Raw genomic sequence first — 117,557 nt, forward strand, 5'->3', positions numbered from 1 at the left:
CCTCCATCAGGTCTCCCGATGAAGGCGAGTCTAAGACCAGTTCATGCCGACGTGGACCGGGTCTGCTTAGTAACACGCAGCCTCATCCTGCTTTGAAGGCCACCAGATGATTGGACCCAAATGGGAGATTTCCATTCCATGAAATGTAAACCGGCGCAATCACGAGGCTCATCAAAGATCCTCGCACACCAACGCACGCCCGCCGCCTCCATTTTGAATCTTTTCCACCTAAATGTGTTTGTCTCGGCTCGCGTGTTTTTGTGGTTGCTTTATTTCAATTCAGGAAATGTCCAAATGTGACCAATCTGTGTCGGCCATCATTCAACGTGTGCGTTCTTTCACACGTGAGTCACGCCGTTCGTGACGCAGGAGTTACAATATTCTGGAAATTTTCGACATCTTTACGGGAATATATTACGAAAGATAATGTTTCCTGTGACTGCGTATTTTTTCGGGTAAGACTCTTCCAGTCCAGAACCGCCGGTCACGGTCACATCGGGTAACAATCTGGCAAACAAACACCAAAGTTTGAAACTGACTTGTAATTTCTCACACAGCTCTGTGTGTCCCAAAATTTGGTCCCCACTTTTAGGGGACTGACCAGCACAAATATGTAGAACTTTACCAGGAGTGCCTAAAAACCATCAACCAAAACGTCTTAGCAACGCCACCTTCTAGAGCCCCCTAGACATGAACTAGCACCCCTATAGTCACTTTTACGCTTGTGCTACCCAATATAGTAGACATAATAATAGAACATAAGCCATAATTAACATTTTGGGGGGGAGGGGGTTCTTTGTTTTTGTTTTTGCAACCGGATTTCCTGCAGTGGTAATATTCCTGATACCTAGTGAGCAGTGAGGAATACTACATATCATGTCTTTTGCTGTGTTTTCTGAATGTCTTATATTTGTATTTTACTTCATTACTCATTTTGCTTTATTTTGGCCAAAAATGCATATTTAATAATTGGCCCTATAGAAATGTTGGATACTGTACTGTCAGTCAGTAATTTGATACATGCAAACTGTTGTACGTTTACATTCCACCTGGAATAATTTATGCATAAAAGTGTCATACATTCTGTCCCTTTTTATTCAAGAGTACTTAAAACATCAGACCCCATCAAATAACCAAATATTATATATACAGTTTTATTTTTACAATACAAAACTGACTATTAAAGAGTATGTTAAAGTATAGTAGAGTAGTAGAGTAGTGTACGTTAAAGGTTGAAATACTTTGGAAGCAAGTGGCGAACCGGATTCAAACATTTAGCGTGCCGCATGTGGCCCCCGGGCCGTAGTTTGCCCACCCTTGCTGAGTTTACATTTTTATAAAGGACGTCTGTGTTTTGAGTCTAAATCAGCCTAAATTGGTGTTACTAAAAATAGAAAATGACAAACTTATCGTTAAGTGAAATTATTGACTCAAAACGGCGACAAAAACGTGTGAAAGTACTTTGTCAAGTTTAAAGATGAGCCCAAGAAAGTGAGGTCCAACTGGTGCCAGCAGGTTCTTACATGAACATGATTGGATCATCATCATCAAATTGGACCTCGTCATCTTCAGCCCCACCCATAGGGGGCACCACAAATGTTATTTCCTGTTGATTGCATTTCAACGACCGAAACTACACTAAGTCGGTTCCGGTAAAGTTACACAACACGTCCTCACGACATGTGACGCTGCGTCACCGCCTGTTGAAAATATCTTCGTGATGCTGTTTTTTTTGGGGGGCGGGGGGGTTGCTGCTGCAGGAAGAGGAACATGTGTGGACTTTAGCCCGAGGACATGGATAGCACAATTAGGTGCTCTCTCACCTCTGCAGACTGAGGTCACTCGGCCACGGGGGGGTCAAAGGTCGTTCTGCCGGTGAGCAGCGCAGCTGAGGCGTCGGGTCATCGGTATAACAAGCGCGGCGGTCAGGTGTCGGGACACAAACATGTCTTTTATTTTGTAGGAATAACAGCGTATTTTTCACGGATAGCGACTGGGAAGCGTCGCCTTCCTCGTGTGTTCGGGAATGAGAGCAGGGGGGGGGGGGGGGTGCGTGTGGACCGGAGCGCCAGCCCCAATCTGGAACCCATAAAGTCTCCCGTCATCTCTGCAACATTATGAACGGGCCTTCTCATTGGCCGGGGGAACCACTTACCCCCATGCTCTATCGCCCGCCCAGTTAACGCACACTTCCTGTTTCCCTGCCTGACTGAGAGGAGGCCACGCCTCTGTAGAGTGGCTGAGCCAATGAGAAGCAGCCCCAGGCGCCAGGTCGGCGTTTAGGTATAAAAAGGGGCAACGGTGCAGCGGCCTGTCAGATGGTTTGTTTTTGTAGCGTCTGCCAGGTTAGGAAGCGAACGACTCTCGAATCAGGACTCAAGGATCACCGATGGAGTCGTAGGCTACGAGAATCATCCTGGTGCACATTCTGGTCCTTTAAACCGAGGTCTGTTCAAGTGATTTTCTGAAGAAAATGAGAGAAGAGGTATCCTGCACCAACTCCCCCGAAGGGGGTCTGGGGGCCAGCGAGGAAGAACTGGAGAGGAGCTCCAAGAAGAGTCTCCAGGCGGCTAACCGAAAACGATCTCCTCACCCCAAGAAGGACAATCCGGGCCAGGCGGAGGAGAGCGCCACCAGCAGCCCCGCCGGCCTGCAGCCATCGGGCCCCAAGAGGGTAAAAAAGAGCCCCTCCGCCGTGGTGAACCTGGCCCCCGCCTCGCTGGGCCCCAGGCCCGATCAACCCTTCGAGGACCTCCACTCCCAGCGTGTCATCGCCAACGTGCGGGAGCGCCAGCGCACCCAGTCCCTCAACGACGCCTTCGCCTCGCTGCGCAAGATCATCCCCACGCTGCCCTCGGACAAGCTCAGCAAAATCCAGATCCTGAAACTGGCCTCGCGCTACATCGACTTCCTGTACCAGGTGTTGCAGAGCGACGAGATGGACGCTAAGCTGGCCAGCTGCAACTATCTGGCACACGAGAGGCTCAGCTACGCCTTCTCCGTCTGGAGGATGGAGGGGGCCTGGGCCATGTCCACCAGCCACTAGGAACCCTCGCAGCGTCTTAAACCCTCTTGTGTCCACATCTTGCCGCCTCTGTCTGCGTTTACGTCCGCCACCTGACCTCCGTCGTCTCTCTTTTTGTCAAATCTTTTATTTAAATCTCCCCACTGCGTCCCCCGCTCTCAACTAAGTCCAGTACCACAAGACGATCCAGCGCTCGCCCTCAGGTACGAATACACACACACACACATGCGGACCCGAGTTCTGGATGACATCAGGGCGCAGCCCCGCATGTTTATTACCACATTGTAAACAGCCCACGACTGCTTTGGTTGGCCGTCGTTTACTTTTCAGCTCAACAAATAAATAACGAGGCAGGAAGGAAACGCTTTTATTTACGTATGTTCTCTTTAAACGTCAAACAAATGTACTTGTATTCATACGCAGGATTAGTAGTAGTATTACAATACTTTACTTCAATTCGATCACGTTATCATAAAACTGATACTTTTGTTTAGAACTTTAAAAAAAAGTGTGTCACGGATTATTTGGTGTTAAATTTTGGAACGAGTATTTTTATATGAAGTAACGGGTAGTAGTAGAATAAATACTCGTCTGTAATATGAGAAAGTCGCAGTTTAAATTTCTGTCACTTCAATAAAAGCAAATACTGTGATGCTTGACTAAAGAAAGTACTTGATTAAAATATTCACCCCCAAAACATAGAATAAAAATGACAAAAATCCAAATAACCAAAAAGGTCGTCTTGGGTCTGGATCCCCCTCGGGGGTTTCGGGAGTCCTATGTTGTCTTCCATGTTGTATCCAGTGTCGTGCAATCAGGCGGCGTCGCTCGGGGCCCAGACAAGCAGGAACCTTTAGATTGGAAACACTTGTGAGCTATTTGGAAGGTGTGTGTAGGACTCGGGTTCGGGGTCATGTGTGTGTGGACTCGGGTTCGGGGTCACGTGTGTGAGGACTCGGGTTCGGGGTCATGCGTGCGTATTGGTGGAATTATTTGTTGTCAGCTTTGATTAGCGCGTATATCCGGAAAGCAGGATACTAGCGGATGCTAGCGATATTTACGTCTGGTGTCTCCTGCTGGTAATTCCATAAGTCAGTGAAAGTTATTTGTGACTGAACAAAGAGCTTTGAAGAACGGCTAAGAAAATGGGGGATGTATTATGGGATGTCGAGAGCGCATGACGGTGTCCAGACGCACGAGCGGCCATGTGCTCGCTGCAGGTGTTCCCGTCTGTTATTACTAAACCTCCAGCGGCCCCTGCGGTAGAAGGCCGGGGCCCCGGCGGTGTGAATGGAAAGCTGAGCCCCCCCCCGCCCCACTCCCCGACACGTGGAGCGGTGTCCTTGAACGCAACGCAGTAGTCATTACCATCCACTTTGCCTGCTCTGCTTGTTATCATCGGCTCTGCAGGGGCCTTCAGAGACAACATCAGGATGTCCCCGTTGGCCCCGAAAGCACATTTATTCACATTTTTTAGACGAATAAAAAAAAAGAATATATATAATATGTCATTTATCTTCTTTATACTTTATATTTTATGCAGGCATGGCAGAATAATGGCACGAATGAAGCACTATGCAGTATAAAGTAATAGTACAATCCATAATTAGAGGCCAAAAGACCATGTGATCTCTCCCAACCAATCACTGATTACCAAGACAGGTAATGCTAATGATGTTATTTACAACTTTCATCATGGAAAAGCCTGTTTACATTGGTATAATTAAATAATTAGTAATAATAATAATAAACAATTCCTTACATCCCAACAGGAGTTTATTTCATGGTGTATATTACGTATATACCCCATCTTCTATATACCCCCTTCTTTCACTTCCTGTGCTTCAATATGACCAAATAGAGAATAAAATACAGTGGGGAAAAATGTATTCATCAAAAAGTATAATATCAAAAACTATTAACATTTTAAAAATTGCATTGTATTGTGTACTATGATTTTCAATAAGTGTAGATGGATGGAAGGATGGATGGATGGATGGATGGATGGATGGATGGACGGATGGATGGATGGATGGATGGATGGTTGATGGATGGATGGATGGATGGACAGACGGATGGAAGGACGGATGGAAGGATGGACGGATGGATGGATGGATGATGGATGGATGGATGGATGGATGGAAGGATGGATGGAAGGATGGATGGATGGATGGATGGATGAAGGATGGATGGATGGATGGATGGAAGAATGGATGGATGGATGGATGGATGGAAGGATGGAAGGATGGAAGGATGGATGGATAGATGGATAGATGGAAGGATGGATGGATGGATGATGGAAGAATGAATGGATAGATGGATGTTTGGATTGATGGATGGATGGATGGATGGATGGATGGATGGAAGAATGGATGGATGGATGGATAGATGGAAGAATGAATGAATAGATGGATGTTTGGATTGATGGATGGATGGATGGATGGATGGATGGATGGAAGAATGGATGGATGGATGGATAGATGGATAGATGGAAGGATGGATGGATGGATGATGGAAGAATGAATGGATAGATGGATGTTTGGATTGATGGATGGATGGATGGATGGATGGATGGAAGAATGGATGGATGGATGGATGGATGGATGGATGGAAGAATGGATGGATGGATGGATGGATGGAAGGATGGAAGGATGGATGGATAGATGGATAGATGGATAGATGGAAGGATGGAAGGATGGATGGATGGATGATGGAAGAATGAATGGATAGATGGATGGTTGGATTGATGGATGGATGGATGGATGGATGGAAGAATGGATAGATGGATGGATAGATGGATGGATAGGTGGAAGGATGGATGGATGGATGAATGGAAGAATGGATGGAAGAATGGATAGATGGGTGAATGCATGGATGAATGGATGGATGGATAGATGATGGAAAAAGCCGCATGGATTGCAAAGGAGTGACATGCTCAGTCTTCCAGCAGCAGTGCAGTGATAGTAATCTGCCACTGAAAGCCCTGAGATGATGGTTTGGATCATTAGGTGACGATGGTCGTCCATGATGGACGGCAGATGTCAGGCTGTCCAGTGTTTGCCTTCCTTGCCAAGTTGACCCCCCCCCCCCCCCCCGGTAGAAGATGAAGTTGCAGTGTGATGAACGTGTTGACAAGTTGCATCTTTTTATCAAATTTGTTATCAAATTCGAAGCATCGTGATTAAAAGTGAAAATGTATTTATCATGAACGTGTTGGTGAGGATTTTATGTGAGCGTTCCATGAATTCATCATGAAAAGCCAAATGATAGTGTTTTCACTGCGGCTATCATCATCATCATCTTGTCAGTTTTTGGTCTGGTCCAGCGACTGGACTCATCCTGTCAAAGTCAAGTCAAATATGAAAATAAAAAGTCAAGGCCACACGTTTGTTTGTAGTATCGGAAAAACTATCATCTTCTTTCTGTTTAGATGATCATCAAAATGTCACTTCCCCTCTGGCCCTGCACCATGCTTACGTATGTATGTGCACTCCGTGTGTGTGTGTGCACCGTGTGTGTGTGTGTGTGTGCTTTAGTTCCTCTGGCTGCCATAGTGGACTGATCTGAGACCAGCTGCAAAGTCCCGTGTGGCTCCTTTCGAACAACTTCCTGTCCTGCAGAGGTTGTGTGCTTTCTGATCTGGATCTTTATTTTTAGACGCTAACTAACCGTGTGGCTGTGCTGACATCTGCCCACACGGGACGCCACGCCGTGGGTCTGTTGCTAGGCAGGATCGTATCCAAGGGATGCTGATGCACGCTCGCATATTTCACACGTAGGCAATTGAACGCATCACGATTGGCGTATACTACTTGGCTTGTGGTAAAGTCGCAAGGAAACATAATTTTGTGGTATGATTGACTTGTGACCGGTACTTTTAACCCAAAGTCAGCTGGGATAGGCTCCAGCTCCCCTCGACACTGAAACGGTAGAAAAAGCACAGCTCAACATAATATAATATATTGTAGCATCATTAAATGTAATATGATAAACTAAATCAGTCTGGTTTATAATCTCTATGATCGTCTACCGCCATTTTAATAAAGACAATAATAATGATTTTTAACATTATTATATAACATTTATTTAACATATTTATTATAATAAACTAAATCAGTCTGGTTTATAATCTTTATGATCGTCTACCGCCGTTTTAATAAAGACAATAATAATGATTTTTAACAAATAAAACAAAGTATATATATTTTCGTATAGGGTCATAGTTATGCTGGAGCCTATCCCAGCTGTTTTTGGGGGAGAGGCGGGGCAGCCAATCACAGTGCACAAACAAACAACCATTCACACTCACATTCATGCCTATGGACTGTTTACGTACATTCTCCAATTAACGTGCATATTTTTCGGGAAAGTGGGAGGAAGGAGTACCTCTGAGAATATGTGTGTATTTTATAAATAGACAAAAATAGTTTTAAAAAAATTAAATTAAATTAAATTAAATTAAATTAAATTAAATTAAATTAAATTAAATTAAATTAAAAAATAAAAATTTAAATTTTAAATTTTAAATTTTAAATTTTAAATTTTAAATTTTAAAAATAGAGAAAAAGAGAATAACACTGTATCATGATAATAATAATCTCCCAGATGAAATTCTGGTTTTAAAGCACCTTTGTGGCCTAATCTGTGTCTTTGTGCCTGCAACAAAATTCGCTCCATAATTCATCATAATTCTGCCGTCAATCACAAGCTAAGCATCCTGTCCAAGCGTTGGACATGGAAGACTTGGAAGACTCATCTCATCTCTCCTTTTCTCTCCAGGACGCCAACAAATGGGAAAAGTGACACTTTTAAAAACCCCGCTTCCGGATATGTACCCCACTTGTGACACGGACATCCTCCTCGAAGTTGACTCTTTAGTAGAGAACCCCCCCTCTTGACCCCCCCACCCAGAGGAGACATGATCAAGGCTGCTGTGTGTGGACACGACGTGAGCACAGCCAATGAATGTTTACAGCTACAATGCTAATAAGCTCAATCCCACTGACTCTCCAAGGCCCGGCTCCCGAGAGCAAAGCGGAACGGACTGCGATTCTAATGTGCACCCATTGGACCTGGTCTTTGGACCATTGGACCTGGTTCTTTGGACCATTGGACCTGGTCTTTGTCAAGGCACCAACTACTTCCAGCTTTTACACTCGATGAACAACAAACTTCTTCTTCTGATGTTGTTGCTGTTTTATCCTGTCATGCAAGAAAATATGATATTTTTTGGCATTTGGTCTCCTTCATCAGCTACGTTGCTAAACGTGTACGGCAGAAAGGGAGCGCTGCCGTGTGGAGAGGATTTATGATTTATGACTCTTAGATTGTTTGTATAGTTTTGCATTTGCTTGGGATTTTGTGTCAACTCCTGTGGACAATAAACTTTTTTTTTTTTTACAGGTTGCAGCATATATATTTGAGTATATTGTCAAGTCTTTTTTTTTGGGGGGGGGGTGAGGTGCTAAAACCAAATAAAAATATTTAGTATAATTTTTTAAAGGAAAATACATATACAGTATATTTGGGTTAATTGCTGAGCCTTTTGGAAAATGAGATGGTGGGATAAATACAATTTATAATGAAAAAAAATAGTTTCTGCATAACTGAGCATATTTTTGGATGTAGTGTTGAAATAAAATCATTATAATTTTTTTTTTTTTTTTACATTTTTTTACAGTAAAACCTTGAATTGCTGTATGTATATTTCAGTATATGTGGTGCTGAAATCAAATAAAATAGAACTATTCCAAAATATATGCTGATGTATGCTGGAGCCTATCCCAGCTGTCTTCAGGTGAGAGGCGGGGTTTGGAGTGGCTAATTAACCTAGCATGTTTTTGGAAAAATTTTGCTTCGAGTGAATAAAGGTGATTTGATCATTTTAAATGAAAGTAAATATTGTATTAGTATGCAAAGAAATGGATGGCTGCATTCATTTTAGTATATACAAAAGTCATTATAAAGTAAAATAAAAAAAACATGGAGTCACTTTTTTCAAATGAATATAATTTATTCCTTATTTTTTGGGTGGGGTGGGGGGGTAAACAGTAGAAATGTAAAAAAAAAAAAAATCAAATAGTCCTTCACGCAGCTTGGTCAGATACTTCATTTGGTCTCTAAGTATGCACATGGCGGATACTGTTTTTTTTTTTTTAATGATCTCATATAGAAAAATAATCTTTTTAAGACAAGAGGTGAGTGATTGACAGTAAAGTGGTTTGCGTTCACATTGTCAGCAACGTCATGAGCGGATGAATGCATGGCGTGGAGGTGAGCAACATCATGTATGAAACGATCTACAGCACCTCCGAGTATAAATAAAAAAATAAGGTCATTCGGAATGACTTTCCAAAAAAACCTTAAAGCCAAGCCGGTCCGCAGACGGCACGTTGTACGAATAAATGTTTGTGCTAACATGCTAACGTGACTCGGGTCCACACAAACGGTCATCGTTAGCAAAGAAATACAAAAGCTTTAATAAGAACCACAGCAGGAATGCTCGTCCACAGGTACAAAATAATAAATCATAACAAAACCACGCCCACCGGACTCCATCAATCATGGATGAGTGGCTACGGCGCACCGAGGCATCATGGGTGATTTGTGTCAAATACTCGAAAGGCTCGAGTCGGGATGAAGGCGAGTCTGGTCAACGGATGCCGGAGTTTTTCCGAAACAAATGTCCACACGTCCACGGCAACGTCCCACAGTGTACAGTGCAAAAGGCGGGTTGTCATGTGATCAGTGGCGGCGCCATCATCAGACGTACGGGTACTGTACATACATCCAGCAGGCGACCTTTGACCTGGCCTTCCAGGCTACAGCAGGCGGCGTGAAGGTCATTTACAAGGTGAAGGTGGAGAAGCGATACATCTGCCTCCACTCAGCCGAGGAAACGTCTGCTTCACGTCCAAATTCGGGATTCGCTCTTCATGTGGAATGACTTTTCTCCGCCGTCGTTTCCGAATGATTCCTGTTTGAACAAAAAAAGACGTTATTAACAGGAAGTGACACGTGACGCCAAGTGACGGCTTGCCTCTCGGAGGCGCCGGCGGTCATCGACAGGGCGGCGATGGCGTTGACGGCGTCGCTGTCCGAGTCTCGCCTCAGCCACCTCCTCTGGGCCTGCAGGTAGGACAGCTCCACCGTGGCGCCGGCGTCCTTCACGCTCTGCCAGTAGTCGCCTGGCGAGGCGGAGCGGAGAACATCAATGTTGCGTTCGTAGCAAAGGATGCGTCATCGGCTCGGAGGCTTTCGACGTCCGAGCCGATAACTTCGGAAATGTAAACTGAACGCGGGCGTGTGACACACGTCGGACGGCTGGAAGACGGCGTGAACATAACGCTCATATTTTTCACCCTGCGGCTTAAATCATAGGATTAACATTCTTGTGGCTTTGCAAATATTTTTAATGAATCTAATTTGCTTGGGATAACATTTGTGTGCAATCAGGACGGGATGCTGGGAAGGTCGTGTGCCGGAGAAGTGTTTGAAGATAATTGGAGCCAGGGCGGCCGTGTGTGTGTGTGTGTGTGCGTGTGTGTGTGTGTGTGTGTGTGTGTGTGATGGCTGCAGGGAGGGATGAGTACCCGAGGGAGGAAAGGAGACGAGGTGACGAGGGAGCAGAAGTGATGATCATCATTTAAAATAAAAAAAATGCAACTATAACGGAGCCTCAAATTCCAACACACTCCATTCCAGCAGACTGGATATGGAGAACAAATCCCGTAGGAAATCATGGAATCATGGAATCACTTCCAGGGTCACACTATCATCATCATCATCATCAGAAAACCTCAACTATTTTTAGGTAACATTCTTCATGGTCGTTATTATTTATTATTAAAATAAAGTTTCTAACAGGCTGCACGGTGGATGAGTGGTTTGCATGCAGGTCTCACAGCTCAGAGACCCGAGTTCAATTCCAGTTTCCTCCCCCATTCCAAAAACATGCTAGGTTAATCGGTGACTCCAAATTGTCAATAGGTATGAATGTGAGTGTGAATGGTTGTTTGTCTATATGTGCCCTGTGATTGGCTAATGGCCATCAGTCCAGGGTGGACTCCGCCTCTCGCCCCAAGACAGCTGGGATAGGCTCCAGCACCCCCACCACTCTCGTGAGCATAAGCGGTAGAAAATGAATGAATAAATGAATATTATTAGAGACCTCCAAACATGAAATAACACCCCTATAGTCACTTTTACACACATTTATAGTAAACATAACAGAAAATAATACATATAAGGCATAAACAATTAAGACATAAATAATATTTACATTTTTTGGAATGTTTATGTTTGGTTCCTCCCACATTCCAAAAACATGCTAGGTTAATTAGCCACTCCAAATTGTCCATAGGTATGAATGTGAATGGTTGTTTGTCTATATGTGCCCCTGTGATTGGCTAATGGCCACCAGTCCAGGGTGGACTCCGCCTCTCGCCCCAAGACAGCTGGGATAGGCTCCAGCACCCCCGCAACCCTTGTTCCGGTAGATAAGCGGTAGAAAATGAATGAATGAAAGTTTCTAACAGATTACGGAGATGTCACAAACGAGTCGAGTCTTTTGAACGACTCTTTAAAGTGAAGATGAGAACTTTGTTCACACTTTGTATCTGATTTTATCATATCAGTGTGAACGACACAATTCCGATTTTTTCAAGTGCGACTCCAACCTCATTGGTATGTTGATATAAATCCCGATATTTAAGCGATGCGACTCCGGCGTGAACGTTCAGGTCGCATATATCCGACATATACATTATCGAGAGTCGTGTATTGTTGTTCTTTTAAATTTTTAAACATTTTTTGATTTTAAAAACGGAGAAACGGTTTATCGTGGTTTATCGTGCAAAACCTGCCAATACCAACCGAAATTTTTACGTAGTATCGGCTCGGAAATGAAATCAATGGTATCGCACATCACGAGCACTCACACTGCAGCAATGTTTACTTCGGTAAACGCCGGGAAAAGCGAGCAATGTCACACGTCACTTTTTCCGATGCTTTGCGTTCATATTAAAATATCGCATTTGTGTGGTCATGTGATTTCAACAACAAATCGGAATTGTGCATGATACCCTGCTTAAGACGTACTAATCTTCTTATAGGTAATATATCGTTATATATATCGTTCACTTAACGAGATGTTCAAAAGATCCGCCGTATTTGGCATCCGCCATGGCAGCGGGGCAATCCGGTTGCCGTGTAACGCTCGTAATAACCCTGGCAAGACGTTACGCTATCACTGGTGATGTTGGATTTTAGGCTGCTTCACTACAGCGGCAGTTCCCCCTCACGTGGCTGTAGGGAACCTGCATGGGAAGCGCTACTGGTTGTTTAAACAAGGGACCAATCTGGGCTTATTTGATTCTGGTTACCTTGAACCTGGATGACACTCAGTAGTGACTGGACCGCGTTTTCACACGGCTTCTGGTCCAACACGGACTGTGCCAGTGGCTCCACCTGGGGTCCCAAACAGGAAGTAGTGATGAGATGATGCAGTATCTACTGTACGCGTACGTATATCTTACCTCCATTCCCAACAGGGCACTAACGCAGGCTTCGGAGGCGTCACAGATGGCCTTGAGGTCGTGTCCCCCCTCCAGGGCTAGAACCACCCGACCGCCGGCCAGCGACATCAGTTGTCGGGTCAGAAAGCCAAAACCTGGTCGGGCACAGATACGGTTGAATGGAGATGCGTGGTTTGCTTATCCATGTGAACGCATGGCTGACTGAGTCTTACACTTCGCTGTGACCTTGTAGCCTCCCAGCGACGGTAAATGACCTTCCACAGCGTCGAAGCCCGCCGACACCAGCACAAGATCGGGGGAAAACTCGTGGGCGATGGGCATCACCACGGCTCTGAGCGGAACCAAAATAAAACTCCATAAACGTGTACTTTGGACTTCTTATGGTAATAGTAATGGTAATGGTAATGGTAATGGTAATGGTTTTATTTCATTTCAACATGCATCAGATTCCAATTGAGTGCATCCCATAATCAGTTCCCAGTTCCACATGTCCAAAAGGAGTAGGAAGAAGCAAAGCTTATTAAATCCTACCCCTCCATCTGGTACTTTTACAATCACTAACTGTTACATTTGTTCACTTCCTGCTTTCCTAATATAGTTTAAGGTTTGTTTTTTTGTTTTTTTTTATTTAAAAAAATTAATAATCAATTTAATTTAAATTTAAAAAAAATTTTATTTAAAACTTTAAAATTTTAAAAATTTAAATTTTTACAATCAGTAACTATTACATTTGTTCACTTCCTGCTTTCCTAATATAGTTTAAGGTTTGTTTTTTTATTTAAAAAAATAATAAATTTAATTTAAATTAAAAAAAAATTTAATTTAAAAGTTTAAAATTTAAAAAATTTAAATTTTTACAATCAGTAACTATTACATTTGTTCACTTCCTGCTTTCCTAATATAGTTTTAGGGTTTTTTTAAATAAAAAAAAATAAAAAAATTAAAACATTAAATAAAAAAATTAAATTTAAAATAAATTAAATTAAAAAAAAAATAAATTTAAAACTTTCAAAATAAAAAATGTCAAATTTAAAACATTTAAAAAATTTAATTTTGAAATTTATTGTGAAAATCACTTCAGCTGGTTGGTTATTTCAAATAGATCAGATGCGTGATATGAATTACTCCATCATTTTTGTCATTAAAGTTGTAAGAATGTTAAGATATTACAGCGGGAACAGTTAAACAGTTCAAATTTTTCCAAACGTTTCAACCTCGGAACCGACTCTATCTATTCCCGCTATGTCCTAGCGCAGTGGTTCCCAAACCTTCCAGTCACGTACCCCCTTCAGACATTTGACCTGAAGCCAGTACCCCTTAATCCTGCACACTTAAAAACCATAAACTTTTTAAAATCCTGGCATGAATGTGCTCTGAAATGTTCATGCATTAGTGAAGGGTTGCTTCATCACCTCTAAAAAAAAAAAAACAACTATAAATAATTGTTGGGATCGGGCGTTTGGGATTATAAAAACGTTAATTAATTGACAACTCAATGGGTACGTGGACCCCACTTTGGGAACCTAAGCCCTACGGGAAACATGTTTCAGTTGCCGAGGACCGACTAAGGAATGAAATATAAATATTCCAGTGCAGGAAGACAAGGGTGAGTATAAACGGAATAAGGTGACTGACATGTGTCCGTCTGGTTCATATTTCACTGTAAATGTGAAAAGAGTCGTTTGCCGAGTGTCATGTGTTTTTGATAGAGTCGCTTTAAGACGAGCAGCTCGCAGGTGTGAGCGCGTCCGAGCGTAGAAGTTCGATAAAGTCCGTCCCGGGACGGGCTGCGACACCGACAGGTAAAAACCAGACGGCCCGCGCACCGCAGGGCGACCACTTTTCTCGCTTCCTCACTTCCTTCCCAAACCAGCTGCCAGTTATCCAGCGCGAGCGCACACACACAGCCCATGCCGCGTTTGATTCCCTCGCTCTCTCTCTTTCTGTGTCGGCGGCGGTTCAAAGGCGTTTGCGTGCGTCTGGTTCCTATTAGGAGCTCGTCCCTCTTCTCACGTCACTGACAGCCAGCCATCTGGGATCCATTGGGCCTAATTACGCCGCCTTTGGATTCTCCGACAATTGCACCCCCCACTTCTTTCCCTCTCCAATGCTCTCCTCCTCCGTATTCTCCTTTACGGTTTGGGATTCGCCGGTAGCCACCGAGAGATGAACAACCTCCGTGCTACTGGCAAACGGCAGAACCTGAAATATGGACCACCGTGGTGATCCTCCACACGTAAACAAAACATCCCGACACGGAACCAACTGAGCTGTTGCTTCATTCTACTCGAGTCCCACAAACGCTAGAAACCGCAGCCTATCAATAGAACAGACAAAAACAGATACAGATGGATCCTCAGGACGGTCAACGACACAACGGGGGGATTCACTCATAGACTCCATAAACGTTTGATGACTTCTAAAATGATTTAGTACAGCGCCTGTATGATCATATATAAATATGATCCCCATGACCTAATACGCAAGGAAGATCCGATACTGTAGCTCTTATCCACCACACCAGCAAAGCTACGAGGATCGCTACAATATGCAAATTCACGGCGATAGTCAACTGTTCTCCGTTCAAGGGTGTTCAAAAGGATGCGGGCGGGCCGCTTTGGTACATTTTGATACATCCAAGGTACGCAAGGTATCTAACATGTTAGCTTAGTCTTACAGCAGGGGTGTCCAAAGTGCTTTTTAAATTGGCATGAGGCATTATTCTAAAAACACAACTTAACGAGAAAAAAAATGAATTGAACAAAAATAAGTCGGAATATTATGAGGAAAAATGGCATTTTAAAAGCTGAAAGTTTAAATATTTAAAAAAGGATATTATTTTTAAAACGTTGTAATATTATGAAATACAACACAACAAAAAAAGGTTTAATTTTTGGAAAATATGGGTTCGGTAAATGTTATAAAAATAAAGTCATTTTAAAAGCTGAAAGTTGAAATATTAAAAAAAGGACATTATTTTTCAAACGTCAATGTTATGAAATGCAACACAACAAAAAAAGTTGTAATTTTTGGAAAATATGGTTTCGGTAAAAGTTATAATGTTATAAAAATAAAGTCATTTTAAAAGCTGAAAGTTGAAATATTTAAAAAAGGACATTATTTTTAAAACACTGTAATATTATGAAAAACAACACGGCAAAAAAAGTTGTAATTTTTGGAAAATATGGTTTTGGTAAAAGTTATAATATTATAAAAATAAAGTCAAAATATTTTGGGAAAAAATTCATAAAAAACGAGGAACGTATGTACAAGAACGTTGAAACAGTTGGGGCAGAAAAAAACAACAGCTATAATTTTACAGCAATAAAGTCAAAATATTAAGATAAAAAGTCATATTAATATAGTAATATTATTAGTAAATATCATGATAATAACGGGGGAAAAAGATGATAAAATACACAAAATAAGCTTTTTTTCGACCTACAAAGACCAATCCTTTTCAGTGGAACGGGGTCTGGTACGAAGGGGCCCAAAGGCTCCCGTACAGCCACCAGGATACTTTTCCACCACAGAATCACACGATACTGCGAATACTGTAAAGATTGTGGTCGGCTAAGGAAGTTTTACACATGAAAACACTTCTCATTTCCCCATCCTGGGTGAAAAACCAAAACCAAACGGCTGTTCCGGAAAGAACCAGTTGTTCCTTAATTACCGTTCTAAACGCTAGTAAACACTGGACTTAGTGTTTGAAAGCCTGCGTTCGAGGCCTATGGCTTCTTTTTCTTCTTTTTTACCATTACGGGTAACCTCATTAGCATTTTCCCTTTGACGGGAGGGGGGGGAGCCCAGGGGGGGAGCCCACCCACTGAGAGAGCTGCATGTTGAGCTCGAATAATGCTTCATCGTCTGGGCGGCGAGTCACTAGTGAAAGTAAATATAACAATATCGAACAGAAAGGAAGAATTTATTCAGGAGAAATTAAAAAGAAAATATGTGCTGAGTGATGTCGCTTTGGTACAAGTACAAGTACAAGTACAAGTACATGCCAACATGATCTTCCTACACCAGTAGGTTGACCTGACCATGGTCATTCCCATCAGTTTGAATTAATTATCTTATTCAGGGTCTTGGTTGAGCTGGAGTCTATCCGTGTGGAAGTGGTAAGATTTTGGCTTCTTACTTTGCCCTTCTTCCCTACAAGTTGACTATGTACTATTATTAGTCAAAAAAATATCGAAAGACAAGTATTACGCAGTATTCTGGTCACTAGTCCTCAGTAATGTCGATGAGACATTGCCTTACATGACATTACCTTCACACTGCATGGAGTCAGGCATGGCATGTCCGACATGACAAAGTTCCCCTCCCATTCCGTGTGGAAGTGGTAAGATTTTGGCTTCTTACTTTACCCTTCTCCCCTACGTTGAAACCCTCTATTAGGTTTGAATAAACAAATTGAAGGCTAGCTAGTTTGCTCGGTAGCATGCTACGTTGAAATCGTCAGCTGTCTCTTATGTCCCTGCAGTGATCCCGTAGCCTACAGCTGAACAATGTGTTGTAAACGAAGAATAACAGAAATATAAAGGTGAATATAGGGGTGTTATTCCATGTCTACAGAGCTCTAGTAATGGTAAAAATCCTATTTTGAAAGTCATAAACAGTTTTTCTAGGTCTAACTACAAAAATATTCAATTTATTAATATTGAGTCCGACTTCATGGAATTGACTTATTGGAACTAATTCACTTATTTGGAACTAATTAATCTAAACTAATCTAAAACTAAAACTATTTTGAAAGTCATAAACAGTTTTTCTAGGTCTAACTACAAAAATATTCAATTTATTAATATTGAATCAGACTTCATGGAATAGACTTATTGGAACTAATTCACTAATTTGGAACTAATTAATCTAAACTAATCAAACACTAAAACAATTTGGAAGTCATAAACAGTTTTTCTAGGTCTAAATACAAAAATATTCAATTTATTAATATTGAATCCGACTTCATGGAATGGAACTAATTCACTTATTTGGAACTAATTAATCTAAACTAATCTAACACTAAGGTTCTCACGATGCTGAGGAAAACTTGACTTAAAGTTACGTAAATGGAACAATCCAGAACTTTCCACAATGTCACTGAACGAGTAGATGCTTGGAGCGCTAAAAACACGCTGCCTGTCAACCACTCATCAATCAAGAATGCTAATATGTCATCTTCGTTCTGGAAACGGTGGCGTCCGTAGCCATCGTGTGCTTCTAATTTGATGTCGTTATCGTTTTTGGTTTGTACATGAAAAATAAAAAATATAGTCGTGATGTTCACCTGAATGCAGCCAAATACTCAGCATCGCCCATGGGAGGATTCAAACCGCCCGTCCATCCAACGTTGACATTAAAACCTTCGCCCGCCCCAGCACCGACCTGCGATGGGACAGAGTGAAGAAACAAAAGTATTGACAGTCAGTGATGTCATACAATATAAGTATCAAGGTATACGTTCTCCACTAAATTTGACCTTCCATATTTGGTGCAGAACAGGAACGGAGGCCCCAGGATTCCTTGGTCTCTTTGTAGTGCTGCTAACAGCCCTTTAGCCCTTCACCATCAGTCAATGTGTCACTTTGACGGCTGAGTGCGGAGCTTGACTGACAGTCTCTTGGCAGCATGGTTGGTGATTTCCTTACTGTGTGTGTGTGTGTGTGCGTGTGCGTGTGTGTGCGTGAAGATGCTTAAAAGGAAAAGAATGCTGATGAGCATTGCAGAGAGCCTGACTCCATTCTTCTCTCAGAAGACGGGATGTTCACAGGGCAAACACAAAACACATGAGGCCTTCCATTCTCTGCCAACTGCTAATGTACTTGAATACTTCAATACTTCAATACACACACACACACACGCACACGCTCACGCTCACGCAATTCATTCTATTGCTCCGAGTATCTTCGCTCTCTTCCATTCCGCCTGGCTTTCATGTTGAAAGGCGTGCTGGAATAGATTAGGACTTGACTGGTTGCTGTGTGGTAACCAGTCCTGGGCCTTATGACATCACAATGCTACCCCATAGTGAGTTATATACCTACACGGGGGACAGCGAGACTCCAGTGGTTTACCGCACAGCTAAACAGAGGTTGAGGGGACACTTAGGGCAAAACCACATCCAAGCCGCTCGAGTGTTTTATGTGCCGTCCTCATCGGGGGGATTTATGGGAAAACATTGACCGTTTTACCCTCATTATCGTCGGGGAAGATGAGGAGGGGATGGGTGGGGATTTGATCATGGGGACGATGGGGATGCGTACAATCAACACCTCATTGGACGCTCATATCACCTCGTACCGAAGTACGAGGTGCATTATTACAAAAAAAAACAAACAAAAAAAACTTTAACTGTGTTATGGAAAGCAGGAAGTGAACAAATGTAACAGTTAGTGATTGTAAAAGTATCAGATGGAGGGGTAGGATTTAATAAGCTTTGCTTCTTCCTACTCCTTTTGGACATGTGGAACTGGGAACTGATTATGGGATGCACTCAATTGGAATCTGATGCATGTTCAATAAAATAAAATAAAATAAAATAAAATAAAATAAAATAAAATAAAATAAAATAAAATAAAATAAAATAAAATAAAATAAAATAAAATAAAATAAAATCCTCTCTTTTTCTCTGGTGGGAATTAAATCATTCACGTTGTAATCTCATTAGATTACCCCTAATTATTATTAGTTTTTCATTTATTTTTCAATGTATTTTTCCTGTTACATTATGCATTTTGCTCTATTTTTATTAGGTTTTATTTCTACAAACCAATGCTTTTATGGCTCTTCACCAGGTTTGCATGCACAACGTGACCTGAGTGATCACAACTGTTGTCGGCTATTTGGTTCGTTAGCTTCCGTTGAAGCATGCTAATAATGGTAATTAAACAAACAAGGGTGGTGTTATTGCAGCTGGAAGTCATCAATGTGTTGCAACAGATCTGAAATCGGAGGTGAAGGTGTCCCGGGAGGTGCGCCGACTGACACACAGCGGGGGGTGGGGGGAAGGGACGCCACCTGACTACCGAGCAAGGAAACAGAATGCATATGTAGCAGCTGTTGCATTACAGTGGCATCAAGAATTCTTTCTGGACTTTTAAGTACGGGGGGGTTCCTCACATGTGGTTGTTAGGAGTGCTTTTACTTGTGTCACTCCTGGGGGGGCATGACACACGATTACAGTCATTTGTGAAAGACCCATGATGATAACTACTACTTAGCTAATCACAGCCCGTACCTTCAACACATATTTATCTGAACCCACAACACAAAAACAGTGAAATGTGTTCCGCAGCCGTCTTCCATGGTTAGGAAGTACAACACTGCAGTGAAAGGCTACCTCGTTTGGATGGCCGCCCCCGGGAAAGAAGTTGCCATTATCGTAGCGATGGAGGGAGATGTACAGGACACTCGGGTCGTTGTAGAAGGCTTCCTGGGTGCCGTTGCCATGGTGAACATCCTAGAAGAAGATGAGGTCAGAAGACAGGATGAAACAAACTTAAGCATGTATTTCTAGAAGGGTGACATGAACCGTCCTCACCCAGTCCACAATGAGGATTTTGCCGACGCTGAGCTTCTGCTGGAGCTGCTTGGCGGCGATGGCGACAGAGTTGAAGTAACAGAAGCCCCTGTGGACAAACAGGAAGGCCGTACATGTTTATCCGGACATCTTTTGCATATTATTATCCAAAAATAGCCACATGGATGATATAAACTTCTAAAACAAGCAGTGCTTCCTGAGTACATGTTGGGACAGTACAGTACCGACTCGTGACACGCTAACATGTCAATATTTTAGGAATAAAAAAAAAAAAATCAGGAGAGTCAAATGTGTTTTTATGCGAGAACGTCACGCTGAGGACATTGTGACAAAACTGAACCACACGCTTATCATAAAATTCACTCTTCCAGCCAAAACGATTTACAGATTATTCCTGATTATTACGGATTATTCCTGACAAAACTGAAAAAAAAAGGAATGAGGAGAGTCAAATGTGTTTTTATACGAGAACGTCACACTGAGGACATCATTGTGACAAAACTAAAAAAAAAAAAAATTTTTTAATAAATGAGGAGAGTCAAATGTGTTTTTATACGAGAACGTCACACTGAGGACATCATTGTGACAAAACTGAAAAAAAAGGAATGAGGAGAAAAAAATAAAAATAAACTGAAACAAATAAACTGGAAAAAAAAAAGGAATGAGGAGAGTCAAATGTGTTTTTATACAAAAACGTCACGCTGAGGACATTGTGACAAAACTGAAAAAAAAGCAATGACGAGAAAAAAAAATCGAAACAAATAAACTGAAAAAAAAGGAATGAGGAGAGTCAAATGTGTTTTTATATGAAAACGTCACGCTGAGGACATTGTGACAAAACTGAAAAAAAAGCAATGACGAGAAAAAAAATAAAACTGAAAAAAAAAGGAATGACGAGAAAAAAAAAATCGAAACAAATAAACTGAAAAAAAAAGGAATGAGGAGAGTCAAATGTGTTTTTATATGAAAACGTCACGCTGAGGACATTGTGACAAAACTAAAAAAAAATAAAAAATTTAAATAAATGAGGAGAGTCAAATGTGTTTTTATACGAGAACGTCACGCTGAGGACATTGTGACAAAACTGAAAAAAAAAAAAAAAAAGGCTTATCATAAAATTCACTCTTCCAGCCAAAACGATTTACAGATTATTCCTGATTATTACGGATTATTCCTGACAAAACTGAAAAAAAAGGAATGAGGAGAGTCAAATGTATTTTTATACGAGAACGTCACACTGAGGACATTGTGACAAAACTAAAAAAAAAAAAAAAAAAAAAGGAATGAGTAGAAAAAAAATTAAATCAACTGAAACAAATAAACTGAAAAAAAGGAATGAGGAGAGTCAAATGTATTTTTATACGAGAATGTCACACTGAGGACATTGTGACAAAACTGGAAAAAAAAAGAAAGGAATGAGGAGAGTCAAATGTGTTTTTATACGAGAACGTCACGCTGAGGACATTGTGACAAAACTAAAATAAATAAATAAATTTAAAAAAAGGAATGAGGAGAGTCAAATGTGTTTTTATACGAGAACGTCACGCTGAGGACATTGTGACAAAACTGAAAAAAAAAAAACACGCTTATCATAAAATTGACTCTCCCAGCCAAAACGATTTACAGATTATTCCTGACAGGATGTGATGAGAAATGAGCGCAGAATGCGGCCGCCTGCCTAAGTTGGAAAACAATGTAGGAACGCTGGTGTCAGCACCGGTCATAAAGTGGAAGGTTATACTGCGTCATATATACAGTCTGCTCATAAAGAAAAGTCAATCATCCCATAAATAACTGGCAGCAGGCACTACTGAGGACTCACACCAACATCCCAGCCAAATGTGGCCGCGTGGCTAAATGCTTCCAATCAAGGAATGTCACTGATCCACGCCCACCCAAAAAGAGCCCACCCCCCCCCCAACCGCCATACTGGATGCTTCTTTGCACGGTCAAAAGTGCAGCTGATGTGTAAAAAGATGTTTTTATGGATTCACTCACAGGGGTGAGGAGTGTGTTGCATGGTGCCCAGGCGGCCTCACCACCGCAAAGCCATTCTGAAAGAGAAGGTCAAATGTCAACGACCGGCGACTCTCGTGTGCCGTGATGAATGAGTTTTAAATATTTGTACTGTTGGAAATATAGGAATATTACACACGAGGAACAGATACTGTAATTTCTGGACTATAAATCCCACACACACTAAGCCCGGGACTTACTGCACACCCCCATCTCTTGCACAACAGCATGAGATGGAGGTTTTTGCATTGTATTTTACTTGTATTATATTTTTTATTTTTTATTTTTTATTTTTTATTTTTTATTTTTTATTTTTTATTATTTATTATTTATTATTTATTATTTATTATTTATTATTTATTATTTATTATTTATTATTTATTATTTATTATTTTTAAATTTTGTATTTTGTATTTTTTTTATTTTATTTTTTATTTTCATTTATAAGTCGCTCTGGAGTATAAGTCGCAGGAACAGCCAACCTAGGAAAAAAAGTGCCACTTAGTCCAGAAAATAGGGTACATTCAAACAAGCGAGTATCATATTTGATGGACCATAAGTCACACTTTGGTCCTCTGGTCATGTGACTTATACTCCGGAGCGACTTCCAGCTGTGTTTGTGATGTATCATCAATTGGTGAGTACTTTTACTTGATTTTAGTTGTATTTAGCTGTATGATAATAGTACTTAACATGTGTATTAAAGACACACCTTCAGCTCTCCTTGTGCCACCTTCAGGGCCAGGTCGATGACACAGCCGGCAGCGATACGAGAAGCTGCTGCCGTGTGAAGCTCGTTCCAGATTGTGTCGTTATCTACCTGTCAACCAAACGACATGAACACAGCAATTAAAAAAAAATAACCATGGAGTCTAGAGTGAAAACACACAAAACACAATTAGTGTTTTTTTTCTTGTTGAATAGAATGACCAATACGGAATTGAATACCAATTTCATTGTGAAAAACATGTTCACTTCTATTGTGGAGTTGCATCATCACCTCTTTCTGCCTTTAGCGCAAAAAAACCCCAAAAACGTAATAGACGTATAAATACGTCTTTGGGAGCGAGTGGTCGGGTTGAAAAAAGTAGCGAATATATAGGATATTGTCATATTTATGGTAAAGAAAACCTGTTAATGATCTTCCAAATATAGTTTTTAACATCCTTAGATGCTCCAAGACATGAAATAGAACGCATATAATCAACTTTACATTCGTATTACCCAATACAGTAGAAATAATCAGAGAAAAAAAAAGACTTTTACCTCCAAAAAATTAAAAAATCCATCTATGGGAACGAGCGGTCAGGTTGGAAAAAGTAGCGAATGAGTTAATTAATAGAATATTGTCATATTTATGATCTTCCAAATATAGTTTTTAACATCCTTAGATGCTCCTAGACATGAAATAGAACGCATATAATCAACCTTACATTTGTATTACCCAATACAGTAGAAGCTCCAAAAAATGTCAAAATCCATCTTTGGGAACGAGCGGTCAGGTTGGAAAAAGTAGCGAATGAGTTAATTAATGGAATATTGTCATATTTATTGCAAAGAAAACCTGTTTATGATCTTCCAAATATAGCTTTTAACATCCTTAGACGCTCGTAGACATGAAATAGAACACATATAATCAACCTTACATTTATATTTCCTAATACAGTAGAAATAATCAGAGAAAAATAAGACACATAGCGCCAAAAAATGTCATAATTCATCTTTGGGAACGAGCGGTCAGGTTTAAAAAAAATGTATAAATCCATCTTTGGTAGTGAATGAGTTAAGAGTTGAATGAAGTATAAGTATACTTCTTAACATGACAACAAAACTAAACAGCTTCTACATTTTTATGTCATGCAATATACCTCCCTAAAAAAACGAGTCAAGAATGTACCCAATCCCGCGTTTTCAAGTCACATATCTGGGAGCGTCCCACAGTGGAACAATGAAATGGGAGGAATTTTCCTTTTCTTTTATCACAGACTTTGCCATCTTGTTCCAATAACGACGCCAGCAAAGTCATGGGCCGGAAATCCAGGAAGATCAGTGGTCTTATCAAGCGGCACCCAGCCCCCGCTCCCCTCTCCTCCTTTCTTTCAGTTGGGTTGATGGTCCCACGCTCGCTCCTCAAAGTATTTACTGTCTTATCTTAAATGTTTCTTTGTACTTGAATTGGTGCAGTAATATAATCACTTAGTGATCATACTTAGTAAGATCCTAAATGGGGGTTGAAGAACGTGTGTGACGATCCCACTCACCCCCACTCCTCCACATGGTAGCATTACAAATATCCGTTGCGCCAAGATTCCTGCAAAGAGAAATTGATCTTATATGATTTTTATTGATTATTACATTTTGTTAACACTTACGGGCCAACTTCGGGTTGTCCAGCTTGAGGCGGTGCAGAGGATTGGTGCCGTACCGAAGAACGTGTTTTTCTGAATGGACTGACTGTAGCTCTTCCAGAGAGGCCTTCCGACTGCGAAGATGCTACACACACACACACACACACACACACACATACACACACATACACGTACAGATGGGTGACAAATGCTTATGAAACACGATGCTGGACCATAAAAGGTCACCGCTTTGAAGAAAAAGACGGTGGTGTGAATCACGCTACGGCATTCACAGTCACGAGATGAAAGTAGTGACATGTTAGCGTTCTTCCGGTATCGATATGACGAGCCCGTATAGTTCCATACCTCACACTGGCTCCGCAGGCCCCTTTCATGCAGCCGGGACCAAACGCTCTGGACTCTCCCAGGATGCTCTGGGTGGCAGCTGTGGTCCCCACAGGAGCACTGGTGCTTCTGCATCTGAGCGTCGTAAACCAGACCTGGACAGTTGATGTTTGTTATTCTTCACATCTTGCTCTCGGAATTTAACCCACCCTGAACGGACACCATAAAACCGAAACCATAAGCGAGCAGACGCTGTAAAGCTGATACACATTTGATCCCAAGTGCCGCCCGTCTGATTGGTTTTTATTTGGTGCAGTTACCGTGTGCTCATAAAAGCCAAATAAATGCCAGTTTCAGCTCCCAGACTCCGGGCTTGGAATTCTGGCATGTCAGCATGGGAAGTAGTTCCACCTTCTGATTCCCCACAAACCCGCAGCAGTTCCTATCCGGAGCCACTTCAATGCACATGTGCAAGTAAGAGGACAATAAAGATTACGCAGTCAGGCTGGACGCGGTGTGGGGTAGTTTTCCTTTCACCGCCATTTTAACCAAATATTAGCATCACATAACAGACACGTGTTCATTAAGTTCATTTCCGATTCAAAGGAAATGATAAAAAATAATTCCTAATCCGTGTAAAGATTCTGTCCTATGATACTAACCAGTGGTGAAGCGGAGCTGGACATCGGAAGCCGGACTGGACAGCGACACCGGCATGATTGAGGATGGATGAGGCAGGGATGATGTTGAGGCTGGAGAGGACTGAGTCCGAACCAGAGGCTGGTGAGGCCACATCAGGACAGGCACGTTAGGGCAGTCCATGAGGAATCCTGGTCTATGGGCCAACTGCCTCTGTGTTTATTGTATTAAATTCATATTTAACAGTAGCACCACGTTTCACACACACTCACATATCCCGAATACGCTGCTCTTTTTTTTATCCAGTCATTTGTGCTGGTCTTGAAAGTCTTTTAGAAATGGATTCATAATGTGCGGTAGACAAAGCTACAGCGCCCTCTTGTGTCCAACTAACGTTACATCAAGTGAATTCAGTCTAATAAGCACCCTTGACCTTAATGGTTGTAATTAAACATATTATTATTACTATCATCATTAATTATCATCATTATTACTACTACTAACAGTAGTAATAGTAGTAGGCTAGTATTAGCCTGCTTTTGCCCTATAATATGAAATTTGTCAGATATTTTTGTAAAATAAATAAACAAACATTTTTTAAATATCAATTTAAAAATATTAAATTATTTAGGGGGTCTTAAGAACATTTTAGGGGGACCCTATTATATGACATTTGTCAGAGATTAAAAAAGCAATTTAAAAAATCAATAAAAAATATCAAATTATTTAGGGGGGCCCTGTTATATGAAATTTGTCAGATATTTTTTGTAAAAAAAATCAATAAAAAATGTTTAAAACGCCATTAAAAAATCTAATTATTTAGGGGGCTTAAGAACATTTTAGGTGGGCCCTATTATATAAAATTTGTCAGAGATTTTTTTTTTGTAAAAAAATCAATAAAACATGTTTAAAACGCCATTAAAAAATATCAAATTATTTAGGGGGCTTACGAACATTTTAGGTGGGCCCTATTATATGAAATTTATCAGAGATTTCTTTTGTAAAAAAAAAAAATAATCTAAATATTTTTTTGTAAATCAATAAAAAAAAAAAATTAAATTATTTAGGGGGGCTTAAAAACATTTTAGGAGGGGGCCTATTATATGAAATTTGTCAGAGATTTTAAAAAATAACAAAAAAATAATTAAAAATCAAATTATTTAGGGGCTCTATGACATTTTAGGGGGACTTCAGACCCCCCTAAAATAAGCCTAATGACTGGACGCAACAACGTGTGCCGTTTACCTGGCTGACACAATGTGACGTCTCAATCAAGCTTTCCCGCGACGAGGTAGTGGACTCGGTGTCATAAACGGAGTCGGTGCTGGCAGTGCTCTGTCTCCTGTGGAAGCTCTCCTCGCAAACGGATCCCGCCTCGGAGCCACATACCGACCCAGACTCGGATCCGATTTCCTCCAGGTCCATGTCCTCTGACGGGATCTGCGTGAGATGAGGTTTCTCAGTGGAAATGCACGTGGGCTCCACTCAGAGGAGGTTAACACGATCGGCGAATATAACAAACGGGACGCTTGCAAACGTGTATTTGTGTATGACCTCTCACCTTGCTCAGGTGGGAATTTAACTTCAACCTCTCCATCCCACCCTTGTGGCATTGCTGAGGCAGCTGCTGCTGCGTGTGAGTGGGATGGCTGAGGTGCAAGGCGAGGTGGGAGGGGCTGTAGGGGGGAGGTTCAGAGCGTGTTCGCTCCAAGGGCTTGTGGGAGGAAAAGGTGACGTGGCCGTCCCTTCTTGTGGGGGAGGTCAAGTGGGGTCGCTGTTGCAGAGATGGAGGACTCAAACCTTGATCTGTGACGAGGAGAGCAGCAAAGTCACGTGCGTAAACATTTTTGGAAAGACTGTTGCTTTACAAATGAACTAGTGCTATTCAGGCTGCATTTCTCAAAATAGCCGCTAGAGGGAGCCATTGTGCTTTTCACAATATTTTTACATGAAGGCTACAAAACTAAGCTTGCCTTTTGTCAGTGACAAAAGGCAAGCTTAAATATTTATTTTACCCCTTGCAGGTAGTACTTAGTAGTAGTCAAATAACAGACCTTACAGATGATTAGCTTTGTTTTTCCTAATTTGTAAATAATATTTCCTGTGGTGTGGAAAGCTACTCACTTCCAATGACAAAGGAAACATGTTATTTATTAGTGAATAATTACAGAATTAATAGTTTATTGAAAAAAATGTAGTGTCATTGTACGGTAAAGTATAATTTAGTTATTTTGTTACTCACAGGAGATAAGTTGGGAGTGGACCAGCCCCGTGTGCGGCTCCAGTATGAGCACAGGCTGCAGGCCGTGAGCCTGGCTTGGAAAGCTTCCATCCAGAGGTAAGTAGACTTGGGGCAGAGCGGATACCGCCACAGTCTTGGCGACTCGTGGGTCAGCCTGGGAAGACGGGAAGAGAGACGAGGGGAAAAGAGGTGGATAAGCCGGAGATGGCAGGGTAGATGTATCGGGCACACGGGAGTCATTTATGGTTAATCTTAGACGAGATAATTAATGCACCGCACTAACCCTGAACTCACTATTGACTGAACTGTACTTCTGTTTAATACTTAGGAACATATTCTTAGCAATTAGAGCTGTGGTTCACCATAACCACATGCTGAAACAATTGGGCAAGTCAGGTTCAGCCATGATTGCATGTACTCCAAATAAAAGTACCGCTAAGAGGGGTAATCATCATAGTTATATCATGTATACAAAGCATTAAAGGGGATGAATTATAGTCATTTTTGGCCCTTTGTATTGACATGTGGACTCCTATATAGCAGCTACAGCTTTTTATATCTTCCAGAACCTGCACCTGTTCCAGCTGTATTTCTTAGGATTTCCAAAATGGTCTGTTTTAATTTTCTTCACACATGTCCCGCCTCCGGGCACGCCCACTCCGCTGTGATTGGTCATACTCCCAAGCACTACAGAATTTTGGAGAACCCGGAGGTGAGGCTCTGCCGAGGAGGAGTACTCATTGTCGGACACACTTTGTCATGTTGCATTGTTGGTGCCGTGGAGCTCAGAAGCCAGGACGCGAAGGTACAGGTTTTTTTTAGGTTTTCTGAAGGACTAGCTTGCGTAGACCCACCAATTGAGGTGGAAAAGATTATTCGCAACTCCAGACATCGGCGAGTTTGTAATATGCATGCACACGCTATAATGCTACACAGCCAACCGCTCAATTACACAAAATAAACAGTAAAAACGGTGCAAACACGGTGAAATCTTCCACAAAGAGTGCTGCTGAGTGGGGAGGAGGGCAGGCGTGCCCTTCCACGCCCATATAAGGAAGTCCGGCTACCTGCGGCGTCACAAACTTTCCGAAACCGAGCATTCAGAGCCATCCCAAACTTCTTTCAGGACTCACTTCCAAATGCCCAAACCTCATTATCCGAAACTTTGCCATCATTTAACAAGAGAATGCAACATTCTGACTACATTTATACGTCAGAAAAGTGGAAAAAGCGGAGGTTGTAGATTGTTGGAGATTGAACATCTTACATCTTACCTGTGCAGGCAGTCCTGCTGTAATGTTGGGCATGACGGTCGGGTTGCCGGGCAGAGTGAAATAGGCCAATCTGCCATCCTTCAGCAGAAGTCTCTGAGCCTGAATGATAATAATAATCACATATATGCTATTTATTTTCAGCATAACAAAAATGACTTTTGGCCATATATTGACAGCATAAGACCCTTGATGGGACTTTGGAATCTCTCGTTCAATAAATACAAAGGCTTACAAACAGGAAATGCCATTATGGTCTGCTCTGTATCACACACACTGTTCACACGGTACACACTGTACCGCCAACTTGGGTGTTTATTTATAAAATAACGGAAAGCACTGCATATAAAAAATATGAATAAATAATACACATAAATCTGACTTGTGTGTACTTCACAATGCCAAATTAAGAGTACAAGTACACACCTCGTGAGCCACTGGAAGGACTCCATTGTCTGACTGGAGGCCGTCGTTGGGAGAGCTACAGTCCGATGCTGGGGTGCTGCTGGGGGAAGAGTCTGGGACACATAATTCATAAATACATCAGTCTCGACAACAAATTCAAAATTGAATTCAACTGATCTTGTGAAGAAATCATGACAGCAATATCAAATTTGCATACCCAGCGTTTCGGTCTTGTGCTTGACAGCAGGGGGGGCGCTAATCTTTCTCTGCAAAGGGTTGGGTCTTGTGCTGATGAGCTTCTTTAACTTCCACTTCAATGTCGGCTCAGAGACTGGGTGCAAACAAAAAGGCAGAAATAAATCCATGGGGAAGCACGTGCACGGATATGAACAATATTAACCCCGTTCTGTCGAAAAGGGAAACACATACATAAATATATGAATCCATGAATTACAGTTGGAAAAAACAGCGATTAAAGACGCTGCATATAGTTTGTCAACAAGAGGTTGAAACTTAGGAACGCAGGTTTGTATTGTTTGCCTTAGGGCAAAAAAAGCAGCATAGGGTGTATATACGTATGTGTGTGTTGACAGCCATTTTGGGGCAAAGCAAAGCAATCATTCCATGAAGAATGATAAGCGTGCTTGCAGAGATGCACAAGAAGACGAAACCACTCCTTCCTGTCATTCACACGGTCAGAGAAACCTGCTCCGTCGTCTCACAAAGTTCATGATGCATGCATGCACATACCTCACAGTCTATGTTTTGTAACTGTTTTGGTCTTGCTGTGTTGCTGTCACTGTTGTTTTTATGACTTAGTAGTTTGCTCGCTCTCTCTTAAGCCCTGAAGGCCTGGCGCTTCATGACTCTTTACAGAGAGACTGAAACACGATGACCACCACGCCACCAACCACAGTGGTCTATGCTGTCACGTGACACGAACACAAGAACACACCTGAAATGGAGGATTACCAGTCAAAAAGAATAGCTCACCTGTTCTTCGCAGTTCCTTACGCTGGGTGTCAGTGGGTGGCGGCTGAGGCTTTGGGGGCGTGTCTGGAACCGGGTGCCTAAGTCACCCAAAAAAAAAAATAAATAAATAAATAAATGGTAATGGTTTTATTTCATTTGAACATGCATCAGAATTTAAAATGTTTAAAATTTAAAAATTTAAAAATTTAAAAATTTAAAAATTTAAAAATTTAAAAATTTAAAAATTTAAAAATTTGTAAATTTGTAATTTTAAAATGTGTAAAAATTGTAATTTAAAAATTTTAAAATTTGTAATTTTAAAATTTGTAAAAATTTTAATTTTAAAATTTTAGAATTTTAAAATTTTAGTTTTTTAATTGTTTAATTGTTTAATTGTTTAATTATTTAATTATTTAATTATTTAATTATTTAATTATTTAATTATTTAAATTTTTTAATTTTTTAATTTTTTAATTGTTTAAATAATTTATATAATTGGAAATGTGAAACATAGTTAGCTTGTAGAATGGAGATTTGCCTCACCTGTACCCCGACGTGGGACTGCTGTGTTTGGGGGTCAGCCTGTCATGGGTGGGCTGGTTCTTCATGATGATGTGCTCTCTAAGTTTCTGCCTCACCAGGGGACTGGCTATAGCACCTGTTAATTAACGTCAACGTATCACTGCAGCTGTCATTCATTATTTGTATTTTTATAGAAATACATATCTCGCTGATTTGATATAAGTTTTTATATAAATGCAATTTCCTTGGACTGCTGGGAATCCCCTTTTGATTGACGCATACAGTGAAAGGACATGTCAACAATCCTCCTCTCTCTCACTGCAACATTAAAGATTACAAATAAACACTCAGACACTGACTTTGTTCATTTTTACTCTTTCGTATTAGCTGCTGTAGCTCCTCCTGTTTCTCCGCCTCCATCTCTCGTTGCGTTTGCTCAGTGTTGTACTGAAATGACAAAATGAGGATACAAAGGGAAACTATTATTTATTCAACCAGTAAAAATACATTTAAACTTTACCACAAACGCATCATTGGATCCTTGCATGTACCTGTAACTGTTGGTGGGAAAACTGGGAGCAGTGCTGTGAGGTAAAGGGTCCCAGGAATAAGGGACAGTGGGGGGCCAGCATAGCCGAATCTCGGCCTGGATGAACCAGTCTTTGGGAGACACTCAGGTCCATGGACTGTCCCTACGTCTGTGTGGTGATGGACTTTTGCTGATCACATCCACTGTGGAGAGAAACAGAAAGTGGGAAACATCAGTTAAGTATTGGCAAATGTAGCATCAAATGTAGCATCAAATGTAGCATCAAATGTAGCATCCAAATGCTAAATAAATATAGACCAGAGGAAATGACATAAGACGACGGAATCAATGGACTGGTAAAAGTGATGTGATGTTCATTGATCCATTTCACTCATCATTTATCGTTATTTTCTGGTGACCTTTTGAACGGTTTGATAATGAAATTCCAGGTACTACAATATGTAAATGCACCAAATTGTTTATCATAGAACAGAGCTGACCTGTGACCTATCAATTGTTTTTTAAAACGTCAAAGCTACATAGCTACTATTGTCATGGATGAAGAGGCTTTGACTTTGCTGCCTCTCGGATATAGAGACACTGGGAAGGAGGAAGGAACTTTCGGAAATTTACTGAGCATTTACGGCTGCAAATGACTGCAACGATATTGCTTAATATTACTCACGGTAAGAGAGGCTGCATTTTTACTGGCATATAATGAGGAAGATTGTTGTAACAAATGTAACATTAGGGCAATTTCCATATTATTTCCATATATTCTTCAAAAGTAACGTTCTCCGTCCATCTTTTGCGAGTTTATTTTGGGTTACAGGTTGGTGAAAGTCAAGTCAAATCAAGTCAAGTCAAATCAAGTTTATTTAGAGACCACCGTGCTTTACAGGAGCACAAAACAATTTTTCATACACTTTACATTAAGAACTCAGTAATGATAATAAAATCATTCATTCATTTTCTACCGCTTATCGGAGGGGGTGCTGGAGCCTACCCCAGCTGTTTTCAGGCGAGAGGTGGGGTACACCCTGGACTGGTGGCCAGCCAATCACAGGGCACATATAGACAAACAACCATTCACACTCACATTCATACCTATGGACAATTTGGAGTGGCTAATTAACCTAGCATGTTTTTGGAATGTGGGAGGAAACCGGAGTACCCGGAGAAAACCCACGAATGCACGGGGAGAACATGCAAATTCCACACAGAGATGCCCGAGGGTGGAATTGAACTCAGGTCGCCTAGCTATGAGGCCTGCGCGCTTACCACTCATCCACCGTGTAGCCCATAATAAAAACAGTCAAACAAATTAAAATGAGCCAAACATTAAATATGCATAACAACAGTATTAAAATAAGATGAGAATAAAAACAATAAATGTGGAGTAAAAGCTAGGAAACAGAATAAAATAAAAGGGATAAACGATACAAAGATAAAAAGAGATAAAAACCAGGATTACTCATTTAGTTGGGATCGAACGCCAAAGAATAGATGGTTTTTCAGTAGTGGTTTGACTGGTTAACTGGTCAATTACAATTGTGAATAGGGCATCGAACGCACCAAAGCCAGCTACGTGATACAGCAGGCTACTACTGGTTCAAAGTACCAGGTGATCCTCCATACGCAGACCCACAAAGGATTTTGGTAAACGTCTCTCCTCCTGCGTGCCGATTTGGCCCCAATTCCCAACAGCAACACTGACTCACAGTGAACTCATCATCTCTGCGAGGGCGTCGTTTCTGGTTTGCAGAAGTCCCTCCCACGCTGTCAACCCTGCAGGTCAAGTGAGACTTACGCACAGTCGAATAATAAAAGGGAGTTCATAAGACCATTAGGGTTTCCAGTAGATGCTAATGAGCGTTTAAGCACAGCGGTTTTCACTTCTGCTCTCTTGATGACTGGAGCGCATAACAACAACTGTCACTTGGCTTGTGTGTTAGCTCCTTGGCAAAAACTGATTTCTATGACACATGGTGAAAAGGTGGAACGTGCCCGCACCAAGAACTTGTTAAACTTTGCTGAAATGTGATTAAAATGTGGATAAAGGTCCCACCTTGGACACTTTTATATTATTATGTATTGTATTATTATGAATCTATGAGAAATATCAACACCAATACAAGGAAGATCTTTCCCCGCAGTACTACTATGTCATGCAACTAACTCTAACTCTGTCTTGACTCTAAAAGTACCCCAAAAATTATGCAATGTAAATCATTTTCACATTTGGTAATGGTAATGGTAATGGTAATGGTAATGGTAATGGTTTTATTTCATTTGAACATGCATCAGATTACAATTGAATGCATCCCATAATCAGTTCCCAGTTCCACATGTCCAAAAGGAGTAGGAAGAAGCAAAGCTTATTAAATCCTACCCCTCTATCTGTTACTTTTACAATCACTAACTGTTACATTTGTTCACTTCCTGCTTTCCTAATATGATTGAAGTATTTTTTTAATAATTTTAAAAAAAATTTTTTTAATTAAATTAAATTAAATTAAATTAAATTAAATTAAATTAAATTAAATTAAATTAAATTAAATTAAATTAAATTAAATTAAATTAAATTAAATTAAATTAAATGTCACGTATTGAAGTACTGGGTGATATGAGCATCCAATGCCATAATGGGTACCATAGTGCGTGTCAATATAGTGATATATATAGCACATCATGACTGGTTCAAGACTCTTCATCCTTGTATTTAGCAAACATCAACTGCTTGTATTGTTTCTTGAATTGGCTCATCGTTGTGCATTGTTTGATTTCCTTACTCAATCCATTCCATAGTTTGATTCCACATACTGAAATGCTATGGCTAGCATAACGTAGTCCTAGCATAGAAGTGTTTCAAATGTACTTCTTCCCTGAGATCATATTTCTCCTCTCTTGTAAAGAAGTATTGGATGTATTGGAGTATTTAGCTGATGATGCATGAGTAGGCCACAAGTAATTTTGTCTTCTTCACACTTGCACAGCACGTGTACACTGCCAACATACTCTATGTGAATGGAGTACCATTCCAAAATGAGCACAATCCAAAGTGTATTTATTTCATCTGTGCAACAAAATCCCTCAGTGTGATGAAATATAGTTATTAAAGCGATGCATACTGCATGTATAATAACAAAGAAAGTCGTGATATCATCTTTTGCCTTATATAAATAGCAAGAAGTGCATCTACAAATTATCTATGCGAGCGCTTCTCTGTCTTCTCATTTTCAGCATTGTGCTGCTAAAAATAAACAGGAGACAAACTTCTGGTTTCTGTAATGGCATATTTGTTTCACAACCATCCATCCTCTTTCTGTGGGCCTTCTGCACGCCACACACACACTTGTGCACTTCCTGTATCTAAAGTTAGTCCGCACCATAACATCCTCTTGGTTCTTTTAGGCAAGCAGAAGCTGCTATTTTGGTTGAATAGATTTACTGGCTCATCGCAGCAGCTTGAAAGTACAGATGTCTGTGGGCTATATTTATATCAACACTGCGGACTGTAAATTTGGCTTTGTTTATTGTTGGCTTCAAGTGAACGCCGCATTGCTATTGGATGGAGTTCAGTCTCCGAGTCACACATCGTGCTAAGTGAGAGTTACTATTTGTGTACAATAGTAGACGCCGCGTACACTTTGATGAGCAATTCCGCCGTGGAATACTGTATAACCCAAAAAAAATATTCATTCATTTTCTACCGCTTTTCCTCACGAGGGTCGCGGGGGTTGCTGGAGCTGTCTTCGGGCGTGAGGCGGGGTACACCCTGGACTGCAATCCCAGGGCACATATAGACAAACAACCATTCACACTCACATTCATACCTATGGACAATTAGAGTGGCCAATTAACCTAGCATGTTTTTGGAATGTGGGAGGAAACCGGAGTACCCGGAGAAAACCCAAGCATGCACGGGAAGAACATGCAAACTCCACACAGAGATGGCCGAGGGTGGAATTGAACCCTGGTCTCCTAGCTGTGAGGTCTGTGCGGTAACTACTAGACCGCCGTGCCGCCCCAAAAAATATATAAGGCAAGCTAATAACTCTTTTAGGAATACACCCACTTCATTTGCACAGTGAGATCTAGTACAAGAGAGGACCTGTAGGACTTCCTGTAGAGCAGCTACACGTATGGCCGCTACTGATGTTAGTAAAACTCTGTCAAAGCGAGTATGCAGTATGACCGGATACCTCTCCGACACGGCTTATGTCAATATGTTACCCACTTTTAGCCCCTCCCCTACTTGCCACCTATCCCCGTTCGCCATCGCTCCCCACTATTCTTACGTTAAGAGGAATGCACAGCTGTTGGGACATTCTGTCCCTCTGCTTCCGAGCAGCTGGAGTATCACTCTCCTAATGCGTGCATCCATACGTGTGCGTCGACCCTACGCCTGCCAAGATATTAATAACTTGCAGTTGCTTCTTTTCAGTGTACACAGCAGGTCTTTGTGTTTTGCGTTGCGTTGATCTGAGTGTGCAACAGTTGAGGGAGCAAGTACTGTACCGACGCATCACTGTATTAATATCGCCCCTGATAGTGGCTCTTTGTTTCCCTGTACCTCGAGGCGCGTAGTTCAGTACATTATTTTTAGCGTCACCTGTTCCAGACGGCAACGGGGCAAACGTGTGCAGTGCTGATTGCTGTCATATTAATAGCAGCGCACAGAGGCCTTTTTGTTATGAGTATGTGTATTAGGAGTAACTGCAACTGCCCTTACAAGTGTTTGTATTGATGTGAATGGGGGCTGTAAGAATTACACAAAGTACACAATAGCAGACAGTTGAATACTTTAAGTCTCGTCTTACAATCCACTTTATATATTCTCTGGCTCCGAGTCATGTGGTACTCTTTGTCTTATAATGTTTTCTACTCGTATACTGTTTTTACTTCCATCCATACAATTTCTGGACCGCTTATCCTCACGAGGGTCGCAGGGGTGCTGGATCCTATCCCAGCTGTCTTGACTGGTGGCCAGCCAATCACAGGGCACAAATAGACAAACAACCATTCACACTCACATTCATACCTATGGACAATTTGGAGTCACTAATTAGCCTAGCATGTTTTTGGAATGTGGGAGGAAACCCATACACACACGGAATCGAACCCTGGTCCCCTACCTGTGTGGCCTGCAAACGCTGCAATATATCGGCAAATCAGACGTAAAGCCAATATGGAGCGTCTCTAGTGACAATATTACTAACTAACATGAGTCTGCAGAAGAAGCAAGGTAAGTTCCTCCAGCTCACGATGGAATAATGTTGGGGGCATGAGACAATGGAACACAGACAATGTGACAGTTCTCCTGTGAGTCATCCTTAAAGGAACTTCAAGCAAAATAAACAAATCAAGTACACGGACTGAGGGCATTGAAAAGACAGGTTCAGCTGGTGCTTATGCGCTTGTTTTGAATAGATTATTGTTGTGCAATGTGGGTTGTCATAACTTCAGCTCTGATGCTGAAATGTGCTTGTATTTTGGGAAGTGTTTTTTTTTTTTAACCTGTACAGCTCCTGTACACACTTTGTTATACAAGACAGAAATACAGCCGGCACTAAGTGAATTTTGTGATTCATGAATGGAATATTGTCATAGTTATGGTACAGAAAACCTGTTTGCAATATTCTAAATATGTTTTTTTTAACATTATTAGAGCCTTCTAGACATGAAATAACACCCAACACCTTTACACTCGTATAACCCAATATAGTAAATATAGCCAGAGAAAATGATCCATTTAAGACAGGAAGGATGTGACAAGCTGTCGTCAATTGACTACATATTTTACAGACTATTTTTCATTCTCTCAATAATAAAAAACAAAGTGAGCGTCAACACAAGACCAGCCAACAAGGCACTCAGGCGATTCGGTGTATGTTTAGCAAAATAAAGCACAGTGAAACATTTTGTTTTAATAGTTTTTAAGGTGTGCGGGCTTTTATTTTGTCATGGTGCTGTGGCACGATCAATGTCTGAATTCTCTTCTGGTATCTGCAAACGTTTCCTGCTGCTGCACCTTGTTGTTAATGCTCATTCTCTCCCTCTTGTTTCCCGCAGACAATCCACCAGTGGTTCTATTTCTGTGTTTTGAGGAGTGTATCACCAGTCATATGAGTTGATCTTAAATCAGGAACAGGAAATGTGATCTCGGGCTGTGGCCGGTCCAAAACACTGCGCTCATTGTCAGCACACTGCTGCGGATTACACGGGCAAACAACCGGAGACTTGTAAAGGTTCTTTCCTGGGAATATGTTGTCATAAAATGCCCGATCCAAATTGACTCTGCGCTAGCGGAGGTCAGTGGCAGGTGGTTTAACTTTACCATCAAGTGTTCTCCAAATCGGTGGACGAAAATATTTGGGACAATGAAAGGCTCACAAGTAGAGCAGTGACCAAAAATATGTCTTAACCGTCTTTCCAATTCAATGCTGCTCTTACTTAAAAATAGATGACATCCATCATTAGTTTGGGATTTTCTTTTTTATTATTACAAAAAGAGCATTCAATCATATCGTTTGTTGGGACTTACTTGTTGAATGTTAAACGCTGTAACAAAGCAGCAACCCTTAAGACAATCACCACTTCCAGAGTAAAATGGACTTGGTCTGTGTAAGGAGACACTGTTCACCTCGACTTACAAGGCCTGTTACTATTCATTATTCAAGGCGGCTATTCACACACACAGATACTGTATCGCGGCATTCAAAGGACTGATGAAATCTTCTATTAATGAGCGATAAACAGAGGAAAATGTGATCTGAGCTATTTGAGAGGCAACAGAAAGTAGACTGGTGTCAAATTCCGCTGAAATACACTACACATGTAACTTGAATCCCTATAATAGCACCCGAGCTATGACCGCATGTATACAAAGACCATGAACTGCAGACTGCCATGGATGTTTGTTTGTAAGAGTACTGTTAATGTGTGTAACAATATAAACACATCCAATAGAGTTGTCCAATACAGCTTTGGATGTTGCTGCAAGTTGCTGCACTTGTCGGATACCCAGCATTGCCAGATGTGTATGATAACTTAATATTTCCAAAAATCACACAATATAAGATCATTTGACCGCTTAAATAAATTGCAATTAACAGGCACAAACAGGATACACCCTGTACCCTCAGATGTTTTGCATTGCCTCACGCGTCCACAGCCAAATGGGGGCGCTGTTCTGCCATTGGCAGCTTTTTGGCAACAGCGTTGTTTACCTTATTTAAAAGGTACAACTGCAACTTATAACTTATAAGTAGGGATCCTCTGATTAATTGGCCACCAATCAATATCGGCCAATTTCTGTGAAAAAGCATATAGTCAATTTTTGGTCTCTCCTATGAAGTTAAGGTTGTTTCCGCCATCATTTTACAACCTCCTATGTAAATTAAATGCAAATGAGATGATGTCATCTCGTGAGTTCTACGACAGCCAATAGCTACATTTCTTACTGAAAAGCTAGCAACAGTGGGTCTGTGCTAATGTTTTACTGTAGTAGATGATCCTGAGAAAAGCTACATTGATTATGTAGGCACGATCATTTTATTTACGATGAAAGACATTTGATTTTTTTATTTCTCATCTAACAACGTTACATCTCATGTCAATATATCAATTATTCCCAACAAGAAGGTAAATTGTTTCAAGTATTGCTTTCCACTTGCTAAACATTCAACACGCTCTGTTAGCAAACAAACGTCGCCTACCTTACAGACGTGAAGCTCAGATGGAGTTTTGTCATTTTCTTTTCGCACTTAAACTGACACGTTTAAGTCACATAAAAGAAAAATATATTTTTTTACATTGTTCCTCATCCTTTACGAGTTCTAAGCTGGTCGTTGTTGAATACATCTTCTTCATTTTCATGGTCGCACTAAGCTAACATGGACGCAATAGTACTGTAGGTGCAGTAGCAAAAACATGTCCTCAGCCCACGGCAGTCCTGGTGAAAGTGAGCTGAACACTTGAAGCAGGATCACCTTTAATTGTGCTGCTAGTGGGCGTGTTATAGTCCACAGGAAGTTCAGTAGTGTTGTTGTCTGGCTTTGTGTTCTTGAACGCAGTTTCACTCAGGGCTGCAATCTATCTGTGACACTGGGTTAGGGGGGCTTGCATAATTGCATGTACCCTCTTGGTCAAAAATGCAAAATAAACAAACTATAGGTCACATTTTTTGGGTTGATATTTATTTTCTAAAATCAAAGACCAAGAACAGCCGCCAGTTATAGTAATAACAATAAAATGGAGAACAACAGCTTAAATAACATAATATGAATAGGCGCTATGTCAACATAACATCCATCCATCCAGGTCGCGGGTATGCCGGAGCCTATCCCAGCTCACATTCACATCTATGCACAATTTGGCGTCGCCAATTAACCAAACATGCTTTTGGAATGTGGAAGGAAACCGGAGTACCTGGAGAAAACTCCAGCGCGCACGGACAGAACATGCAAATTTCACTTCTCAAATATCACCGTGTTCATCTGTTATATGATATTTTTAACTGAAACAACCGGTGATTTATGAAGGAAAATCTTGAAAATGACAAACTTTTTCATACCACCATAAATGTTGCATTTTCTCTCTTGTATTTGCATGTGTTTTCCCAAGGTACTCAGGCTCCCTCTCACAAGCGTCTGAGGTTAATTGGAGGCTGGAGTGAGTGTGAGTGGTTATTTGTGTATATGCACCCTGTGATTGACTGCCGACCGACCCAGGGAGTACACCATGGACCGCTTTTCACTCCCCACCTCTCTCCTGTTTTCCTAAGTGTCCAAATCCACCTTTTACCAGAACCCGTGTTCACGTCAGTGTAACGAAGCTGAGGACAGTGAAGTGAGCCAGTGTTTTGTTTCCTTTGACCCAGACTGACCCTACGGATCATAAGGTTGACCATTGTGCATTTCAATTGTTTAAGGGGAAAATTACGACCGGAGTTCGAAAACATGATAAGCAACGCTATGTTGTGGCTCAACAGCTCATAACTTCGAGTCATGAGTTCAACCTCGGATGGAATAATCGCGTTCAAGTAAATTGAATTTCATGGCAGGCTATGTGAAGACTTACAGTGAAATCTTGAACTGAATGTTTCTTTTTTGAAAACTAATTGACGGAAACAACACCGTTAGCAGTTCCTGTGGAGAAAAGGAAGCATAAAGCATTAATTCATTAAGTGGTGTTTTTTTCCAACATGTGTTACATTTTATTATTTGAAGATGTTCCGATTCAGCAGCGGGGCTCCAAGATGAGTTTTAAAGAGAAAATAGACATATGGTATACATGCGTATGACTCCAAGGTGGAGTTTTGCGGCCAGTAGGCCTTACTCTTCTTCCAGTCACAGGAAGCCAGCAGGAATGGGAGGAATGCAGTCAGGCAATACGGTGATGGAGGGAGCAGCACTTGAAGGGCACATTGCCAAGAAAGCATAATAGAAGAAGAGTGGTGAAGAACACAAACGTATGTCAGTGAACAATTAAGTATGCCTCCTCAAATTCACGGTCACACTTGGATAAACAAACAGTCAGCGGATGCTTTTGTAGTTGCCTGCAGAGCAACTTGTAATTGTGACATGTTTGCGTTTCGGTAATGCGTGCGGTGTCAGGCGTCACACATGCAAATGTTATACTACATTCATTTGACTTATTCATCAAATGTGCAGCTGAGTGAGCAGTAGTGTGGTGACTTTGAAGAAGGTCCCGAAGGCTGCTCACAGTGGTGGGTAGCCTCAAAAGCCTTTCCACTCCCAACGGCAAAACAAAGTTAAGCCACAGAGGGGGTAGATAGCATCTGCAGCCTGTCACTTTTTCTGGAAACTGACTGTGACGATGGAAAGTGTGTCCCACAATGCGTTCAAGTTGAAACTCTTTAGTTCACGACTTGTGAACATCCTCAAAATACCGAAAAAAATGAGAAGTGTAGTCGACTATCCACAAGCCAAATATAATGAGGAAAATCATATACAGTATATTTCAAGGAATACACCGTCTTATTATCCACATACAGGCTCGGATAATTATGTAAACAGAGATGAGCGTGGAAAAGATACAATTATATCTTTGACATTTATGATATGTCCAAGTTTCCTTCTCTAGACTGAAAAAAAATCCACAAATATTTTGTTAAACGGCTTCCACCATGACAAAAATCCTCTGACAGTCTTTCCCTATGCAATTAGAAAACCCTTGGCAGGGAGATCAGATTCCTGCAGATAAAGCGTTTTTCCACCAGGGGGTGGTACTCTAATAAGTAACAGCATCTTATATGAGTTAGCAAAACTACACACTACAATTTACAGTATGTAGACATAAACCTGCATCTAACTCTGATGCCTCATTCTCTTAGTCCCTTCTTGTTCTTTATGAGGTATCCTCTCTACAACAATATAGACTTACAGGTAGGGATGCACTGATCAGGGTTTTATGCTGGCCATACCCATCATGCATGAGATACCAGAATTAATTTTGATGTTTTGAAACATTTCAATAATCAGATTTTAGCTCAAGATAACCAAATTATCAGAATAAATTCAGTGTCGAGATTGTAGGGCTAGTTTTTATTTACCAAGCAGATCTCCACTCAGACAGAATGTGGTCTTTGTGTTATTTTTGTGGTCTTGTCATTACTCGTTTGTCACGGTATCACCATCATAACGCTGGACGCACTATGTGTTTATGTTCACTAGACAGCCACACACAAATTGTGTTGGGAGGACATGACATATTTAGTATAATGACAACAAAAGAATAAAGTTGTTGACGCCGTGACACTTAAAAAAGTTACTTTGTACCCCATGAATGTGAGACAAAAACACACGGGACAAAAACAAGCTCCTAACTAATCTGCATTGCTTTAAAAACTAAATTTCACTGTGGTAAAAAGTCACATTTGGATTCCGAAGACCAGAAGCTAGGCGGATAACTGTAGCTAACTGCTAGCGCCAATGCAAAGCATGTAACAAAGATGCAAGAATAGTCAAACTGCCAACAAGTGTTGGATGATGTCATTGAAGCAACGTAATCAGGTGTCATACTGAGTCACAAAAACAAAGAATACTAAAGCTCTCTCACCACTTGAAAAGAACTTTAAAAACTGAAACCCACTTCTTTGTCCCTTCGTACTCTCCGGTGACGTAATTTACCTGGCTCCAGTCACACATCTTTTACATAAACTACCGTACTAGTATGTGTCCGAGGGAGAGTCATGTCCCCGAGGGGCACTTCCAACTGACTGTGGCCTCTTAACCTGATGCCCTTTGCAATTAGACAAACCTGGAAGACATATAGTACTACACAAACCAGTACCGTACATGAAATTATGTCAGACATACAGTATGACATGAGCAACACTGCAAAACGGAATCTAGGTCAAAACTGCTTCCTCGCCACTTTTATGAAGACCAATTTGCTTATTTTGATCTGCATATTTTGGAAACAGGAGATCAGAACATTTCGGTAATGAAGCCAGACCGATGTTGGTGATGACACGGTCCGTTATTCAAAGTGTGTTATGTGGGGGATTGTTATTTAAAAGGATGGATGGACGGATGGCTGTCCGGGGAGGACTTCCGTAAATGATATATTCATCTGGAAAAACAATATGCAGGATAACTCAATCCTGTTTTTAATACTTGAAAAACAGAGACAACCTCTTTCTTCCGGATGTTAACTATACAGCCTCTAGGTATGATCTGTGTATATTGGTCTCGTGCAGCACTGCATTACATTAATGATCTGTTTCTCATTTTTAGCAAAAGTTGTGTGACTGGACAGTCTCCGGGGTAGGTGGGTCTGTTTCCAATTTTCTCCCCTTCCCCGTCCTGAGGGACAACACTTCCAAAAGCAAACAAATAGAACCAAATAACAATGAGCCATTATTTTCTTTTCAAACCGCAATGTTGCTCTGATGAGTCCTACTTTTAAGACAGATCAACGTGCCTTCTAGCAGTTTGCCCTGATGAAAACTCAGAACTGCACAACTGCACAAAGTTTCTCACACCACAGGAACCACAACATACTGGCATACGCTGCATGAACCATTGACACAGGCAATACATATACTAATACGTATATTTGTTTGCAGAGAAATGTCGCAATAGAATATTTCCTACCAGATTTGAGCTTCCGCCCGGCAGTCCGGTCAATCAGTGTCAGCAGTCTGAGAGTAGTTGTACGAGAAGACAGATCCCGCTTTGACAGGGGAGTGGTGGTGCTGAAGCACACTGACTCAACCGCTTGACACAACTGGCTCTGAAATGTTGATGTCTCGCCCTTCCCTTCATGCGAGCCCCGCTCGCCCTTCTCTCTCTTCGCTCTTTCCCCCTCTCGCCTAATCACTCCCTTCAGCTCTCGGGCTTTCGCAGACGACACAGTTGCTCTGACGTATCAACCTCCCGTAAGTTGCCAGTGCCGCCCCTGCACCAGAAGCCACACAGAGGTTGTGTGTTTGTGTTAGCGTGTGAGTGAGTATATGTCGCAGAGAGTAGCAGATTGTGCTTGTGTCTGTGGGACAATAGCAGGAAGTGTTCAATTAGTACTTGCAAAGCACAGAGGATGGTACTAAGCAGTACCTGAGTTAAGAGCGTATACAGCGGTATATCTCTTTAACAATATATGTCATTTAGGTTAATGTCCACCTATAGAATTGGTGTTAGTGATATTATTCTATTATCACTAGCATTTATTCTTAATTCTATGAATGACTCAGGGTATTTCTCATACGTTTATTCAGTCGAGACCTCACAAGACAAACTTCATTACTTGGACTTGTACGAAGCATTCAGTGTGATTACTTCCACAAGGTCACTTATTTCTTCCCGGCAATTGCATTTCAGCCGAAAAAACAGAAGGTAGATGCTAAGGATTTGGAAAGAAGCTTGCCTAGCTTTTTGTTATTATTAAAACTGAATAAATTGCATTCTCGTGCCTGCAAACCTACTAGCCAGGGATCTCCTGATCCGATGTTAGCAAAAACAGTTCATTTAGTTTGACCTTTAAATGGTTCTGCATGGAAATCAAATCGATTAAAATCTCCTTTCTCGTGATGTTTGAATCACTCAGTCCGTGAAGCACTCAGCTCCCGTGTGACCTAGCACAAGATTTTCAGCAGACATGGCGATACTCCAGACACGGCAGTCAGCGGCAGACAACACACATCAGCCATGTTAGTTCAATTAACCTGCGTTGATCTTTTTTAAGGGCGTGTGTGCGTCTCCTGTCTGAGAAGAGAAATGTGGCTGGGAAGGTCAGCAACCCCCCCTGACCTCAACTGCTGTGTGGTCTGCCGCTACGTTAGCTACCAGGGATCAGACTTGCGCTTCAAATGTAACTTCATCCTTTGGGACAACACAGCGACCAAAGAGTACTCACGTTTTTGGGGGTCGTGACACTTTGTATTCGTGAAGAGCGAGAGGGATTTTCTGGGTCTCAATTTCTTTTCAAAGTCACTTTCGCAAGCAGGATCAGTCGTGTGCATATCTGGTATTTTTAGAGGATGAATGGACTGTAACATTGTGACATTTATTTTGGGACTTTAAAGGGATTTCTCAGAATATCCAGGCTAGCCACAATGAGAGCTTGTGCGTCCATAAAAGAAACAATTCAGTTTGTCCAAATCTGAAGGAGTCTTGCTTTGACACAAAGAAGTATCATTTGGAATGCTCACAGGAAAAGAAGACAAAAATGCTGATAAGGAGACGCTTGATCATTTGAAAATGTGCAACATGGAAACGCAGGGCTGCCGCAAGACCACGGCAAGTTCAAGATGACATCAAAGAAAGGTTGTTATATGGGATATGGCTTCTAAGGACAAGATAGCAGACTGCAAATGACTTGCTAAGTTGTTTTCCTTTATGGTAATGGACATCGAAAGTGGCACAAAGTGTGTCTGAAAGGTCTAGAATGTCGTGAGACAGGTTAGTTTTACCCTACTGATGATGTGTTGTTGTAATCTTATCTACAGAGACGTGGTTCGGTCGGGTGCCAAGGGTACCTGAGTCCAAGTATGGAAATTGGTTTCTACTGGAGAGATGTCAACTTCTAAGGTACTGACCCCAAACTTCTACAATTTTCTTCTTTCTCTTTCGGCTTCTCCCTTCACGGGTCGCCACAGCAAATCAATTCCCTGCATCCAACCCTGTCTTTTGCATCCATCTCTCACACCAACTACGCCTCCTACCTGGCAGCATCCTTCTACCAATATATTCACTATCTCTCCTCTGGACATGTCCCAACCATCTCAGTCTGGCCTAAAGGACTTTATCTCCAAGGCCTCTAACATGTAATGTACTCGTTCCTGATCCTATCCATCCTGGTCACTCCCAATGAGGACCTCAGCATCCTCATCTCTGCTCCTTCCAGTTCTGCTTCCTGTCTTTTCCTCAGTGGCACCGTCTCTCGACCAAACAACATGGCTTCTCGAATGTTTGTTCATATGCATTAGTATGCTAACGCCTACTAATGTTCTCTGGACTTCATTCGAACTAAGATCTGGCCTTGTCTTCCCTAGCAGTCTGTCACAGCTGCATATTTTCTTCAATTCAATGTCCATTCAATACCCAATAATAATTGGATAAATTACAAAAATGGCGAACCATGCACCGTCCACTCCCACTCCATCCATCTGTTCTTCTACTTAAGACAAACAACCATTCACACTCACATTCACATCTCTGGACAAATTAGAGCAGGGGTCTCAAACTCAATTTACTTGGGGGCCACTGGAGCTAGGGTCTGGGCGAGACTGGGCCGCATCAGGTTTTCTAAAAAAAACCCCCCCAAAAAAACGCATTTATTAAAAACAGAAAAATGAATAAACTTTGCTTTGGTTTCAATTTTCTACAAGAAAAGCTCTGATAAAACATTCTCAAATATCTCAAATATCTTAATTTGCCATTTTCTGCACAAAATAAGATGAAAAATAAATAAACAAATCAAGAATAAAGAAAATCAATCAGTAATAAATAAATATAATAATAATAATAAAACAGCAAATAATAAAAACTTAAGAAAGCACATATAGTTGGTGGGTAGACAAATGATTTTTTTCAGATTAAAATGAACAAAGCATTATTAGAGCCCTGTAGACATGACAAAACACGACTATAGTCACATTTATACTCTTTTTATTTACAACATATTGCGCAACTGCAGGGTCTTGAGACACATGCTAACTCACAAACTAGAGAGCTAGCGACCTAAACGGTAGCCTTCAAGTTATTTCCTTTAAACTTAAATAGCCAAAAACTTACCACTTACGCACGCATAGGGAGGATAACTATTTAACAGTTATTTAACCTTTAACATGAACATTAATCAAACGTGATCATTTTTTCTGCGTACATGATACCATACAGCATCCATATCAAACTTTACATTAAACTTTCATATCAAGGCGGGGGCCTCAAACTAGTGTCCTGCGGGCCACATTTGGCCCGCGGGCCGCGTGTTTGAGACCACTGATTTAGAGTCTCCAATTGGCCCAAAACATGCAACTTCCAATGAACTACCTAATGATATATTTTTTATGAATTTAAGAGTTAAGTTTGCTCTTTTCACCCATGATTGCATAATGCAGCGTAGGTACGCACCTCCGTGTCAAGGTGAAGGTGACAAACGCACCCTCAAGGGCATCCAGCAGCGTGTTCCTTTTCAAACACATTGTTTTAAACACAAAAGACAGCCTTTTTGCATGCAGACCTCGGCGACCTCTTGAAGAGATGCAGTCATCCACTTCCAAGAATGCGAGCCTCCAATCAGGCCGAATGGCGAGCCGACCCAACTCTGCAGGAAGGGGGTGTTTCCTGAAAGGTCATGCTTGTTCCAGCCAGACCAAACACTGCCTAATTGCTTTGTTGTTTGTCGGACCGTGCCTGTTTTTGTGTTGCACTTTTCCTTTGTTTAGCATTCCCAAGTATATTACCTGCACCAGTGGCCCAAACGCTGGGGAGGATAGTGGAGGGAAGTCCGCGGAGCGGGACACAGAGGGAGGAAGCGAGAAAATATGAAGGCCTCCGTCTCTCCTTTTCCTCTCTCAGGCTAAAAATAGCCAAAGTAGGAAGGTGGTGATGGGAAGTGGGGGAGGGGGGACCTGGACGAACAAGGGTAATTGGCGAGAGACAAACAGCTGGGGAGAGAAGGTTCTTTGGGAGATGGCGGCCTGCCATGCAGCTGTGCTCTGTCCTTCAGGCCGTGGCTCCATCTTACGTTATTACATGGGATCATTCTTTCTTTCGCTCTCGCACTTAAACACGGAGCAGGAAGGAGAGTCGTGGGCCCCTGACAGCCCTGAAGAAGCAAAGAATGTGCAACGTGAGGCAAGAGAACAGCTGTAGAGCAGAACGGCTGGAGGCGGGGCAGAGGTTAGTCCATTCAAAGATGAGGTGCAGCTGAGGAGATTGGAGGGAAAACACGTTCAGAGAACCTTTCTGGAAGTGGAATCAACAAATGTACTCAATTTATTAAATCAAGTCCAGAACCTTTTGGCTGGGACTGTGAAGGCCCAACAGATGTTTGACTCAGCTGTTGCAGAACCGATCGGCTTGTGGCGAGCTGTGTCTCTTATTAAGGAGGCTCTCTGTGGCCGATACAACCTTGGGAACTTGGACAGATGAGAGGGGCTTAAACCAAGAGAGGACAAGGATCACGATTGAAATAGGATGAGGTCATTCTTGCGCCTCTAAAATGTGAATTTTTATTTGCTGCATGTTTTGCCTCTTGAGCCTCCAACGAGCTGTGTAGGACATTTGAGGTCACGGAACCGTATTTGGCAACTGAAACATAAACCTCACTTTAAGGCAGGAGAACATGTGAGTCTTCTCGCACAATCGGTCAATTGTGCTAAAAATGTAAACAACCAAACCTACATGGCCCTGCTTTGAAATCCATCCGTCTGGGAAATGTCACAAAGCCGTTTCTAAAGCCTTGGGACTCCAGCAAACCACAGTGAGAGCCATTATCCACTAATGGGGAAAACATGGAACATTAATGAACCTTCCCAGGAGTGGCCGGACGACTAAAATGACCCCAAGAATGCAGCAACGACTCATCCAAGAGGTCACAAAAGACCCCACAACTACAAATTAAGAGCTGGAGGCTTCACTTGCCTCAGTTAAGTTCAGTGTTCATGACTCCATCATAAGAAAGACACGGCCTGCATGGCAGAGTTCCGAGATGAAAACATTAGGGCTCATCTAAATTTAGCTAAAAAACATCTTGATGATCCCCAAGACTTTTGGCAAAATACTGTGTGGTCTAACGAGACAGTGGGAGGTGTGTGTCCCATTTCATCTGGCATAAAAGTACTGTATTTTGCGTACTATAAAGCGAGCTTAAAAGCTTCTAATTTTCTCAAAAATCACCTGACTCCGAGACTGACTCCGACAATGATGAGAGGAAACCTGGATCAGATTCAGCAGATGAGGATTTTAATGGATTTGTGGAAGAAGATTAATGAAAAACACAGTGAATTTATTGCCAAAAAGTTTAATAAACATACTGTTTTGCTTCTTGTGTGCCTTATGATACGGAATGATACGGAAAATACGGTAATGTTGCATTTCAGAAAAAAGCACACCATACCAACAGTAAAATATGGTGGCGGTAGTGCGATGGTCTGGGTCTGTTTTGCCGCTTGCTGTGATAAATGGAACCATGAATCCTGATGCAGAATATCCGGCCATCTGTTTGTGACCTCAAGCTGAAACCAACTTGGGTTCTGCAGCAGGACAATGATCCAAAACACACCAGCCTAGTCCCAGAAAAACTAAATGAAGACCTTGGAGTGGCCTAGTCAGAGTCCTGACCTGAATCCTATTGACCTATGACCTTAAAAAGGAAAGAGGCGTTTCATGCTGGAAAATACTCCAATGTGGCTGAATGACAACAATTCTGCAAAGATGTAAGAGACTCATTACTCGTTATCGCAAACGACTGATTGTTGCTGCTAAGGGTGGCCCAACCAGTTATGAGGTTTCGCTTTTTCACACAGGGTCATGTAGGTTTGGAATTTTTTCTCCTTAAAAAGTTCAATTTAAAAACTGCATTTTGTGTTCCTATGTGTTGTCATTGACTAATATTTACATTTGTTTTGATTGAAACATCTAAGTGACACACTTGCAAAAAAAAAACTATAGTGTATTTATATACTGTATTTATCAGTTATTTTCAGGGAATATACTGTTCTTCAAGCTGAACACTGCATACTGTAAGTTTCTAGTCTATAGTATTATGGCTTAAGATGCTATGGTAAAATTAATACTGCAATATGATGGACGTCATCTCACTTTTGTCAGTTTTTTAAATTGTTTTCTTTGTTTGAATTGACTGCATGTGTTGCTCTTGGCATTCTAACATTAAGACCACGGAGGCCCACTTCTTGTAAAGTCCCCTCCTTCTTGCAGCTGAAAAACCACACTCTGTGGTTGGACAGCATTTGACGTGTACGAATGTTTGTGAGACCACCTTTCCCACCTGTGCTGTCTTTTCTTGTAACCATAATATTCTGAACACTCGACACCAATGCCTGCTTGCTGATTTCTTTTTTTTTTACTTTGAATTTTAATTTAGCATGTCAGAGACAGCTATAGACCACCCCCTAGATAAAATGGTAATTAAGACAATTTATTGTCACAGTAACCACTATATAATGAGCCTAAACCACAAAAAAACATATTTCAATGATATGACAGATACGAATGTGTGCAACTATCCTACACTGCAAACAGTAACAGAAGTCTTGCAAGATTTAATGAGCATACATTTTTGCGGAATATTTCAAATTGTATTACTTCAGGTGGTTTGACTAAAACTCATAGTATGACTCATGTTACATTGAAACAATTTACAAGGATTTGATATATATATAAAAAATAATGCACTGTAATTATATTCATGAAAATGTTTGCCTTATGCCAAATTGTCACATTTTGTTTCTTATCTGCTCCCTGTCTCTGCTGCATGTAGGTCACGAGGTGGACCACAAAGAGGTCGACAGGTGTCTCCACCGCTGCAAGGTTTTCACACTGACACACAAGCACCTGAACAGAGGTAACACTTGGCACACCCACACTAAGCACGATGTGCCAGACCATGGATGCGTTACACAACCTGGGGGTGGATACCGCAACACACATCCACCCACCCGTAAACGTGACATGTTTGCCTAACACGGCCTGCTTCGTGTCACCCACGGTGGAATAAAACAACACGAGTCAAAAATGTCAAACCTGCGCTTTGATTTGTCTGCCATCCTGCTAATTTGTCACGATGCTCGCGTTACGACAAAAGGCCGTGCGGGTGTCTGATCTGGAGATGTCAATCATGCAGGAAACCACAGACTTACAGTACATCCAAAGAGCACGTATTACTCATATTATTACTCTCGCACGCACACACGCCCTCCCTTTCTCAGGCTCATCCAATCAACCGGGATGCATTCATCGTCTTCCAGAAATTGGGATATTTTTAACGCTTCAAAAATGTGCATAATAATAAAACATAATGGTCGAGCGTTGCTAGTGGAACCACAACAAAGTGTCTCCGTAGCCTCGGGCTGCCGACCCCTGGTATATACTAAGTACTTCCATGAGGGATTAACAGTTCAAGAAAAAATTCTGATGTGAGTGGGCGCTGCCGAAATAAAAAACAGGACAATTTTTGTCAAAACTTGCTAACAAACAAACCAAAATCAACAGTCAAGAGATTAGAACCGTAACTTTTCTTTTTTACACTTGATGTGAATCTTGAATGGCATCATTGCCATCTGGGGGTTTCCTGCTTTACTTGCCAAGTACTTTCATTTTGGCTGAAACCGAAGAACAGAAAAGACATACTCATTTGTTATTGTGGGGCTGTGGAACATTTTATTCTAATCATACGACCAAGCAAGAATAGAAAAATAGCATAGCATAGCATAGCATAGCATAGCATAGCATAGCATAGCATAGCATAGCATAGCATAGCATAGCATAGCATAGCATAGCATAGCATAGCATAGCATAGCATAGCTAGCATAGTCACCAAAGTTGTTGTTTTTTGAAGAGTACTTCTAACTGCGATCCTTTCGAATAAACAGATCTCATTTGTGACTTTTTCTACCTCAAAGCAAGAACCTTAAAGGGAACCTATTATGCGTTTACCACTTTTATGACTTATAAATGTACTTAGAATGTTGTATTCTTCTTTCAAATGAGGTTTGCGCATTTGGAAGTGAGCCCTGAAAGAAGTTTGGGATGACTTGAAACGCTTGGTTTCAGTAGGTGTGGTAAAACTGTTCCTTTGTGATGTCACAGAGGGACAGACTTCCTTATATGGGCATGGCTGTAAGCAAGGCATTTAATCCGTCCATGGCATTTCACACTGGACTGTTTTGTGAACGCCTTTCCAACGTTACTTGGTTGTGTGGAAGAGTCAGAAGAGCAAGCAGTAAATAACAACTTATCAGTATGCTAACTGCGTGGCATTATCGAGTGTGCATACAGGTAGCGGGGTTGCTAATAGTGGTTTTCCACCACCATTAAAGACGCTACCAGAGTTTTCTAAACACTGGTAGTCCCGCAAAACACATTAGACGTCACGGATGCTGTTGAGAACCTAATGCTAACATGCTAAGCTACTTACCATTGAGAGACATCTTGAGGTAACCTCTTTTCTTGAGAAACTTCGGACTGTCCAGTCTCTTCTTCCGGATTAGATTCGGGATCCAACACACATGGCTGTATGATAAAAGCGGACATTTTAAAAAGTGTTTATTATCAACTGCTGTATCATTTATTAACCCCATAAAGTTGGGTTCGCAGCTAGCTGCACAAACCGGGACGTCCTTTAAGCACAGCGAAGTGAGTGGAATACATTAAAACAGACGGTTTTCCCGGGAAGCACGGAATCCAAACAAATACAGCTGAATAGGTGCAGATTCTGGAAGAACTAGAAATCTCCCTGTGCTGGTTATGGTGTGTAGATCAATACAAAGGACTGAAAAACGAGTCCCACTACTGAAACTTTGACATAAGATCATTACACCGCTCATTGTTAAGTCCTATCAAAATAAAAGTCCCACGCTTCGTCTTACATGAGGTCACTGTAAAAACAGACAGATCCTCAAGTATGTAGTTATTCTTTCAAGCCCTTATTTACTCTCCTCCGACTGTGAGAGAAAACCAACGAGACCTCTCCGCAGGACACTTTTTGGATCTTTTATTTTTGTAACTTTTTCTCTCTCTCTATGTGGCACTTTTACCTCGAAATGTCAAGCTGTTGATCAGCGTGCTTCTTTTCACGCATACTTAGCACATGTTTAGCACAATTGTATGACACCTTACAACTGCTTATTAATACTACACTTTATTCCTTGGATGTGTTTGGAGCTAAAACTGTGGAGACTGGGAACACCTCGGAAAAGTTCCCCCCTGAACCCTCCAGCATGGATAATGTCATCAGGGCCATTATGGAAACCACATGACTGGAGTGGCTAAAAAGTGAGTAAACTGCGGTGTGTTGTTGTGTGTGCGTTTGTGTATGTGGTGTATATTTAGGGCACCGGGAAAACATGAAGGAAGTGTTTGTTAGCTGGAAATGCCTTTTGGTAGCCATTATTTTCCAAGGGGAACGCTTCCTAACACACACACAGCCTTTTCCTTTTCCCAGTAAATAAGAAGGGAGGGCAGCAGAACAATGAGCGAGTCGGGAGGGAAGGGAATAAAAAGAGCAACATGCTGAGAAAAAAGTCAACATTATTTCATTCCCATGTTATTATTATTATTATCTAATGGAACGTTTCCATTAAGAGAATGAATGCCTGGAAAAAGTCAAGCCGGTCTGTCTCCGAACGCTCTTTATTAGGATCAGCATTTTTATCACTGAGACCATACTGACCAGAGTTGGGAAAATCACATTGGAACTCCGGTCATTAATCCATTCCAGAAGGTCCAGCTCAAACCGGACATTTTTTCCCAAAGGACATAACGTAAAACCAAAGAATCCCTTCCAGAAAATCCATTTTTGTAGCAGTTGTTTTTGTTTTACAAGCATAAAAAATTCTAAATGCATATAAAATTTGTTGGTTTCTTTTGTTTTTTTCCTGATTACGGAGTCGCCACCGCAGATTTTTTTTTATCTGCATCGAGATTTGGCCCTCTTTATATTCCGGATGCCCTTCCTGAGGAATACCGATGATGCAGCCGATGCTTAGACAAATGGAAAAGCTAAATGACCATTTAAGGTCGTTTACCTTCATTGAACTCCTTCCTGTTTTGCCATGAGTTATTTCTTCAATTCGATTGTTTTGTCCCCTCGATAAGATGATAAAGAAGGCGAGAAACACGACTAAATTTAAGAAATGACCAATGACAATACACAAAGGCGGTGTCGGTGATGATCTCGTTGCCACATCGTGTCTTTGGGAAGAGTTGTATCGGTTTACGCTAACTGAAGTTACGCTGTACTGTACATGAACTTTTAAATATGCTTTTTTTTTTTACCATTTTTAAACAACACCCCATAGTCACCTTTACACTCTTATTATTCTTTGTTTACACCACATTGTGCAACACTAATACGCAAGGATTGTAGCATATACTCGTAGCATATAGCAAGCTATCGAGCTAAACAGTTAGCTTCCAATTTATTTCTTCTGAACTTAAGAAAGTTTTGCAAAAGGAATGGGAAAGAAAGGCAGATTAGAAGATAAAAATGTACCACTTCCACATGAAATGGGAGGAGAACTTTTTTTCCACTCTATCATGTCGGACTGGATGCAGTGTGGTATCTAAGGGACTATAATGTTGGATGATGTAGCCCTCGAGATTCAACCCCCCCCAAAAAAAAAAAAAAATAAAGCGACTAGGTATAAATGGAAACTTTTGGAGACCACTCGTCCCAAGAGGTTGTCGTCAACAAAATAAAAGTATCGTGATTTTCTCAGTGATTTGAAGCATTAGCATGTGGCTACTTTCTCCCCCCCGACCGTCGATGTATGTCGAGTTTCATCAGCCTCGTGAGAAAGTGGTGTCCTCTGGAGGCCCGAGAGTGGAGGACCATCATGCGTTCTTCACACTGGGAGCCAAAACCACACGGCCGATTTAGCTCTAATGACATTTGGATGACTTGCATCAGGGGCATCCAAGGATCCAAATTCCGATTGGAGCGGGATCATCATCATCAACGGCGGCGCGGTGAGGAAAAAGGTCAATCGGTGATTCGCATCTTTAATGTGACGGGATCTTTTTTTTTTCTGTTTTGGCGCTTTAACTTCACACGTCCGGCTGTTTGGTTTGAAATAAAACTCTTGACCGTCTCATTCCTTCGCTCTCGCACTCGAACTCGAACTCCACGCTTGTTGTTACTGGAAGCAACAACTGACATTCCCGAGCCGGCGGGTAGGTGCCATCTCCAACAGTCATATTCCAAACTGGGATTAAAACAATAAAATCTCACATTTACATTTCTCACAGCGACCAGCGTGTAGGAGAGTCCGTGTCAGTCGGAACCACACGATTCCTAGGAAAAACTCCACGGACAGAAATCAGAGCTTTGGAAAAGCCCCCATGTTGTGATCGTACACCAGGAATACTCAACAGCGTGTGTGTGGGTGTTGTTCTTGATCCGGTACCCGGCCTCATCCAAAAACCCTTCCATGCCCGTGTCCTTGGGTGACCCCGGTAGCGGAGTGCTCACTTTGGTTCCACTGAGGCATCGGACAAAGGTGTTTTATGTACTAGTACATGACAAGGGAGTCAGGATTTAAATTGGAGGTGCACTAATCCTTACGAGAGACCCATCTTTCTTTTTTGCTGTGCATTCTAAAGATATACAAACAGATAAAAAAAGAGGCAGGCAGTCAATGCACTTATTGGAACACACATAAGCCTAAATGATCTGACACATTTGTAGGTTGAATAAAAGACAAATAAAGTAAAATAAAATAATTTTTTTTTTTATTTTGGAAAAGTCCATATAATGCCATTTTGCTTAGTTTCTTTATAAGACCATTGTTTTTGGTTTCTTTTCCAGTCGCTGCCATGAGTTGGACTGGTGAGCATGGCGCTTTTATTGTGGAAACATTTACCAAAACAAAGGAATCTTGGTAGCCATGATCCCGTAGCAGCTCCAAACGCCATCTTGTTACGGTTACCAACTTCACAGCTACTGGATCCGCATTGGAACCAAAGTCGAGCGGCCGAGCTCGCACCGCCAGAACTGATTTCATTTTTAATTTTTTAATTTATATGTACTTTTCCAAAATAATTGGTTTCTTTGCTTTATTTGCGTTTTATTGAACCTCCAAAATTTTGCCTGACCCCGTATTAAAGTATTTTCAATATCTCATCAAATATTTGTCATTAAAATACCTCCATCAAGGTTTTATGGTTTTATATACATACTGTGACCATGTAGTAACGGGTACATTCAATATAATATGTCATACTTACGGTATTTTGCCGTATTTTGGCCAATCTAAGCATTACCAGAACTGTCTTCCTGGCGGCATTCATTTATCATTTAGGTAAATGTGACAAAAAAAAACAAAATAAGAAATCATAAAGCAAGCAAAGATAGAAGAATATAATGAAGGTCATCACTAATACGGATCCGAGATGCTATTCCAGCTATCCCAGCAAACTTTGGAATAGTTTTCCAATCATATGGATTTCTACCACTTCCAGGTTAGATTCCAGACTTGGTTCATGTGATCTTGTGGTCATATCTGACGTCCCCCATCCTCGTCCACTGAGATTGCTGTTAGTCTATGATTCTTATTACATATGAAGACAAACGCGCTCTCATGAATCCATCGCCCGTGCAAAAGCGTTGGGTGTTTTCTTCGTTTCTTCTCGCTCTGCTGGGACACAACGCTGCCAAAAAAAGTGCTCACCTCGGGGAGGTTGCGGCAACCGGAGCCTCGCTTTTCTCCTCCGTGTAACCTCATGCACAGATGCAACGGTCGCTGCCAACCGCACCAGCGCAACCTTATCAGCAGGCAAAACAAGTGCTGCTTCGCACCGAGCCTGACAATTAACTGTCGTGCAACGACTGGATTTCTCTGATAACCTGAAATTTGTTCCTCCTGCGGACGCCTTCACACGCAACCTCGCTCCTGACACCAGCAGCCACAGAGATTTGCAGCTCAAATCTCATCCGCCATATTGTGCCTATGTCAGATATGCTATGATGATATGATACACGCCTTCTGTGTGTGTGTGTGTGTGTGTGTGTGTGTGTGTGTGTGTGTGTGTGTGAGAGGCCAGCACGGTTTCATCCCCTTTAAACACGCCACAATCCTGTGGTCACATGTTCTTCTAAAAGCCAACTGATGTCAACTGGCCAGCCTGTGTGTCCAATCAGAGGTCATTAGGTCAGTGATGGTTTGGGCGTTCATTGGAGGTGAAACACTGCCCTCTAGTGGCTGACTTGTAAAGTGCAGCTAATACACATTCAGAGCAGTCAAAGCTACAAAGGTCTGATACCCAACTCATTCAAATCATTAGTACATTTATTATAATGTAATAAAAAAAAGAATATGTCTGCATAATTACAAATATAATTACAAACATAATTACTTAAAGTCTCATTAAACTTTTTTAAAGAATAATTTACTGAAAAAAATCTACAAAAACTGAAGCAGAATTTAAGTGAAACTATTTTATTCTAGATTTATGACACAGAGGGTGAAATAATTCAAGGATGTATTTCTAAATAGTTTGGGTGATTGTAGCTCACAGCTAATAAACACAAAATGCAACATTTGTATTACGAAAAGAAGGGAAAAAAAATCCAAACCTACGTGGCCTACATATGAAAAGTTGATTACCCTCCTATGAAAACATCCATTTCCAAAGACCTTTGGCAAACATCTGGCGTAAAAGTAACACAACATTTCAGGAAACAACACCAATCCAACAGTAAAATATGGTGGTGGTAGTGTGATGGTCTGACCCTGTTTTGCTACTTCAGGACCAGAAAGACTTGCTGTGTGCACCGAAAAGGAGAACATCCGGCCATCTGTTGGTGACCTCAAGATGAAACCAACTTGGGTTCTTCAGCAGGACAATGATCACACCAGCAAGTCCACCTCTGAATGGCTGAAGACCAGACTTTGGAGTGGGGCCTAGTCCAAGCCCTGAACTGAATCCTATTAAAAAGGCCTCCAATTTGGCAGAATGACAACAATTCTGCAAAGACGGGTGGGCCAACATTGGTCCAGTGATCCCAAATGTTTGCTTGCAGTTGTTGCTGCTAAATGTGACCCAAGCAGATATTAGCTTTATGTTCATAAGTTCCATTTAAAAACTGCAGTTTGTGTTGTCATTGACTAATATTTGAATTTGTGTGATGATCTAAAACATTTCCGTGCGACAAACATGCAAAAAATTAAGAAATCACGATGGGCGGGGGGGGGGGGGGTGTATTGATTTGTACGAGTGTAGTCAAACACATGACAGAGGCCCCATTGCAATGTACAAGTGTTTATTTTTGATTTGCAAAACATCTGACAAAATAATATTACATAAAACATCAATTTATAATAGAAAAAGATATTTGAAAAAAAAAAGAGACAAAAGATAAAATTGCAATTACAATAAAATTTAGGTGATTTATTTTTTTTTTCCTAATAAGCGGAGCCAGGCCGGGCCTAAAACTCAGGCCTGTTATGGCAAATAAAATTCAATCAGCATGCGTGTTACGTCACGTGACATTTAAGTGCTTTTCGTTGGTTCAGGCGTTTCGTTTGAATGCGGCGGGATTTGGGTTGACAAAGTCGGCTTGGGATCCAACGCCAAAATTCCGAAAGTCAAAGTTCTAGTTAGTCCATCTCCTGTGAAGCTGCGGAACAAGTGGAGCCGGCGGCCCCCCGCAGTGAAACGGTCGTATGGCACGCGGCTCGGGATGGGGTGGGGGTGATGGGGCACGTCGCCATGGCAACAATGTTCCTCAGTATTCACTCATCATTTCATTCAGTGTTTACCTGAAGCAGTTTGACAGAAGTACATAAAAGAGTGATCTCTCTCTCCAATGAGTACCACTAACTTCCTAAAAGGGGGGGGGGGGGACACATTTGGGCCTCGCACCCACATCATGTAGTGTCGCAAACTCGGGTGTTAAACTCGAGTTAAAAGAAGCAGCATCTTGTGTACGGTGGAATTCCCTTCGCTGACCTGGGAACGACGGCGGCGAGGGCGGAGACTTTAGGGCAGGAGGATGGAATAACGAGGCAGGAAACAAATGGGACCGAGCCGGAAGTATGCGTATAGTACCGCGTGGAACTAACACACCCCTCGTTGCCCCCCCCTCCCCTCCTAAAGTCTTTCTGCCGACTGGACTCTGCTAAAGTCTCCTTCCAAATGTGTGGATGCATAGCGTCAACTTCTTGGAGTGTGTGCAGCCTCTTTCTAGAGGGGGGGGGGGGTATTCGTTGGGGGGGGACCCGCTGGTGCAGGCACACGATTTATAGGAAGGGGGTGGGCACTCCTTGTATTTTGTGCGTTTTGGGGGCAAAAAAGGCAATGCTAAGTATGCTAAGTATGCTAAGTATGCTAAGTATGCTAAGTATGAGAACTGCACAACAATAAAAGAAAAAGCGTATGAAGGACTTCATTAGCTGGACTCTCCCATCACGTGTGAGATATCTCTGAGGTAATCATTGAAGTATGACTCATTAGACAGCAATAAATACCAACATGAATACAAATATTACAAAAAAGTACAAACAGAAGCAAATACTAAAGCAAATAAAAGAGCTAAAAGAGGTAGTTTTTTTTGTTTGTTTTTTTAGGTAGACTATGGTGTACATCCGTCGTGGACGCTCCTCGTCTGAAGAACTACATGAGGTTGATTCCATTACAATCCCTGTCGTGAAGGCGGGAACGGGAACGGGAACGCGGAGCGGGAACGCGGAGCGGGACAGGATTTGTAATGGCAACAGTCATACCAAGGTAAAGCTTGCTGGTGATGGAGTACCGTGAGTACCATGAGTTGGATGTATACGGGTATAATACGGGTATAGTACGGGTATTACTGTGAGGTTGTCCGCGCCGAGTAGCATCTCGGCAAAAGACGGACGCGTCGCTGTGGGATTTACAAGGTCCAGTATTCCAACAACCACAATGCACCAGTTAATACGTCGAGGAAAAAAGGAGTTTTGAGCAGCTTGTTTTAGGGTAAAAAAAAATAAAAATAAAAACATAAAAGAGTGAAATCTTACTGTATGTACTGTATGATATGTACAACGTGTCTTAGTAATCCGTGTTACTTTTGGAATCCTCTTTGACCCTGTGTTGAGGGAAGACTCCCTGTGGCACTTACACTTCCCAGTAACCCCCCACTGGTATTCCTGGATCCGACATAAAGGGGGTGGGGGCACATATTGTAAAAAATTAGCAGGAAAAAAAAGCTCATTTGCAAGAATAAGGTTGAAATATGACAAAACATATTTTAAGGTCAGAAGGCTAAAGTTGTGATCATACGGGAAAAGGTCATATTTTGGGTTGTTATTTCTTCAAGAACAAAATTCCATGCTGTCTCCTTCAGAGATTCAATCTTGGAATTATGTCGACTTGATTAGGAACCCTTCAGCGATCGGAATAACATTTCCTGAAAATAAAGATGATTTTTTTTTTAATCTCCATAATGTTACATCGTGGTAATATTCCAACTTTCAACTTATTACAACTTATTCTTGTACTAAAAACTTTATCTTATCTTATCTTACTTTAATTTTTCTTAACATTCCAGCAAATAACGACTTTTTTCTCGAGCCCTTCACGTAACCTTTTACACATTTTCATTATGACATAATCATAATCATTTTACAACCTTTACACTTTATTCCCTCATGTTATTATTATACAAATGATGCTGTTTTTGTCCTTACTTTACTTCTATATTTACTATGTATATACATATATTCATATATATTTATTCACTTCCAGGGAGAGTCCATATGAATTAAAAAGCCATTTTCCATCTGTAGTCCCGTATCCTAATCCCATTTACTAGCAGCACAAATAAACGCGTACATGACAAGGTTACCACCAACGGTCTGTAGTCGACTTTTCTCATAATTTCATTTTTTTTGTTGCCAAAATGACTTTATTATTCTCACAGAATTCTTTGCGTGGCAATATGACTTTTTCCTCGTCAGATCACAACCGTATTGCTAATCGTCTTTACGGGCTTTTTTCTTGCAAATGTGCTACTTTATTCTCGTGATGGTTTCACTTTGACTCGTGTAGAGTACGTCTTGGCCCCCACCCCGACCGTACTCCTCCGTACAGACCAACCGTGCACCTCAGTCTTTAGAGACAACAGAACCATACTCATACCTACGTACGTACGCACGCAAGTACTGTATGTACGTATGTAGAGATGGGTGACTTCCTACATACGTACGTACGGAAGTACTGTATGTACGCATGTACAAATGGGTGACTTCCTACATACGTCCTTACGAAGTACCATATGTACGTATGTAGAAATAGGTGACCTTCCACATACGTAAGTACAGAGGTACTGTATGTACGTATGTAGAAATGGGTGACTTCCTACATATGCACGTACATAAGTACCGTATGTACGTATGTAGAAGAGGGTGACTTCCTACATACATACGTACGGAAGTACATATGTACGTATGTAGAAATGGGTGACCTTCTACATACGTAAGTAGAGAAGTACCATATGTACATATATAGAAATGTGTGACTTCCTACATATGTACGTACAGAAGTACAATATGTACGTATGTAGAAATGTGTGACTTCCTACATACGTACGTACAGAAGTACCGTATGTACGTATGTAGAAATGTGTGACTTCCTACATACGTACATACAGAAGTACCGTATGTACATACGTATATAGAAATGTGTGACTTCCTACATACGTACGTACAGAAGTACCGTATGTACGTATATAGAAATGTGTGACTTCCTACATACGTACATACAGAAGTACCGTATGTACGTATGTAGAAATGTGTGACTTCCTACATACGTACGTACAGAAGTACCGTATGTACGTATATAGAAATGTGTGACTTCCTACATACGTACGTACAGAAGTACCGTATGTATGTAGAAATGTGTGACTTCCTACATACGTACGTACAGAAGTACCGTATGTACGTATGTAGAAATGTGTGACTTCCTACATACGTACGTACAGAAGTACCGTATGTACATACGTATATAGAAATGTGTGACTTCCTACATACGTACGTACAGAAGTACCGTATGTACGTATATAGAAATGTGTGACTTCCTACATACGTACGTACAGAAGTACCGTATGTACGTATGTAGAAATGTGTGACTTCCTACATACGTACGTACAGAAGCGTTGAGAAAGAGTACATCATACGTCCGTCCTGACGTCGGTACTAAACAAGCGGTGCAGCCAAAAATCATCCAATTGTCACATGGATGTGGTGTAGATGTTCACATGGATAATCCTAATAAAGGTCTAGAGGGGAACGTATGGACTCAGGCTGGACTGGTACGATCCGTGACCAGGAGATGTTGCACTAAAGCCACAGTGACAGAACGGTCCTGCTGGTGAGTCGGGTTCGGGGCGGCACGGTTGAAAGCGACGGCGCTCTCGGAGGCGTAACGCTCGAGTGTCGCCCCGAGACGATGTCGCGGGAAGCGCTACGGGTCTGGCACGGGCCAATCACAGCAGATGTACGAGACCATGTGATCGCAGGGAGGAACGATACGCTAAGACAGCGGCCGCCGTGGTGAAAAACGTTCTGCGCGGCATTTCGTCCAACCGACCGAGCGACCAACAGGTCAGAGGTCAGCCGTAAATCCAAACGGTTGGCCATCTTGGGGGCTGGGGGGTTCATAAGCCATAAGAACTCATCTTGGACCCGCACGGGCGGCCAGAAGAGTTCTCCAGAGGACCGTCCAAGGCCTGGTGACGGAAGGCCTAGCAGTGTATGGCTTTAGAAGGATTTCATATTACCGTATGTACGTATGTACATATATTTCATATTTCATATTGGAATTCATCTTCCATCATGAATATACATAAAAATCATCTAACCAAATATGATACAAGTTTTTGGCAGTGTGTCGAATACCAACGCTCCCTGTTTAGTCCGATCCAACTCGGCTGGAGTTGATCCGTTTTCATTCAAAACAAAACACACATTTGCATATTATTTTTTTTTTGTACATCTTTACAATGATCTGGCATAGATTGTGAAGTAATATTTGATCCTCACGACTACTCATCAATGGGTGTATTAATATCTATTTAAAGCTGAGGAGTATTACTGGTAGTATTACTGTTGTGTTGTCGGCATAAAAGGAAATACTGATTCATAGAAACAAAACAGAACAATCGCCGGGACCTAACATATCGTGTCAGTAAAGTACTTGTAACATGTCAATACATTTCCAACGTCTGTAAAAAAAAATAATAATAAAATAAAATACTGTAATGAATAAGTAATACCCTTTTCCTCTGTAGTTCAGACCCAAGTCTACATATTGTATCTGTTACTGTTACTATACCTGGTATTTACACCATGCCGCCACCAGGGGGCTGCATAACACGCATCCCGAGGGTCCAAACAACCCCCCCCCCCCCCCCACCCCACACACATTCTTATGTAATTCACTTCCCAGTCAGCAATGAAAGGGTGTGATACACTGGAGGTCCGAAGCAGCTCCCGGAACTTAACATCCGCTTTGTTCACACGTATTCCGAGGACGAACAATTCATGGAATTGTTTTAAAGATGAAATGACATCAAAAATATTAATAATAATAAAAAAAAAATGGTAGAGCAATTACATCCATTTGTATGCCAAATTCCAAGGATGGTATATATTAACAATTCAGGCCTCATTTCAATATTCCAGTTAGATTTGGCATTTTAGCCCTTTAAAATCTGCGATATATAGATCATGTATATCCGTACATAGGCTGAATAAAAGGTGATATAACAGTGCTTGGGATACACGTGCTAGCTATTTACAAGGAATAAAACGGGGAATAACGGGGAGCGGGCGTGAGGAAAACAAACTAAGCCACAACGTCGGCTCGCTTTGATTGACAGTTTGCAGTTTAAGGAAAAAATAGTAGCTAAACACATTTAGTGGCTGGTTCTCAAACCCAAATCCAAAACTAAACTGCCAGACTACGCTCCCGTCCAACCCGAAAATGCTGACCCTTTTCCTTCGCGGGCCGTCGGGGCCGGTCGGAAACGTTGCTAGCATGTCGGCTAGGTTGGCGGCAAGCCGGATTTGACACAAGGTAGATGATGACACCTTTGGTGAGACATGAAGGTCGGTATACACGCCCGTGTGCGGTACAGACGGCGTCTCGGAGAGGAGCAGACGACGCCGACGTAACGCAGCATTGAACTTATACGTAAAGTATGCAGAGGCACTGATTCCATCAAATAAAATGTCGTCGGTACGGTATCTAAAGCGTTGCAAAGTTGCTATTTCACACACAAAGTGATGGAAATATAAAAGAACCCCGGTAAAAAAAGAAGAGGTAGCTCAACGGAATGGCTAAATGAATAACTGAGTGTGTTGTTGTGTGCACACGGGTTGCGTGCACACAAAATGTCCAGGCATCTGAAGCAGCGTTGATTTAAATAGACAAAAACACGGTAAATAGGCAGAAGTTGAGTGTTTAGCTTAAGTTGGACTGAATGTAGTTCCCTTGTTTACGGTCTCTTAACATCTGCTAGCTCTCCATAAAGACTTCTTTAGGGAGACACGCACACGCACACGCACACGCACGCACACACACACACGCACTTCCACTTCACAACTCAATTTCGTCCACTTAGGACATCATCATTTCTCGTTTTACCCTCATGGGTGCGGCCCCCCACTAGGAGACCTCGCTGCCAAACACCTCCAGCACCAGCGGGGTGAGCTGCATGCTGTGCTCGGGCTGGAAGGAGAGCGAGCGGTACTGTTTGGAGTGCTCCTCGTTGAGGCTGCGCAGGTCGGCCAGCTTCTGGATCATCTTGGCGTAGAGGAGACTTCCTCCGGGGTGGTTGAGCTGGATGTAGGCCTGCAGGGTCTCGGACAGCCGGTCTTGGAGGGCTTCAACGCGTGCGTGGTCCTGCACGCCTGGGCGGTCTGGAGGAGACAGTACGGCTTGGTTGTTATACAAGCTGAAGATGGAGATGGCCATCAGGTTTTGTGAAGACATGGCGGTTGACTCATTTTAGATCAGATGCATCACATGTATGCAATGCTAATGAGCTTCTTCAGCTTAGTTATATATATATATATATATATATATATATATATATATATATACATAATATATGCTTCCTTGCGTAACTACACATGTACTATAATACATGCACTACACCTTCTGCAACAAATACTAGATGTAAAATATTCACTTGTTTAAATGCAATTATTGTGTTATTAACTCAAAAATAAAGACTGGAAGAAATGATAGCCTGTGCCCCCCCCCCCCACCCCCACCCCCAGCGGCAGGGGGTGCAGTACCTGGAGAAAGCAAGCAGATGGCCATCAGCAGCACATGTTCCTCCTCGTGCAGGTTGAGCTTCTTGAGGCCCACCTGGAACTTCACCAGTGGCTCCAGCAGCTCCAGAGTGTGGCCGGCTGCAGGAGAAACGTAGCACACACAATCTGTATACAGGGGTCCCTCATTTATTGCAGGCGGGGTAGGGTCCAAAAATAACCAGCAGTAGGTCAAATCTGCAATTATTATAATAATTACAATGATTATATTTGTAAGGCGGCCGCACGGTGACCGAGTGGTTAGCATGTCGGCCATACAGTCAGGAGACCCGGCAGACCAAGAAATAATTAAAAGTGACTAAAAAGTGTATTTCACAGTTCCTCTGACCGTGCCTCTTCGTCCTGGCATTGCTGCGGTGTAGCGTTTTTGTATCCTCGTTAAAACTTACCGCTGCTGTCTTTCTATTTTCCACCTCCTTTATTATGTGATGAACCCAAGGCTAATTTATTCCGTAATGGCGTCCTACAGCAGCGTAACTTCTACTTTCCTTCAGCATGTCCAGAAGTGCAACTTTTTTTGTGTGAGGGTTAGAATCTTTTAACTTTTGAGTGCAGAACATTTCGTAGGTTTTCGTAGGTAGTTCAGTGTACCGTGCTAGCTGTTTTCTAGCGATCAAAAACAACAAGCGACACGGCGTGGAGGAGAGTGATTGACAATGGTCTACAGTCCCTTGGTTAATTAGGACACAGAACACAATGCACGGTTTCTCCTGCATACGCTGTTAAAAAAAATGAAAAAAAAACAAAATCCATAAAAGGTGATGTTGATTGATTGATGTTGATAATTCTTTGTCCCTCTCATAAGGTACACTAGGACGGAGGAATATTAGAGCCACCCTGAAAAGACAAAATATAAAGTGATCCGATGTGCCAAGCGTCTAAAACAGACATATTTAAAAGATTCCCAACTTGTAGTTTTTCACCAGTCCCAGGTGGTCTTGGACCGTAACCCTCATGGACCTAGCTTACCGTAGATCTAAATACATGCTGTGTGAGTTCATTTTGGGAATTGTGTGCATAAATCACTCATGTTCAGGTCAACTTGAACACGAGTAGTCGAGATACAGCCTCTCCAGTCTCCGGAGAAATTCCTCAGTTGATCCCACAAGAAGGAATCTCGTTTGGGAGGCAAAGTGCCTGCAGGTGCTTCTGTAGATAACAGTGCATTGCTTTGTTTTGAAACATATACAATAAACTCATTGGTCTATGGATGTGTGCGCCGCCATTTTGTTGACGATCTTAGGACAGTTTCATATGTAGCACATGTCTAGTCTACATAATGTTAGCTAAATGCTAAATAGAAGTAGGGGGGGGGGGCAGGTCTGTGCAATGTCGAGTGTGCATGCGGCAGCCTTCAGACTGACCTTTGGTGACATCACTGATCTGGTATTTAAAATCCGGCCCGCCGCAGCTCCATGACATGTCTTCCAGGTTGAAGCTCTGATTGGAGCGCAGCATGATCACCTCAATGGCGCTGGACTTTAGCAGAGCGATCTGGTCCTCTGCGGTCAGCTCTCTGCGAGAGAAGGAAGAAATAAAACTAACAATTAACGGAAAAAATAGTTTAAAAAACCAAGTGGGAAATGACGTGATACTTAAATATTATACATAAACTTATGCAGCCGCTTGCATAATAAGTCATTAAAGATCAGTTACAGTCATGAGGTGTGCATTGTGCAAGATGGATTAAACATGGCGGATTTATGGAAACATCATGTGATGATTTAAATCCAACTTGCGTTAAGCGCTGTCAACAAACTCCCGCGTGGAGTCGTGTTATGAAATGAGCTAGAATGTCGAAGAAATGGAAATAGAATGTGACACTTGCTGGAACCTTCAAATCTTGACTGAAGGTTTGGGCTTAAGCGAGAAAAGCACAAGTGAACAAACATTCCAAAGGTAATCCAACCGCATCCATCATTGACTGCCACCGGGAATGACAACTTTCCGGAAATACAGGCCCCGGCTCGTTTTAGCCTTGACATTGGAGTGACCGCAAGACATGACATGTTTCTCCCGGTGTTTGTCGGGGGTAAGAAATAGGAAGGTGCTGTGGTGATCAATGGGATAGTCTTCCTGTCCGAGTCACATGACACATGAACACGTTTAACAGGAAGTGACATTGAGAGTCGCTGCAGAAACAAGTCGTACCTTTGCTGCGTATGAAACTAAATGTGACTAATGACAAGTGAATATAAAAAGTGGTGCAGACAGAAGTTATTTGATAGCATTTTTTTTTTAATGCAGTGGCCATTATTCTCAAGTGAACATCTTTTTTCCATTCCCTAATTTTTCCAGCTCGTGAGTCAGCATTATTACGCAAAAACAAATGGACAGATTTCCACTAAACGTTTTGCAGGGGTGTGTGGCATGTGTCAAAAAGGAATACGCTAAATTTCAGGACAGATTTGTTGTTTTTTTTTTTTTTACATTACAAGAAATGATATTTTAATACATATTAATTTGCCACAAGTCATTAATTTGCTTTGCATTTTGTATGCAAAAAATTGCCTGTTTTTATACCGCTGTAATTGAGTGTCTGTGGGAAGGCGGTATAAAAAATCCAGAGATTTGGGGTTGTTTGATTGGCATGTAACTGCTTAAGACATTTCTCATTCAACGTTGTAGCTACTTAGTAAAAGTAATTAGTGTATATAATCGATGACTTATTGTACTGAGGTGGTACTGTTCTATGGTTATCGTTTCACTTTTCATCTTGTCCGTCACTAGTATACCAGAAAGCCCGGGAAAAAAAGTAAAATACACTTGACATTACAATACAATGGCATTTGACTTTTTTTTTTTAGAAGAGGTATTTACTAGAGAGCAAAAGTAACATGACCATTGTGCCAGTTACACAAGGTGAATTCCGACGCTAGTTTGCATATACCTGAAGCCTGGGATCATCTTGGCAAAGCCGATAACCTTCTGGATGCTGTAGGAGACCAGGTCCGCCAGGTGGGGCAGCATCGAGAAGCTGGAACCTTCCTCTTCGCTGGAGTCGGGGCTGCTGCCTTGCTCTTGGTACATCATCAACAAGTTGTTCAAGTTCATTTTGGCATCTACCGATTCTGAAACGAGAAAAATTCAGATCAAAAATGACAACACGAATAAGGTCCAGCGAATCAGACAAGATGATAAAATCAACCATCTTCTAAGCTAAAGATCTGACAGTACAGAACATGGATGACAGAGAACAGGAAGGAGCCGAATGCCTGGACGACAGCCTTCAAAACATGCAAAGCCTTTAAACATCTCGGGGGTTATTTTCAGTCATTTGCCTGTGCAGACCGCTGGACGGGGGCCATGTGACCGTGCCTCTCGCTGTGTGTGCTCCATTAGTGACAGATGCATTAATGAACTCATGTTTACGAGCAGGCGTCAAGTGTCTGCAGGGTACGAGGCCTTCGCGGGATTTCCTTTGGATTCTCAGTAAAGCCATACAACAAATTATATAAGCCAGCAAAATGGGAGAAAAATAGATGGCTTTAGTCAAGTATAAATATTTCTCATTTCTAAAAACACTACATAATTATAAGTGCTTGTGTGTTTTTCTTTATATTTCTTGCATGGGGATTTATTTGCTTCTAAAAGGCAACTGTGCTGGAAAGTCTATTTGCATGATTTCACCCCGCAGCCAATGTTGATTTTCAGAGATTCCGGTATTTCATAGTGCGAGTCTCTCACCCGGAGAATGACTGAAGGAATCGGAGGAGGCGTCCGACAGAGAGTGGAGAGAAGCCGCTCTGCTTGCGCTCCGTGTGACCGGGCCCTCACGAACAGGAGGCTGGACGGGAGAGGAGAGCACAGAAAAACATCACACATTTGTAGAAATGATAAATTAGTCCTTTTGTGAGAAATGCTGTAAAAATGCAGTGTTTATGCTTGTCACGTTTTTTTTTTTGTAACCCGATCATCCAAGCTGCAAAAGCAATCTGTAATTGTATCACCGGCACATGGATGGCACCAGAGTAGTGTTTATGTTGCGAAGCCTGTTAGCACTCAACATGATAATTACTAGTTCGGTTGATGTTGATTCTCTGGCTTTATTTGTGCTCTGCGGGATTAACAAGGCTGGCTTTCACCAACTTGCTGCAAGGCAAGAAAGCGTGATGCCACAGTTTGATTGCCTTATGTCCGATGCTTCTTCTCGACCGTTTGGGTTTGGGATTGATTAGAGGGATAGTGGTAGATCTGTTTCTGATACATATGAGCGTATCAGGGGTCAGATCTAACAATATGCTTTAGCAAAGAGATGAGTTTTGAGTTTAATAACAATAATTCTATTACTATAATAATATTATATACTGTACATTAAATTGTTTTAATGTTCACGATAACCCGGACAGAACGCTTTCTAGATCTTCTAGACTCTGCACCTCTTCCACCAGTGTTTTCTTGGATTTCCTCCACCCCCAGCCCTACTCCCGCCGAGCTCACATCGCAGTGATTGGTCACACTTGCTAGCGCTTCCGAGGACTATCAGAAACGCAGGTCCGTGTTTACTGGGGCAGGCAATCTGCAGCCCCTAGTGTATAAGGAAGGCCGGGTTGCAGCGACGTCAGTAAAACTTGGTGCTAAAACTGCTTCAGGGCTCACTTCCAAATGCACAAAAGTCATTATGTGACGCATTGGCATCGTTGGCAACATGAGAATAAAAAATCATAACATTTTTAGGTGAGAAAAGAGGAAAAGCATAATTTCATTTGAATGATGGTTGCATGATTATTTGTCATTAAGTGACTCAGGCAGCTCCCTTTGGTTGTGCACCAAGCATTCCTATGTCACAATAACTTCAATTTCTGTTGTCTTGCTTTGTCACCACGGGTGTCCTTTTGTAGTGGCATCCACAACAGCATAAAAACACATAAAAGCCAAAGAAAAAGCTGACCGGGCTCTTTTGTGGTTTAAAAACTGTATTTTTAACTTTACCGGTTGCAATGTACTACATTTGTTCCATGAATGTGTCATCAGTAAAGTACTACAATGTTTTTGTTGTTGTTGTTGTTTGGTGTCATTATTTGGATCCAGTGAGAAGACAAACCCTGAAGCGGCAGAAGTCAGAGTAGGAGTCGTCGTATGTTTTGTGGTGCGCCTCCACCAGCGTGGCAATGACTTGACTCTGTTCGTCGGAGAGCCGAGGCCGGCGGGCCTCCCTCTCCGCTTCGCGCTGGGCCTCCTCGTCCTTTCGCCGTTGAATTAAGTCCTTCTTCCTCTGTACTTCCTCGTCTGTCAGTATGACTGGGGTGGGGGGTGGGAGAGAAAAAGCAAACACAGTTAAAATGTATTTTTTTTATAATCATATTGCTTTTGATTGAGTGTAAATGCAACATTTAACTCCAAATCCATAAGGTGTGTTTCATGATTGACTTATATTCCACATTCTATATTGACAGCTATGTCAATATAGTGTTGGGCGGAGGTGGTGTTGTTCTCCGGAGGAAGAGAGTGGGAGGAGACCATATCCATATGGAGACCCCCGCTGCAGCAAACAAGTGAGAACATTGTCTTTGTTCTGTCGGCTCCTTGTTGTTCCAGCCACTGAATTAGCTCACAGAAAGCCAGAGAGCGCCAGAGTCAGCGAGCTGGCTGTCAATAACATGTTGCTGTTTTTGCAAAGCAACGGCGGCGAAGGCCTCTGGCCCCACTGTTCACGTGCACAATCACAGCGTCCACGCCGCTCCTCTCGTGGAATTTCCCGGCACATTAACAGAGAAACATTTTTAGCTGGAACTGTACGGCCGTTGCATAAAAGAGGCCCGTGGACAATACGCGGATACGAGAAAACAAATGAAGACGTAAGGTCTATTTACACGCCTTGAAAAGGTAACAGAGGGCTTGAAGGAAAGAAGAGGCCTTTGTGGATTGTACGCGACAGCAGGTGTTTGAACTTCAGCTGGAGAATAATTAGTCTTTACAATGCGGGGTGGCTCCACTTGTTCAAACATGTCAACACTCTAATGCTCTAATGGGGGCAAAAACCCAAAGATACTTGACCCGAGTCCAAATATTACGTAATACCATATTTGAAAAAGCTATGTCAGGACCAGACCCCCGCCCCCTCCCTCCATCCCCCCAATGGGTATTTGTTTGTCGGTCTGTAAATTGATGGCCAGTCAGCACAAAGGAACATTTTAATTGGATGACTACGTAGCAAAGCACGGCAATCAGCGTCATAAACATTTACAGCAATGTCGTGTAAAGTTAGCGTCATACCTAGCGGCTATTTGGGTCACCGGTCATACTTACACTCTTTCATCATGCCAATGTCCACACAGCGCTTGAGCCGGCATGCTTGGCAGTGGCGCCTGTTGTCCTTGGTGATGGTGCAATTGCCGTTAAAGGGACACGTGAAGGAGGCCTTGCGCTTCATACTGCGCCTACATTCGGTGTAAACATTTTAAACTTGTTATTACAGCTTATGCAACAAATGGCTGTCAGATGACAGAAAAAATGGTCATTTCACATTCCAAGAATTCCTGCAACGGTTACAGTACGTTAGGAAACATGAAATGCTGAGGGTACACGTCCAGACATGTTTGAAACTGTACTTATGTTATGGAATCTAGCACGTGCGGTGATGTTTGACATTAACAAATTACAGCGCAGCTGCAGAAATTGTTTGCCTTTCAAGTGGTTCTGCAAGTCATACGGCCGTATATATATATATATATATATACACACACACACACAGTAGATGGATGCCAGGAAATTTTGAAGTGCGTGGCCAATCTTGGCAGAGGGTGATGCAAAGTGTCATGAAGGTGGGGGTGGGGGTGGGGGACGTATGCATCAGAACACAGATGCAGCAGAAACCACAGACACGCTTGGTGAAAGTTCAAATAAGGGTCAGCCGAAGGAGGAGAGTGGCTAAAACAACCACGGATGTCATCTTTTCCGGTTGGGCATCATCACAGCACACGGCCAACACAGTTTTTATATAAATATAGATGTACTGCATTAGGATGTCGAATGAAGAAATATAAATAGCAGCTACCTCCTGCTGACTATTAATGTGCAAATAGATGCTGTTTTGCATGTGTTCTTATGTAGGTAGGTAAATGGCGTGTGTGTGTGTGTGTGAGAGAGATAAAGAGATGGTGTTTGCACTGCATATGCAGGACCTGTGCATGCATACTAATGTGAAAACATACTTACTTACTCAGCAGGATGGAAAAGCTGCTACAAAAAGCACACGCAGCGCGCATGTACAGGACATAGCTAAGTGTACCCTGCGTGTCGGCTTACGTCAGTGTGTTTGCAACATCACCAGCATTGGCGGGCGTGTACCTGAAAAAACCTTTGCAGCCCTCACAGGTCATGGCGTTGAAGTGGAAGCCGGTGGCTTTGTCGCCACACACGCCGCAGATACGCGGCACATTTCTGTCAAACTCATCGGGGGCCAGGGTGGACGTACTCACGACGGTGGACTCCATCACTGAAGAGAAGAAGAAAGAGAAAGATGGTAAATGTGAACTCAAGGAAGAAATGTGAAAAATGTCAAGCTTGTTATAGTTATGCAAAAATAGAACATATGTATATACAATGTTGTGAAAATGCCTTTGCCCCATTCCTGATTTCTTTTCTTTTTTTGCAAAAAAATAAAAAAATAAAAAAAACCCTAAAGAACCCAAAAACCTGTAAACTGTATTATGGAAAGCAGGAAGTGAACAAATGTAACAGTTACTGATTGTAAAAGTACCAGATGGAGGGGTAGGATTTACTCCTTTTGGACATGTGGAACTGGGAACTGATTATGGGATGCACTCAATTGTAATCTGATGCATGTTTAAATGAAATAAAACCATTACCATTACCATGTTTGTCACACTTAAATGTTTCAAAATCATCAAACAAATTTAAACATTAGTCAATGTCATCACAACCGACCAGAAAATGCTTTTTTTAACAGAATGAATTAGTTAGGCAGAAAAAACAAACCTAGATGTCCCTGTGTGAAAAAGTGATTGCTAAAAGTTAGTTATGAAGCCATTTCTAAAGCTTTGGGAATCCAGTGAATCACAAGGACAGACATTATTCACAAATGGCGAAAATATGGAACACTTCCCAGGAGTGGTCAGCCCATCAAAATCATCCGAGGGGTCACAAAAGACCCCACAACAACACCGAAACAACTAATAATACTAAAGACTAACTTTACTACATCCTCAACAGTCTTCATCTTAAGTTATGTACATGGCTCTTATAGGAGAATGCCTTTATTCTGTTAAAAGTATGACTAAAATGATTATTCTTTTATGATCATGACTCGCAACAGTGCAACATACATGGTTTATACATTGCTGTTTTTTTTACTTATCTTTTATGGACCATTTAAAAACAGTTCATACATTGTTGTTTTTTTACTTATCTTTTATGGACCATATAAAAACAATCATATGTAATCATTTCTTCATACATGTAACGTGTCTGTGTTTTAGCATCTGTTTTTTTCCCCACAAAACCGGAGAAAATTCCTATCCTGTCCCTTCCGAAAGACAGTTTCTAGCCTGACCTCAGTGTTTGTGTCCCAAAAAGATCCAGAGACAAAAACCCGTGTCCCACTCCGAAATGCTAAGAGTTTAATTGTGATTACGCGTGGCTCTTGGGTGTCCGTTTCAGTAAACAGCCTTGTGAAGAAAACAAAAAGGCATGTCTCCACAAGCCCAGCATCCTCTTAAACAAATACGCACTGTCCTTTCCACAAAGCGCCTTTCTTGCTATTTTCTTTGCTTCCACTGCAGAGCCAAAGCGGGTCAGATGGAGGGAGGAAATGGAGAAGAAAGGGAAAGGCGTCTAACTAAACCAGATACAAACCTCAACAAAGTCACAAACCAACTGCTGGAGGGGTAAGGGCCCTTATGAATAATTGAAAATGTATAGACCGATCACGCCATTATTGACTTCCATCAAAAAGCCTGCTGTTCCTCCAACTGGTGAATATGAGCAGAACATCTATAGAAATATTCTGTCCTGCCAGTTCCAAGTCAGAGGACACGTAGATCTTATTTCAACAGAGCGCTAAAAGAAATACAGCAAAACATTGCGTTTATTCATTGCATTGCTGCTGCGGGCCTGACGTGGCTCGAGCCTGTACACCAGGTTTGTGTTGTGGATCCGGGAACCACTGGCTTCAAAGTCAACAACAAATGATCCGACGACGTTGTAGGGCGCTAAGTGAGAAAGACTCTTTCCGCAAGCTGGACATGCAGAAAATACAGGCAAATATTTTTGGGTGGGCCTGAGCAAAAACACACAACATAACTAGGATGACAATAGACTATTGACAGACTGTTGATGGAAAAAGCCTGTTTGGCCACATAAAAACATGAGCTCATGCCAGTTAATGGAGAGGAAACACAAATCTGACTTTCAAATTACACAGGAATGGAAAATGTGCAGACATGATGGCTTGAATCTAAGTTGAAACATGACAAACTTGCTACATTTTCTTTTATTGTTATTAGTTCCTAGCAAAAACACCAGCAAGGTTGTCTGCTACTCTCATTTTTCTCAGAATGCGGCTGTTTTTCTCCCAGTTGGCTTTTAGCGCACCCTTTGTAAGAACAAAGGTCATATTTCAAACCAGAGGTCCACAGATGTAATTCACTGGACCGCGTGGCACACAACTTTATAGCAGTACACAGCAATACTTGAAAAACAAATCCTGTAAACGTACTCGGTGAAGCTGAAAGCAAACCTGAATGTTCATTTCCCTTTCATTACTCACAACTAGAATTGCAAAACTGTAAAAAATTGTTTTGTGTTAACGTTCTGGAGACTGACAGAGTCAACTGCTGATGACATCATGGATGGGCAACGTTAACCAAAAAGCGTGATAACTGGGGCATCCGCTAACCAAGGTTCGTCTGTATTGGGCATTTTTTAAATATTTTAATGTGACGTTCAAATATCTCCCTAAATGTTCTGAACTCCTGTTTCCATGCCAGTGTTGTATCAACAAAATAATAACGCAGGAAACACAGCTGGCCATTCAAGACAGTCCACAAGCCCACAGATTCATTTATCGTGTTACGATGGAATAGGTCTTCATCCTATATAATAAATACAATCACGCCACTAAGTAAGCCACTCTCAGCAGCCACTGCCACTCATCAAGTGAAAACGCTCATTCACCTTCCAAACATCAGTGACCAACGAGTGGAATCAGCCCTCTCCGCACCTCCATTGAGCCTTGACAGGCCATTACACTCAATGCACGGTTGTATTGAGAGGGGGCTCTAAATAATTCATCGGGTTATTAGACCAGATCTGTACTCATTCCAGTTTCAGGCATGCAATACAGCAAACAAACAGCTCGGAGCAGTGCGGCTTCCGCTGACTTACCGCTCTTGAATAATATGCCCTGCGCTTAGGACTATCGGCGGCATCAATCAAAGCCTGCTGTTGTTGGAGTACGCGGGACCTTCACTCACTCATTTCTTTCTCAATCTGTCCGTTTTTTTTCTGCTGTTGGCTGGCCGATAAAAGCTGCCGTAGAATTTACAGTTTACCCAAGGAAATATTTATATGACATGTTCTCCCGATCTGCTGACCAAAAACCTGACACGGGAGTCCCAATTTAAAGTTGAGCTTAAGTTGGCTTAAGTTTTTATCGTGTTACCTTGATTTTGGGTGTTATTTGTTTTTAAATAATTGTCTGTTTTTATTGTATCGAAGTATAAATATAAATTCTGATTTGTATTTCTCTTTATCTGCTCTTGTGTGCTTTGTACTATATTCTTGTGTGCTGCTATACTTTTGCTGCTGTAAAACTGAAATGTCCCCTTGTGGGACTAATAAAGGCATGTCTTATTGTCCATTCCATTTCTATTTCACCTATGACTAACATTTTAAAAGTAGAAAATAGAAAATCCTTGTAACGATCTCTGCAGGTTCGGTGAGTGTGTGTGTGCACACAGGTACACACCAGCACTTCATGCTTTTCTTCCAGGTAATCTCTCCGCTCATCACAACAACAATAAATACATCAAATATCTGTACAAGCTGAGAAATGTCATCCAAAAAGTAAATAGGTACAACGTAGATATGACTTGACCCCTAGTAGTTTGTAGATAACATCCAGTAAAAAAACGGATAGCCTTATTCGCCACGTGAAGCGGGGCGCCGCATGACGCGTATACGTAGGTGTAAGTTTACACTAGCACAACATTTGTGACGACTCCATCAGTTTATGTGAAATACTCTCCACCGAGTTGCTGTTTACTTAAATGTGCTCTCGTTTCCAAAACACTGGTGCAATGCTAAACTGATTTCATAGCTTTACCCTCGGGTGACCCGCTGCACTTAAAACTAAGCACAAACATGTCCTGTTGTGCTGCTGGTTCAATGAAATCAAACGACAAATATTTGCCCAATATTTGTTTTTCCACTTCAGCTCACATCCTTCTAGATCGGGGGTCTGGGACCCTTGGCTCAATAGCCATATGTGGCTCGGGTCACATGTCTGCGTCTGGATCTCATACTTTTCTCAACACTATAATTTTTTAAAACTTAAGTATTACAGAAATAAAAAATTCAAAATATTAGTATGTATTTTAATCCCTCTTCTGCACATTTTCTACCGGCAATGGCTGTCCTTCCGGTAGTCCCGCCCATACTCGATTATAATTGGCTAAAGTGGTAGCCTACCGGGTCAATGAGTGGTCAAGAGGTGAACTTTGCGCTTAGCTAGCACAAACACTTTTGCCAAAGAAGATGGCAAAAATAAAGAAAGATGAGGAGTACTGTACATTGCCTACGTGGAGAGTACCATTAATAAGGTATTTTAATTATTGATTAGCTTCAGTATAACAACAGTATTATGAGACTTACATAAAATTGTTGTAAAAATGCATGCATTTATTTGCATTCAGTGTTTAAAAAAATATGATATGGCTCTCATGGAAATTATTTTAATTTGGCTTTCATGGCTCTCTTAGCCAAAAAGGTTCCCGACTCTTTCTAGATTGTGGTCACGCTGTGTTGCTATTGACAACCTCACGTGGTTTTAATGGCCCGTGTTACACCTGTACCCTGCCACCGAGTTATTTCACATCTCCGTCCCTCTGAATGGCCGTTTCCTGCAGAGGAACAACGCATCAGCCCACAGTAAAGGGCGGTGAGTGCCGTGTGGAAGGAGAGAAGGATTTACGAGGGAAGCGGGCCATTGACGAGCGGGGCGGGTGGGATGCTGGAGAGACGGGAAGCGAGGAAAGTATACATAGATACCGCGGCCAAGGGAGGGGTGACCTCTTTGTGACTTTCTGGGTCACGTAGCCCGAGTGTACCCGGCTGTAGATAGAAAGGGAGGGACTCGTATTAGGGGGCTGGCACGGCGCCATGGCCAGGAGACAAGACATCAACAAAAACAAAACAGGTCTGGTTTTGAAAGTTTAAAAGCTGGCTAAATATACACGCATTCATAGGACACTTGAATTACGGGCTAAATATAAATGTGTCTCATCCCTGAAGGCTCAAGGCATCAAGGGGAGAAGTGATTTACTTTTCTTGGTGAAGTCAAATTTAGAGTACGCATGGTACATTTGAATTTTCTGTGTCTGTTTGTGAAAATTAGAGAGTAGACTCGAGTTTTTTGTTTTGGATTTTGTAAACTAGCCTGCTGAATATGAGGGGTTTAATACTATATACCATATTGCATGCACTAATAAGTACCTGGTGCTTTTTCCACACTGATTAAAAAACTGCTGTTCTGTAGAATACTACATGGCACAATGTGTTTTTCAAAGTACTTTCTGAATGCATACCGTAGTCGTAACCAAGCCGAGTCTCTAATCTAGTCAACCACCAAACAGCAATGACTTATCAATCAACATACTGTTGAAAAATCGTGATAGAGCGAAGTGATGTGGCGAGGAACGAGCTGTGATTGCAAAAATAATAATATTTGCCACGAAGGCTTGAAAATAAAATTCGGCCTTTTATGCTCCAAATTAGCTGAGCGAGTACAAGTGCTACGAGATTCAGGTGATTCAGGGCTGAAATGACACGTGTATCTCAAACTCGAGAAGCTGATTAAAAATGGGTCCCCTGTTGGATTTGAAGGTGTGACAAACCAACCATGCGTAAAGCACTAAAGCTTTTGGACGGGTGATTAATGGTCTAACACTGATTAGTGGCGCATGTAGACGGAGCCAAGAGTAACTGATTGTCATGTTTCACCATACCTTTAAGAGCAGACATCAACGCACTTGTCAAATATTCATCATTGACCTGAACTGTTCTAAGTTTGCCTTATTTTATGGAATATTTCACAGATACAAAAACATCAACGCAACACATTTTTCACAAAGTGAAAACCAGTCAGTATGTGATGGGACCACCATCTGCCATCATTCTTACATACCAGAGCATCCCAAGCATGCTCAACGTGTGACGTGCCCACTAAGCTGGCCATGGAAGAATTGGGAATCTGGAATGTTTTCAGCTTGCAGGAATTGTGTGCAGATCCTTGCAGCATAGGACTGTGCACTATCCCGCTGCAACATGAGCTGGTGGGTGTGGATGAATGGCACAGCAATAGGTCTCAGAACCGCATCATCTCAGTATCTCTGTGCATTCAACATTCCACCAATAAGTTCACTTGTGTTCGTTGTCCATAACATAACATATGTCCGCCTATACCATAACCCAACTGCCACCATGGGGCCCCCCAATCCACAACAGCAACGCTTTAAGCTTCTGCTGGTGTTAATAGACCTCACAACCTGTACTGCAGCGATCCACTGTAGTCCAGAGTCTTGCACGGGTCCAACTGCATGAACAAAAGAGGGCCTAAAGGATGCTGGTGGGGGAATGTTCACACCTGCAAGCTATTGTGTGCACATTTTGGAGGCAGGGTGGACTGGTCATGTGGTCATATGACTCATACACACATCATTTACTTGATATCGAAACTAACCTAACTAACCTCTTCGACAATACAATCTATGACGCACCTTTAAGTGTCCAGCACTTTCCTTACGAAGCATGTGCACATTGGACCGTAATAATTCCATTCCTGTTTAAAAGTCTAAAGATACAAGCCAACTTAAAGGTTCAATAGATCAGTCCATCAAATTACTATCATGAGTGTGGAAATACAACTGATATTAAAAGGTCTTGCATATTCAAAATACAATGACCCACACCCTATAGATATAGTGCCAACTGAGTCCATACACGTGATTTTACAAAAGTGTATTTTTAGATAGCCTTCACTGTCATTGTACTGGGCGAAAAACCAAGCAACCACATTTGTGTTTTTTAGTTCATTAATAGGCCAGGACTCTGAAATCAAAATTTTTAATTTTTTAAATTTTATTCTGGGGGCTAGGTGATTAGTATAAGGTATAATATAAGTCTAAGTACATTTGACAGGTACATTGACAGTTACTATGGTACCCATTATGTCATTGTATGGTCATATCACCTTGTACTTTGGTACGAGGTACACTATTTAAAAAAAAAACAACAACCTTAAACTGTATTATGGAAAGCAGGAAGTGAACAAATGTAACAGTTACTGATTGTAAAAGTACCAGATGGACGGGTAGGATGGTAGGATTTAATAAGCTTTGCTTCTTCCTACTCCTTTTGGACAAGTGGAAATGGGAACTGATTATGGGAAGTACTCAATTGTAATCTGATGCATGTTCAAATGAAATAAAACCATTAACAAGTATAAGCTATAAGAAAATGTGCATTTTCTGTTTTGCCTATTACAATACACACCCATTTGCACATGGATGTAACAGTTGTTCAAAAGCCAACCAATGGACTGCAGGGTGCTCAGCTCCACCCCTCACTGTATTTGGTGCCCATCGTCAGGGGGCCAGAAGTACTGATCGACTACCTTGGAAACCTTCCCGTACGGCTTTTGATAATAGAAAGGCAACTACGATGGAACCCAACCGTGCCGCTTTTTGGAAATGTGGCTAATGAGTCCACACTTGGTGCAGAACAATCCAAACAGAGGATGTGTTTCAAAACGCTGATATGAGATAACACTTTGTGGTAATAATACTGCAGGCTGGGAATGATGTAATAATACACTTAATCAGGTTATTTCTGCTGCTGCACGACGCTATGTGTGTGAGTGGCAGTGAGATATTCATAGAGAATAAGAGCCGAGGTGGACCATGGCAGGACTCCAATGCCACTTAGCCAGTAGTAGCCAGTTCTAATTGCCATTCAATTTCCAGAAGCACCATTGTCTGTGAGTGTGTGAGTAACACCGGTCGCTTTCCTCGTCACAGGCACACAATGAGACCGCCGTTGTGAGAAAACGGTCTGGAGTCCCGCCAACGTGTTAACATTAGCTTCCATCAACGTTAACTGCAACTTTTACCACATGCCAATAAATGGGATAAAGACGTGGAGCATTTCAATGGAGCGTGGGTGACTGAGAATTCTGGGAAAGTTGATACATTTGGAGATTCCAGACAGACGTGTAAAAGAGAGAGGGCAATGCAGTAAATTAAAAAAACGAAAAAATGAAATGAAAAATTCTATCATCATGTCAGCAATTAACTTTTTAGACCACATAGGAGTCAAAGTCCAAATCTCATCCAGACCCAGAACGGTAACGGTGGCGGAAGTGGGATATAAAGCTGTGGAAAGGGGCCCTCTCTGACAGTCTAATGAGCATCCTCCCGTCTACATCCCATGAACGATCCCGCAAATGGTCCTAAAATTGTTCCGTGCTGCCAAAGGTTCCTCCGAGAAGGGGAGAATGTGAGACAGAATTAAAAGGGAAAAAAGCGGGAGGAAGCTGTGGAGAACGAAGGGAGGAAAACGTAAGTTGATGTGTTTTAGCGCATACTTTGGGCAGGTCAATCCGAGTACAGAGGATACATAAAACAATTCGGATCTGGAATGACCCGGACTGCACAGAAGTGGGCCACAATGGAAACACATGGGCTTTTTAGTCACATGTCGAGCACGGCAAACACAGAAAACAAGGAACGGAATGACGTTGGCACAAAAATAACAATATTTGGAATGTCAAAGTTAACGTCTTTTGAAAAAAATACGTAGTCAAGCACATAAATAAAGAAGCTAACTAGTCCAGTCCAGTCCTGTCCCTTCCCCTCCCTCTCCCATGGGGTCTATCTCATGCTTTTTCTTGCGATCACAGGGAGCATGTTTCAGCAGCAGTAACAGCACATGACAAGGTGACCTGTGCCCCACACAGGATGGGCTAAACTAGGGTGGAAGGCGGTGGGAGGGTCCCGTGTCCCGTGTCCAACTCCATGGTCTCTGCACCAATCGCTCCCCTGCCCAGGCCCCCGCTGCTGGCCGGCAAGGGGAGAGGGAGGCAGTGACGGCAGCCTGCCCCCTTATGCTGGGCCCCTTGCTGGACTCTGGAGAGGGGAAAGGCAGGGAGAAGCCCACTCAAACACTCGGGCCGAGAGTCCTGTTTATGTCTGTGCTGAATTTGACAGGGAATGCACAGTCTCAGGCACACACACGGTCATGCATGGGGGGCCGGCTGGACACAACCAGACAGGCCACGAACATGTTAGGGGGAAGTGGATGCCAATGCGCACGTCCATTGTTATATAACTGTCAAGAATGCTCCAACATTCAGGAGAGATTCTTCAACAATTCACCCAAAATTGAGTGGAAATATAAATGTATACATTAAAAAACAGAATAAATTCAATTCAAATTCACGTGATTTAACAATACAATTCTCACGGTTGAAAGATGAACTTCGCCCAGTGTTCTCCAGCATTAGTTATCAGAGCACATCCAATCAGTCAAGTCGTGCCGTACGTGTTGCCTTTCAAGAACTACTTCTGCTTGACCTGCTCGTCATTTACCACAAATATAACCTGTGTGATGTGTTTAGCCCAGAAGCCATCAAGCGTGGGAGCAAATTGAGGACCTCCAGACATCAGTGCGAACTTAACACTTCATTAGTTGCAAGGGTAACCGAACGTATGTGGCTTGTGCATACAAGTGGCTCTTTACGGCTAAGCACAACGGCCTCTTTCTGTCTATACGTTATGTCAGAGGAAGCCACCAATTATGACCGTCACGAAAAGAGGGAAAGGGAGGGTATCTCCCAGTATGGATAGCTAATGGACTGTACCATGCCCACCATGCACATCTCCATAAACAACAGCCGTTAATCAGGTAAAAGATCCATTTTGCAGCTTGTTCTTCCGCGACTACGGTGACAGTACGGGTCTACTGCTGGGTTCCAAGTGGAAGAGCACTGTTGTGTACACACGGCCTCTATAGTTCCAGCTAAAGTAATACAGGTTGGAGGTGTGATTTAAATCCCGAACACATGTCAGTGTTGATCCTAAGACAACTATGATGTCGGGAAGGGAGCTCCCATTCCTTATGTTTTCCATCGCTCACAGGGAATGAAGCGGCTCATATAAAAACAACATCCTCCTTGCCATAAACAGACGCAGAACACTGAGAAATGGATACAGTCGCTAGAATGGATAAGACTACTTGAGCCTTTGGGAAGTCTTTCTAATGATTAGGGTGGACTGGGGGTGGGATGGTTAGAAATTTAGCTGAAGACATAAGACACTTTTTGTCTTTCTTAATTCTGACATGATCATAAATTGACCTGGTTCTTGTTGTCAAAGTGAGTCACTTGAGTGTAAAAACAGACATGTGATCAATAGCATAGATGCCATTTAAGAACTAAACATTTTCTCCCCAACTGTTTACGGAACAGAACGTTTTTTTTTTGGGCAGGTTGAAAAAAAAAACGGCGTCCATACCCTCCCAGATGAGTAAATAGCTGCATCAAGACGTGAATGGATCACTTGGTGAAAACAATGTAATACACAAAGCCTGCAGACGGGACCACATGACACTACACTCGAGAAGACTTATGACAAGAAAATATGGAGAGAATGTCAACTGCGGTAGTTATTATGGAGGCTTGTCATATCTCCAGCATACCCCCCCAATCCCAGTAAAAACAAGCGGCATAGAAAATGGATGGCTGGATGGATGGACGGACAGTAGGATGCATGTTGGTTTGTCATCAAAGCTCACTTCTGGTCATGTGATTATGACGGGTCGCTGATGTCATCGTTTAAAAAAAGAAGTGGCTTGCTCGAAATGACGTGCCAACATTTTCATATTTTCCCACTCTGGAAGCCATTTAAAAAAAATACAGTACACAAATGCACTGATTGGTTTACTGTATCCAAAAGCAACCGAGGCAACATGCAGCCAGTAGAGGAGCCACCGATTCACCTCTTTTGAGTTTTTATGAACTTCGAGATCTAAAGCCAACCATCACGATGCCAGCTATTGGAGGATGAGCTACAGGTGTTCCCCAACTTTTGGAAAGGAGTGTACATACACAGACCACCACTATGGCAGCTTCTCTTTCAATACAAAAATACAATCAAAACAAAAGTTCTGATGACCATAGTGAGGTCCTCAGATTTTCTAAAAAAAAATTACATTAAATTAAATTAAAGCAAAAACAATAAATCGGTTGAGTGGTTGTTCATTTTCTTCCATGGCTGATAAAGGACATTTCTACGTCTACTAAAAGATGGCACAACCTTTGACGTACAGTACAATATAATAATATATAATAACTGTTGATTACGTGCCGAAGCCCAAAAGCTATATCCACAACAACTGTTTTAATATTACCAATGATATATTTTTCCTCCAAATATCTACACACAGCATGTCCCTACCGAGTAAGAAATCGATATGGGTGTATATGTATATTATGTAAATGTATTGTGTGTGTTATATATAATAATACTGTACATATATGTACAAAGAAATGATAGAAATGACTTACCTGAGCTTTTAGCATGCCCTTAAACAATGGCTGCGACTTGAAAGCTTTCCTCCGTTTATCCCAAGATGTTAATCCTGGTCAACAGAAAAGCAAGAAGGCATGTGGCGGGTCAGTGAAGGAGGCTTTACCTCGGACCTGTCCACCATTGGCTCTTTATGTAACGCTCAACTACTTGCACTTTAAACACACCAACATGATCGTTCAACCCGTAATGTCGCCTTTAGCTGCCTCACGTTGGGGTAAATATTGATAAATAGACAAGTTTGGTGTCAATTGAGCTGTCTCCGTGGACAGATTTCGCAATAAGTCAAGTCTTGACTTTTAACGTTGATCTTGTGCAATGCGAGTTTCCATACCTTAACTCAACTTTCCCCCCATTAAGACCCTAGTTGCTTTCTAATCCTCTTCGGTGGCTGTCTCCACGCGTGTCCACTCCATGTTGAGCGTGAAGGTTCGAGACGTTTGTGTTGTGCTAATCTCCCAAATGTGAGCGACTTGTCCGCCCTTCCAGACGTCGGCGCTGGTTGTAGCTAATGCTAGCGTGGTTAGCTGGCTGCTTTAACCCTCAAATGCCGCACCAACTTCGGTCAGCGTGGACAACGGCCGCGCGAGTTGAGCGTTCGAATGGAAAACTGTTCGAACACCCCGAGAAAATACAGACGCCCGAAAATGTATACAAGTAATTAACACCTACTGTAGTACGACGACATATATCCCTGGTTCTTCAGTAAGCAAATAGATGGCCATTACTTTTTGTTATGCACCGCCTCCTCCTCGGAGCCTCTGAGGGAAAGAGCGCTTTCAACTCCGCCCACAAATTCCTCGCAACCAATCACACGCGCGCTATGCGGCTCGGCCCTGATCTGGTTGGTGACGCTCCGGAAAAGTCGTGCTCCGATTGGTCAGTTTTGGTGTCCACAATAGATCGAGCCACCCATTGAAACAGGGGTGTGTCGTGACGTCAGAGGTAACGAAGAGGTAAACAACTTTGACCGCGTGAGCTTTAAAGCAACATGGTTTTTTCCTCCAATCAGTGCGGATCGCCGGAGAGATCCCCGGCGTCGGGATCACCATCATTCATCATTAGCGACAACGTGGAAACTCCTTTGCTTCAATTTAGGCCATGTGTCTCTCCGCACCCACGGAGCCTTTGTTCGCACAGCGACGGGCGTTCTGCGTGGACACATGAAACATAATTGTACAGTTGTTACCGGTTGATGTCGCCCCACTACATGCCTGCGCTCACCCTGTTTTGTTGAATGCGTCTCGCCTCATTGTTTGTTTGACATCTTCCGAATGTGTGCGGTCAGGCGTGGAGGCGAGGAGGGGTGTGTCCACGCTGCAGTGCACTGGTAGGCTGCGAGGCTGCGAGGCTGCGAGGCGATGCCGCTGTACGACGGCAGCGTTGCCAAATGTTTGCGATGCAAAGCACATGTGACTTGGCTGAATATGGACGGCGTAATGACAATATTGTCGTTTTGTCGTGCTTTGCGGCTCCAATTGTGTGCATTCACGCTTCACTTCTTCGCATGACATTTGCACGCTCGCAGCCGTGTTGCACATGGGAACTGTGGTGCATCATGCATGGAGGAAATGGTGGCGTGTATGTCTTTGTGTGTGTGTGTGTGTGAGAGAGAGAAGTTAAGGCCCAGTGGAGGAGGCCTATATGAAGGTCAGGGGTGTGTCTGTAATGAAAACACTGTAAAGACGACAGATAGGAAGGGAGAGGGAGAAGGGCCCCATCCGGCTTCATATATCCTCTTCCATATGAAATTGTTTTTGGACTCCTGCTGCACGCTTAGACAAGTTAGACTGTATCTGCAGATTCCATGAGTTTGGAAAAACGTAGTACTTAAAGGTCTAATATTGTACTTTTTTAAATATGTTTTTTTTTAGATTACAAAATACATTGAGAAGGTAATCAGAGACGTAAACAAGGAAGAGTTAACATACTCTTGACATCCAACATTCTATTGTTCATATTTTAGTCGCAGCTGGACTACCCAGCATACCTTGCGGGCATTTGGAAATAAGTTTTAACATATATGTGTTATAGCTGTTGATTTATATGATGCGTTTACTTGCTATATGTGTTGTATTTTTGTTTTGTTGCACCTTGAGCAAGTATGTTGTTCCTGATGCCACCTATATAGTATGTTTATATTCAACATTCAAAATGTTGGTTATAACATACAACATACTGTACAACAATGAAACATAAACGACAGGAGAACTCAAACAATATCAACACTAGCATAGCGTCACAGTTTAACAAGCTACCATGCTAGGGTCGCCGAGTCGCTGAAGAAAAACAAAACGATCCAACTTACAGCTCCCACGTCTGTAGATGACAAACTTGATGGAACTTTGAACTTCCCTTGGAATGACGGAGATAATCCATTTTCTCGCATTTGTTGCTCATAAACTCATAAACAGGCTCCAGGGACATACATTTTACGCATATTTAACTTTTATCAGACGTTAAATTACAACCACAAACACAATGACTCGGATGTAAATCTAAATTAAAATTGAATTACAGGTGCCGGTATAATATTATGTATGCAGACGGTATTTTTCACTCTCACAGACGCACGTACAGTCCCTCCATTAATCATCTACAGTACATAACACAGCTTTGCATTTTAAAGCAACAGTAAATTGGTCAGCCATTTGCTTTTCCGAGCAACTTTGCCGAAATATTCAACATCTTGTGCCCACTGGGGCTGCAGAATCCCGTCAACGCCAGTGACACCGCACAATCCAAGCACAAATTAATCTACTACGCACTTGTTTATACGTACACGTGTTCTCCCTCTTAACCACAGAATTATATCTCGACACCCCCGCCCCCCCCCCCCCCCCCCTCCCATCCCTGATATGTGAAGCTGCTGCCGATTCACTAACAGTGGCTGTTTACATGCGTGTGGGTGTTAGGTTCATGCTCGGCGTTTGTCGATCCCTGTCCTGTGGCTTGGGCCTTGTCCAAGTCTGGCACCGGGGGCCAGATCCAAGCAACTCATGGCAGGGATTTATTTGGCTGTGTAACATCCATGTCGGGCTTGGATTTTGGGCTCAGCCCGTTTGTGTCCTCAGATGCTCTGACGCTCACATTTAGAGACTGGGTTGCTGTTTGAAAACCAGGAGGGTGGAAATCATAAATCAGAAACACTTGACCCACTTCAACGGAGGGAATCTGTATTCGTGGCAGCATTTGTACTGTGACATGAATAGCCTCCACAGTGGAACGCATATGGAGAGCCACATGCTTTTGGTCAGCTGAAGCTAAGCCAGCCAGAGTTAACTTTTGTACTCCTCTGCGGCACGGACAGACTGCGCACACCGTGGAAATACTGCACATGCTGTATTTGTACGGTGTCCAGGATTCAAACAGATTTACGGTGCTGTCAATTACAGGTCATCGTGCGGAATGAGTTACAGGTGTGAGGCCATAAACAGCAATAACTTAACACACAAGCATCACCCGAACGCATCGCTCATCACCGATACAAATAGACAATGTCAATTGCTAGCATAATGAAAGTCGGCTAGTATAGACAACCATCTATTATGACATTACAAAATTGCTACGTATACCTACAGTTGTGAAAAAATGAGGACACCCCATGGTGCATCTTCATTGTGTTTTCTAAGCTATTATTATTCAGTCAAATGCACCACATGGTGGCGCTGCGGCTATTAAACCCTAATCACACACCCACCATTAGCATTAGAGTCTTTATCTTAATGTGTTTATCTTATGTGAATCGACACAAAATTTGCTACAAACCTTTGCTAATTTGCTACAAACCTTAAGGTAGGGATGGGCAAGCTAAAAAAAAATAGGGGGAGGAGCCAACACATAAGTGGGTTCAAAGCAGAAGGACATACTTGCTCACGGTGCAACAAAATGAAAATGCCACACATCCATAGCAAGTTAATGCATCACATGAATCAACAGCCAAGCGCTAAACATAACACAGAACTTACAACTGTTCTTTCTAAATGCCCACAAGGCATGCTGGGTAGTATGTGAAGTGAACGCTGCCTTTTTTAACTTCTCCAACGACCTCCTCAACATATTTTGCAATCAAGTAAAAATGGGACAAACAGCAAAATATTGGGAGAAAGAGTACCCAGCATGCCTTGCAGCAGGAATATATGGGTGTTTTTCATGGCATGTATGGAAAATTTAAGCTAAATTGTTTGACTGGTTGGTTGACATGATTGTGGATCTGGTAAGGTTTGAAACCGTGTTACACGATGGAGATGTAATGCAGAGACGCTGACTGATTTTTCATTTACACGCCAAGAAATCCTACACTTCACATCGGTGCTCAAATGTTTACCTCCAGAGGCCCGGCCGGGCACAGCTGCAACACGGACTTTCCCGGACTGGGAGGACCGGCACCGTTCATCCGCCCCGCTAGTTTCCTCCGGTGGGAGAAGGAAGGACAGCGTTAGTCACCCAAGGCTGGACGTGTGTTAGCAAACATGGATTACTGTGCTGTAACCACAAGGCAATATTATAGTAGGACACTACCGTACTGCTGTATATATCGGAAGCATATCATCATGTAACAATTAATAATTCAGCAATTGCACAAACCGAGCCTTTCTTATGTTGTATATATGACTGCCATACTTTATATTTCCTAACCCAGCCTTGTAGTTGCATTAAGAGCAGCTGGAGTGAAGGCCCTCAGTAACATCTGTATCTGCTTAGCTGTTATGTGCATGGCAGCACCAAATCATACATTTATATGAATTGACTGTAATATTAACCAACGAACAATATTTTCTTACTTATGTGTCCTGGTTGGCCGTAAACTCGAGTCCGCTTTTTAATAAACGCATAAGCATGGTTTGTCGTTGTGACGTCATAATGGATGTTATCAAAGCAGCCTTTTTAGCGTTGTCAGACGTACGATAGCTTTCCTATACGACAATTCCACCCTCTGTACAGTCAATAATAATAAAAAAATACCATAATGTAAAATAATGTAATCCGTTATTTACATTACTATCAGCAAACACAAACAGGATACATCCTGCACTGCACCGGATGTTGTGCATTGACGCACATGCCTCTTACAGCCAGGTGGGGGTGCTGTTCTGCCATTGGCAGCTTTTGTCAAATGGCGCTTCGATTTTTCAAAGTGAAAACTGCATTACAAAATATACAAAGTATGCAGGGTCTGTTGTTATGTTTTAGTGAGCAACGTCAAATCAGATTTATGAGATAGTTTTCTTTCCAAGACATTTAAAGCTTCTGGTTAATTACCCATCTGGCAACACTGACTATCTTACTTTGAAGGGAGTGCTTTTATTTTCAGCAGCTTGAACGGCTTATGAACACAACTAGCTTGGAAGTCGCGATAAATTGGGTAATAGACTCGATATTCTCTTCTTGTGGACACATTCCGTGGCAATATTTGTACTGCTAGTTGTGGCAACGTAGTTGTTTATAAGTGGGCTCTTTGTGGAAATGCATCTAGCATGTGCGACGCCATTTTCCAAAGCACCGACCAACATACTCGCGTCAGCAATACTCGACTGGGGTAGAAGAAGCTCAGTTATTAGCTGACAAAAAGCAACGTTTCTTCACACGTTGTCGTCGATCATTTAGTCCGTCGAGCTGAGGCGGAAGACGAACACAAGACGTTAGTTTAATATTGTTAGATTTGTCCGTTGGAAGCAACGGTCCCGTGGTGTAATGGTTAGCACTCTGGACTTTGAATCCAGCGATCCGAGTTCAAATCTCGGCGGGACCTCGTCCTTTTAATACATTTAAAATCGCAAGTGCATATTGTAATACGATTCATTTATATAAAAAAAGTATATATGAAATATATATAGAATACAGGAACAGGACGTATTTTGCAAGCCTCTAAGGTCAATTATTGTTTTTCAGGGAGTAGGGGCGGTCTACCTGTACTGTGTACTGTGGAATCGGTAATCATTTATAAATACGGGATAATGCAGTCAAAAAGTACAACATACATGTACCACCGATAAAAAGCCCAGCATTTTAACATTTTTATCTGATGCTGTTTGTTGTCATGCGCAGTGAGATTTGTCGCTTTGTTTGGCGATCCTTGAACACACCGTTGTTGTGGCCGTGGAAACACTAGTTTCATCATCATCTGACTTTCAACCGCAAAAATATTAAGTTTATGAATATTGAACTGTACATTTTGTCTTTTAAAATGCCTATAATAATCATAAGAGGCATATTTGGGGCTAAACGATAAGTGGAGGGTTATGGAGATGAATCAAATCTAATAATGACAACAGTCACTTTTATTGCAAATGTTGATCTGAAATGGGACGAGATTGACATCAAGGGAGTAGGAAGGTTTTAGAGTTGGGGAGGATGAGTCATGTGTCAAAAATAGGCATTTTAATGGTCATATCGTTGCTCATGATTTGTCTCAGTGCTGTACAGTACAGTAGTACTGTACTATGCCAGTATGAGTATGATTACCTGGTTATATGATTACATGATGGTACAAGTATGGATGATTAGAACATCTCAACCCCAGATGCAATCATGTGTGATTTAGTCATAACAAGAGACACGTAGTATTGTGTTTTTTTATGTAGCACTTTATTTCATACAATTCTTCTTAGGAGACCTAAAATATATTACTTCTTATTACAAACAAATATTATGAAGTCATACTGTCCAGGTTAATATAAAAAAAACAACAAAAGTGACAAAAGCAAATTATAAATAAAAAATCAAAACTTAAAAAATACAGAATAAGTCTTTGGTTTGATTTAGTTCCCAAGGATCTTGGTTGTTTTCAAACGTGCGGTCATTCTGAGGCATGGAGAAAGTGATGTAACGTCTCTGTTAAAAACGACCTTAGCAGCGTTACGTGGTGTTTTTCCTTCCATTGTGAAACATTCTAACATTACAAAGTAAGGCCAGCTTATTTCCAGCCGCAAAAAAAGATGAGTATTGATGTTCCGTCTTGAATGAGTTTATTTGTTCGTGGCCGGCCTTCCTTTTTACTTCTACGTTTCACACATTTCATTTCTTCGACATTCTGCCTCCAACTGTTAAATATTAACGTAGACTATGACATTAAAAACAGAAATGCGTCATATAAGATTTGTTTTTGTCATTTCCAATACACATTTATACATATTTCTATGTAATTGTATGCTTTGTAAGATGATGTATGTCGTTTTATGACGGTAATGAAATTCCACACAATCAAAAGCAGACTAATCCATGACGACATCCAATGTGATGATGTGAAAAAGAAAGTCGGTGAAGACCAAAGACCTTCTCACAGTGCTCGTATACCCACCCGCGATGTCATAGTTCAACGTTTTTCATCTGCGTAGCTGTGGTCCCAACATAACTTTATTGATAAAATTGACAATCGCCACAGCAGGTTGTTCCGGGTCCATCTCGGCAAAAAGGTGGCACACATTCTCCGTGCTGCCGCCGCTGCGTCTGGCCACAAAGCCGAACATCCTGCAGCCAAAATGGACGCAACCTCATTACAATTGTGAATACATTGTTGCGTTCGCATAAAATATATGAGCAGACGATGTCGTGATCGTTAATGGCCATGCAAAGTCGGGAATGGGACACCGGAACTCAAGCACTTACTTGCTGGACGTGCTATCACAGTTAGTCCATCTGAAGCACGGCACACAAATAGAGACAGAGAACAATTGCAGGAATATATCAATATGGAGATCAAACGTGTCAAATATCTGATTACAATTACAGTAATTTCTGGTGTATAAGACACTACTTTTTTCTTAAACTTTCAACCGTGCGGTAAATGTTGGACATTTCCTTTCCTTCAGAAGTACTACTCGTCGCTTAAATACTGTGCCGCTTGCTACTCAGTGAGGAAATGGTAGCTCTTTCTTTGGCAGGAGCCAATCACGAGCTATGAGTGAACTCGCAGGTTATGACTCAATATAAGTCTTAACATCATCATACAGCAACTTAACACCCAAAAGGTAGTTTAAGAAATATACATGCACCAATACGAATTTAACATGAAAAAAACCCAACTATCTTAAAAGCTTCCCATGATGCATTTCATCGCACACGGCTACCAGGGAAAAAGGAGCTGGGCTCCCTCTGGTGGACAAAGACAGCAAATGATTGACTACAGCACCCCCGACAGCCACGTCCAATGAAATGCTTTGCTGGAAAGCCGTTTAAAAAAGACGGCTTTTCATTTTAAGCTGGCATCGGTAACTTTTGTGTGTTAAGTTGCTGTGTGATGATTTTAACATTCTTTGTGAGATGACACCGTGAGTCAGACCGTTTTCCAGAATAATGACCTCCAACGGGTTGACAGGCTTGTCGTGACTTTTTATAGCTCAGCATCGCCTCCTGTCAAATAAAGAGCTACCTGGTTCTCATAGACTTCAAATATTCAATTTGATTTTTGTCTCTAAATGAATGAATCTTATACACCGGGAATTCTAGTATATTCCAGTCAGGCAGCAAGAGGATGTCAGCAGCAAGCCCAGACGTTTCTGCCCAGTAAGAAGTAAAAAGTACATGCTCAGGCGTGTATCTTCGTGTATTACCTCTGGTCTTGGGGATCAAGGCTGCTGAAAGTCACGCTGCTGATTGGGTAATGCCTCCTGAAAAATAATCTATGCAAAAACACTAAATAGTAATAAAACGCGTCCGTGCCAGGATTCGGAATGTCGTCTTTTACCTTCTTTTGCTATCAGTTAGCGTGATGCCCTGAGACGAAACCTTGAAATGGACCACCGTAGCAGACGGACGTGGCGTCAGAGCCAATGTGCATTTGGTCGCCTTAGAAACCGCCTCGGGTCCCGTTAGCGATTCCGTCTCCACGGAGTTCAGGTACAGAACGCTGCAGGCTTCGGAGACGAGATAACGCGTTTGTATCGCTGGACGTGTCGTTTGTGATGAGGCTTTGTTATCATCACCGCCATTGGCGACGGGAACAAGCGCCTCCAGAACGGGATTCTCCGTCTCGGTCAGTCTTACCTGCTCCCTGCTTGAGGAGGTCGGCAGCCGTGCTGGTGTTGGTTACGGTCCTCGTCCCGTGAAGCTCGCCAACGAGGTCTAAAATGGCATCCCGGTGTTATAAAGCATCACCTCTAGATTGTTGATTTGTGGCATAATGACCTCGTTCTGGGATGCGGAGGGCGCAGGGCAGAGAGATGGGAGTCATGGAATGTTGGTACACCAGGGCGGATAAACTCCCTAAAAGCACAAATAGACTTTTTTTTTCCAACATTATTTACAGAACGGCAATTAGATGGAAGTTTTGAAAGGAAGTTACCGAAATAGGACTCGTTCTGACAGCCCTTGATCTTGACCCCCCGCGGTCCCGTCTCGATGAGGAAGTGTCTCACCAGCTGTTCCTGGACATCCGCTGTGAGATGTTCAGGAATACTCTCAGCACGCCCCATCAGACATTAGCAGTAAAAGCAATATGTAAACTTTCCAAACTGTACCCAAAAGTACACGTTTATGTACTCAGTATACGTGACTAGCATGGTGGGTGTGTACCTGTGCTACCCGTGTTGTTGGCGTTGGGAGGAGGCGTGGCCACCTTGAGGGCCAGCCCGTACGCGCCTTGGAAGGAGTTACTGTCTCTGATGAGGAACGTTCCCGGTTCCTGGTCCTTCAACACCGCAATGGCTACGGGCGGAGAAGACACACGTGGATTAGCGAGGCCGAGAGGCCGGGGGCCGTGTTGTTGTCAGGGGTTTGATTCCCCACTCACCCTGGTCTCTGGAGATGCCGGGTTTGTACCAGAACTTGGAGCTGTCTTGGACGAACTTGGCATTGACCCTGATGTCCACGTCATCCCTGCTCCCGAACTGCGAAGACCCCGCGGTGGGGGACAAAGTCACATGGTGCGTGGGTGACGGGATGGGCGAGCCCTGGAGAAGAGAGGCGTGCCCGTTCGGCGGTCCTGCTGTTGAAGAAAGACGTTTCTTCTCCGGGAGCGGCGGCTGGATGGCCGGGATGGTCACGGCGGTGTAGCCGGTGTACGGGACGCGGGGGACGCTTAGCATAGGATAGTAATAAGACGCCATGGGGAACGTCGGCGTGTGATAGCCGTCAGGCGTGGGTGACGGCGGCTTGGTGTCGGTTGAGTCTCGTTCAGGCGTTAGTCTACTTCCTGGTGGATCAGGAGCCGATGGGGAGGAATTATGGTTCATGGACTCAACGGGACAATTTTGGGAAGGGCTGGGATTGGTACCAGCTGAAAGGTTGCTGTTCGCCAACGGGCCTTCACCGGGAGCATCTGATCCACTAACTTGGTCTTCCACGGGGGTGATGATGATGGTCGTGCCCTCTTCATGTCCTTTGACCTTTGCTTCATTTCCATTGGTCGGTGGACTCCGGGAGAGCTCAGGTGACGCGTGGAAGTTGGTGGTTTGTATTTCTGTCTTTGCCTCTTCACTTTGAGGGATAGCAGCATTTACACTGCAGGTATGGAAAACAAAAACATCTGTATAAACGAGACATGGAGTACCCCCGACATCTTGTCATCGTTTAGGATGGAATATGGAACAACAGCGGACTTAGGATCAAAATCCAACCGCTGGAGTACGTAGAATTGATGCGTTATTGCCAACAAGATGCCATCATGTACTAAACACCTTAAAACGCCCTCAATTCAGTACAGCGGTGTCCAGTGGGGCCCGAAGGCCATTCTAAAATGACAATTTACTAAGAAAACTTAAAAAAAAATATACAAAAATAGGTAAGCCAGTAGTATTTTTATTGATTTTATTTTATTTTTTACAGTAAAGGCAAAAATTATGAATAAAAAGTTGCAATCCAACAACTCTTCATTATGGTAATATAATATTATGAGAAAATTAACCTAATTTAAGTAGCTTAAAGTTGGGGAAAAAAACAAAAAACACAACAAATATAGTTGTGTTTTTGGGGGAAATTAGGTTGGGGAAAAACTTGCAATGTTACAAGAATAAAGTCAAATCCTTATGGGCATAAAGTTCTATTTGTCAAAAAAAAAAAGTTGAAATAATGAGAAAAAAAACCCAAAATTATGTCGTTTTAGTACCATAGATTTGAAATGTAAAATAAAAAATACACTACTTTCTTAATATTATGAAAAACTAAAATTAAAGTTGTAATTCTAAAATGGCAATTTACTACGAAAAAAATACTGTAATATAATATTGAAAAAATTAATATTTTAATTAAAATTAAATTAAAACCTAATTTAAGTAGCTTAAAGTTGGAAAATATATAAAAAAACACAAACAAACAACAAATACAGTTGTGTTTTTTGGGGGAAATTAAGGTTGGGGAAAAAGTTGTAATGTTACAAGAATAAAGTCAAAACATTATGAGCATAAAGTTCTATTTGCCCAAAAAAGAAAGTTGAAATAATGAGAAAAAAAACAGCCGGAATGGAAAACATAGCTGTAATTTTATGACAATATTGTCAAAATATTAAAGAGAAAAAAGAAAATTGGTGGCAGTATACTCGTCAAATTATGTTTTAGTACCATAGATTTGAAATATAAAATGAAAAATACACTACTTAATATTATGAAGAACAAAAATTAAAGTTGTAATTTTTGGAAAATTTGTTTGGCCTAAAGGTTATTATAACTGAAAAATATATTGCCATAAGCCCTTCAAATACATGTTATACTGTTAGTCATCAAGAACAGGCATGACTTCCTCACAACAAATATGAAACAAAAAGCAGTTTGCCAAGAAAATGTGGAATCCTGGAAAATTCCTGAGCTGTTGAAATGAATTCCAATATTGTTTTGAACGTGGATGAAAGACGAATTAAGAGTGTGGCTGCGCCACCTAGTGTTCAAGTCTGTGAATTACAGTTTTCTGCAGCCCTCATGTTGAGATCCAAGTACATGAAATGAGGTCCAGATAAAAGTGCCAACGTGTGGCAGACCGCCATGAAGCACCGCCCGCGTTGGAATCATTTCCATATTGCAAAATGTCAGCAGAATAAAGATGCGCTCACCTGTCTTCCGTGTGGGGGGGGCTGCCGCCACTTATGACTGTGTAGTCAGGATCAGAGTCCAGGGTCTGGGTGCTCGACCGGTCAGGTTTACCCTTTGAACCCTGACATACGTGGATCTCTGCAACTAATGAAATCAAAGTAGAACATTGAATTATGTCATACTTTTACTTTGTTATGATGATCTTTACCGTGGACATCAGGATCTGTAGATACCGGGGGGGTCTCTGGAAGTCCCCCTCTCCCAGGCGAGGGGCTCCCAGCAGGTAGAGGAGATGCAGACCCGGAGACGTAACCGGAGGCGTAACCTCGACTCTCGCGGCTCTCAGCAGGAGATGACTGCTGAGGAGAACAAGGGCAGGAGTGGCGTGGAAGCGGAGGCGTACGGTACCCGCCGGCGGTGGCGGCGGCGGCGGCGGCGTCCCGCATGTCCATCAGAGACCGGGGTCCGGGAAAGCTCCGCTGAGGTCCGAGGACGAAGCGCGGCTGCTCCGGGTTGGCGCCCTGATCCAACGTGTGGCAGATGTGAAATGGCGGAACGGCTGATTGACACGGCCAAAGGTCCGCCTCTCTCAGCATCTCCCAAGGATTTGGACTCTCCCACGGAGCCTCTCGAGTTCGTTGGAACGCCGCGGCTTGTTCCGGATGCAGCGGATGGAACGCTCTGACCGAGGCCGTGTGGTGGTCTCGCCTGCTGGAGCAGTCCCGGCAGGGACAACCAGGGGACGGGGTTGAAGAACCGAAGAACATGTCTCTGTACGGGCTGGGGGGGAGTGATTGGGGGGAGGCGTGAGTGGGCGGGGCATGGCTGGCGTAATGGAAGACTCGGCGTTCATCATCGGTGTAGTGTCTGCTCGAGGCGGGCAGGGTGTGACTGTGGGGGTGTGCAAGTTCGGGAGGCGAATAAGGAAAGAACGGTCTGTGGAGGCAAGACAGGGGTGGGGGGGGCCGTTCCCATGGTAACTCCGGCAAAGGGTGGACGCTATGGCGATGGCAAAGGTCCATGTGCGCCATGTGTGGCGGAGGCGATATGGACTTGGATGGTACGGCGGGAAGAGTTTGACTCTTGGGATGTTTCTTCATGCTGCTGCAACATCCGGAGCAGCGGCCGTTAGAGGGGGGGGGCTCCCGCTCCCATTGCTGCCCCCCGCCTGCCCGACCGCAACACCAGTGTTCTCTCCTTAGCCCTCCCAGACCTGACGGGTCTCCATCTTCTAAGATCTCCGTCTCTCCGTCCTTCTCGTTCCCTCCTAATTTCTGCCTGATGTCACTTTCTCCACGCTTCGCCATCAAACGTTCCGTGTTCTCTCTTTCAGAGTGGAACGTGGAAGCGGAGTGGTTCTCTTCTGGTGTTCTGGTCAGAGGTTGCGGCTTCACCGTCGGGCTGGCGGTGAGGCAACCGTTGGGCGAGGAGGTCTGATCGGGTCCACGTCGTTTCCTCACCTGAGCATACAGACTTCCATCCAGAGGACCCCTGGTATGAGGAATATCTGGCGGGAACAAGATGTTATCAGACTGCAGACAAGCACAATGTATGTCAAGCGACATCGGAGACATGTACGAGATGTTCCTCCACGGGATACGCTCATCTTACTTTCTATGCTGTCTTCATGGTGGAGGTTGAAGTTGTCGTAAGAATCCCATCTGACCACCGGATCCGAGGTGTTGTAGTGGACTTGGACAGACGCGTCGGTCTTCTGGTACTCTTCAAAGCGGACATCACCACATTACAACCATAATTACTATTACATATTACTTCCATCACTAAAAATATTCACCTTTTGTTTTTTCTGGTCCACTAGAGAAGATAAATTCCACTGCAGCATCACGAGGGAACCTGTCATCTATAAAAAGATACGGTTATGTAAAAAGCCATGTTGGAAATATCACTGGAGGAAACAGCATCTCACATCAAAGGTATTGTTCATCTTATCAGAGAAAAATATGTGGTTATATAACGTATACATTGTTAGCAGGCAACATGGCGTCATGTGACTGCTATGCGTACTACTATCACTATATTGACAGTTACTATGGTACCCATTATGTCATTGTATGGTCATAAAAAATTAGGAAAGCAGGAAGTGAACAAATGTAACAGTTAGTGATTGTAAAAGTACCAGATGGAGGGGTAGGATTTAATAAGCTTTGCTTCTTCCTACTCCTTTTGGACATGTGGAACTGGGAACTGATTATGGGATGCACTCAATTGGAATCTGATGCATGTTGAAATGAAATTAAACCATTACCATTACCATTAGCATTACCATTACCATGCATACACAACAGGAAGACATTTACATTGTATTTGTAGTAGATTGTATTCGTAGTAAAGCCACCACAGTACTACAATACTAGGCCACCATTCTCATACCTGAGCAGGCCACGTCTAGTTCTTTCTTGCCAAACCAGAGCTGGGCTCCATGAATGGTGCAAGTATGGAACTGGATCCTGAACACCACCTCTCGCTCCGGTGCTTGGCTTCGGCGATGATAGCACTTCACCTAGAAGATGAGGATGAGAAGAATGTTCTTCATGAACAAACACAAAGATGGGAATGGAGGAGGTTGGGTTGTGTGATGTTACACCAAACGGTCACGCTCACTTTTAACTGTTTATATAATAATAATAATAATAATAATAATGATCACATTTTCTCACCATGATGTCCCCCTTTAATAGCAATGCTGGTTCCATCGTCACGCACAGCTTCCTTGATCGAGAGGACTGAGGGTTGCTAGGAAGGCACACCAATAAGTACCAATAAGACCAACAAAACCAGTTATTGATTGGAATAAACTGAATGAGTCCTGGTGGCAACTTACTATACACAGGAAGTGTAGATCAGCTGGAGGGACTGGTAGATCTTCACAAAAGGAAAGTATCCTGGAAAGACAACACATGACCGTGCCGCAAGCTGTTATCATACCTACATACATTCTTACATACGTACATTCATACACGTCTTTACATGAAACCCACCTCCTCCTGTCTGGAAATTTGGCAGAGATGGAATAAGGATCTGGTGGAGGAAGAGAGGACTGCTATTCATTTTGATGGACCCAGACAGGAGACCTCCAAAGTAGTAGATGTACCTGAGGGAGGAGGTGAGGAAAAGTTGATGCAATATGTGTCGTATGGAATACAGAATATACTTCATCTGTACACTGAAACACTACACAAATGTAGTATCAAATCTAGTGATTACAGTAACCATACGTAGAAGCTATCAAAGCTATAAAAAGCCAAAAAATATTAGCCAAATTATTGAAACCACACCACAACATAAATGGTTGTTTTACATGATTTCACATTTGCAACTGAACTGTGTGTGTGCACGCAATTTCCCTTCAGCGTGTAACCTTAACGCAACACGGCGCCAAGCTTTTTCACTTCCTGGTTTCTGCATAGAGCTCTTCTCCAAGGCTCTGCCACCTTGTGGACAGTTTGTTTTTTTCATCCTAAAACTGCACCAAATGTGCTCTCCTCTTATTGTGGAGTTGCATCATCACCTCTTTGTGCCTCTCCCGCAAAAAAAAAACATAATAGGTGGAGGTAGGTGAGTGATGTAAACCAAGGCGGGGGTATGTGAGTGATGTAAACCAAGGCGGAGGTAGTTGAGTAATGTAAACCAAGGCGGCGGTAGGTGAGTGATGTAAACCAAGGCGGAGGTAGGTGAGTGATGTAAACCAAGGCAGGGGTATGTGAGGGATGTAAACCAAGGCGGAGGTAGTTGAGTAATGTAAACCAAGGCGGCGGTAGGTGAGTGATGTAAACCAAGGCGGAGGTAGGTGAGTGATGTAAACCAAGGCAGAGGTAGTTGAGTAATGTAAACCAAGGCGGCGGTAGGTGAGTGATGTAAACCAAGGCGGAGGTATGTGAGTGATGTAAACCAAGGCGGAGGTAGGTGAGTGATGTAAACCAAGGCGGAGGTAGGTGAGTGATGTAAACCAAGGCAGAGGTAGGTGAGTGATGTAAACCAAGGCGGAGATAGGTGAGTGATGTAAACCAAGGCGGAGGTAGGTGAGTGATGTAAACCAAGGCAGAGGTAGGTGAGTGATGTAAACCAAGGCGGAGATAGGTGAGTGATGTAAACCAAGGCGGAGATAGGCGAGTGATGTCAAATGAAGTGCGTGTGTTGCAGACCTGCTCTGAGAGGGCTGAAGGGAAGACGAAACTTTGTCTTCACAGAACTTCCTCATTGCCAGTGTGGTGAGTGCCTGGTCGACTCTGTAGACACAAAGCCAGGGCTCGTTAACACATTGTTAGTACATTGTTAGTACAGTATTAGTACATGCAGAATATAAGACGACCAAAACGACCCTGCTGATATCTTGCTGTAGTGCATGTAGGCGGCCACAATGACCCCCGTCTGACCTTTGTTCCCCTGTCAGAGCAGACGATATATCATATATTAATAGTCTTCCATGATTCACTATGAGCATCTCCATGTTGAGGTTCCTCTGACCTTACAGTGGAGAACCACGACGTTATCAGGGTCAGCGCTCAGCCAGGTCTCCATGGCCTTACACACGGTGCAAATCCCGTCTAAAGGCGGAGCGTGAAGATCAGGCCAGCCGAAGTCCTTCACCTGCAGCGCAAAAGGAGCCGTATATGAAATGACATAGGGCATATGCTAATATGCTAATATGCTAATAATAAATAGTAACCTTTGGGTTGAGTCTTGTGATGTCATGTCTCTTCTCTGATAAATTCAAAAGCTAGAAAAGAAACATGAGAAAATAGGGATAATAGAATTACGTAATGAATAAATATATTGTCCAAAATATTAATATTCATAATTGTACAAGTGGTCATAATGTTTTGGATGGTAAGTTACCAGGAGAGAGATTTGTTAATGTATCAAGTACGCGTGTGTGTGTGTGACACACCAGGAACTTGTCTTGGTGCTTGGATTTCAGCATGGACGCCATTTCCTGTAGATCCCGGCGGTAGCGCTGCTCCTCAAGCTCGGGCATGAAGAACACGGAGATAATCCTCTCTGTGATGTAGGTGAGGTCGAAGTCGTAGTGGCGCTCCATCACGTGCTCCATCATTTGCTCCTCGCTTTTACTTCTGGACGTGAAAACAATTTGAATTGAAAGGTTGCTTGTTAGAAAGACTTAACCGAGTGTCATTGAACGCACCTCGGCATGGAGCCTCTTTTCCTCAGTGAAGCAGATTTAATGGAATTGTGCTGAAAACCGGAAAGAAATAAGGCTTGATGTTTTCACTGTAAAATCAGGAAACGCGTGTGGACACATACTGTACCTGGGCTGGGGTCGAGGCACAGGTGGGGGACACCTGGAAGAATATGCACGAGGTTATTTCATGCTGAAAGCATGTTAGCATATACAAACAAGCACACTGGGAACACGCGAGGGAATGAAGTAGTGCAGTGATAACGATCCTGATCCTGTGGCACAGATAAGGGGATGGTCACATGGAGGGATTCGATCACACTCCAGGCAAATAAACTCATATTGATATGAAGAAAAAAAAAATCGGTGAGTATGAAGTCACTACTTTTGTCTTAAACGTTGAACCCTGAACCCTAAATGCTTTACTCCTAATTACTACTAATTGTTTAAATACTGTGCCGCTCGCAAGTCAGTGAGAAAGCCGCTGGAAATGGCAGGAAGTCATAATGTACATATATAAATATACATATAACAGTATAATAATGTAATGGTGTCATCTTACAAAAAAAAATCATCACACAGCAACTTAACACCCAAAAGGTATACTAATATAAATATACAAAAAGGTACCAATACAAGCATCAAATGGGTATGGAAAGACACTTGTTAAACAGACTGACAGACAACATCACGAGGAATTGACATAAATTCCCCAACTGTCTCCACGGAATAGCGTAAGCTGTAAGCGGTTTCAGACTTCCTCACGGTCATTCCCAAGAAGCAGCACACCAAGCTCTCCGACGGCCCCGGCATCAAGTTACAGCACGTAAAGAAAACATTCAGGTTATGAACTTGCTCCGTCTTGTCAACTTTTGACCTCTGACCCCGTGCACCGGCTTGACTGGCATTCCAGCCGGAGCCTCTGATGGTCGGCCAGTTGATGACAGGTGTCAAGCAACAAGTTAGCAAGTCGGATGCCTGCCAATCACGGCTATGTTGCCGTGTGTTGACGTTTTTTGTCCAACATGGATTTATGGACAAAACATACCAATAAACAGTAGTTGGGGGGGTGGGGGGGGGGTTCTTCTACTGACATAAGACCTGATTCTTTCTTTCGGGGTAGATGTACACAGATGACAAAGGCGATATAAAAGCCACACTAGGAAATGTAGCCGTTGGGGACGTCGTGCTCTGTAGATCTAAAGGTTTAATACGCTTGTTAAGTGGTTGAAGGGCTTGTTTTCAGGAAGGAACAGTAGGAGACGGACAGGACACACACGTGTGTATGACTACGCATAAAACAACACACACACGACGACCGGGGTTTAACCCGGAGGCGGAAGGCCTCGACCTACGATGTAAACGATGCACACGTAAACACAGAAGAACACAGAGAGAGCATCCATGTTTGTCAGCACCACCAGCTGCAGGCTCTTCATTAATGCATGCAGACTGGATGCTGGAGCCGTCGGGGGCCGCCGCCATCTGGTTCCGTTTGTCTTGATCATCCGTGTGCTTTACCGAGGCGCCAGTGACAGGATTTCAGCACAGCCTCAGGGCCCCATGAGGTGGCCACCAGCTGATTTGGGTTTGGTTTAGTGGCACCTCTTGCCTCATTAATCAACATGTTTCATTTTTTTTCCTATTTACAGGAGCTGAACAAAAACAGTGAGACGTTCCGTCTTAATTTTTTTATTAGAATTTTTCCTAATGTCAACATGTCCACATTTATGTTTTCTAGATGTATTTATAAATTTTCATAATCGAGAGAGTATTGAATGTAGTGTGGAGAAGGTTTAACGCATGCACACACCCACATGCGTGTACACACATAATTCAGTTCCTAATGTGGAAATTGTAACAAGTTCACTGTGTTATATTTATTTATAATACATTATTTTTGATGTAAACAACCCTTTTTGTCTGGTTTATGTTGGTATACTTGATTCCATATTGGAGCTGGAACAAAGGCAAAATATGAATTCATTCATTTTCTACCGCGTAGCCTAACGAGGGTCGCAGGGGGGTCTTGGGACGAGAGGCAGAGTCCACCCTGGACTGGTGGCCAGCCAATCCCAGAGATGGCCGAGGGTGGAATTGAACCCGGGTCTCCTAGCTGTGAGACCTGTGAGCTAACCACTCTACCGTGCAGAACATATAAGTGGAAGTGATAGTTATGCTTCAACTGTATTTTTTCCACAAAAAGCTGTTTATGGGAAGGATTATGTTTGAAATGATGTTTTCACTCTTATAGTCGGGAACTGATATTTTCCTGAAACTTACCTATGTTCTACTGCTGATTAGTAAAGAACAGAAAAAGTTTTTTCTGATGAAAGACGGGAATCTAATCTTTCTTTCGATAGGTTCCATGTTTATGTAGCCATAGAACCCAATATTCCATGTGCCTTGAAAGATGGCCGATAATGAAGGGGTGGTCAATCTGAATGAGTTAATGAACCACAGCTCGCCAGTGCTGGCAGCACTCATGCATCCCCGGCACCATGTTGTTGCCAACACTATATTATGCTATTCAAGTTGTACACTGACTACCCCAAAAATATACCCCAACTTTCTATAGTATCTTCCCCAGAGAAAATGGTGGTTCACTTATAAATGAATTACTCTGCTACTACTACAAAAACACTTTGCCCCATTAGAAAAGGACATATGACTTAACAATAATTCATTTATAACCCTGTTGTGACTTTTACCAGCCCAATTCCGGAGAAAATGAAAGCTGCTAAATGAAAAGTGTGCGTCAAACTGCGAGGTCATGCCGTCCATGAAGAGTGAAAGCTGGCATCAAACAGAGGGAGAAGTGAGTAAGGCTTCCTATTTGGAACTGGAGTGGCAAAAAATAGCAAGAGCTTATTCCGTATTCCTCGTCTCTCAATAAATCCACTAAAAGTCAACAGTAAAAATGCACATTCATCAACATGACAAAGACGGAATGAAGCAGTGGGACGCAATGAATGGCTTTACTTTACTTCACTTTACTTTACTTTACTTTACTTTACTTTACTTCCTACCCCTGCAGTTTTGTCTGCTCCCTCTTCATCTCCACCTCAACATAAAGTAGCCTTAGGACAGGAGGGCCGCCATTACCTGGGCTTCCCTTGTAAACACCACGAGGAGCATCACACATCAATATTGCAGGTATCAATAGAAGACAAGAAAACATGGAAAATGCAAGAAAATCAAATAAACAAACCAGGGAGGGAAATCATAGAGAGAGGCAGACAGAAGGTGACATGTCAACAGCTGAACAAAGATGGCACCCAGCTATTTTGATCAGGCTCCTTAATATAGAACACAACTCTGTCTAACTCTTAAAGGTTCATGTCAGATTCTTCTTTGATAAGAATCACTCATTCTAACGTCACCAACAACGGCAACATGCAGAAGGGCCGTCTGGGACGTATACTTCAGGTCTCCAATGACGGGAAGATCATAAATACCACAATAATTAGCATTTTTTAAAATATATATAGCATGTTTTGGCAGGGGCTGCACCCTAAGTGGATATTGTGTTCTACGAGTATATAAAGAGTATATAAATTATATAATCTGTATATAAATTATAATCTGCTTCAGAACTACTATTTTAAAAACTGTGCCGCTTGCGAGTCAGTGAGAAAGTGGATGCTCTTTCTTTGGAAGGAGCCAATCATGAACTACCTCACAACAAGCTTGTCAAGCCGCTGGAAATGGCAGGAAGTCATAATGTACATATATATATATACATACATATAACAGTATAACAATGACACATGGTGTCATCTTACAAAGAACGTGAAATTCATCACACAGCAACTTAACACCCAAAAGTTATACCAGGCAAATATACAAAAAGGTACCAATACACGCATCAAATGGGTATGGAAAGACACTTGTTAAACAGACTGACAGACAACATCACGAGGAATTGACATAAATTCCCCAACTGTCTCCACGGAATAGCGTAATATTGCGTGTATACCATAAAGATGGTATATACCAGAAAAGAGTAGACTCCCTTTGGTAATCAGCAGTAGAACATAGTAGGTAAGTTTCAGGAAAATATCAGTTCCCGACTATAAAAGTGAAAGCATACATTTCAAACATAATCCATAGTCCTTTCATGGTCTTGGGTCAAAGTACGTCTCTGATACGTATGTTAGAGCCACAAAAACCATCTCCAGGTCTGAGAAGATCTGGGTGGGTGCCCAGAGTCTGGCCTAAACACGGTTCAGTTTTATGCTGCCAAAATTTGGAACAATCTTCCAAAAGATGTCAACAATCCTCAACTTTGGCAATGTTCAAATCTAAGGTGAAAACACTTTACGGAATGATTTATGGAATTTTGTTGAAGGATTTTAGAATGATTTTATGTTTTTATGGATGAAGGGATTCTACCACTCGTCACCTTGAGTACGAATGGTGCCCTAAACAAACTTGCCTTGCCTATGTACCCTGGTATAAATACGACCACTGATTAAAGCGGGGTTTTCTCCGGGTACTCCGGTTTCCTCCCACATTCCAAAAACATGCTAGGTTAATTAGCCACTCCAAATTGTCCATAGGTATGAATGTGAGTGTGAATGGTTGTTTGTCTATATGTGCCCTGGGATTGGCTGGCCACCAGTGATTAATGATTGAATGATTAAAAGTCGCATTAAATCCATCTGAGATGATGAATCTGTGCAGAACGAATGAAATATGAAAGCAAGCACAAGGCGCAGTTATTGCTTGTTGATTGATAAGAGGAAATGAAAGAAACGAGTAAACAGTAGAGGTGGTTGGCCGTGTGTGTGTGTACACGGTGTCACTTTAGATAAGACCAAGAACGTACGGTCAATTAGCGTTACGGTATATTAGTTTGCCAGTCGCCGCCATAAATACCACCTGCTAGAGGTGACGCGTCAACGTGCTAATCTGGCAACACAGACGTTCATCAGCAAAATCCATTCCCGTCCTAGTGACTACGTGATCCGGTGATAGGACGGAGATATCCGGTCTATCCGGTCACCTGCGGTGGATTACCAATGGCAGCTTCCCCGATAAACAGGAAACCTGATCAACAACAGTTGTTTACAACATCTGGGGAGCTTTCATTCATAAATGAGCAAACAGCTGCTGCGTGGGAGCAGACATCGGAAGCATCTGTACATCGCTACGACATTCGCATCCATCACATGTTGTTCAGTGGGTGGAGTTTTGTCCCCTTGTGTCATCCGGATGTGAGACACGCAACATTTACATTCTTTATACGTCAATGTAGAAGAGGCAAGTGTCATTAAAATCAGATTAAAAATCCAAAAGAGTATTTTTAGGTCAGTATTTCTGCGTATTTTGGAGTATCTAGCAGCTATTGTGGTAAGAATATGCAATTATGGAATTAAACAGACATTGAAAAAAGGCTTTAAAGTTGATGGCAACATAAGAGGTAGATTTAGTAGACAAGAGAGTACATGTAGTACATGTAGTACATGTAGTACATGTAGAGTGTTTTTCTTTTATTTACCTCTCAACAAGCAGCCTCAGTCTTTTCCTCCGCCTCCGAGCAGTCCCGTCTGTACACTGAGGACCCAAAGCCTGCCTCCCTCGCTCCCGTACAACTCACTTTCGCCCTCACGCACATCCCCCCCCCCCCCCCCCCTCTCTCACACGACGACACATCCCGCCAGCAGCAGTCAGTCGCCACATAGCCTCTTTTCTTTTTTTCCTTGTGGCGTAGGGTACACACACTGGCGGTAAAGCCGCCCTGTCTACCGTGTGAAAGGACTTTCTCCCTGACACACAAACCAGTACACCACAAGCACGTACTGGGCAGAGACGGCATGCCCAGTGGCCTCCCCAGTGAAGGAATATGCTAAACAGGAGCAGGCAGCAAAATGGACACTTCTTTCATAAACACTTGAAAACCTAAAAACAACAAAACAACAGGTTGATGTTCCCAGAAAGAGATATTATGTTATATTATATTATGATATTATTATATTATATATGCAAACACGCATATTGATAAATCGCTTGACAAAACATCGGTCACCACAGTGAAAACGTAACGTCACGCCCAATGTGGATGTCCCAAAAATGCAAAGGCAAGGAGTGCATTTTGTACCTGGGACTTCAGTGGGTACTAACAGGAAGTGACCCAATCCCCCCTTAGCACCGCTGCTTTCACACCACCATTACACAAACCATCAATAATATACATAACAATACATAACTGCGGAGTAGTTCTACTGCATGTATTGCAGAAGTCTACACTAGCCTAGAGTTGTCAGTAGTTACTTTTTTGAAAAAGAGTATCTGATTACTCTCTAAATATTACATATATACAGTAGACCACCACCATGAATACATGAAGGTACGGGAGACAATGAGGTATATGCAAGTGCTGCGTACACATAGCATGTATCTGCAGACGTGTGTACTGTGTGTCAAAGTATGCTAGTACGTTCAATCTCTCCACCTCAATTACACAGCACACTGGCATGCACATACACACACTTGACACGTGCACACGCACGTGCACACGCACAGTCGGGTCTGGAAGCAATTAACCGCGATAAACAAGGGATTACTGTAAACATCTTGGATGGGAAAAAAGACAAGTTGGCCACTCACTAGCAACTACCAGAGGAACTGCTTTATCAAGCACCCCAAATCATTATTATATTTATAAAAATAAAGTTGGTGTGAATATCGCTTCTCGCCGATTATCGACCACATCCAATAAAGACGATGTCTTCGGTAAATAAATGGCAAATAATGAAAGCGTTTACTGTAAACACCTTAACTGTAACCACTCATTTTGGTTAGCAAGCATTTCCTTTGGTCCCCCTGCTATCAGATTGACGTTCCCAGAAAGCAACAGCACGTGCACACGTACGTGCACGGCGAGCCCACCAGCTGCCTCGCACCTATTTGTGTCCCCCCCGCACCAATCACTCACTCCCAAGCATCCATGGCACTCTGGTTATTTGCTATATTTACTTTCCATTCACGTTGATCATCGTCACATGATGACCACTCCGCCCCCCCCCCCACCCCACCACCACCCACAGTTGTATTTGTCCATCTCCGTGGTAACTGCAGGACGGCTACGACAAAAACAATAATCCTCTTTTAGGGCAGCTCAGGCCCAACAGCTGCTCACGTCCAGAGGAGCACTAGTAGGTCACTTTGGTTCTCCTCGTTTGAAATCCGGCAAGGATTTCACATCAGCAGTGGCGTGAATGTGCTCCATTTGGTTATGAGGTGGCCACTGTTTTAACATGCTAAATACACTCTATAAGTGTATATGCATGACATTAGTCCCCGTTTCCATGCGTAGCTTAGACAGCCACACATGGTGTCTGCACTCAAGAGTCCACGCTAAAAGCCCAAGCTCCGGACTCGACTCTTCGGGGTCAGGCTGAGGTTTAGCAAAGTACTTCAGCACAACCACACCGACCGGCAACGATTACACTTTTCTAATTTAATCATCAACCATACGCTGTGGACCTCCGCAACACCGGATGGCGATTACGCCTCTTTCAGCGCGGCTTCATGTATGGCTTTTCTGGTTGACCTATTAGGGAACATCACAAGAACTTGCTAGTGGAAATCCAGCAGATGACATCCTGGAAGTAGTGCCCCGCTTCCGGGTTGCATCACCTTATAGATGGTACATATTTTACATATACATTGTGTTTAAAAGTACCTCCAGTAGACGTCACCACTCTACGTTACCGCAATTAATTACTCATTGCAACCTAGCGGTTCAAGGGGGGGGGGCCTTCTCTTTAACAGACATCTAGGTCAGTGCACTCGTTTTTTCCACTACTTCCTGTTCCAAAAAGCCCCAAAAGAGCGCCACCTACCTTGGCTTCGCACGTCTTGTGAACGGCCACCTTGCAGTCTGCAAACAACAGCGATGCGTTTAAGGAACAGGTGAACTCGGCTAGCGTATGTCAAAGGTATGAGCTCACCCTTGCAGAAAGCAGCAGAGGTGTCTATGGTCTGCTCGCACACATCACACATGCGCCTCCTCTTGAAGCTCCTCTCGGTGAAGGCGTGGCTCGCTGCTTTGGATTGCTGCAAACGTGACGGGAAGGGAAATTGTCAGACATTTTACCACCGATTTTCTTGTTTTCATCCACGTTTCCAACACTGAGACTTACCTACTCTACATAATACGACAACAAAAGCTCAATTCTCTTTTCCTATTGTCTGAATTTGCCTTCAGACGATGACAAGCTTGCTAAACGTTCCTTTCACCAAGACCGGCTGTACCACAGAAAGCCAACATGGCAGCTGTGTAAACACCACATGACCTTGTGGGCTCAAGAGAAGAAGCATTCAGGTACGCTGGACACCCAAAGAATTGATGCAACTGTCTCACAACTCCGCTAACAAAAAAGGATTTCAGTAATAATTCAATTCATCAGTAATTTTTCCGGCCTCCGTATATTGCCATGTGCAGGCGTGGCTCATTTCCTCCTTGGGCAGGAAGAGGATTCACAAACAACAGCGAACAGAGTGAGATCTCTCGTCCATCATAAAGTCGTTTTTTCTCTAGGGGGGGGGGGTAGATACACACACGGCATAAGACTGGAGATTCATCAGGAGCACAGCCTCCATGTGGGAATATTGTATTAATAATAAGCAAGCTGAGTCCATCAACATGAACGAGCCAGTATGCCAAATTTATTCAAAAGTCGTAGCAACTAAAAACTCAAACTTGATCTACATAAAAAAAAAACAAAGTAAAGCAAATAGAAACGGAACAGCACACAATACTACACGTTGACAGAAACCCATCATAAAAGAAATGCTGCTCTTTAATCACTGAAAAGCCAGCATTTCAAGAAATGCTGCTAATGTTAGACAGCATGAATTGCAAACTGTGAGAGAATACTTGTCACAAACGGTAATTCCACAACTTTAGAGAGTGAAAGATGACACACTCAAAAAAATATTGCATTATTATGGTATTGTTTATTGTATATTATCATAACGTCCATAATTTATGTTGACAATAACATAATTTACCGTCCATTGGTTGGACAATAAACATTTCAAAAAGCACTCTCTGTATTATTGTTGTGTTATTGTTAGCATCAAGGCAATCCCAAACACAGCATTCGAGGTGTCCTGGCTGGTCCAGCGGTATTTTGAGTAGTAGATGATTGGGTAGCCGGGCTAGCAACAGCAACATTATTCTCATGATAATGTCATGCCAGCGTTATGTCATAAAGACTCATACACCATATTGTTGCTTTTTAATTTGATCCAAAAAAAAAGTATTTTGGCATCTTATCCTATGATTGTGTTCAAAGATTATTAAATTATTTGCATTATGTGCATGTTTAAATAAAGCCATACCAATAGACTAAAGTAGTAGGGGTCATAATGAATGGATGTTTACAGCCACTGGAATGAAGGATTTTAAACCATTCAGTGTTTCCATGGATGTATAGGAGGAGGTGCCTGGAAACATCAGGACTGGGATGGTGTGTGTGTGTGTGTGTGTGTGTGTGTACAACCTGTCCACACTTAATGTTTATTTACAAAATGACTCTATGCATGTCCTCAGCCATGAAAAAAAAAACATTTGGCTGCTTTTAGGGGTGATGGGGGGGCTTTTTCCATTGCCAAAATGTTCCTTACCGGTGGGTGTTTTACAGCGACACAGGCACCTTTGACTACACCGACCCTGCAGTTTCACACACGCCCGATGCTTGAATTGTGGAGGTGAAACCAGCTGGTTGATTGCTATGCATTATAAAAGAGCACTTCCTCTAATGTGTTGTGAATGGAGTATAAATTCATTATGAGTAGATATGCATCATTCATCACGCACCAACCTCTACCTTCAGCTTTTTTTGGTTGCATCATCATGTGGACCTTAGTGAACATGGTTCTGGCGAGAACAGATGGCTGCTATTAGGACTTTGCATCCAACTCCAAAACCCTTCCAGCGGAGAGTGCATCCTTGTTTTCAGAGACCCTCAAAAAAAAAGCACAATTTCCAACTGATCCTCTTTGAAATGTCCATGTCGGAGCAGCAATGCCAAAGATTCAAGTTTTCGGCACCTGCCAAGGCGGGACGTTTTAGGCGGGGTACATCCTGGACTGGTCACAGGACAAATCACCTACAGTACAAATATGGGAGGGAGGCTGGAGTGTTTGGGGGGTGGGGGGGGGAACCCACACAAGCACAGGGACATCATGCTGAGATTGGAACCCACAACCGCATGCTCCACTGTATATATGTTCAGTATTGTTTAAAAAAACATGACCTCGCTTGCTGATTGAAGGCTGACTATTATGCATATTATTCCAGTCATATTACAGGATGATATGACGCATACTTAATTACTGTCAGGATAGAGCAGCAGATTTCATGATAAGGGTGCCGCCTAGTGGTCACATTCTCACAGTGCAGTTCAACGTTAATATTTTGCTCCACACCTTCTAAATACTGAATACTAGTAGTGGGCTTGTTCTTTACGTAGTTTGGTTGTGGAAAATGGAAGTAAAATAAATCACAGACTGTTGTACAACCATGAAATATTGTACAGTTTAGTGTCAGGGCGGAACAACGGCAGGAAAACTGAGCAGCAGAGGTGACCTGTGCTACATTTTGCTGCAGTTTTCAGCCATGATGTTGTTTGGGTCTCAGGGCATCCCATGACCATCAGCAGCAACAGTCTTATATTGACTAGGAAGACTAGAAAGGACCCCACCCTTTTGGATTCCTGCAGCCCCGGTCTACAGTATGTCATTCTCCAAGCATGCGGAGCCACGACCACTGTTGTGTTCAAAGCCATACGAGATGTAATGCTGCGTTGTATTCTTTTAGCTTTCTCACAGTCGCATCTCTCAGCATTACCACGGAATTGACATTATGGATATTTTGTTGTATTTAGCAGGCGGCACGGCGGTCTAGTGGTTAGCGCGCAGACCTCACAGCTAGGAGACCAGGGTTCAATTCCACCCTCGGCCATCTCTGTGTGGAGTTTGCATGTTCTCCCTGTGCATGTGTGGGTTTTCTCCGGGTACTCCGGTTTCCTCCCACATTCCAAAAACATGCTAGGTTAATTGGCCACTCCAATTGAATGTGAGTGTGAATGGTTGTTTGTCTATATGTGCCCTGTGATTGGCTGGCGACCAGTCCAGGGTGGACCCCGCCTCTCGCCCAAAGACAGCTGGGATAGGCTCCAGCGCCCCTCGTGAGGATAATCGGTAGAAAATGAATGAATGTTGTATTTAGCATTACAGTACATGCAGTATGTATTATGACTGCAATGATTGACAGCCAGCCTAATATAGTACATACAGTAAATACAGCCAACAAATATCACTTGGGTTCCCACCATAAGAAATTTGATGCTCAGTGGTGAAGGCCAATATTTGCCCTGCCCCACGCAAAATGATGAAAATAAATCCATTTGTCTTACACACCTTGTCAGGATTTACAATGAATCAGGTTAACTACCTCTAAAGAGTATAGAATGATGATTGGCGTTTTCTGTCACGACTTGCTGTCCTGCTAATGATACCAGACATGGTAGGGGGCGGGGCTCTTCAGGGCAAGTCTGTACCACATTTGTACGCCCCCATGCTGAGGAAAAACCATTCAAAGTCGGCCACTTGTCTGGTATATCTTGTTCAAATGGAATATTTTCATAGTTAGAGGATCAAAAACCTGTTGTTTAGCCACATCAAGATATATAAAATCATCTTATATAGTCACCTTTATTAAACATAATAAAACAAAGACTTGTGTGTCGCTACAAATGGACGGATTGGTCGGATTCAGAGTCGAGTTTCAGCAGGAGTTGTTTTTTTCCGGACGTACCAGCAGCCCGTGTTTTTATTCGGGATTAATCTGCCTGATCGTTCAAAACCGCTATGGGAACATGTCTGGTGCTTGTGTGTCACCAAACATTACCGCACCTTGTGACCGGTGTAGAAGACTACGTACCGTTTACCATACACAGCGTCTGAATGCATTACATCAGGGGTGGGCAAACTATGGCCCGGGGGCCACACCTGGTCCACCAAGTGTTTAAATACGGCCCCGCCTGTTCTTTCCCAAGTATTTCATTGTAATTTAACATGCAACCTGGCATCATGGCATTTTTTTTTTAAATCAATTTGGTTATATGATGTGGTCTGCTGTTTACAAAGTGCTCCTAAAAAAGGGACACAAGCACACATAGCAGGTTGCATGACAATTACAGATACAAGAATTCCAGGTAAACTGTTATAAATTATATGTGTAAAATATATAGTCTGGCCCCCCGTCAATTTTGTTGAATCAATGAGGCCCGCGAGTCAAAAAGTTTGCCCACCGGGGGTCGATTTTGGAGTATCGGAAAGTGCTGAAATCGGCTATAAAGAATAACAACAAAGAAACGAAGTAGTTCAAACAGGGGGCCTCCATACTGCCGGTGCTGAGGGTCCTAAAAATACACCGATGGGCCACATACACACACACACTGTAAATGAATACTTGAGTAGAGGGACACACCCACTCCATCTTAGATACATTTGCCTGTATGGGTTTTTTTTTAACGCGACACCTTACTAGTGATGACATGCAGGAGCCGCACACACACACACACACACACGCACGCACACACACACACACCCCATAAGGGACGGGAGCAGGTGGCAAGCCAGGAGTATTCTCCAGTTCCAGCAGGGTATTTATAACAACACGAGGAAGGCCAGTCACCTCTAAAGAGCAACAAAAATTCTGAAAATAGGTGCGGGAATGTTTGTTTGTGTGCACGTGAGCGAGCGTGAACATGGGGGGGGGGGCTATACATAAGTATGCAATTAAAGACTGCCGAGTCCACCCATTCTGCAGAGACTATGCTATCATAATTTGGCAGCGTCAGACACACACACACACACACACACACAAAGGAACTCACACTCACATCCACGCAAAAGCAGGCCGAAGGAATTTGATTGTGCATGTGATCTCGGTAATATCCACATGTCCGTCATCCATCATGCACGTGTTCAAACACACTCAGTGGTCATTCGTGATTTTTAAAAAGCCCCATTTCATACACAGCATGTCACGGGGAGAACACACACACACACACACACACACACACACACACACTCGGCTGTTTGACCCCTGATGCAAAACCGACACACACTTTGTTTTATTATAGGCTTCGTAAAACTTCACCAGAGGCTTCCGTTTGTAGCATATGTGTGTGTCATTCCAAAGTAAAGCCACCAGACAGACGGACGACGGGTCGAACCCTGCATGGTAACCTACACCACTTCCTCCTCACACATGGGCCCACGGGACTTGGGGTTAGAACCGGCATCACTAGTCAGTCGTCTCTATCATCAGCAGTGAAATATAGATTATATGCTCAAAGGTATCGGGACACCCGTTAAGGCTCTTTGCGGCTCCAACAGAATCTACTGTCCATAAAATGTTTGAAATATTAGAGTAATTAGTTAATTAGAGTAATTAAGTTTAACATCAAAGGATTTGCAACGCTATTTTTAAATGACCATAAATCATTCCTTGTATGCCGCTGATGCTCACTTGGGCTGTGGGAATGCTGGAGCCTATCCCAGCCCACCAGCCAGCCAGCCAACCTAACCTTCATGTCTTTGGAATGTGGCAGAAATGTGGAGATCAGATGCCCCGAACCCAGATCTTCCCGATCTCCTGACTGTGTGGCCAACATGCTAACCGCTAGTCCACCGTGCGACCTTCCAAAAATATATATGAAGTCAATATATGAAATAATTCTGTTTGTGAATGGTTGTTTGTCTATATGTGCCCTGTGATTGGCTGGCGACCAGTCTTGCCCGAAGACAGCTGGGATAGGCTCCAGCATGCCCGCGACCCTCGTGAGGATAAGCGGTACAGAAAACAGATGGATGGGATATTATTTATTCCCAAAATATGCTAAATGAGCTCAAATAGGAGTAAATGTGATGCATTCAAAGACACTGAAGATATGTAGTATTCCACACGAGACACTAGGTGCCAGTAATGGTACCGTAATGTTCCATGAGACACACACCGGACTAGAACCTATCCAAGGAACAACAAGCTTTTACTGCAAGGTTGAATAATCTCACGACAAGCATGATGAAAATCGCGAATAAATAACCCACGGCAAGCTGAAACTCAACTCTGAACCTCAGGACATCACTTCCTGTCTCTTCCACCCATGGGAAAACTTTTCGAGCAAAACACGGGCATCAGTTTAAACTGTTTATTTAGTTATTATGTCTGCTATATTGGGTAATCCGAGTGTAAATGTGACTAGGGGTGCTATTTCATGTCCAGAGGGCTCTAATACTTAGTTTACAAAACCTATTTAGAAGCTTGTAAAAAGTTTTTTTAAGCTCCAATTACAAAAATATTAATCTATCAATAAGGAATTCACTTATCACTTAGTTTCCATACTCTAAATAAGTCCTTATGTCTGGGTGTCATTGTAACACTTTGAAGTACACGCAGTAATACACAACCTCCAGATGTTAAAACACATACATAAAGATATATAGTATAGACGAGCTACAACACTGTCGCTCCACTCACCTCAGCGAGCTGCAGGATCTCGGGGAGCACCTCAGGGTCTGTGACGAGGGCGATCCCTCCAGCGTCATTCTCATGGTCCTTAATCCTTCTGGTGGCCAGGCTGTGAATGCACCCCATGTTTCCAGCATTCGTCTCTCTATCATCAATTCTGTTATCGGAATTTTTCACACTTGAAGTCTTCCTGTCAAAGCTTCAGGTCTGATGTCCGACATGACCGGACCTCCTCACGTCTCGTCATTCTTCTCCTCTTACAACTCTTCCTTCTCCACTTCTCCTCTCCCGCACTCGAGGTTTCCTCACTCTCAAAGCATGCAAGCACACACTCGCCACCTCCTCACCTCCTCCTGGCCTCCCTTCCCTTTCCACTTGCTGCTTCTTTGCTTCCCCAAGACCCTCAAAGGTCTAGCACTCCCGTACTCACAGACTCTCCTGTCATCTGTCCTCTCACTCCATCAGGCTCCTCTTGCTGTCTCTCCATGGGGGAGGAGGGAGGGGGGGCAGCTGTTTCTGGCCCCGACCGCTTCCCCCTGTTGGCTTCGCTTCAAGTCCCCTCGCTCTCTTCTCTCGCCGTCCACACAAGCAGCCAGCAAACACACAAGCAGTCCCATCCAGTCTCCTTTTTTTCCTCTACTGCGTACGAGGGTACGCACCTCAGACTGGAGCCCTCTTAGGCCTCCTCTCGTTTCGCTGAGGAGGAGACGTGCTTAAGTGGCTTTTAATCCAGAACAACAACAAAACATGTCATTATACTTACAAACATAATAATGACATTGTCAGGGAAGTATGATTAAAGAGTAAGATTAAAAGATCAAGATGAAAGTTAATCATAATCTAACAAGTTTAGAATCTGAATCATAATCTAACAACATATTTTCCTGCAAAAAAAGTTACATACAGTATTTCAAAAGTATCTAAATATATATATCCAGGGTTAATTCTAATCTAATCTAAATCTTTTTCAGAAAAAGTTATGTTTTTAGTCTAATTTTTAGTCTAAATTAAGTCTTTTTTTTTTTAGAAAACAGTAATACTCTCAGAACTCGACCAGAATAAAAAGTTGCAATCCAGTATTATTAAGATTATTTATTATGTTGGTATATTTATGTTTCTCCTTATATTCCTTGGATTCATTTTTCCTTATTTTAAGATTTTTTTAGGTTATTTATTTCTACTTAAAGAAAACACTGCATTGTATTCAGTTTTATTTATGCTTGCATTGTTCTTTACTCACAGCCACCTTTTTTCCCCCCAAACTGTTTCCATGACCATCATTTTCACCCGAATGAGACATTCACGGGACGTCATTTCATATTACAATACAGTGACCTGGAGGAATGAGAATATCTGCATTAAAGATGATTTTTCTGTCAAATGTGCTTTCTGACATAGATTTTACTGCAAGTGTATAACGCATGTGCCAAATAAGGAGTCACGCAGACAGACTGGTTTGTTGTGTGAAATCAGGATTTCTCAATATGTTTGAAAGCGTTGATGGTCTTGGATAGGAAGCAGCAGCAATAGACGGATATTCATTCCTTCGTTTTCTCCACTGAGACGAAAACAATGATTGGCTCTGTGCTTCGATCTTAAAAAATATCCACCACAAACGCTGCACTGTAATTCCTCAGACAAAACTCTTATTTAAGCCAGCCGTTGGGAGATGGAACATTTCAGACAAGAAGGTCTTTCTATGGAGTTTTTAGGCTCCGGTTAAGCCGTAAAAGGCGCTATTTGGATGTCGAGGTGGGACAAATCTTTGGATGCAAACTAAATGAGGGGACGGTCTATTCACGTGTGTTCGCGTGCTGTAAAAAGGCCGGGGAGCTTCATCTTTGGGCTTTACGGGGGTCAAACGAGGGGAATGACACAAGAAGCAGTCATGATGAGAAAGACCCTCCTGTGTGGACCAGCTGCTGACTCACACAGGTGGGGGTCGGAGCCCAATGGACAAGGTGGGGGGCTTTTTTCTTTTTTTTTTAAGGACTTCAATGTTGACTAAAAGAAACACGAGGTGATCCAGTACTGTGGACACCGGATTCCATTTTCATAAAGGACCATAGGAACATAACCACTGAATCAATGATGTTTCTATGCCGGTGTTGCATTGGCAGAAAAATCTTTTTT

At 42.4% G+C, this 117,557-nt stretch overlaps 4 protein-coding genes and 1 non-coding gene across 11 annotated transcripts; 2 read left to right on the forward strand and 3 right to left on the reverse strand.

The window, feature by feature from the left end:
• Positions 1–2,341: 2,341 nt before the first annotated feature.
• Positions 2,342–8,451, forward strand: LOC131105923 (twist-related protein 2). Its single transcript, XM_058054438.2, has 2 exons — positions 2,342–3,228; positions 7,805–8,451. Exon 1 carries the CDS (start codon positions 2,474–2,476, stop codon positions 3,044–3,046), a length of 573 nt encoding a protein of 190 aa, XP_057910421.2. The 5' UTR covers positions 2,342–2,473; the 3' UTR covers positions 3,047–3,228; positions 7,805–8,451.
• Positions 8,452–9,480: 1,029 nt separating this feature from the next.
• On the reverse strand, positions 9,481–43,871 carry LOC131105914 (histone deacetylase 7-like). The gene is made up of 25 exons (XM_058054417.2): positions 43,522–43,871; positions 31,419–31,599; positions 31,227–31,314; positions 30,889–31,003; positions 30,367–30,443; positions 29,591–29,704; positions 29,395–29,486; positions 28,972–29,070; positions 27,698–27,851; positions 27,017–27,261; positions 26,701–26,895; positions 25,479–25,668; positions 24,838–24,971; positions 24,496–24,616; positions 24,385–24,434; positions 22,836–22,943; positions 22,106–22,161; positions 20,108–20,195; positions 19,907–20,026; positions 17,855–17,952; positions 12,774–12,892; positions 12,562–12,695; positions 12,409–12,493; positions 10,065–10,212; positions 9,481–10,001 (listed from the first exon to the last, which is right to left on the reverse strand). The coding sequence occupies exons 2-25, from the start codon at positions 31,548–31,550 to the stop codon at positions 9,959–9,961; spliced, it is 2,805 nt and encodes a 934-aa protein (XP_057910400.2). The 5' UTR covers positions 31,551–31,599; positions 43,522–43,871; the 3' UTR covers positions 9,481–9,958.
• Positions 43,872–62,041: 18,170 nt separating this feature from the next.
• On the reverse strand, positions 62,042–88,144 carry LOC131105918 (vitamin D3 receptor B). 4 transcript variants are annotated; one of them, XM_058054432.2, is made up of 10 exons: positions 88,077–88,144; positions 83,728–83,801; positions 72,216–72,363; positions 71,175–71,305; positions 69,970–70,166; positions 68,613–68,712; positions 67,816–67,996; positions 66,290–66,441; positions 64,890–65,006; positions 62,042–64,508 (listed from the first exon to the last, which is right to left on the reverse strand). In XM_058054432.2, exons 3-10 carry the CDS (start codon positions 72,359–72,361, stop codon positions 64,255–64,257), a joined length of 1,278 nt encoding a protein of 425 aa, XP_057910415.1. In that variant the 5' UTR covers positions 72,362–72,363; positions 83,728–83,801; positions 88,077–88,144; the 3' UTR covers positions 62,042–64,254. The 4 variants fall into 4 exon arrangements, with proteins under 4 accessions (XP_057910415.1, XP_057910414.1, XP_057910412.1 ...); XM_058054431.2 differs by lacking the exon at positions 88,077–88,144 and adding an exon at positions 84,974–85,043; XM_058054429.2 differs by lacking the exon at positions 88,077–88,144 and adding an exon at positions 84,422–84,551.
• Positions 88,145–89,429: 1,285 nt separating this feature from the next.
• Positions 89,430–89,501, forward strand: trnaq-uug (transfer RNA glutamine (anticodon UUG)). Its single transcript has one exon. It is a non-coding gene; the product is annotated as a tRNA-Gln (tRNA).
• Positions 89,502–90,325: 824 nt separating this feature from the next.
• On the reverse strand, positions 90,326–115,689 carry LOC131106332 (tensin-2-like). Of its 4 annotated transcripts, XM_058055277.2 has the most exons (27): positions 115,434–115,689; positions 108,826–108,931; positions 108,718–108,755; positions 100,998–101,030; positions 100,874–100,923; positions 100,619–100,802; positions 100,397–100,447; positions 100,195–100,317; positions 100,049–100,113; positions 99,873–99,956; positions 98,709–98,821; positions 98,552–98,612; positions 98,388–98,463; positions 98,101–98,230; positions 97,505–97,570; positions 97,321–97,431; positions 95,918–97,216; positions 95,730–95,853; positions 93,480–94,189; positions 93,263–93,394; positions 93,033–93,125; positions 92,876–92,953; positions 92,735–92,812; positions 92,436–92,604; positions 92,302–92,370; positions 91,358–91,387; positions 90,326–91,219 (listed from the first exon to the last, which is right to left on the reverse strand). In XM_058055277.2, exons 1-27 carry the CDS (start codon positions 115,548–115,550, stop codon positions 91,075–91,077), a joined length of 4,335 nt encoding a protein of 1,444 aa, XP_057911260.2. In that variant the 5' UTR covers positions 115,551–115,689; the 3' UTR covers positions 90,326–91,074. The 4 variants fall into 4 exon arrangements, with proteins under 4 accessions (XP_057911260.2, XP_057911262.2, XP_057911263.2 ...); XM_058055279.2 differs by lacking the exon at positions 91,358–91,387; XM_058055280.2 differs by lacking the exons at positions 108,718–108,755; positions 108,826–108,931; positions 115,434–115,689 and adding an exon at positions 106,371–106,475.
• Between the last annotated feature and the right edge of the window lie 1,868 nt (positions 115,690–117,557).

Source organism: Doryrhamphus excisus, linkage group LG18 (genome assembly GCF_037039965.1).
Source record: "Doryrhamphus excisus strain RoL-2023G ecotype Guam linkage group LG18, RoL_Dexc_Guam_v1.1, whole genome shotgun sequence".
NCBI lineage: Eukaryota > Metazoa > Chordata > Actinopteri > Syngnathiformes > Syngnathidae > Doryrhamphus > Doryrhamphus excisus.

Coding starts and splice junctions, on each gene's coding strand:
- LOC131106332 (XM_058055277.2), bottom strand. CDS start 115,550: ATGGGGTGCATTCACAGCCTGGCCACCAGAAGGATTAAGGACCATGAG. Junction 98,822..99,872: donor CTTCAGCCCTCTCAGAGCAG/GTCTGCAACACA, acceptor CTCCTCCCTCAG/GTACATCTACTACTTTGGAG. Junction 94,190..95,729: donor CCCCCCCACACGGAAGACAG/GTGAGCGCATCT, acceptor CCATACCTGCAG/TGTAAATGCTGCTATCCCTC.
- LOC131105923 (XM_058054438.2), top strand. CDS start 2,474: ATGAGAGAAGAGGTATCCTGCACCAACTCCCCCGAAGGGGGTCTGGGG.
- LOC131105914 (XM_058054417.2), bottom strand. CDS start 31,550: ATGGACCTGAGTGTCTCCCAAAGACTGGTTCATCCAGGCCGAGATTCG. Junction 24,435..24,495: donor GGACAACCCGAAGTTGGCCC/GTAAGTGTTAAC, acceptor TTCTCTTTGCAG/GAATCTTGGCGCAACGGATA. Junction 10,002..10,064: donor ACCGCCGGCGCCTCCGAGAG/GCAAGCCGTCAC, acceptor TTGTTCAAACAG/GAATCATTCGGAAACGACGG.
- LOC131105918 (XM_058054432.2), bottom strand. CDS start 72,361: ATGGAGTCCACCGTCGTGAGTACGTCCACCCTGGCCCCCGATGAGTTT. Junction 71,306..72,215: donor GGCTGCAAAGGTTTTTTCAG/GTACACGCCCGC, acceptor CACCGAATGTAG/GCGCAGTATGAAGCGCAAGG. Junction 70,167..71,174: donor CATTGGCATGATGAAAGAGT/GTAAGTATGACC, acceptor CCCCCACCCCAG/TCATACTGACAGACGAGGAA.